The 143,702-nt window shown below is 42.8% G+C and overlaps 2 protein-coding genes across 10 annotated transcripts; both read left to right on the plus strand.

Moving 5' to 3' along the window:
* Window positions 1–5,135: 5,135 nt before the first annotated feature.
* On the plus strand, window positions 5,136–44,201 carry NOD2 (nucleotide binding oligomerization domain containing 2). Of its 2 annotated transcripts, none has more exons than XM_053582164.1 (12): window positions 5,136–5,386; window positions 10,213–10,679; window positions 18,361–18,466; window positions 21,110–22,925; window positions 28,637–28,720; window positions 28,931–29,014; window positions 31,345–31,428; window positions 33,948–34,031; window positions 34,984–35,067; window positions 37,885–37,968; window positions 40,418–40,501; window positions 42,060–44,201. In XM_053582164.1, the coding sequence occupies exons 2-12, from the start codon at window positions 10,221–10,223 to the stop codon at window positions 42,130–42,132; spliced, it is 3,042 nt and encodes a 1,013-aa protein (XP_053438139.1). In that variant the 5' UTR covers window positions 5,136–5,386; window positions 10,213–10,220; the 3' UTR covers window positions 42,133–44,201. The 2 variants fall into 2 exon arrangements, with proteins under 2 accessions (XP_053438139.1, XP_053438138.1); XM_053582163.1 differs by lacking the exon at window positions 5,136–5,386 and adding an exon at window positions 5,463–5,565.
* Window positions 44,202–50,638: 6,437 nt separating this feature from the next.
* CYLD (CYLD lysine 63 deubiquitinase) lies at window positions 50,639–105,110 on the plus strand. 8 transcript variants are annotated; one of them, XM_053582169.1, is made up of 19 exons: window positions 50,673–50,706; window positions 51,314–51,393; window positions 53,922–54,050; window positions 57,558–58,208; window positions 59,907–60,209; window positions 63,458–63,563; window positions 80,093–80,191; window positions 81,418–81,534; window positions 84,468–84,847; window positions 85,992–86,157; window positions 87,355–87,496; window positions 88,753–88,875; window positions 92,598–92,689; window positions 93,529–93,595; window positions 98,063–98,195; window positions 99,522–99,630; window positions 102,355–102,473; window positions 102,755–102,971; window positions 104,548–105,110. In XM_053582169.1, the coding sequence occupies exons 4-19, from the start codon at window positions 57,705–57,707 to the stop codon at window positions 104,730–104,732; spliced, it is 2,862 nt and encodes a 953-aa protein (XP_053438144.1). In that variant the 5' UTR covers window positions 50,673–50,706; window positions 51,314–51,393; window positions 53,922–54,050; window positions 57,558–57,704; the 3' UTR covers window positions 104,733–105,110. The 8 variants fall into 8 exon arrangements, with proteins under 8 accessions (XP_053438140.1, XP_053438144.1, XP_053438142.1 ...); XM_053582165.1 differs by lacking the exon at window positions 53,922–54,050 and having other exon boundaries at window positions 50,639–50,706; window positions 57,585–58,208; XM_053582167.1 differs by lacking the exon at window positions 53,922–54,050.
* The last annotated feature ends 38,592 nt before the right edge of the window (window positions 105,111–143,702 follow it).

Consider the following 143,702-nt stretch of genomic DNA (forward strand, 5'->3'; position numbering starts at 1 on the left):
TTCTGAACACTGCCTGATTGGTGTTCAGGTCAGAGAACATGGGGACAAAATTATCACCAGGGCATCCCAATTGCCTATCCCCAACACAGGGGCCTGAACACAAAGTTCGTTTTTAACGGATGTGACTGAACCATTGAAAAATAGTTTAAAACATCATTATGCAATAATGCACTTATTGGGAAAAATAGGTTAAGAAAAAAAGAGTTTGTTGCCCTCGGTAGAGTGCTGTGGCTTCACAGCTCACAGCAACCTCCAGCTCTTGGACTTAGGCGATTCTCTTGCCTCAGACTCCCAAGTAGCTGGGACTACAGGCACCCGCCACAATGCCCAGCTATTTTTTGTTGTTGTTGCAGTTTGGCTGGGGCCAGGTTCGAACTGACCACCCTCAGTGTATGGGGCCGATGCCCTACTCACTGAGCCACAGGCACTGCCCAAGAAAAAAAGAGTTTTAAAAATACACTTGCAATACAACCATAAATTTTGAAGGATAATCTTTTAGATGTTTCAATGTGTATATTCATAGATTTTTTTATTACAAAATAGGAACATACCACACAAAACATTTTGCAACCCAGTTATTTTTCACTAAGATACAATTTACATACCATAAAACTCAGCCTTTTAAGGTAGCCAATTCAGTTGTATTTAGTACACTCACAAGGTTGTATAACCTTCATCATTATTTAATTTCAGAATATTGCAACATGCCAAAAAAGAAACCCTGCACCTATTAGCAGCCCCTGCCCATTCTTCTCTCCCCCAGGTTGCCAGCAACTATAAATTTACCTTCTGCATCTATGGGTTTGCCTATTCTGGCCATTGCGTGTAATTGGAATTATGTAATATCTGTCATTCTGTGTCTGTCTTTTTACACTTAACATAATGATTTCAAGGTTCAAACATGTTGTAGCATTTCTCAGCACTTTGTTCCTTGTCATGGCTGAATAATAGTCCATGGTATGGACATATCACACTTTCTTTATCCTTTTATCAGTTTATGGACACTAAGGTTATTTCTACTATCGCAAATAACATTGCCATGAACATTTACTTGTGTGCAAGTTTTTGTGTGTACACATGTTTTCAATTCTTCCGAACATATACCTGGGAGTGGAATTGCTGGATCCTGTGATCACTCAAGGTTTAACTTCTGGAATAATCACCCAACTATGGCTTCACCATTTTCTTTTCTGTCTTTTTTTAGAGACAGTCTCACTTTGTTGCCCTAGGTAGAGTGTCGTGGTGTCACAGCCCACAGTAACCTGGAGCTCTTGGACTTAGGTGATTCTCTTGCCTCAGCCTCCTGAGTAGCTGGGACTATAGGCACCTGCCACAACGCCTGGTTATGTTTTTGTTACAGTTTGGCCGGGGCTGGGTTCGAACCCACCACCTTCAGTATATGGGGCCAGCACCCTACCCACTGAGCCACAGGCGCCGCCCGGCTTCACCATTTTACTACCACTAATGCTGAAGGTTTCCAATTTGTCCAGACTATTCCCAACGTTGTTATTTTCTGGTCCTTTTGACTATAGCCTGTGGATATAAAGTGGTATCTTATCGTGGTTTCGATTTGCATTCCTCTAATTAGAAATGATGTCGAGCATCTTTTCATGTGTTTGGCCACTTGTATATCTTCTTTGAAGTAATGCCTATTCAAGTCCTTTGCTCTTTAAAAAGTTGTATTAGTCTTTTTATTATTGAGTTTTAGGAGTCCTTTATATATTCTTGATATGATTTGCAAATACTTCTCCCATTCTGTTGTTTGTCTTTTCACTTTCTTGATACTGGAATTTAAAGCACAAAAGTTTATAATTTTGATAAAGACCAATTTGTGTTTTGGGGGATTTACGTGTGAAATCTGAGAGATCATTGCTTCATCCAAGGCCAAAAGACTTATGCCTTTATTTTCCTATAACAATTTTATATTTTAGCTCTAAAATTCAGGACTTTAATCCTAAATTTGAAGTTAATTTTTGTATATGGTATGAAGTAGGGGTCCAAATTCATTCTTTTGCATGTGGATATCCAATTTGCTCAGCATAATTTGTTGAGAAAGACAGTTCTTTCCCCTTGAATTGCCTTGGCATCCTTGTTAAAAAGCAATCTACTTTAAAAATGTAGCCTTATATTATGGCTTTATTCTTTCTATGCTAATAAACACATACCTATAGCATCTTTAAAAAATAGATTTCTGGCTGGGTATGGAGGCTCATGCCTGTAATCCTAGCACTCTGGGAGGTCAAGGCAGGTGGATTGCTTGAGCTCACTAATTTGAGACCAGCCTGAGCAAAAATCGAGACCCCCATCTCTACTAAAAATAGAAAAACCGATGCAAGAAGCTCGCTTGAGTCCAAGAGTTGGAGCTATAATGTTACCGCACTCAACCTAAGATGACAGCTAGCTATAATGTTACTGCACTCTACCTAGGATGACTGTTTGAGACTCTTCTCAAAAAATAAATAAATAAAAATATAAATAGAAAAATTAGCTGAGTCTCTGGGTGGGCACCTGTCGTCCCAGCTACTCGGGTAGCTGAGGCAGGAGGATTGCCTGAGTTCAGGACTTTGAGGTTGTTATGAGCTAGGCTGAGGCCATGGCACTCTAGCCTGGGCAACAGAGTGAGGGTGTCTTCAAAAAAAAAAAATTCTCTTGAAATGTAACAAGCATAAAGGAAAATGAAAATATGCTCAGTGTTTAACTTGGTCAGTTCTCACAAAGTATTTGCATCTGTGCAACCACCGTTTAGACCAAAAATAGAACATTGCTTGCACTCCAGAAGGCCCCTTTACACCTCCATCCTCCTCCTCGGTGTAACCCCTATCCTGGCTCCTACCACTGAAATTTCTTGCTTTCGAATGTGGTATGATATCAAACAGTAGGCGTGCTCTTGCACCTGGCTTCTCTTACCCAGCATTGTATCTGTGGGGCTGCAGTTCTTGTGGGCTTCAGTGGTTCATTCCTTTTCACTGGTTATTAGAATCACAGCATTATTTTCAGTACATTCACTTAGCGAAGATTTACCATATGTCAATTCCTGTTTTAGGTCTGGGGATGAGGCAGGGGTCAAGGCAGGAGGTCTGTGTTCCTCTGGAGCTCATGTTCCCTTGGGTGAGATGCTGACAACAAAGACGACAAATAAGTCAAATATCCCGTGTGCTGTGTGGAGGTGAGCGCTGTGGAGAAAAACACAAGACAAAGTAGGGAAAGGGGAGGGAGTGGGTGTGGCAAAGGTACACGGAAGGGTTAGGGAAGGCCTCTCTGAGAAAGACACACCCCAGCAAAGACCTGGAGGAGGTGAAGGAGGGGGCTGTGGAGCTTTCTAATGGGACAGTGTTCCAGAGGGAGTAGCAAATGAAAAGGTCTGGGGTGATGACAGGCTTAGTGTATCTCAGGAACTAGGAGGCCTGGAGCATGGGAGGAGGTGGGCAGAGAGGCTGCCAGGGGCCATGCAGCAGTTTAAGGACCTGGGCTTTTACTCGGGGATGGCAGTCATCAGCAGAGGAGTTTCAGCAGAAAAGGGACATAATCTGAATTCTGAGAAAACAGACTCACTTTGGCTGTCAGAAACACAAAAGTTTGTAATTTTCATGAAGACCAGCATGGTTTTCCCTTTGGCTGTTTGTGCTTTAGGTGTCAAATCTGAGAGAACATTGCTTCCACCAAGGTCAAAAGATTTATAACTATATTTTCCTCTAAGAATTTTATATTTTTGTAACAAAGTTTGATTTAATAATATAAATAATAAGAATTATTAAAAATAATAAGATATTATTATTTTAAAAATAATAAGAATTTTATATTTTGGCTCTTAAATTTGGGATTTGATTCATTTGGGGTTAACTTTTGTATATGGTATGAGGTAAGAGTCCAAATTCACTGGGTATTAGAATCACAGAAAACCATCCTTGGAATTGTGGAGAATGGCCAGGAGCGCTTGGCATAACCCAGGTGTGAGATGATGGAGATTTGGAGCAAGGTGATAATGGCAGAGGAGGTAGGAAGTGGCTGCATTCTGGAAATATTTTGAAGGTCAAGCTGAAAGGGTTGCTCCTGGGCTGGGTGTGGGATATCAGAGAAGGCTCAGATGCTCTGTCAGTTTTCTTAAGTAATTTCCTATTATTGGGGATTTGGGAGATTTCTAGCTTTTCACAGTTATAGGCAAGATGGCGGTGAACACCCTTGGAGATGGGTCTGTGCACCACCCAGAAGGATTTTCCTGGGATAGACTCTGGTAAATTCAGTCCTTTTAATGCAGCATCTTCCAACATCAGCCAACTGTGTGTCAGCAGTAGTTAGAAGGTGACCTCCGGTGCTACAGGCCTGGGGCAAATCCCAGTTCTGCTGTCACCTCTTGGGCAGGTGAATTAAACTTTCTCTGCCTCAGTTTCTTTATCTCTAAGTTAGAGGTAGTAATAGTCAATACTGTATAAGAAGAATTAACTGAGTTAACTGTAAGGGCTAGCACAGAGTAAGCACTGTGGAAATGCTAGTTGTCCTTATTTTTCTTTAAATAGACTTCACATTTTTTAAGAAACCCAAATACAAGTGTTTTTTTTTTTTAATTATTTTTATTTTTTTGTAGAGACAGAGTCTCACTTTGTCACCCTTGGTAGAGTGCGGTGGCATCTCAGCTCACAGCAACCTCCAACTCCCAGGCTTAGGTGATTCTTTTGCCTCAGCCTCCCAAGTAGCTCGGACTACAGGCACCTGCCACAACGCCCGGCTATCTTTTTATTGCAGTTTGGCCGGGGCTGGGTTTGAACCCACCACCCTCAGTATATGGGGCCGGCACCCTACCCACTGAGCCACAGCCGCCGCCCCAAATACAAGTGTTTTAAAAGGAACAATTATATTAATAGCTTAAATGGAAAACCAGTGCCACTTGTTCAGGAAAAAACTGTAAAATAAAATAAACGTAATGGAAACAAAACAGTGCTATTCAATTCTGATTTGATACTGTTTCTGAGTCAAGCGGACCAGGCAATGTTAGCGAGGTGTCCAGGCCAGGTAAACACAGGACTGGGGGAAAAATGAAAGAGAGTAACTTTCAAGGACTGGCCACTCTTCCTCGGCACGTGACCCCCGCACTCCGGAAAGCGCAACTCTGGGAATGTCGCAAGATGAAGCGCTGGACTTCCTGGTCCCTCAGAGCGCGCCCGGTCCCCACGTCCCCGGGCGCCCGCAGCTTTCCCGCTCCCATTTCACGGGCTGCGGCCGGGAGTGCGGGCGCGTGTCCTTGTGTTTGTGCGCGGGGTGGGGGCGGGCAGTGTTCCCTCCGGGTTGAAATGCGGCCCAGGAGGGCGAGCCCACCCAGCTGTGCGTCCTGGCCCTCCAGCTCCGCAGGTGGCTCGGCCTGGGTCTCGCCTGCCGTCCCGCCCGGCCCCAGGTGAGTCCCTGCCGGCCGTCGGGCGGGGCGGGAAGGGTGCGGCGGTCCCGGACGGAGCAGGGGAGGGGCGGGCAGAGTGCGCGGTGCTCGGGGTGCCGGCACCGCGGGGTGGAGCAGAGGGCGCCCAGCCCGAGCTGGAGCCGGATTCCCAGGCGGAGAAGTCGGGGCGCCGGGCTGGGGTGAGTGATGGGACTCAGACACTTGCTGCCCGGCGGTCGTCGGCCCCGCCCCCCGGTTGGGGAAGGACTGCCTCGGTTTCCCCTGGGGGAGTCCGGGCGTAGATGGGGGGTGGGTAGAAGGAAAGGGGGGCGAGGACTGGCAGGCTGTGAGTACGGAGGATGAGGGGCCGCTGAGGCCTGAGTTGAGGCTGTGCCTTGGGGTCGCGGGGGCTGTGGAGGGAGAACCTGCCTCCCACAAAGTCCGGCCGGGCCATCCCTTCTTTGCTTCATTCAGTCTAGCGATGCTGGGGATGAGGTGCCTGGGATCCAACAATGGGAAAATCAGACAAAACCCCCTGCCCTCATGGAGTGCAATTCTAGAAAGGAGCCGACAGCAACGAAATGCCTAAATACATGTCAGGTGGGGACAAGGGCTGGGGGGCTGAGGCTGGGTCTAGCAGCTTTACAAAGCACAGTTGAGGACTGTGGCACCTGAGCAGGCTGAGTCGTGGGCCGGCCATGTGGCTTTCTGGGGAAAGCTCACTCTCCGTGGGCGCCACTGCAGGGCTTCCAACAACATCACCGGCTGTGACTTGGGGTCCAGCAGGTAGTTTAGTTGTGGGGTGGAGAAGAGCCTTCAGTGGGGTGAAGGCAGAAGGGGGACCAGGGAGGGGATCACTGCGTCACTCTGGGGAGAGACGTGGGGACTTGAACCATGACAGAGGTGGCGAAAAATATCTCAGACCTGCAGGTTTGGGATATGTTTTGGAAGGCTGGGTTGATAGGATTTGGGATGCAAGAGAAAGGTGGTGTCAAGGATGACTCCGGCATCTGGAAGTTTGGAGCCCCCATCAGCTGAAGTGGGAGTTGTTCCAGGGAAGGTGAGGAGTTTGGTCATGTGTTTGTCCAGTTGTCTGAGACACTGTTAGACGTCCCTGCTGAGTAGAGTGAGAAAAATTTAGGGGGGAGGTCGGAGTTGGATATAACATTTGGGCCATCATCACCATATAGCTGGTCTTTAGTCTCAGGAGCAGGTGGGCTGAGCTAGGGAGTGACATGAAGAAGGAAAGAAGGGGCCCCCAGGATTAGGAACAGCCAAAGAGACAGAAAGAACAGCCAGTGAGATGGGAGGAAAAACCAGCGTCAGGGTGTCCTGGACGGCAGTGAGGAAAGTGCTCCCGGGAGGACAGAGGGCAAAGGGACCAATGCCTTTGGCCCAGCAAGCAAAATGAGAGCTGTTTTGAACAATGGGAGGTCATTGGTGATTGTGACCAAAGCTGTCTTGCTGGAGTTGGGTGGGGAAGTCCCACTGGAGAGAAAGGGAGGGTAGAGGAGGACTTGGGGACCTCAGACCAGGCAACAGACAGGGAGGCCTGCTATAAAGGGGGGCTGAGAGATGGGATTGGAGCCAATCAGGGAAGGAGGGAGTTGAGAGAGAGTTTTGCTTTTACAATAGAAAAATGAGTGTCGTGCACTGATGGGAACAGGCGTCTTAGGGAGAGAAGCTCAGGAAAAGGGAGGATGGAGGATGGTGGTAGTCGGGGATGGATCCAGTGCCGTGGGGGAGTTGGCCCCAGCTAGGGCCCAGGATAGTTCAGAAGTTGGGCTTTCCTGGGTTTCCTTTACTCTCCTGTCTGTATGGATGCAGCCGGCTGAGATTAGCATTTAAGAACAGCAGCCCAGTCTTGACTCCAAAAAGACCAGGCTGACTATGGTCTCAGGACAGAAGGAGGGATCAAGGCTCAGGCCTGGCCCTGGGGTTGAGGGAGGGCCCATGTAGGTTGCTCTTTCTCTAAGCCAGGTAGTACCCCCATTCTTTGCATGGACCTTACCTGGGGGAGAACAGTAGCATTTCTGAAGTAATAACTGAAGTTGAGAAGAAAAGGCAGTGGAGACAGCCTGATAATATTTAGTCTGACGAGGGGAAGTCTGACCAGGTGATTAAGAGGCAAGAGGTAGGATTTTAGGGAGGGTTTTTATGAAACAGGTGATGAGTGAATGTCTGTTTTCTCTCAATTTAAACTCAAGCAGGAGAAACTTAAGCTAGATATAATGAGAGACTTCCTGAACTAGTGAACTTCCTGAGCTGGGTCATGAGAACAACACCAAGGCCAGATTCTCCTTAGGTGTTTAAGATGAGACAAGGCAATGCCTGCTCAGAGACAAGGGGCTGCTGAATTGGTCCTCAGGGATTGTCTTTGCTGTGAAGTTTCTGGAAGAAGGCCAGGGCAGGGATGTGACTTCCTCTCCAGGTGTTTACAGAACCCTGATGTCACTACCTGGGTGTGTATGGCTTAAGCATCTGTCAGGCTGGTGTGTTTGGGAAGGGCGCCTGCTTACTTGCAGCCTGTCACCTTGTGGCTGCGTGTGTCCCTCCAGGGGGGTCTTTCAGTAAGAGTCATGGTGGATGTACAAGGCTTTGCGCCAGAACTTTGAGAATTACCTAGTTCTAGAAGGCTGGTTGGCCAACTCTGGCTTCTGGCTCATCCTTTTGGGATTTTCCCTGGAGGTGGGGTCTGGACAGAGCTAGGCCTGCCAGTCCTGTGTTGCTGGGCTCTTGGCTTCCTGCTCACAGATGGCTTGGCTGCCCCTGCTTTCCCAAGCCTAATTAGCTTTGATGGGGGGAGGTGGTCCAGGCTGTCCCTCTGAGAAGGAAAAAGCAGCTATCCTTCTTCAGACGTTCTCTGGGTAAGAGGAGCAAGTATTTATTGTCCTATCTCAACTTGACTTTCAACCTTCTTTGATTCCTGGCTGTGCTCAGGCTCCCCAGGCCTAGGCAGAGTGCTGACTCCTTTTCTGGGCTACTTATGGAGGGAGGGTAGGTGGGTGGTTATTTTCCCCAGGACCTGGGCAGGGTGGCTGGTGTTTCCACAGCTGAGCTTGTCCAACCCTTCCTGCCCTCTCCTCCCCCACCACCCCTGCTCTCCTGCTTGGAGGTAGATATGAGGAGGGGACCTGCTTGGCTGGAGAAAACTATTTTTGTTCCTTGTTTACAGTGACCTTTGCAGTGGGCACACCCTCCCAAGCTACTGGACACACAAGTAACCTTACTGCCTCAGTTTCCCCATCTGGCCGGCACAAGACTGCTAGGCTGTGTGTTGGCAGCATTCTGAAAGAATGGAGATTTTTCCTTTTGCTCACCTTGGCTGTCCTGTGAGGATGGCCACAGTATTCTGACCCCTACCCTCCCTCAATGGATTTTTGAGTCATGGACATCCTGACAGGGCCTCCTTGGGGTCAGAGCTCTGCCAAGCTTAGGGATGCCAGGACGATTCCAATGGGGACCGAGTAAGGAGACATATAAATTATCAACAAGAAAGAGGCAAAATCCCTGGGCCACTTGGCAACTGCTCCCTTGGGTGTCTCAGAATGTTCTTGACTTAGAAAAAGATCATGCTTTTTTCCCATGCCCACACCCTTTCAGTTTCATTTTCCCCCGGCACTGCAGCAGCCCTTGTCCTGGACCCCATGACAATGGTAGAGCTGTGCTGTGGCAGCAACATGTACAGCGTGGCTGGTGATGAGGGTGTGGGAGGCCAGTAAGGGCTGTGGGCCAGGTAGAGGGGAATGTCAATGGGCACAGAACCTCAGTAAGCTTTGAAACTACTTGGTTTGCACCATGGTTTTTCATTTGGCTGAGATTGGGATCTTTGTAGCAATGTTCTGGGTCTCCCCACCTGGAGTAGAGTGTGTTATGTATGCAGGATGGGCTCGGGGCCCCTCTGGGGAACCCAAGTATAAAGGCATGTATTCCAAAGTCACATTGCTTGGGTTCAAATTCTAGGTCCATCAGTCTAGATGTGACATGTTGTGCAAATCGCTTAGCCTCTTTCTGCCTCAGTGTCTGTATCTGTGAAATGGGCTGATCGCAGCACCTATTCAAAGTGCTCGGAGGGTTAATTGAATTCACACAGAAAAGCACTTAGATTGGGGCCTGGCACACTGTCTGTGCTTAATAAATATCAGCCGTTACTGAAACTGCTGTGACTTAAATCCAGCCAGCATGGAAGAGCCCTCTCTCCCTGCCTTGAAGAGGATTAATTTCCTAATTCCTTGAGAGACTTTGCTCCTAATTTTAGTTCGGGCCTTTTAAAACTTCTTAAGCCAGAGAGCAAGCATGGAAATGGGAGTCAGGGTTTTTTTATTTGTTTTGAGACAGAGTCTCATTCCGTTGCCCTAGATGGAGTGTTGTGGTGTCATAGCTCACAGCAACCTCAAACTCTTGGGCTCAAGTAATCCTTGTGCCTCAGTCTCCCACCTAACTGGGACTATAGGTGCCCACCACCACACCCCGTTAGTTTTTCTATTTTGGGTAGAGATGGGGTCTCATTCTTACTCAGACTGGTCTTGAACTCTTGAGCTCAATCCACCTGCCTTAGCCTCCCAGAATGCTAAGATTACAGGCATGAGCCACTGCAACCAGCTGAGTCAGGGGCCTTGATTTAATTCTTGATTGCTATTTCAAACTTTTTGTGGATCCTTGAGGCATTTCTCGCCATCTCTGGGCCTCAATTTGCTCATCTGTACAATGGGGAGCTTAGATTACGTAATGTCTGAGGGTATAACCATGGTCCACTTGGGCTCAGGTGGGCTGACTTGCCCTGGCCTTGCCCTGCACCCCTTCTGGTTTTTGGAGAAGTTCTGTACTGACCTTGCTCTCCTCCCCAGGTTGCGAAATGTGCTCACAGGAGGCTTTGCAGGCACAGAGAAGCCAGCTTGTGCGGCTGCTGGTCTCAGGATCCCTGGAAGGCTTTGAGAGCATCCTGGACTGCCTGCTGTCCTGGGAAGTCCTCTCCTGGGAGGAATACGAGGGCCTCTGTGTCCTGGGCCAGCCCCTCTCCCACTCAGCCAGATGCCTCTTAGACACTGTCTGGAGTAAGGGTGCTTGGGGCTGTGAGAAGCTCATTGCGGCTGTCAGGGAGGCCCAGGCCAGCACCCAGTCCCTGGAGCTGCATGACTGCTGGGACCCCCATTCACTCCACCCAGCCCAGGACCTGCAGAGTCACCGGCCAGTCATTGTGAGGAGACTCTACAGCCATGTGGAGGGGGTGCTGGACTTGGCGCGGGAGCGAGGCTTTGTCAGCCAGTACGAGTGTGATGAAATCAGACTGCCAATCTTCACGTCCTCCCAGAGGGTAAGGTGCTCTGCCCTGTGTCACAGAACTTGCAGGCATAGGGTGCTTAGTCACCAAGACTGATTTGTCCTGTGAAGTCGGCCCCAGAGGGAAACTTGGTTCATGGGGTTCCCCTTAAAAAGGTAGGTGAAAGCTACTCAGTTGTTGGCAACATACCACTTCTGATGACAGACAGGAAGTGTCATGTGGTGGCCCAGTGGTTAGCTTCTGGAGCTAGAATGATGCAGGTTCAAGGTCAGCTCTGTGTGACCCCAGGCTTCCCTATAGAACCTCTCCATTCTCAATCTCTCCTGTCCCAGTTTCCTCATCTGTGAAACATTGATAATAGTCTTTTGGTCCCTACCCTGTTAGATTCTTGGGAGGATTCAATTAGTTAATTTGCGTAAGGCTGGCAACAATGTCTGGTACATGGTGAGCACTCATCAATTTTATTGCTGCTAATGTTTCTGTTATCGGTGACTCTCTGTACTTGTACACTTTTATTGTTGTCTGTTTTAAATTAACACCTCAACAAATGAGAGCACTTCATTATATTAAATCTCTATTTATAACTAATATAGCACATTACGTACTAACATAGTTTAAACGTCTACCTAAGATTTCTGATATGAAATGGCATTAGATCATATATGTTGGAGTTAGGATATAACTGCCCTTGAAAATGTAATGATTCAACAGAGACCTCAAGGACAGAAAAGTATCTGGTGGGTATTTTTGAAACTCCCTCTCTCTTTTTTTTTTTTGTTCAAATAGTGATCTTCAAGGCTCCTGTGATGCAAATGGAATAATCATTAATATTCCACTTTGTAGACTGGAAATTGAGGCCTAGGAAAGTGGTTTGAATAAGTTCACAGAAGTTAATGAGAGGGCCAGGGCTGGACCTAAGTTTTGACTCATTCGTTTATTGTTCATTTTTTTATTCAGCCAGAATCTATTAGGTGCTTACTGTGTGCCAGGCTTTGCACTTAGTAACTAGTTGATGAATACTTGTTGATGTAATCAACAAATTATTAAATGAATGAATGAATTGGAATTACATTTTAGTGTTAGGATGGGCTGGGTTGGGAAACCTTTTTAGTTGTTATTTTTGTCTATTTGTTAAAAAATATCTTTGGCTGGGCGGCACTTGTGGCTCAGTGAGTAGGGCACTGGCCCCATATACCAAGGGTGGCGGGTTCGAACCCAACCCCAGCAAATTGCAATAAAAAAAATATCTTTGGTGTCCAAATGAGTCTAGGTAAGCTTCGGTTAAGCTTGGTGAAGTAAACTAATCTGTCTTCAAGGCTGATTTAAAGCTGTCTAAATATTTACAGGGCTGACATAGGGTGATCCCCTTTAATTAGTGCACAAGAAACTTACGATCTTACTCTGGGCACAATCTCTTTGAGCCTCACTCCGAGGGCAGTACCAGAGACACAATACTCACTGTACCTACCTTAGTGTCTCTTGTGTTTGTTAAGGGTGTTGAATCAGCCCACTGGGGAAGTTACAAGATTGTGTCTTGTCATTGTTGATCAGACATTCAGCAGTGTGGTCTGGTGCAGATGCTCTGAGGGGTTTGGAGAAGGTAGCCTATATCCCCAGGGCCCACGGGAGACAGACCATGAACAGAGGAAGTATTCACATTCATGGAGAAAGAAAATGGGATAAAGAAGAAATTATAATGGAAATCAGAACCAAACAATAATGAGAAAATTACATGTGAAAATTTATGGGATGCAGCTAAAGCAGAACATAGAAGGAAATTTATAACCTTAAGTGCTTCTATTAGGAAAGAAGAAGAATTGGATTTTAGTGGGCTAAGAATTCATCTTAAGAAAGGGCTAAATAGGACAAGAGAAGCAAACATTGAAGGCCAGGACTGAGTTTAGCAGGTAAAAGGGCTGGGGGATACAGATCTGGGAATTGTAGGAGGTTACAAAGGGACTACACTGCCTGAGTTTAAGTTTTTAGGTTCCAGCTTTCTCTGAGCCTCCTTTGAGCTCTGGCTTTCTATCGTTCTCTGATTTGGTGGCCTTCCCTAAATGGCTGAATTTCTGATTCCATTTTGGAGGCACTTGTGGTATGTCCAACTAACATGTCCCCCCAGTCAACCTTTTAATTTTCTATAAAGAAGTGGTTGTCATTGATTGCAGGCTGGGGGCTGAAAAATGCTGTGGAATTCAACAAATGCAAGTTAAAGACTGAATCCCCCCAAAACTCGTTGCTACTTTTTAGTGAGTCACACAGCAGGCACTATCCTCAGCCTTTTCCCTGTATCATCTTGTTTAAGCCCCACTACACCCTAATGAGGGAGTAGAGTGACTGTATTGTTGCTTAACGATGAAGAAACTGCCCAAATTACCCATGTAGGAAGTGGCTCAGCTAGGATTTGAATCCAGACCTATTTTTCTCCAGAGCTTATGCTGTTCTCTGTCTGTCATAAGATGTGGGGGCTCTGTGTGGCAAACTTGCTCAGTTGGGTAGAGTAATTGTTAGGAAACCTGAAGCTGGTAACACCAGCTGTAATGCCAGCTGTCTGTGTGACTCACGCAACTGCTGCAGTCGATGGGGCTGAGGTGTCAGACTGAACTCTGAATTGCGTGGCTCTTATCACAATATTAACTTAAACACATTTAAGTTGGAAAATGTCCCATGCCCGCAGAAGCGTATGCACATTTCCATATGCACAGTGTAAATGGTTAAGAAATAGGACACTGTCCATACCTGGGCCCCATTTCAGTTGTAACTGCTAGGGCTGAACACCAGCCTGACTTTTGTGTTAATCATTCCTTTGCTTTTCTTTATGGTTTTAGCACATTTTAAAATAAATCCCCAAATAATGTATTTTATTTTGAAAAACTGAGTAGCAAGCCAAACACAGCCATGTAAAGAAAGGATACTGTTGCTCCTTCTTAGATGAAGCCTCCCAAGTCAGGGAAGCTGAACAGGGTCTCAGGGGCATGGTCTGGCTTTACCTTCCTCGGGAGTTTATAAGGACCCCTCTGGGAAGCCAGCAGGCAAGTTGATGAATGAGTCTGGGGAAATATAGGTCCCATTACTGCTGGAGACACTGGCAAGGTTGATATGAGTCATGTGTGGATGTCCAACAGGAAGATGGTCAGAGCAAGTGGTCTTGTCTGCATGCTCCTTGTCATTATGTCAAAGACTATTCTAGCTTCCTGGAATAGGTCAAGGCTAAACACATCAGTGGGGTGAAATGAATATCCTCAGCTGACTGAGGCAGTAGTATTTGAGAAAAGGAATGATATTAGTTCATGGTGAGGACAAGCCAAATGTAAATAAAGTTCAGGGCCAGGTTTGCCCAGATATCTAAGAAATAACTGCGCTTGATATGCCTGAGTCACTGCTCCATTCTGTCTGAACTCATGTTGTAGTATGCAGCCAACATCCTGAGATTTCCCCTCCTGGTCCTCCTGTGTTGGGTCTCCTATATCCTAAATACTGTGTCTTCCTTTTTCCTGGTTTACTCCATTTTGATAGGTAATATTCTATAGTCAATTCTTTAGAATAAATGTTTCTGGGAGTTAAAATTTCTGAGTTCTTACATGTCTAAAAGTTCTCTTGTACTGGATAGATAGTTTGGTTGGGTATAAAATTCTGTGTTGGTCATCATTTTCCTTTAGCATTTTTATTCCACTATCTTCTCCTTCCAGTATTGCTGCTAAGAATTCCAAAACCATTTTATAACTCTTTCTGGAAGCTTGGAAAATTTTAGTTTAGTTTCTAACATTCTGAAAGTTCACAATTATGTGTCTTGGTGCTCTTTTATTATGCTGGTTACCCAAGAATATGGGAACTTTATATTCTGGGAATTTTTCTTGATTAGCTTATTGATGATTTCTTTGTATTTTCTCTCTCCTCTCTTCATGGAACAACTATTACTTTTTTTAAAATTTCAGATAAATATGAGGGTATAAATGTTTAGAGTACATTGTTTTCATTTATAAGGTAAAGTTCAAGTTGTAGTTGAGCCCTTCACCCAGGGCTGTGCTAAACACCCTCACATTGTGCACATTAGGTGGGATCCCACCAATCACCTTCCCTCCTAAGTTCTCTCCCCTTCCTCTCCCCTCCCCCTTGCTAGACTATACTTGTGTTTTTCTTTCATGTGGGCATGTAAGAAGTACTATTATTTGAATATTAAAATTCCTTGACTGATACTCTAATTTTCTTTTATTTCCCATTTCTGTCTGTCTCTCTCTCTCTCTTTTTTGTTTTTTTGCTCTACTTTCTGTATGGCAGTAGCAGCTGTATCTTTACACTCTTGAAGTTTTCATGTTTTTATAAAGCTTTGAATTTGTAAGAACTATTTTTGGCTATTTCTTTTTTTGTGGTTTTTGGCCGGGGCTGGGTTTGAACCTGCTACCTCCAGCATATGGGACCGGTGCCCTACTCCTTGAGCCACAGGTACCACCCGGCTATTTCTTTATTATAGTATCTTGCTCTTGTTTTATGTATACAATATCTTCTTTTACTTAAGGATCATAATGATGAGTTTTTTTTTTTTTTTTTTTGAGTTGTTTGTTTGTTTGCTGGGTTGATTGATTGGTTGTTTTTCCACCTACATGAACTTTTTATCCTACAAGTAGCTTTCTCCCTTTCCCATTTGTTTGGCTCTTATCCCTTATGTTAGTTGCTTTCTTTGAGCATGTGGGCATTTGGTTGTCTTTCTCATGATTGAAATGAAGGACTTTAAAACTTCCTGAGCATGCAGGAACTTGTCTACCATGAATTTCACTGTGGACATCTTGGGAAATGGCAGAGTTTATATCTTTAGATCTTTCCTCTTAGGTTAACCAAGTTCCCTGTGTAGGTCACAGACCTTCTTTCTGGGGGCAAAGTCTGACCACCAGAGGTCTGGGAGCCTTGTGGGTGATAGGGCAGAGCAGTGATGGTAGTGGGGAAAACTCTGAGCAATCAGCATCTACTTTGCGTTTGGTCATGTATAGGATAGGGATATTATTAGGATATGAAAGTCACTTCTTTAATTGTGCCTGGTGTTTCACAGTGCAGGGCCTCTCTCTGTCACTCTTCACAGAATGTCATTCTCCAGACTTTGTCAAGGCATGCAGAACACTTGCTAGTGGCTTGGAGTGGATAAGGGAGACCAGAGACCTGTTTCATAAGCCATTTTGACTCAGTCCTCCTTGTCTTAGTCACTTCCTTCAGTGGTGGAGGGACCTGAGGCTGATAGCTCCAGAGCCCCTGATAGATACTAGGAAGTGTGTTGTATAGTTTTCAGTTTTCCCATTTGGGGGTTAGTATTTGGTTTTCAAGAGACTTCTAAATCCATTGCCATTCATTCATTCAGCAAGTCCTTGAGCTGCTAGACTTTCTTTTAGGTGTTGGTGACACGCCAGTGAATAAGACAGACAAACATCCTTGTCTTGGAGATGCTTACACTCTATGGGAAGGTGAGGGACAATAAATGAAAGGAAGCAAACCACAGTGTGTGTTGGGAGGTGGTAAGCGCTGAAAGAAGGAAGTGCAGTGGGTTTAGGAGTTAAGAGTTTGGGAAGGGTTTGGGGGATAAATGATACATTTTTTTCTTTTGTTTTAAATTTTAGATTAATATGATAGTACAAATGATTAGGTTACAATGTTTGCATTTGTTAGGTTGTACCCAGGAGGTGTGCCAGATATCCTTACATTGTGCCTATTAGGTGGCAGCACACCCATCCCCTCCCTTTCCTCCAGTCTTTCGCCTCTCCCAACTTGAATTGAGTTTTTCTCCTGTATGGGCGTGTTTTAGCTCATCTACTGGCTTCCTATTAGTATTGAGTACATTGGATACTTGCTTTTTCATTTTTGTGATACTTTACTAAGAAGAATGTGTTTCAACTCCATCTAGGTAAATACAAAAGATGTAAAGTCTCCATTTTTTTTAAGGCTGAATCGTATTCCAAGGTGTACATATACCACAGTTTATTAATCCATTCACGGGTTGGTGGGCACTTAGGTTGTTGCCACATCTTGGCAATTATAAACTGAGCTGCCATAAACAATCTAGTTCAAATGTCCTTATGATAAAATTATTATTTTTTCTTCGGGGCAGATGTCTAGTAATGGGATTGAGGGATCAAATGGAAGGACTATTTTGAGTTCTTTGAGGATTCTCATACTTCTTTCCGAATAACTTTTCTGTATTAGTTCACAGTTCTGCCAGCAGTGTGAAAGTGTTCCCTTCTCTCCACATCTGCGCCAGCCTCTGCAGCTTTGGGACTTTGTGATGAGTGCTATTCTCACTGGGGTTAGGTGATATGTCAGGGTGGTTTTGAAAATGACAAATTTTAAATGACATAGAGAGGTCTTACTGAGAAGGAGAAATTTGAGTAAAGACTTGAAGAAGGTCAGGGAATTAGCTGAGGTAGCTGGGGAAAGGGATTCCAGGCCCAGGGACAGCCAAGGCAAAGACCTGGAGGTGGGCACGTGTGGTGTTTTTAGGAAGCAGGCCCTAAAGGAAGGTGCTGCTTGAGTAAGAAGTGAGGTTAGAGAGTGACCTATGTCAGGGGCTTATAGCCAGGGAGTTTTGTCTGTTTGGGGCCTTTCAGGTTGCTGATGGATTTGTAACAGGGGAGGTGGGACCTGTGGGATGGGGGTGGGGGTGGGGGTGGGGCAGGAACAGAAGCCATGGGACCAGTCTGGCAGCTTTTGTAGTTCTCTAGCTTAGCAGTGATGGTGGCTTGGGTCAGGAAGGTGTAGAGGAGGTGACAGCAAGGCAGGACTGGATAGCTGCATGTCCAGTATGTAGACACTGGCCGCAGGGGGATGTCCAGCACGTGGAACCTGGCTAGTCCACACTGAGTTTCAGCAAGTGCAAAATACACATCGGATTTGGAACACATCTTGCTGATTTTGAATATTATTACATGCTGAAATGATAAGATCTTAGGTATTTTGGGGTTAAATATAATAATGTGATTAAAATTAATTTCACCTTATTTTCTTTTTACTTCAGAAATGTGGCTCTTTAAAGATTTGAAATCACACATGTGGTTTGCATTTGTACTTTCATTGTATTTCTGTTGGACAATGCTCTTCTGGACATACTTTGAAGAGGGAGCCAACAGGATTTGCTGATGGATTGCCAAAGAGAGGCTTCAAGGGTGACTCCAAAACTTTGGGGTTGAGCAAGTGGAAGGATGGAGTTGACATTGGTCGAGATGAGGAAGCCTGCAGGTTTGGTATATATGTGGGTGGATCAGGAGTTTAGTCTTGGATCTATTAAGCTGGAGGTGTTTATGAAATGTCCAAGCAAAGATAGAAAATAGGCTGTTGGATGTGCACATCCAGGGTTCAAGGGACGCTTCAGGCTGCAGATGAAAATGTGAGAGTCGGGAGCAGAGATCATAGTCAAGCATTCAAGCCATGAGATTCGATGAAGTCACTTCTCTTCCAATGATTTACAGCTTCCAGAACCATTTTCCCTATCTTTGCAGGTTTATGTTTTCACTTTGTTTTGTTTTATTGTTTAGCTGTTTCCTCTTTTGCTGGGTTTGCAAGGGAGCAACATTGGATGCATGCAACTTCATTTAACTCGTGTGGTCATCTGGTCGTTGCTCTGTCCTTTTACTCTGGTGGAAGAGAGATGCCTGGGAAATTATAGTCATCAGTAGGAAGCTTCCCACTCTCTCCCGTCAGCCTTTCTGGAAAGATAATGGCTTTGCCTTTCCCATAGGCAAGAAGGCTGCTGGATCTCGCCATGATGAAGACGAATGGATTGGCTGCCTTCCTTCTACAGTGTGCTCAGGAATTGCCAGTCCCACTGGCCCTGCCTTTCGAAGGTAAGCACCTGGTGTCAGCGCATCAAACAGGGAAAGGAAACCAGCATGGACTCACGGCTAAGAGGGAACACACGTCAGTGAGCGTTCCACATGCTGGCTGCGCAGCCTCCCTAAGACTCAGTCCCCTCAGTGTAAGGACAACACCACCCCCTGCCTCACTGGGCCTTGGAAGATTAAAAGGATACAAGTGTGTAGTGTTATCCATAAGTTTTCTTTTTTCTTTGAGACAGAGTCTCACTTTGTTGCCCTCTGTAGAGTGCTGTAACATCACAGTTCACAGTGATCTCCAGCTCTTGGGCTTAGGTGATTCTCTTGCCTCAGCCTCCCAAGTAGCTGCCTGCCACACGCCCAGCTATTTTTTTGTTGCAGCTTGGCCGCGGCTGGGCTTGAACCTGCCACCCTCGGTATATGGGGCCAGCGCCCTATTCACCGAGCCACAGGCACTGCCCTATCCATAAGCTTTCATTACCTCCTGCACGGGTAGTGGTAACTGGAGCCACCCTGTATTAAGTTCTGGTGTTCCTTACTAGCCAAACTCTCATTATCTGTACCAAAAAGATGTGAATACACTTTTTGGAGAAAGAGTTCATATCTCTTGATCTCTGAAATTTAGCTACTCACCATCAGTGGGTTTAGATAATGTGATGTGTCTCAGTACCCATGGTCACCAACCAAACTCAGGAACAGGGGCGGCTTGGAGAGCAGCACTTGGACATCCTAGACATCCTGCCGAGGGCCTTACAGACAGTAGCGCTCCTCTGCAACAACCCCAGGAGGTCTTGCTGTTTCCACCTTTCAGCTGTGGAAACTGGGCTGGGAGGTTAAAAGATGAGGTTGGGGAAGATGGGTTGTATACTGTCTCCACCTACACTTTCTCTTTTCTCAGAAGAAGAAATTGTCAGAAAGAGACTGCAAGCCTGGCACTCTCCTTGTCCTGCCTCTATGGTAGGGAAAGCTTGTTGGCTCCAGGGGCTCCTGAGCTGTGCACAGATGGGTTTATCACCCTGGGTCCTGCCCTCTGGGCCTGTGGAAGGGATGGCTAGAAGCACATGCTTGGCTCTTGGGTGTACACCAGCGCATCTATGAACAAGCTACAGACATCAGAGCACAGTGCCTGGCTCAGCCCTTGGTTAATACCTGCTGTTGATATCATCAAGCATAGCTGGTCGCTTGGGTATTATAACATCAAGCACCAGGGTGCAAGATGTCCCAAGCTTCTAAAAGAGACGAGTGATGTGTTTATTTCTCTTTAAAATGAGAGAGTCTTTTTTTTTTTTTTTTTTGGAGAATTTTGCTGTCGTTGGTGATGGCTGGAAAATGGACATGGAAATCAGGTTGGAAGAGGAAGATCTATGTTGGATATATTTTGGAGAGGAATATATATATCTCATGGTCTCTGTTCAGTGCTCTTAGGTATATCCAGAGGGCAGAAAGAGGAACAGTAATTATTAACTCTGGGGAACAAAAGAGGAGGCACAAACACAGAGCATCCCCTCGGTACAACTCTACAGATGCTCTTCCGTAAAAATTACTCGTTAGCTTTTGGGTCAGTGCTTGGTTGGGGGCAGTGAGGCTGTGATGGAGGGAACTGCACTGAGGCACCAGCCTGAGTCTCTGGCCCAGGACTTCCGCGTTTCTGGAAGGGGGAACTAGACCCTGACGTAGGAAATGGTTTGCTCACACTGGTTTCAGGATGATAAAGGCAGAGTGACAGCCCTTTAGGCATATCCGGTCAGGGGAACTCCTCCTGTGTGGGACGTGTGAGCAGGGCACGGGAGTAGAGGCGGGGGTAGAGGGTCTTGTCTGAGCACTTGGCTGAGGCTCCCAGCGGGCTCCCTCGGGCCTTTCATTGCCAGGCCCACCTGGGTAACCTGGGGACTCCTCCCCATCTCAAGGTCTTTACCTTAACCCACCTGCAGAGTCCCTTTTGCTGGGTCAGGTAACATATTCATGGGTTCTGAGGATTAGGACCTGGACATGTCTGGGGGGCCCTTGTTGTGCCTACCACACTCACTAATCATGGTAATGAACACCATGTTTTGAGATTTTTACCAACTGTCAGATATTCTTCTAAACTTTGTTTTTATCTCATTGCATCCTGAAACAATCCTTTGAGGTGTGGATTGTCCCCATAAGAAAACTAAAGCCCAGAAAAGCCAAGTGGCTCCCCCACATTAATAGTGGGCCTAGGTTTCAACCTCAGGTGTGCCTGACTTTGGAATCTGTTTCCCCTTAGAAAAAGGCAACTAAGGTGAGTGGCGAATGGACCTATGGTAGGACACTCAGCCCATATGGTGGGATGGACTTTGGGACACAGGCCTTTTGGCCCCAGCCCCTCTGGTGTCAGCAGATATGGTGGCAGGACCTGATGTCTTCTGAGCACGCTTGCTTTTGTGGGACCCCATGCTGAGCACTGAGTGTGCTTTATCTCTGTTGCTCTGGAGAACAGGGACCATCACTTCCCCCACCTCACAGGGCACAAACTAAGGCTGAGGAAGGTTCTGTGACTGTCTTCAAAGTCTGCAGCGTGTGAGTGGAGGAGACGGGATGGCCACCCACGTCTGTTCTGTCCCATCAGTAGCATCACCTTCTGGCCAGGTCCCATCTCCACCTTCATCTGTTTGTACTTCTTGTGCCTTCCAGCTGCTGCATGTAAGAAGTACCTGTCCAAGCTGAGGGCCACAGTATCGGCTCAGTCTCGCTTCCTCAGTACCTACGATGGGGCGGAGACCCTCTGCCTGGAGGACGTATACACAGAGAATACCCTGGAAGTGCGGGCGGACGTGGGCATGGCTGGCCCTCTGCAGGAGAGCCCGGCCACCCTCAGCCTGGAGGAGCTCTTCAGCACCCACAGCCACCTCAACGCAGATGCGGACACTGTGCTGGTGGTGGGCGAGGCGGGCAGTGGCAAGAGCACACTCCTGCAGCGGCTGCATTTGCTGTGGGCCACGGGGAGGGCCTTCCAGGAATTTCTCTTCGTCTTTCCGTTCAGCTGCCGGCAGCTGCAGTGCGTGGCCAAACCGCTGTCCGTGCAGATGTTGCTCTTTGAACACTGCTGTTGGCCCGATGCTGGACGACAGGACATCTTCCAGTACCTTCTGGACCACCCTGACCGCATCCTATTAACCTTCGATGGCTTTGATGAGTTCAGGTTCAGGTTCACAGATAGTGAACGTCACTGCTCTCCAGTGGACTCTACATCTGTCCAGACCCTGCTCTTCAACCTCCTGCAGGGCAACCTGCTGAAGAATGCCCGCAAGGTGCTGACCAGCCGCCCGGCGGCCGTGTCGCCGTTCCTCAGGAAGTACGTCTGTGTGGAGCTCAGCCTCAAGGGCTTCTCGGAGGAGGGCATTGAGTTGTACCTGCGGAAGTGCCATCACGAGCCTGGGATGGCTGACCGCCTCATCCACCTGCTCCACACGACCTCAGCCCTGCGTGGTTTATGCCACCTGCCTGTCTTTTCATGGATGGTGTCCAAATGCCACCAGGAACTGTTGCTGCAGGAAGGGGGCTCCCCAAAGACCACCACAGATATGTACCTGCTGATCCTGCAGCACTTTCTGCTGCGGGCCTCTCCCCCAGACGCAGCACTCCATGGTCTGGGGCCCAGCGTCCTTCAGGGCAGGCTCTCCAGCCTCCTGCACCTTGGCCAGCTGGCTCTCTGGGGCCTGGGCACGTGCTGCTACCTGTTTTCTGCCCAGCAGCTTCAGGCGGCACAGGTCAGCCCTGAGGACATTGCCCTTGGCTTCCTGGTACGTGCCAAAAATGTGGTGCCGGGGAGTGCAGCCCCCCTGGAGTTCCTGCACATCACTTTCCAGTGCTTTTTTGCTGCCTTCTACCTGGCACTCAGTGCTGACATACCGCCAGCCTCGCTTGGACACCTTTTCAACTGTAGCAAGCCAGGTGGCTCACCACTGGCCAGGCTGCTGCCTGGGCTGTGCATCCAGGGCTCAGGGTGCAAGGAGGGTGGCGTGGCAGCTCTGCTCCAGAAGGCTGAGCCACACAACCTTCAGATCACAGCAGCCTTCCTGGCAGGGCTGTTGTCCCGGGAGCACCGGGGTCTGCTGGCTGAGTGCCAGGCCTCCGAGAAGGCCCTGCTCCGGCTGCATGCCCGTGTCCGCTGGTGCCTGGCCTGCAGCCTCCGAAAGCACTTCCAGTCCATCTCGCCAGGCGTGCCGGGTGAGGCCAAGAGCATGCACGCCATGCCGGGGTTTGTCTGGCTCCTCCGGAGCCTGTATGAGATGCAGGAGGAGCGGCTGGCACGGGAGGCTGTGCGCGGGCTGAAGGTAGGCCATCTCAAGCTGACGTTTTGCGGCGTGGGCCCTGCCGAGTGTGCTGCCCTGGGCTTCGTGCTGCAGCACCTGCGGCGGCCTGTGGCCTTGCAGCTGGACTACAACTCTGTGGGCGACATCGGTGTGGAGCAGCTGCTGCCCTGCCTCAGTGTCTGCAAGGCCCTGTAGTAAGTGTGCCTGGGCACTGGGGGTTGGGCCTGGGGGGACGAGGCATCAAGGTGAGGGGTGGGAGCATCAGCCCTGGCTCTGCACAGCCCTGGCCAGGGCCCCTCCCCTCTGGGCCTTGGTGTCAGTATATCCTGATGACCGCCATACTTTACTGAGGGCCTTGTATGCCCAGCACTGTGCAGCACTTTCCAGAATTACCTTATTTGATCTCCATGGCCACCCTGGGCTGTGGGCAGGGATAACATTGTCTTCACTGTCCTTGATTTGAGGCTTAGATAATTGAGGGAACTTGTCCGGGGTCACATAGGAATGGCAGAGCTGGTTTCACAAATCATCTTTCTGGCCCCAAGCTCCCTGCTCCTGTCTGTGGATACGAGGCTCCATGACAGCCTCAAGGTCACACGCAAAGTTCTAACAGGTGTCTGTGTTAGGAACTGTGCCCCATCCAAGGAGACTTATGCCTCATCGGGGACTTTAAAATCTCAGCAAGATGGAAATTTCAGGACCCCAGAGGTAGAAAGTGGCTATGGAGCTTTGCCCACTTTTTCAGTCCTTAGACAGCCTGGTGTCCAAATGGGATTTCAGCATTTCTCTTGCTACTCTCACCCCCTGGCTGAAGATGTGAGGTTCTACCCTTTTGAATGCCTGTGTCCCTGAACCTGGGGGCCTCTTTCCATATCTTGGGGCTAGGAGGTATGTACCTTGGCCTGAGGACCAGCATGTCGCAGGCTCCCCCACTTCCCTTTCAGCCTGAAAAGGGATGTCCTGCTCCCTATTTAGAGCCTATGAGCCTGTGAGAAAGCAGAAGTTGTGGATTACAGTGAAATCTATCCAGTCTCCTAGGGCTTTGGGCTACCCCCTGATGACCTTAATTGTCCTAAGCAAGAGATGAGCCTCTCCTTGAATATATTAGGATATATGTTATATCTTCTCTGGGGCAAAGCAGCAAGAGGTTTTTTTTTTTTTTTTTTTTTCCTCCCTGGAACAAATACATGGATATCTACTAGGAACTGTGCAGTGACTTTCGTTAAGCCTCACGCAAGGACTGTGGCCATAAGTTTATAATGTAATAATGGTATTATATACCACATATTTCACATAGTTAATATACATGGGTATTATATATAACAAATATGCATATGAATAGACCCATCAGGGTCTTGGAGGAAACAGATGCTACATTCAAATTGGGTAATTTGAGGAGAGTTTAATAAGGAGACCATTTGCTAAGACGTGGGCAGGAGTTAGGAAGAGCTGGAGGGAGGAGGGTGCAGGGACCTGGGGTTAGTAAGCGCAGGCTGGGTGGGTGGGCTGAAGGGACAGGGGGAGTGAGAACTTATGAGCCAGGAGGGAGGTGTGGAGAGAGCTGCATTTCCCTAGGAAGAAAGAATCTTGGTATTTTGAGTGGGCATTTGAAGATCTGTCTGATGGAGCTATTTCCCTGATAGAAATACAAGTGTGCATTTTCCTGGGTAGTAGACATTTATTTTTTACCGGGTTCGCAAAGGGGTCCTTGAACCCCAAGAGGCCAGGCATTGCTGTTCCAGATTATCCTCATAGGCTAGTCTGTCCCTAGAATTCTTAAATGGACCCTCTCTCCTTAATTAGGAATACCTGTGTGACCCCCCAGCCTGTATAACCCTCAGCCTGTGCAAAAGGACTGCGGGAATGGTTGACTATCTCTGATCCTAGCTCTTGGGGTGCACACACTGCTCCACACTACAGTGTGTAAAGGCGCTTCTTGGAATGCAGATGCCTGGGCCAGCTCTCGTGATCCTCATTCAGTAGGTTTGGGACAGGGGGCCCAGGAATCTGTATTTTTAACAAACATCCCTGGTGATTCTGACGTGAGTGGGCTTACACAGTGCGAACTGCTGGGCTGCAGTAATTAGTTTGATTTTACATTACCATTAAAGTCCTTGCGCAAGTTCTGCTGCTCTTTACCCTGCGTACCCTAAAGAAGATACTGAACGGGCATTTCCTCTGTGTGTGTGTGTGTGTGTGTGTGTGAGAGAGAGGGAGGGAAAGATGGAGGAGGGGCAGGGGGAAGGGACAGGCTCCCCTCCCACAGCGCCAAGCTGTATCTCTCCCACTTGAGTGTTTCCATGCCAACCAAAATCCTCAGCCTCTAGGAAACCCCATATACAAAGTGCCCCTGTATAGGTTTCTTCAGATCCTGGCTCTCTCTGACTCTTAGGGCGATGGCTTTCAAAGTTTTCTGACTGTGAGTTACATTAAGAGAAGGAGGGAGAAAGGGAGGGAGGGAGAGAAAAGACATACCAGCACGTAAACTTGAAATAAAACCTTCACAGAGTGACTTCCCGTGTTAAACTCTGAAACCCTCTGCTCTCTTCTTCTGTTCTGTTCTATTTCAGTTTTAAAAATGCTACTCAGGACCTTCAAAATTGGTTTCATGACCCACTAACTGGTCATTCAACCTTTAATCTGAAAAATCACTGTTCTGGGGTGCCAGAAAAAGGCCACAGGGAGAAAGCATATAATATCATGGTTGAGAATAGGTTTTGGAGCCAGACTGCCTACGTTCTAATCCTGTAAGCAGCACACATCAGTAGCATTTCTATATACTAGGAATGCAAACTGAGAGCCAGATCAAAGACTCAATGCCATTCACCATAGCTGTAAAGGAAGCAAAATACCAAGGAGGTGAAAGATCTCTACAAGGGAAGAAATTGTGGATGACGTAAACAAATGGGCAAACTAATCCATGCTCATGGATTAGTGGAATCAACGTTGTTAAAATGTCCATCATACCCAAAATAATTTACAGATTCAATGCAATACTCATCAAAATACCAATAGCATATTTCACAGATCTAGAGAACATAATTCTGTATTTCGTTTGGAACCAGAAAAGAGCCCAAATAGCAAAAGCAATCTTAAGCAAAAAAAACAAAGCTGGAGGCATCACATTTCTAGACTTGACAGAATACTACCAGACTACAGTAATCAAAAGAGCATGGAATTTGTACAAAAATAGAGACATAGACCAATGGAACAGGATAGGGAACATAGATGCAAAACCAACCTGTGGGTCGCGACCCACAGGAACTGTATTAAAGAGCCGTGGCATTAGGATCCACTGACTTACAGCCACGGATCTTTGACAAAGCAGACAACATCACACACTGGGGAAAAGAAGCCCCATTCAGTACATAGTGCTGAGAAAATTGGACAGCCACGTGCAACAAGGATGAAACAATCTATCTCTCACCACTCACAAAAATGTTAAGACATGAAACCACAGAATTCTAGAAGAAAATGTAGGAAAAACTCTTCTAGACACTGGTCTAAGGAGAGAATTTATGACTGGGACTGTAATGGCAATTACAGCAGCGACAATAATGAGTAAATGAGACTTGATTAAATTGAAAACCTTCTGCACAGTAAAGGAAATAATCAACAGAGCAGACAACCTACAGAATGAGAGGAAATATTTGTAAACTACAAATCTGATAAAGGGCTAATAACAGGAATCTACAAAGAACTAAAACAAATCAGCAGGAAAAAAAATTAACAACCCTGTTAAAAGTAGGCAAAAGTCATGAACAGACGTTTTCGGAAAGAAGATAAACAAATGGCCAAAAAACATATGAAAAAATGCTCAACATCACTAATCATTAGAGAAATGCAAAATTAAAACCACGATGATATCCCCGTACTCCTGTTAGAATGGCTTTTATTCAAATATTCAAAAACAATAGATGATGGTGCAGATGCCTGGAGGAAGAGAGGCTTTAACGTGGTTGGTGGGACTGCAAATTGGTGTAACATCAATGGAAAACAGTATGGAGATTCCTCAAAGATCTAAAAATAGACCCTTCAATCCAGCAATCTCACTACTGTGTATCTGCCCAAAGGAAAAGAAGTCAGTATATCAAAAAGACACCTGCATTTGAATATTTATTGCAGCATGATTTGCCATGGCAAACATGTGGTATCAACCCAAGTGCCCACAAGTTCACGAGTGGATTAACAGAATGATGCCTTTTACAAGGGTTAAATTAATGCCTTTTGCATAATTTGGAAAGAACTGGAGATCACTATCCTAAGCAAAGTATCTCAAGAATGGAAAAACTAACACCACATGCACTTTCTAATAAATTGGAAATAACCACTGGTCAAGTACACAAAGGAAAGTAAAAGTCATTGGAAATCAAGCAGGGGAGTGAGTGGGAGGAAAGGAAGATGCGGGACGGGTGCAGTGAACACTATTCAGGTGGTGGGCACATTTATAGTCCTGATTCACACTGTGTATCAAAACATCTATATGCCCTTAATACATTGAAATTAAAAACAATTCTGTATGTGCTGTGCAAACTTGGCAGAGGCCCTTTGCTTGGTGTGTGCCTCAGCTTCTTTCTTTCTTGTGAACACAATAGTGGTACCCGCTTCATGGATTTGTAGTGAGAATGAAATAATGTTATTACCGAGAAGTGCTTAGGGCAGTGCTGGGCACATAAAATGCTCCATATGTGCTAGCAACTATGTGACAGGTGCTCGCAGGGCTTTACGTGCATAGCCTGGTGAGGTTGGTGATGCTCTTCTTCCCTTTTTGTAGGTGAAGGGCCAGCAAAGAGCTAGTAAGAGGCTCATCAGGATCAGAACTTCCCCCAAGGGACTCCAGAGCCTGAGCTGTCCATCACTGAGCCCAGGGCCTCTCAAGTTTGCCTGAAGATAGAGAGATAGAGAAGGGTGTTCTCAGTTGTTAAAATATACAGATCTGGGCGGTGCCTGTGGCTCAGTCGGTAGGGCGCCGGCCCCATATACCGAGGGTGGCAGGTTCAAACCCAGCCCTGGCTGAACTGCAACCAAAGAATAGCCGGGCGTTGTGGCGGGCGCCTGTAGTCCCACTACTCTGGAGGCTGAGGCAAGAGAATCGCTTAAGCCCAGGAGTTGGAGGTTGCTGTGAGCTGTGTGAGGCCATGGCACTCTACCAAGGGCCATAAAGTGAAACTCTGTCTCTACAAAAAAAAAAAAAAATAATAATAAAATAAAATATACAGATCCCCAGTCCCAACCCCACACAGATGAGATTGCCAGCTCCAGGGCAGGGGTCTAAAAATCTGAATTTTAGGGAAACTTTCAGATTATCTTGTGATCAGGTGAGGTTTGGGAATGTTAAGCCAAGAGGAGTGTCAGAGGGGGCTTGTCAGGTGGGGTCTGGCCAGGAGGAGTTGTGTCTTTGGGGTTAAGGACTGGTTAGCGGGCCCTCACTGAGCACAGGCCAGTCTCCAAAGTTTTGGCCACTCTTATCCACCTGGTCTACCACCTGCTGGCCTAGATGCTGATAACCACCGTTGCCCCCAGGGGTGGCCTATCTGTTCCAGCTGCATTTTTACTATATATCAGCTCCTTTCCACCATGGACCCCTCAGTGAGGCTGCCGTGATCATTTTCCTTTTACAGAGGTAGGAACAGTGCCTCAAATTACATCTGTAACTTCCTAATGTTCTTCAACAGGTGTTCTGGGTCCCCACTTCTTGGGCTGTCCCCACCAAAATGCACCACATCACCTCCCTGGCCAGGGATGAGGGAGGCTTCACTTTTCTAGATGCTGTATTCTTGTGACAATTTTCAGAAGCACACGTGCTAGCATGTTGGAGATGAATGCAAGTCTCTTTTTGAATTCTGTATACGCTTTCCTGTCTTATCAGCTCCATTTTCAAATGCATTTATTTTGCCTTTTTTAGTTTGCGGGATAACAACATCTCAGACCGAGGCATCTGCACACTCGTTGAACACGCTCTTCACTGTGAGCAACTGCAGAAGTTAGCGTAAGTCGGCTGGGGCTGTGGACACTGGGTCCCGTGGCCCCCCACCTCCCTGCAGGGCGGGGCAGCGGTGAGTGGATGATGGGCTGGGGTGGGAGTGTTCGCAGGAGAAGCAGGTGACTCCTGTGCAGTGGTAGCGGGCAGCCCCGTGGTTGAGTGCTCACTACCCAATGTGTTCTGTCTCTATGTCTCCTCCTTGCTGGAACTTAACAGTCTGTTCAACAACAAACTGACCGATGGCTGTGCACACTCCATGGCCAAACTTCTTGCATGCAAGAGGAACTTCTTGGCCTTGAGGTGAGCCTGGGGTTTCCCTGTTTCCTGGAGACCGTTTTTTTCCCTACTGTTGAGTCAGTCTGGTCTGGTCCTGGTCCTGGCCCTGGCCCTGCCACTGCCCACACTAGGCTGGTGACCTCCTGAGTCAATACAAGGGCGGTGTTCCATACTGAGCAGGATTTCTGTAATGCCATGACACAGGCCCCCTTACAAATGCTGGAAGGGCTCTGCTGAGGGCTTCCTGCCTTTTGACCTTTGTCCCTCAGGGCAGAAACAAATTTACAGACCCTTCTGTGTCTAAGACCCTTGCAGACCTTCTGTGTCACATGCTCTCGGGGGCTACCAAGTTTTCCAAAGTTTGTTGAGCCCCTGGGTGGAGGGGCATAAACAGTCACTGCCACCCCAGCCATGGCAGCCAGTCGCTGAAGCTCTGGACTCCCAGAAGGTCCTTTCTCCACTTGAAGCATGTGGGCTTTGCACTCCCATCTGGGAAGTCTGTGTTTCTGCTGCTTCAGAGCCTCCCAGCCTTAGCTTGAGTCTCTCTGCTATCTGACACTTTTAAATCGTCCCTCCAAGCTGGTTCTTGGGTTGGCGTGGCTTCTCTGCCTGGTGGATGTTCTTGCCTCTGGTGATTTGCGAGGCAGTATAAGGAGAGAAGGCAGAGTATTGCTTCTATCCATTTCTTCTACCTGATGGGCTGGGTTGGGGATGAGAGCTGCCATTTGTGTCTCCTGTTCTCCCGTAAAATGGGGTAATAATTATAGCTGCAATCAGTGTAACCTGGTTTCTTGTACCCTCAATGAATCCCCAACAATAAAAAAAAAAAAATCAAGAAAAAAATAAAAATGATAGCAACCTGTCTTAGGCCACCTAGTGTTACTAAAAAGGGATATCTGAGGCTTTATAAAGAAATTTATAATTATTATAAAGAAAAAAGGTTTATTTGGCTCAAAATTCTGCCTGGGAAAATTCATGCTTGGGGATCTGGGGAGGGCCTCGGGCTGCTTCTACTCATGGCAGAAGGTGGAGGGGCTGGTGTGTGCGGAGACCACATAGTGAGAGGAAGAAGGGGCAGGTGCCAGGCTCTGTTTAGCAGTCAGCTCTAATAGGAACTAATAGAACTTACTATTACCACAGGGAGGCCACCAAGACATCCAGGAGGGGTCTGCCCCCAGGACCCAAACCTCCTTTATTAGGTTTCCTCTCCAACACTGGGGATCAAATTCCAATATGAAATTTTATAAGGGACAAACATTCATGCTGTAGCACTGCCTCGTGGGTTGACAATTAAGTGAGTTCATATACGTAAAGAGCTGACACAGTCTAGTAAGGGCTTTAAATTATAAGTTCAGTGGCAGAAAGATGGTGGGTAAATCAAGTAAGCACTCAGCTATTTATTCTTAGTCTAGACCTCTTAGAAGGGATTAAATGTGCAGCAAATTTATTGGGGAAAATTCCTGTGAGAGGAAGTGTGGAAGGTAGCTGTGGTGGCCAGGATATCTGATTGAGGGAAGGATGGAAGGTTGGGAGGAAGCCCTTGGATGTCAGTGCAGTCCTAAGAGATTTCAGCAAGTCTGCTGGAGAGTTCTTGTGCCAAATTCAGCTAGCAGAGGAGTCTCCTGTCTCAGTAAGCCTTTGTGCAGACACCACGATGTTCGATTTCAGAGCATGGCAGCTGGGCCTTTAGTTAGGCCCAGGGCCCGGAGGTTGGAGATTGAGAGGCACACACCTGCCCTGTAGGCTTGCTGTGAACCAGGTAGCTTAAAAGTGCTTTGAAAAGATTAAAGCAAGAGTATTATTATTCCAGGGATTGTGGGTGAGAATTCTGGGGACTTCTCTGAAACTGTCTGGGTTTGGGTGTAGCTGGAGTCTTCCTTGCTGGGGGTTTCCCCAGCCCCAGGCTTCTCCCTGCCTCCTTCCCCACTTCCCAGAAGGCTCAGCAGGAACTCCTTCTCTCTCCTAGGGAGCTGAGAAGTCTGAGAAGGTTGCACCAGAGGTCACAGTGGGGTCTAGACCAAAGGTGCCTGAGACTGGGGAAAGGTGTGACAATGAGTCACTGAGTCACTTTTACTTCCCTGGGGAATCCACCTCCCAGAACAGCTGCCTATTGTGGCTCCTGCCCAGACCTGTCATATTGCTTTGCAAAGCAGCTCCCCCCCCAACCCCTTTCTTTTTGCTGGTAAAAAAATGTGGGAGCCATTGGATAAGCTTCCCCCAGCAGAAACAGGCACCCTGTGCTGCTGCCTGCAGCAGAGGACCTCAAAGCTTTCTGTGTCTCCGGCCCAGCTCACTGATGGGTCTTGTCTCTGGCCTCAGCTGTGCTCTCTCTACTTCTCTGTCTTCTCTTTCAGGCTGGGGAATAACCACATCACTGCTGCGGGGGCCCAAATGCTGGCCGAGGGGCTCCTGGGCAACGCCTCCCTGCAGTTCCTGGGGTAGGTTGGACTCCAGGGAAGAGGGACCTACGTGGAGGGGTCGGAGACTTCTGAGGATTTAGGGACTGGTGAAACTCTTCAGCTGGCAGGTGTCGGAGGCAGCCTAGGCGACGGTGAGAAGGGACAGCCAGGGAGAAAGTGGTCAACCCATGGCTGCCGCCACATTTGCTTCTTCGCCTGATAAACAGGAAGTCCAGGATGGCAGGGTGGGGGGAGGGCAGTCCCCACAAGCTGGTGACAGGAAGCCTCTGCTCCTGGGGTGCTCAGGGCTGTGCCTTTGGGTACACAGTGAAACTAGTTGGGAGCTCTACAGGATGCCACTGCTGGGCTCCACTCCAGACTGATGAAGTGAAAGTATCTAGGTGCAGGCGCTGATATCAGTGATTTTGAAAAGGTCCCCAGGGCATGTGCAGCTAGTGGGGGATGGGGGTGAGAACCACTGACCTAAGAAAGACAGGGAAATGGGGAAGGATGAGAATGGCTGTGGACGGCAGGGGGCTGTCCTGGGCCCCTCAGAACTCTTGCTCCCTGTGGGCCACAGTGAGGCCTGCCAGGGAGGGGAGTCCCCCAGATTGCAGGGCCCAAGGGTGGAGCTGCCTCTGCTGTGGAGAGTGACTGCCATCCAGGTTGCACTTGTGCTATCCCCAGAAGCTATTTTCCTGGCCTGTCACACCCTGATGTGAACTGGGGTCCATTCCACAAGACCTGGGGATTTTAGAACTTGAGACTGTAGGAAGAGACAATAGCCTTGGGACCCAGGGGTTACAACCCACTTCATAAGCGAGCAAGTTGCCCACAGGCTCAGGGCAGAAATGGGACTGTGTTGCTCTGGAAACAGCACCTTTTGCCCGTGGTGTTAGCTAGCAGCAGAGTCTAGAACAAGGAGGCCACAGCTCTGTTCTGCCTGAGGTCACATCTGGGGCATTTACTTTTCTTCCAACAGATATTTATTAGGGTACCTCTCTGGGCCAGGCATTGTACTAAACCCAAACACTGTCATATGATACAAACTGTTCTATAACTTGCGTTATCTATTGATTTAGTTTTGCTTCATAATATTTTATAGGAATTTTTTCAGGTCATCATGACCTCATTTTTAAAAGGAGAACCACATAGTATTCTACTGGATGACTATCCACAATCTATTAAATCAGTGGTTCTCAATCTTCCTAATGCTGTGACCCTTTAATACAGTTCCTCATGTTGTGGTGACCCCTACACGTGAGGAGTGGTGTCTCGGTTCCTAAGACCATCGGAAATTTGTGTTTTCCGATGTTCTTAGGAGACCCCTGTGAAAGGGGACAGGGTTGTTAACCCCCAAAGGGATCACGACCCACAGGTTGAGAACCCCTGTATTAAATGATCCCCTGTAGATACATGCTTAAGTAGTTTTCAGGGTTTTTGCTACAATATCCCACCCCCAGAGCACAGAGAGGTATTGACATACAGCCAGAACTCAGTAAAAATTTACCTAATGAATGAAAATGCAACGAACCTCCCGGTTCAGCTGTCTTTGCTCACTTGGGCATATGCCTGTCCAGGGTAAGTTCCAATACATACAGTAGCATGTCAAAAGGTGTGAGCTGCGCTCTGCCTTTTAAAAAGGGCTGTTTCCAAATTTCAGTGGTTCAGAGGAGGATGACTCAGAAGGTAGAAGAGTTTAATGCCATGAAGGTATTGAGGGTATTCCTTCCTTTTTTTTTTTTTTTTTTTTTATTTTTGGCCGGGGCTGGGCTTGAACCCACCACCTCCGGCATATGGGACCGGCGCCCTACCCGTTGAGCCACATGCGCCGCCCGGTATTGAGGGTATTAACAAGAAGAAAGAGCTGGGCGCCGTGCCTCCTGCCTGTGATCCTAGCACTCTGGGAGGCCAGGGTGGGTGGATCGCTTGAGCTCAGGAGTTAGAGACCAGCAAGAGTGAGGCCCTATCTCTACTAAAAATAGAAAAACTAGCCAGGTGTGGTGGTGTGGTGGCAGGCACCTGTTGTCCCAGCTAGTCAGGAGGCTGAGGCAGGAAGAGCATTTGAGGCAAAGTTTGAGGTTGCTGTGACCTATGATGCCACAGCACTCTAGCAAGGGCATCAGAGTTAGACTCTTGTCTTAAAAAAAAAAAGAGGAAAAGAAAAGAAGCAGCAGCAAGAGATAAAGGGCCGGCTTGTGGAGGAAGTAAGAGACTTACCCTGAGTGGGCACCCGAGGGTAACTAAGTACTGTAGACGGCAGTTCCCAGGGAGCAGGTCTGAGCTACAAGCCAGGGGAATGTTACAACTGTGTGACATCCCCTTCCTGAGGGTATGGGTTAGGTGGGCTCCTATTATTCTTTAAGTATGTAATTTAAAGCTGCTGAAAACTCTGTGTGCAGTTTGGCCAACCCACCACTCTTTAGGTGCTCCAGGGAGACCTCTCTGGAATTGGTGGTCCTGTGCCTCTGGCTGGGGCTACAGATGTGTTGGCACATATCCGGGCCACATGCCTGGTCCTCACTAATACCGTCTGTTCACTCTCTTGGCCTTTTCAGGTTGTGGGGCAACAGAGTGGGTGACGAGGGTGCCCGGGCGCTGGCTGAAGCCTTAGGTGATCACCAGAGCTTGAAGTGGCTCAGGTAAGTAAGCTTCAGAGTAGATCGAACAGTTGTCATGGTGAAACCACATGAGAGGGAGTAGCTTGAGTCAGTTTTAAAGGTCTTTGAACTTCATGTCTTCCTCCTTTTGTTAGGGAGTGAAGGAAGTAAGGAGGAGAGAACACTGGATTTGGGATCAGGACACGAGTCTGTCTTTCTGGATGACTTTGGAGATGTCCCTTGCCTTTTCAGGGTCTTTATTATCTATCTGTAAATTGAAGACCTTGGGCTGGATCAGGCTCCTTTTGTCTTAAAGACCAACTTCAGTCTGTTGATAGAGGCTGCCTAGTGGACCATGTTGAGAAGGATTCGAAGGTGCCCCTGGGCTTAAAGAACACTGCAATCAATTAGTGATGTCTGGGTCAGACACAGTGGCTCAGGCCTGTAATCTTAGCATTTTGGGAGGCTGACATGGGAAGATTGCCTGAGGACAGGAATTTAAGACCATTCTGGGCAACATGGCAAGATACTATCTTTAAACAAATAAACAAACAAAATTATCCAGCATGGTAGGGCACACCTCAAGCCAGTGGTTCAGGCTACTCCAGAGGCTGAAGGTGAGAGGATTGCCTTGAGGGTGCAGTGAGCTATGATGATGCCACTGCCCTTTAGCCCAGGTGACAGGGCAAGATTCTGTCTCAAAAAAAACAAAAATTGTGATGGCTTAAAAAAATACTAAGGGAGCGGCGCCTGTGGCTCAAAGGGGTAGGGCGCCAGTCCCATATGCTGGAGGTGGTGGGTTCAAACCCAGCCCTGGCCAAAAACCACAAAATAAAACAAAACAAAAATAGTAAGAACGAGCACTGTGGTCAACTAGTGGTCTCTGCAATGGTGCAAAGTAGGAGAGTGCTGTGTGTTTTGCTATTCGTATTTACTCATCTCTGGGGTCCTTCCCTGCCCTGACATGTCTTCATCTCATGACTGTATCGTCCAGCCTGGTAGGAAACAACATTGGCAGTGTGGGTGCCCAGGCCTTAGCACTGATGCTGGAGAAGAACACCACACTGGAAGAACTCTGGTAGGTTTGGGGGATTCCTTGTTTTGGGGAGGCAGGTGACAATTGTTTCCCTGGCCTCATCCACAGGAGCAGTTATGTGGATGACTGAGGGATTGATTGTGTTTGTCTTTATAAGTATGAGTGGTATGAAGCTTATAGAGTGTGGTGCATAGCTGCTATTTCTTTTTATTTAATTAAATGTATTAGCTCACTGGTTTGTTTATTGCCTCCTCATGGCATAATGGTCTCCGGGTGTCCTCAAACTTTTTAAACAGGGGGCCAATTCACTGTCCCTCAGACCATTGGAGGGCTGGACAATAGTTAAAAAAAAAAAAACAACTATGAACAAATTCCTATGCACACTGCACATATCTTATTTTGAAGTAAAAAAACAAAACGGGAACAAATACAATCACATTGCCGCAGTTTGAGGACCCCTGGAAAAGAGTACAGACTTTGGAATCAAGCAGGCTGTGATCTAAGGCCGGTTAAATAACAATCTCTGAATCTCAGGTCACACCTATAAAATGAAGGGCATGGTGGCTCACGCCTGTAATTCCAGCACTCTGGGAAGCCGTGGTGGGAGGATCCTTTGAGCTCAGGAGTTTGAGATCAACCTGAGTAAGAGTGAGGTAACTGTCTCTACTAAAAAGAGAAAGATTAGATGGGCATTGTGGCAGGTGCCTGTAGTCCAAGTTACTTGGGAGGCTGAGGCAGGAGGTTTGCTTAAACTAAGGAATCTGAGGTTTCTGTGAACTAGGCTGATGCCATGTCACTCTCACCTGGGAAATAAAGTGAGACTGTGTCTCAAAAAATACATGCATACATCCATCCATACATACATAAGAAAGAATGTTTCCAACTATAAAAGATTTTTGTAAGAATTAAATAAAGTGATAGCTATAAAGAGCATAATCCAGCACCTGGTGTATGTGTAAGTGCTTCCATACATGTTAAATTGTCACAGTGGCAGGGTCACTGTGATGCTGCCATTACTGCTGCTTCCGCTGCTACAACAACAACTTCTACTAGTACATGAATACTATGACCAATATACTTTTGTTATTTCAAAGCAAATTTGAGTTTCTAAGAACACTGGGTATTAGGGTTAGGGATCTCTTTGGAAGGTGGAAAGGAGTTTGGGGTGATTGAAAGATGAACAATGTATTGTACTTATACCATTGACCTGAAGCATATCCCAAGTTTTCCATTGTTTAGATGCCACCGGAATAATTGTCTGACATGTCAGGGCAGTTCCAGATTCTATCAGGAAGATAAATCAGTGAATGTTCGATATTTCCAGGAAGGAAAAAGGCACTGAAATGTACTGGCATTGCCACAAACAGATATTGTGGGTGGACCTTGGCTGTTGGCAGGGTTCACAGCTCTACTAAAGCATTATTGATTACATCCTGATTGGATTTTGCCACTTGGAATTTAATAGAAGCACTTCATTGTGAGGGCATTAGATATGACTACTGTTACAAGATAAACTTTGGACAACTGAAATTTAGCAGAGTTCATTTGAGCAGAGACTGATTCATGAACCGGACAGCACTCTGAACCAGCAGAGGTTCAGAGACCTCCACCCAGCAACACGGGCAGGCAGTATTTATTGACAGAAAAAGGAAGTGACTACAGAAACAGCTTGATTGACTACAACTAGGCATTTGCCTTATCTGGGCATGATGTGATGAGGCATTTGCCTTAAATGGACAGTCTGATCACTTGACTGTCTATGATTGGATGAAGCTCAGCACTGTGATTGCCTGAGGCTCAGCTATTTGTTATAAGACTATATTCCTACATTAGCTTGCAGTTTGCTTACATAGTAAGCTAGATTTCAGTTTGCCGCGTAGAAACTAATGGTGTAGAGGCAGCCTTAGTCCAAATTTAGTTTAATTGAACACTACATTAGGCTGCAGATGACAGCAAACTTCTGTCTATAGAGGCTTAAGCCGGGAAGGGGTTTATTTTTTCTTATATAGCCAGTCTGGAGGGGGCAGTGTAGGCCTGGAATGGTGGCTACAAGAGGCCATCCGTGCCTCAGCTGTCTCTTTCTCTTTCTGCCCCACCATCCTTAGACTGTGTCTTCATCTTCATGGCTTTGGGCTTCCAAGATGGTTGTCCCACCTGCAGCAGTACTTATGTATTCTAGGATTCAGGCTGTATACCCAGGAAGGGTGAAAGGCACTGGCCAGGGTTTCTGTCCTTTCAAAAGTAGTCTTGGGCCAGGCGTGGTGGCTCACACCTGTAATCTAGCACTGTAGGAGGCCAAGGCAGGTGGATCACTTGAGCTCATGAGTTTGAGACCAGCCTGAGCAAGAGTGAGAACCCTGTCTCCACTAAAAAAATGAAAACCTGAGGCAAGAGGATTGTTTGAGCCCAAGATTTTGAGGTTGTTGTGAGCTATGATGTCATGACATTCTATCAAGGGTGACAACGTGAGACTCTGTCTTAAAAAAAAAAAGTTCTGCTTTCTTCTGAAGTTATTAAAAAAATAAATAAATAAAAAGTAGTCTTGGAAGCCCCACCAGTCAACCGTAGTGGAGAGTGGAAAAGGTAGATTTTTCACCAAGCACATGGCTGTCCCAAATGAATTGAGGCTTCCATTAATGAAGAAGAAAGGGAAAATGGGCATTGGGTAGCTGGGACACAGAGGAGCTTGTGAATTCTCATGCAAAGATGTCCCTGCGATTGAGAACTCTCACATGCTACTGTTTGTTCTTACTTTTTCCATAAGTTGGGTTTTCTAAATGGGAGGGCCTGTGAGTTAACATTTATTGGCATCATTGCCCAAAATGATGTCAACTGGATTTTCTCTCTTGTTCTTGCCAGCCTGGAGGAGAACCATCTCCAAGATGAAGGTGTGTGTTCTCTGGCAGAAGCACTGAAGAGAAACTCAAGCCTGCGAGTCCTGAAGTAAGGAACCTGCCACCAGGAGCCAAGACAATATTGGCCAACCTTGGGTGGATGTCTCTGCACCAGAGAGTTGGGCAATATCTCACAGGACGTGGCTTGCTAGAAAATAGCTTGTCTTGGTCTGGGTAGGAAGGATTCTAGTGCAAGTTGCTTGCTTGGGGAAACACTGGCAGCAAAGCTGCAGTGAAGAGAGGTGGGAAAGGAGAGCAGTGAAGTGAGGTGGGAAAGGGAAGGTCACCAGTCAAAGGCGATTCTTGAGCCAGTTATCACGGAGGGAAATTCCAGCAGCCAGCTCAGAATACACCCATCCTCCATATATCGAGTCGTGCTTGTGTGTGCTGCAAGCTCACCCTGCATGGCCGAGCCTGCTCCTGGTGTCAGCAGAATGGGCTCAGGCAGAGTGCGGCAGAGCTTCCCAGCAAGCAGGGGGCAGAGAGAATGGCGCACCATGGCTTCCTTGGTGGAGACTCAGTGGCCAGGGACCCATGCCATGATGGACCCAGTGGGTGTGGGTCCATCATGTGCTGTATCAGTTCTCTCTGAGGCTGATGCCAAAGTTCCATCTCATAGGGACCTCAGGGAACCATCGGATGGCTCCTTTTGTTAGAGGAAGGCAGTATTTCCCCTGACAAATGTGGCCTGAAGAAAACACGTGCCTTTAGAGGCAGACTGTCTCTGTGAGCATGTAAGCTTTGCTGCCAGAATGCCATCCACTCTGGGGATGCTTGTTTGTGTTGCTTTGTAGGGGCTGGGACGTCGCCAGCTGTTTGGGGAAAACACTTCCACTCATTGCTTGGGTGGAAGTGGGCTGTGAGGTCAGGGGACGCCTGGATTTGTCCAAGTCGGATGCCAGCTTTGCATGGTTGGGAGGGGGGTGGCCCATTATGGACCAGGTATGGATGTGGTGAGTTTATTGTTCCTCATTGTCATAGACTTACTCCACTTGACCCCAGCAGATGCCAGGCAGTGGCACTGGGGTTGTCTCACGCCACCGTCTCAACAACCTTACTATTCAGCATCCCAAACTGTATCATCTCCCACAAAAACTGAACTTCTAATATATCAAGAGAAAGAGAGAGAGAGATGCCTGCATTTTTCCTTTTCTAGCCTTAGTCTCTGCCAAGAGCTGGTTAGGAGCCTAGGGCATGGGACTAGACAGCCTGGTGCACGGTTACCAGCCATTTCTCCTTGGACTGATGCCTCAGTTGCCTACAGTGTAAATGGAGACAATGATTGGACCTTCCTCATAAGGTCGTGGGCATTTAGTGATAGAATATAGGTAATGAGCCAGCACCTAGCAAAAACTCAACAAATACTGGTTATTATTGGTAGCAATGCCTTACGGTCCACTTGTAAGAAGTTGCTAAGATTGCAGGGAGGGGGAAGACAGGACGAGGACATCACCCAGAAGGCACAGCAATGAGCAGAGGAGCACCATGGGGACACATGGCTCTTCCCTCGCTCTCCCAGGCCTGCCCGTGTCCCCTCCCCATTTCAAGCCACCTCATACTTTTTCTAATCTGAGTCCCCATCCCCCAAAGCTCCCCAGATGGAAACATTCATTGGTTATTTTATATCAGAGCTACTGAGCCAAGTGCTTTAGATATAAGGATAGTGGCAGGTCTTCCCAGCAGGAGAGGACCTGGGGGCAGGAGGGGTAGGGGAGGGACTGTGGCTTCCTCTGGTGGCAGACCCAGTGGCCAGGGACCTGTGCCACAGGAGATGATGGACAGCAGACGTGAACCCCAGCGTGCTCAGCGGCCATTGTGGATTTGATTCTCATACTCCATGAGACGGATGCTCTTTGGGGCCTGTTTCACTGATGGGGAAGTTGAAACTGATTTGCTTGGGATCAAGAAAGAAGTGTTGCAGGTTGGATTTAAACCCAGGAAGTTTAGTACTGAAAGGTAGCATCTTCCTAAGGAAGGGACTATTTTTTTTTTTTTTTTGTGAGGCAGAGCCTCAGTCTGTCACTCTGGGTAGAGCGTCAGCCTAGCTCACAGAAACCTCAAATTCCTGGGCTCAAGAGATCCTCTTGTCTCAGCCTCCCAAGGAGCTGGGACTATAGATGCCTACTAGTTTTTCTATTTTTAGTAGAGATGGGGTCTTGCTCTTGCTTAGGCTGGTCTTGAACTCTTGAGCTCAAGCAATCCACCTGCCTTGGCTTCCCTGAGTGCTGGGATTACAGAAGTGAGCCATTGTGCCTGACCTCAGGTAGGGGCTATTTAATTAGATTATCTAAATCTGGTGCGTGGAAGAGAAAAAAAAGGGTGCATTTCACTTAAGGCATTGCACCTTTGTTGATGACCTCACTGGGCATCTCAGGTAGGAGAACATGTCTGGGAGACTGATGGGCCTCAGAGGCGTCTCCTGAAGCCTCCTTAACTGGACAATCTCAAGAGAATAACCAAGAATCCTTGAAGCTCAACATTCCTTATTTCTTTTCCAGGCTGTCCAACAACTGCATCACCTACTTGGGGGCAGAAGCCCTTTTGCAGGCCCTTGCAAGGAATGACACCATTGTGGAAGTCTGGTAAGGTTCTGGGCAGGCACATTTTACCTCTCTGAGCCTCAGTTTTTCTATCTGTGAAAGGGAGTGAGGGAAAATAGGAATGTCAGAATTGTGAAGATCCCTTTTGATTCTGACACCCAGTGTCTCTCTGTGTGATGGCTCTAGTTCTGTGCCCAGGAAAGAACTCTTCACATCTGTAAGCAGGGACAATGCTTTCATTGTAAAATCTTCACCATTTATTTATAAACTTCTCTATTCTTAGCAATAGAGTAAGAATGGGCATGTGGCTGAAGATTGGAAAAAAAAGGGAAAGAGCCCAGCACTTGCCCTCCTGGGCGCTGCCTTTGCCTTCCCTGGTCAAGGATGTTGTATCAGAGCCTCTGCAGTTCTGGGCGGAGGTTACATAGCATGAGGACTATGGGACAGTGTATCCAAGTTGTTATAATTAAAGCTGTAGTCCTTTATGTGTTTGAAGCAAGCGTTGAGTCACAGCCTCAAAAATTTGTCCCCCTTGTTTCCAGAGACCTATTTCTCACCCAGATAATAAGTAGAAGATTTTCCCCTAGTCTAACGTGCTGGAGTGAATCTTACTGCACATGTTCCAGGTACTGGGCTAGATACTAGTATTTAAGAATTGGGAGATTTCTTTTTTTGTTGTTGCAGTTTTTTTCTTTTTGGCCGGGGCTGGGTTTGAACCCGCCACCTCTGGTATATAGGGCTAGTGCCCTACTCCTTTGAGCCATAGGCACCGCCCAGAACTGGGAGGAGATTTCTTATAAAAATGTATTACTTCAGGCTTTCTCAAAAGAGCTGGTGACTCTGGACCCCTCCAGAGGAGAGGAAGGGGCAGACTCACTCTGTCTGATGGCAGAGCCACAAAGCCTACTGCCTTTGACCAGTCCCTTTAAATCCTCATTGAGTACACTTGTGACCCCTGCTTTAAATATGCAGACCTTGTCCCTCTCTCAACAGCATATCAAGGCAGCTGCAAATGCCAATATCAAATGACAATGTTAAAAACAAAAACTTCAGAAACATGACCCGTGTTGGAGAGATGTTTCTTTCTGTAGGATTATATCATTGCTTTCAGCCTGTGAGGTCATCAGGTTCTGGGCAGAGTGCAGGTTCTTTTAATGTGTTTGAAACCATGGCACAGTCCTAAGAAATGTCACATTCTGTGTCTGGGGAGCAAATCAGCATCACGTTGATATTTTAAGGGTTCTGATGTTATTTGTTGTCTGTTAATGGAGCTTGGGAGGGCTCATTGCATTCTTCACAGATTCTGTTGTTGCCTTAAAAAGAATCAGCAGCCTTGGGGAGTCTGTGACCGGCTGGGTTCAGGGATGTGGACTCTCCCCCTGCAGAGTCACGGAGCCTTGTTCATCATGCAGAATGATTCATGAGCTGGCCTGGCTGACAGAGGATAAAAACAGCACAGAGTTCCCTCCTAGGAGCACTGCAGCTGGGCCGGAGGGTCAGCCCAGCCCAGGCATGGATTTTAAAAAGTGGCAGCTTCCGTTTGAAAGCACTGCTCTAATTTTGTCCTCACTCAACTCTCTTTTTGCTTGATCTCCTTTAGGCTCAGAGGAAACACTTTCTCTGGAGAGGAAATTGAGAGACTCAGCCACAGGGACAGCCGACTCTTGCTGTGATGTCTCCAGGCGGATGTTCCTTTGTTTGTTAGCAAGCCGGTGGTTTGGGCCCCAGAAGCTGGATTACATCTGACAGCAGCCTGTTCAGTCTGAACCCCCTTCTGCTCAGGGCTGAGTTTGTGTTCTGGGAACACACTAGGTCACCTTTATTCTGGTGGAGGAAGGAGCATCAGTGCCCTCCAGAACAGAATTTTCCCAAACCTACTTTTCACATTGGCTTCTCCAGAATCAATGCTGGGAATGCCCCTCCTCCATAGTATGGGGCTGGCCTCCGGCTCATCCTCTGGCCTCATGAGGCAGACCCCCTCCCATTCCTCTCATGAAGAAGACAGGTATTCAAGAAGCATCTTTCTACCAGGTTGACTCATAGACCGTCTATCTGGGCCATTCCCCACCTGAGGTTCCCTATTTCCTTTGAGGTTGAGATACAGAATATCAGTGAGCTCAGCTTTCATATTTTGCTTTCACACCTTCGACCCTGGCACCCAGGATGGCAAGAGCTGCAACTTCGCCTGCTTTCTTTTGCAGTGCTTTAGATATTGTTGGAAGGGGACACATGACAGCCATTTGTTCCCCAAAACATTCTGGATTTGCAAGCAAAATATGACCACACTCCAGCTGGTTTCACATGTGGACTTTTATTTCCAGTGAAATCAATTATTTTTCAGTTAAGCCTTTGGAAATGGCCCCACTTTTAAAAGCTCCAAATGCAGCTTTTTAAAATTAATCTGGGCCAGAATTTCAAACGGCCCCACTAGGCTTCTAGTGGCTGCCTGTGAACTGAACTCTGACAACAGACTTCTGAAATAGATCCGTGAGAGACAGTTCCATTTTATATGGGCCAGAGTGCTTTAGGGTATACAGTTATGGATTTTAAGTTACAAGGGCAAAATCAGGCTCTTCTTCCTAAGCAAACGTCTTTCTGGATTATTCAAAGCGATGCATGTTGAAGCACTTGTAAATTGTCAGGTGCTGTACAGATGTTATTATCTTAAACATTATTATGTGTGAAAGTGGTTAGTATTTATAAATTACTTTTTTCTACTCTCCTAAGTTTATACTTTTATAGACAACATGACCATGAACTTATTGTTGTACATAACCATAGAGGAATAAATTATTCAGTCACCACAGCCCTTTTCCTTGTGACAAAACATTTTTAAATATTCCTAAAACTTGTTGAATTTTAAAGCACAATTTTCTGCTGGAAGGGGGGAAAATGATGTGTTCAACCAGATAATTTACTGCTTAAGGCAAAAGCAATTCTTCAGAATAAGCCAGCAATCAAAACACATTTGGCTTCCACTTAGAAAAGTCTAGCCCAGTAGGAAGGCTGTGCAGGAGCCTCCAGGTGCTCAGCCTAAAAGGCTGCAGCTCACTTGAAAAGGCCCCTAGGCCTCCCTCCATCTCTCCAAGTGGCTCCAGAAGTCTTTAACAGGAGAAAAGTGGAGGGTATTTGTGTATAGCTCTTGGCTGCCAGTGGTCTCCGGTGCAGGCCTTGTATTGGAATAATTCTTAGCTGCATTTAATGAGCCAGGGCTCAGGTGGCTGCTCACCAAAGTGAAATTGCACTTCCTTGAAAGGTTTTGTGTGTTAGGGCCTCTTGGTACAGCGGCCTCTGCCTGGGCTCCTGGGCATCTGTGTGTGTCTGTGGGCTCTTTGTTGTTGGTGTTGTGTTCTGTACACACCATTGTTTCTGGGACAGAAGATCAGATGGGGAGGAAGATGGAGAAGCATCTGCCTTCTCCAGGAGCAAACGCAGTTGCCCATTTGCATAGCGCCACATTGGGTTATGAATTCCTCTTAGTTCATTCAGCAATGATTAACCGGTTAGTTAGGAAAATCAGTGGATGGACGAAACAGATGTGGTCCCTGTCCCCAGGCACTTAGGAAAGAAAAGGTGGAGGGAGGGGCAGGCAGAAAACAAGTAAACAGAAATATACATAAACTGAGGTCTTTGGCCTGTTGAGGGTTGTTCTGGGACAGGTTATCTGAGGAGGTGCTGGGTAAGCTGTGACCCCATGAATGAGAAGGGGCTGCCCATGCAAACAGGTGAGGGGGGCCAAGGAGGAGCACCACAGTCACCAGGAGCAAACTGCACAAAAACCCTGCTGTGGGAAAGAGTTTGTATGCCTGGCAGCTGAATAATGAACCCCAACGCTATCTAGCTATCCAGATTGTAATCCCTGGGACCTGTGAATGTTACCTCATGGCAAAAGAGGCTTTGCAAATGTGATTAAGTTAAGGATCTTGAGCTGGGAAGATTATAGTGGCTGACACGGGTGGGGTTGCAAATGCATTTGCGGTGTCTTTATAAGGGAGAGGCAAAGGAGAAGAGAATTTGACATGGGAGAAGGCACTGCAACCACTAAGGCAAGACACGACAGGCGTCGTAGGTAGAGAAGGGGCCGTGAGCCAAGGAACGCAGAATCTAGAAACTGGAAAAGGCAAGGAAACAGGTCTGCCCTGGAACTCTGGAGGGAGCGTAGCCCTACCTACCTTGATTCTTCTAGCTTACTTAGGACTTGTAGCATCCAACTGCAAGAGAATAATTTGTGTCATTTCCTATGGCAGCCGCAGGAAACTGATAAGGCGTGTTTTAGGCAAACTAAGGGAAGGGTGTCACAAGGAAGGGCCTAGGTGGCCATGGTCCACTTTGGTCTGGATCTTAGAATAATGGCAAGGCAGGGGAGAGGCAACCCACTTTACAGTTAAAGAAGATATCTGTGGCTCCTGGGTGGAAAGGGGACTGCAGTACATGGGGGTGAGATGGGGGCAAGGGACCATCTAGGAACTGTTGCAGGCAAGGGGCAGTTAGCAGTGGAGGGGAAGAAAAGAATGGATTCCAGAGACATTCCGGAGGGAGATTCCCAAGGACTTACAAATGGATTGGAGGAGAGGGATGAGGGGAAGGGGAAATCCAGGGTGACTCACAGACTTCTGACTTGAGTGACTGGGGCACTGGGGAAGACCAGCAGGAGACAGTGTGGAAGTGGGAGAGACTTCTGTTTTGGGTTGTCACATTTGAGACATCTAAATGGAGACATCATGTGGAGATGTTAAGTGGTGGCATGAGTTTGGGGACCATGGGCAAGGCTATGGCCAGGGAAACAGCATGGGAGTCCTCAGCATCAAAATGAGGATAGGACCCTCGGGCCCGGATGACATAACCCAGGGAGCGATTATGGAAGAAGAAGAGGCCCGAGGGCCCAGGTGAGGGTGATGATATGTGATGACTGACGGAATTCAGAGTAGGAGAAATTTCCTGTCTCCTATCAAAAGTCCAGCAGATACCACCGAAAGCATCCTGGACCTGGTAGGTAACTAGTGAACTAGGATTTTTGATTTTAAAGTTCTCTGATAGGGAAGTTACCTGCAAGGTGTGTGCTCACAGCCAGTGGCTTATCCAGGAGCAAACAGTTTCCAGTTTTGTGGCTAAGAATACATAATTCTTATGCACAAAAAAACAAGACATTAGAGTGGGAGATTTTTAAAAAGAGCCTCAGATTTTAATTATATTCATCATCATCCTGGAAGAAAAAAGATGCCAATCTGAATGTCCTCCCCCAGCCATCCTGCCAAAACAACATGCTGCAATGGATATGCCCCATGGAAATGTGAGCGGTGGAATCATACTCCCAGTGGGCTGAGTGGCGACTAGAGCATCCTTCCATTATGGTACTACGACAACTTCAAGCCTCTCTCTTCACTCAGGCGATTGGTCCAGCCCAGTGGGTGAAGCACACACACGGGACAACACCCTGGTAATGCCCACGGAGGACAGGGTGCAGAGCCCCGGGCCTTGGGTGGTGAGTTACAGGTGGACAGTAAGGTCTAGAAGGACATTCCCCTTGAAGAATTATGTGTGGGGAGGCTACAGCTGGACAGACAGGAAATCCAAGATCTTTGACTTGTGGTTTTTCAGGATACTTTTTTATTGCTTTAAATTTAATCCCTAACATTTTCTAAATAATGCAATCCTCTAAGCATCGCTTTACCCCTAATCACTCATTCTGAAATGCCTGCTCAGGAGTGATGTATCCCCTTTTTATTTGTAAGAACATCTTTCTTGCTATCTCAGTTCCACATCCTTTTCTACCCTTCCTTCTCGTCTGCTCTGTCTGTATCCCCAGAAAATGAGCTGTTATTTTGGGACACATCCTTGCCTGGGTTACTGCTTCAGTCTCCTGAATAGTGTCCCTGTTTCTGCCCTTGATGGAGGGCGTAAGCCTATGAAAACATACATCAGATCAACCTCTTCTTTGGTCTGAACCCTCCAGGACTTCTGGTCTGGTGTAGGGTAAATGTCAAGGTCTCACCCCATGTCTTCTCAGACCTCACCTTTGCCACTTAACACCCCATTCTTCGTGCTCCAGCTTCACCAGCTTCTCTGCTGTTCCTTGATCATGCCAAGCACTTTGTGGCTTTCAGGTCTTTGTACTTGTCTGTTCTTTTACAAGAACACTCTTTCCCTAGAATCTGGGGCCTAGACAGTGGCATGGTTGCTTCCTCATTTCCTGTAGCACTTTGTTCAAATGCCACCTCCTTGAGGGAGTCCTTCCCTGCACAGTCCCCAGTCCCTCCCTCCCTTCTCAATATTGCCTTCTTGGCATGCACTGACTTAGAGGTATTTGTTTCTTCCTTCCCTGAGATTGTCAGCTCCATGAGGACAATGACCAAGTTCACTGTGGTGTCCCCAGAGTTTATAAAAGTGCTTAGCCCATAGTAGGTGCTCAATAGACTTGACATTCATTTGAATGAAGTATCCACTTTCCTTAGCTGGGTGCAAAATAGAAGTTGGGGCAGATTCTGAGAATAAATTACCCATTTCCTGATGCCATCAGTGTCTCCTTCCTAAGGAGAAAGGTTTCTTGAGATGTGGGTCCATTCCTAGCGCACTGACTATCCCAAACAGGACCCAGATGTAGCACTGATACCAGAATTTCGCTCTTCAGTAGGTCCTTGGTCTCGGATTCGAAGAATGAACTTCGAATGAAAGTAAGATAGGACTTTTATTAGAAGTTAGAAAGGAATGCAGAACAAGTAAAAAGTACCAGAGCTTCTGGAAAGGATAAAGAACTGAAGAACTCTCTGGGGAGTCTCCACGTGGGCTCTTTTATCTAGGGGTGTTAAGTCTAGAGGATTACACATGGCTGGCAGTTGATAGATAGTAAGTGCATTGACAAATGAATGAATGTAGTTCCTCCTCCACTAGGGCCAGGTGATCAGGTCCTTTACAGTCTTTGTCCCTGAGAAGGGATTAGGGTGAGTGCTCCTACTCAAGGTGGAACAACCCAAAAAATCATCTCAGGCTGCTTTGTTCATGATCTTATCAGAGCCCAGAGGGTGTGTCTCGAAGAAGGCAGTGTGCTTGTGCCTGGAAATGGGGGTCTGACTTCTGAGCTCACCTGGGGCCTAGAGAATGGGGGGCTCCCTGTCTAGCCCTGAGTGGCAGACTCCTGTATCAGCACCATGTTTCCAATAAAGTGCATTAAGTCATTTTACTGTGTGTTTTTAAAAATCAAACATAGAAATCATTTGTCATTGATACCAGTAAAGAGCTCAGACAGGAGGGCATGGATTTATAGTTCCGCTAGATTAGTTTAAAGATGATTAAAGTAATCCCTTTTATCTTATGAAAAAGAGCTTTTAGGTGACCAGAGTAAAAGGCCCCAGACAGAATGCTCTGTTGCACCTGGAGTTTCTCTTCCTTGAGAAATAAGCTTGTCTCGACCCTTCGGCCATTGACTGAAGTACTACGCTAGGCTGCTGTGGAGAACTCACTTGTCCAGCACAAATGCTTGTGGGATGCCTGGTCCAGTTAGCCTTCATGCTCCTCCTGAAGGCCCATCTTCACAGGGCTGGAGGGAAAATCACGGGCAGCACAGGAGGCTGGATGAATTTCCTGAGATGGAAGGCAGAAGGATTGCAGTGGGGGTAGGGACATCAGGAGTTCACTTCCTGGTGTTTGGTGGAGACACTGAGAAGGCAGGAGGACCTCAAATCAAGGCTGCATTTAGTGAGGCTGGAAGTGGGAAGTAACGGGTGGTGTCTTGGGAAGTCTGGGCAGGGTCTAATCTCTACCCAAACCGTGCTGCTGAGGTCTCCTAGTGTCCTGACCTAGGCCCCTTTCAGGCTACCTGGAGCTCACCTCCACCTCCGCACGGAGGTGGCAGAGAAGCCACATTCAAATCAATGGCTTGTTGGGTTCCTGCTGTGTGCAATAAGAGGACAGTTTAGAATTCCAGTTGACTTCATGGTAAAACCCTCCTGAAGGGTTCCCATTGCTCTTGGAATGTAAACTAAGGTTGGCCCTGGCTCCCAGGGCCCATGCTTTCTGTGCCTTGCTGTTTTCAGTTTCTTCAACTGCTCATGCACTTTCACGTTCCTTTTGTCTAGAGTGCTTCCCCTCACTCCCACGGCCAGTTATCTTCAGACCTGATCTTAAAGGCAACTTCCTCACACAGGCCTTTCCTGAATGCCCAGCCACCCTTCAGGTGTGCTCAGAGGGCTTCTCCTCCTGAGGCTTACCACAACCGTAATTAAGTAAGTGATCATGTAATTAGTTGCTTTTGTGGGCCTTTCTTACCGGAGGCAGGGGTGGCATTTTGCTTGGACACTGCTATTTCCTGGTACCTGCTCAGTAACTCAGCCACCAGTTATGGGAACCCAGGGCCAGGCTGGGAGGAACAGGCTGTGGGTGAGGGGTAGGGGATTGACAAAGGCAATCTGTGAAGGCTAGAGCCATCTGCAAAGGCCCCTGGATGAGATTGGACTTTGGCTGGGCCCTACACAGAGGGAAGAGGATGGGCATTTCAGTTAAAGAATTCCATTAAAATAGAGATAAAAGGAATCCTGGCTTGGAATCAGGAAAATCAGGGTCTCGGTCCATCTCCTGGGTGACAGGGGGAAAGTTACTTTCCTTCTTTGGACTTTAATCTCCCATCTATAAGATGACAGGCTGGTTTATCAAGAACTGCAAATAATAGCACCAAGATAGTATTTCCCAATCTCATATCCTGGCAGGCATTTCTCTTGCCTGTGAGCCTGAATATAGCTTGAGACTTTTCTTTAACATGATGTTCTAGGCAGCCATTACCAATTGATAGGAGATGGGAATTGAGATTGAGTCCTGTTTGTCAGGCTTGGCTTGAATGAAAATCACTTAGGTGAAGTGAGGTCCTGTTAGGTGAAATCAGTGTCACTGTCTGATTCAGTGAATGTGTGACAGGAGGACAGAGGGAGGTCTCTGGGCACAGCTGGTGGAGAAGAAAGAGAGGTCAGCAATACCAAATACCATTATCAGAAAGGACATAAAAATGGCAGTTCAGGAGTGGCAAACTCAAAGGCCTTCAGGGGCCAGTGAGAGAAGCAAAAGATGTCTATTTCATTTTGGGTGATTATGGCAAGGAAGAGAGGTGGCCTGTTTACTACTACTGTTGCTTATGGGACTGCTTTTATGTATTCATTGGTTTAAATTCCCAGATATTCAGAAACATGTCACTTTCCACTAGGGAAATTTGTGTCATGATTAAACACACACACACACACCCCTCCTTTCTCAGTATTAATCACCTTCTCCCATAATTAGTACTTAGAATGTCAAAGGAGAAGGAATTAATTAACAGGAGTATCCAGTGCAGCAATGTTCTGGGACTGATGAAGTACTTTCTTAAATATTTTGAGCACTTTAGGGAATCAGAAGCTTCCCTTCTAATTGAAAGCTCCCAAGTCCTGGCTGGTGGCCATGGGTGCAGGGTGAGTGAGGCAGCGAATGGAAACCCCTTCTTCACCACTCTTAGGAGGACTCCTTCTGAATTGGAACAGGTGGCATCAGGTACAGAAAAGCAGATGTTCCAGGCTGAATATGAGAGGGAGAAAGATTTAACCTCTACCGAGCTCCTATTTTCAAAACAATCCTTGCTGTAAGACAAATGATACCATTATCACCAATTCACAGATGAGGAAATTGAGGCTTAGCGTGGTTGTGACTTACCCAAATCACGCAGTGTCTAAATAAAAGCACAAAAGACTTAAACTTAGGTCTGATCTAAAACTTTGCTCTTTCATGGGATCCTGGAATCCTATTCCCAACTTTCTTCTGGACTGCTCCCAACCCAGCCCCAAACTTGAGTCTACAGTTTTGACAGCTAAGGCAAGAGCCTAGACCCGGGCTTGGGAGGTGGAGCTGGGAGAAGCACAGCGCTCCGCCCGGCTCCAGTATAGGCCAATGGCGATGCGGCATCATTGAGCTTTCGCCCAATCAACTAGAGCTCCCCGCCCCCATCCCCGCTCTTCTCCGGCCCGCCCCTCCGTTTTCCCTTTGGCTCCACCGAGCTTGACGGAACGGAAAGTCCCTTCAGCGGGCGCCGGGGCGGTAGCCATTGGAGGAAGGTCTGTCACAGAAAGCCCCAATCAGGGTGCGCACAGGAACACAGCTCGAGCTAGGATTGGTTAGCCCCGCGGTTGCCCTCCGCCCCCGCCCCCTCCCGCTCCCCTGGGCTGTTCAGAGGCGGGGCAGGTGGGGGCGGGCCCAGGTAGCAGGTTCGGCTGCGCGGGGGCCGCGCGTCGGAGGTAAATACTAGGGCGGTGGGTGTGGGGCGCCGGGCCGGTCCAGGACGCCGGCCGGGGAGGCAGGGTTAGGGGCGACGTCCCGCCGCTGGAGGTGAGTGAGTGAGAGGCAAGCGAGCTGCGGGCCGCCGGGGCCTCTCGAGCGCCCCTCCCTGGCCTTAGGGCTCCTGGAGCCGCCGGGGCGACTGTCGGGCCCTCGGCGCTGGCCCGTTAGTCGTCCCGGCCGGAGCTGGCCAGGCCCGCGGTGTGCCGAGCCCGCTGACGTCAGTCTGGGCTTTTCCCACCCCCGGGCTTCCCCACCCCCCTGAGCCTTCCCGGGAGGGCTTCTGAGTCCTGCGAGACAGGTCGCCGCGGTCGGGAGCTCCCGAGAAGAGAGAGTTTGGGGTGGGAGCAGCGCGGGACGCAGTCTCCTTTTTCAGTCCTCCATTTACAGTTGGGGAAACTGAGGCACGGGCCACCCGTTGGCTCCCGACAGCTCCAGTTGGCATCGACAGCGTCTGTGCCGTGGGGCGTACGGATCGTTCGGTTTTGGGGGTGTTTGTGGCTCTCTTCCAGGAATAGCAGTCGGGGTTCTGGCCTCCTTAATGGCGTGTTCTGCTTTTTCTTTCAGTTTCCCTCTTTCCAGGGTGAAGATGGTTTTACACAACAATCTGGAGTTCTTTAGTTGAAAGGTGTGCTCTGTTCAGACAGGTATTCTTTCTTTCTTATTGTTTTTCGTTCATATTAACGATCAATGGGAAAATCGAGATATCTTGAAGGAAGATGGTGTTCTTGAGTTTGGTACACAGCTGGGTCAGCTGCCCGGTTATTCATGTACTTGGCATCTTTTCTATTCCACCCCTTGGCATTTGCATGTTTTAGGGTGGTTGTCATCTTCCAGCCACCAAGACTGCGCAGGCTTCTACCTTCCCACCCCCCACCCCCACCCCCGTCATCCCTGCCACCTTCCTCTCCCCAGTTTTCCCTGGAAAGTTATATCCTTGGCTCAGCTAAGGAGCTTTCCTACCCTGCTTTTGAATTCTGGCTAATTGGAAATCTTAAGATTGTTCATTTTGCAATCATTGGCTCCCAGAGAAAAACCCAGGGTGTTCTCGAAAGGGTGTTCATTAAGTGTTGGCTTTCTACACACCCCCTCATGCTCCAAGTAGGTTGAATGGCCCCAAGAATTTAGCCTTCCATTCCCCACTGGGTAGTGGGTGGATTTGAACTAGAACAGTATTAGGAGGCAATAATTTGCTGGAAATTGCTACTGAAGTTCGTGTACTCTGAATGATAGAACCCAGAACATTCTCTGGTATTCTGCAGCAAAATTTTATGGTATTCTTGCAAAGAAGCCTTCTTTTGGGTAGTAACTTTTGTGAAGAGCTGATAAAGCTAAGGCACTTGTTATTATAAGACAACTACAAGCGTGGAACAGCAATGATTTCTGTAGTCTGGCATGCCTAACTGTGTATTTGTTTGATTTAAGGAAGTCTTTAACATGGAGAGAGAAAGGAGCAATTATCCTGCTCATTGTACTATTAGTATTTTGTTCCTGATTTTCACACTATGATCTTAAGTTTGTCAGGGTTTTTTTACATTGATTATGCAGAATTTATAAGCATCATACATGGTAGAGAGGTGCTAGGCAGCTAGTTTCAAATAAACCTCAAAACAACTGGGTTTCCTAATTGTGCAATTTTCTTTGTTTCTTCTTATATGCATAGCAATGAAGTGGTGTAAAAATTGACTGTGACTTCCTTTATCTGGAGCAGTGGTTCTCAACCTTCCTAACGCTGCAATGTATTTTTATTGTTAAAAAGGAATCGCAACCCACAGGTTGAGAACTGCTGATCTAGAGAATTAGTGAAGTTTTAGACAAAAATCACTAAATACTACCAACTCCTGAGTTTCTCTCTCTTTCACTCTTTTTTTCAAGCCAGGAAGAAGCTTTTAATCACTTTAAATGAGGAAGTAGAATTTTGGCTTTCATGGTTATCGCTTGAGTCCTTCATTCCTTTCTCATGTATTGAATGCCTGCTGTATGTCAGGCGCTGGTTTGGGCACTGGGAATATAAAGAAGAACTTGGACTTGGGGAACTTACAGTTTGGAAGTCAAGGGGCTAGGTTTAACCCTAGTATGGCAGCAGTGTTCTTTGTTTTGACATGCACATGCAGATGTGGGAGCCAGATTTTTTTTTTTTAACTGTATAAATCCTGCTTATTTTAGGGACTGTGTACTAGTGTCACAATCTATGAGGAAATGGAAAGTGACTCAGTTTCTTTTCTGGACATGGAATCTCTGTATTCCTGATCTTCAGCTGTTTAGAAATATAACAACTTTTTCTTTTTGTGAAAGGTATTCTTTCTTAAAATCATTCTGGCTGTCTAGAAACTTTTGGGCATAAGTCCCTGGGTCTTCTTTCTTGGTGTTCATGCTGATCTTCCTACTTCTTTGCCATTTGTAATTAGGAGCAGAACTTAGTGTTGTAATTTTTATTTTGATTTAGATAGCTGCCTGTGATTTTTAGAACATGCAGGGTATCTCAGGAGATGCAAAAAGTTATTGAATTAGATCTGTCTTGTGAGGTTATTATGAACATTTTATAACCTCATAACTTGAGAATAAAAATGACATTGTATCTTCTGGGTCAGTTAACTATTGTCAATTTTCTGTAGCTTTGCTCATTTGTATATATGTTGACTTTTAGAATGTGGTAATTCCACTCTTTAATATTTTCACGTAAAATGTACATCTTGATCATCTTCTTTCCATTGCATCCGTGGGAAATTGATAAATATTTGTGCCTTCCAATTCTCATCTTGGTTTAATGACTTTTTCTTAATACAATTAAATTCTCCTTTACTCAGAACCCAGACCATCAACAAGGTTAAATAACCAAATATATTTTCAAATCTCTGTGATCCTCAACTGTTTCCTCGTCTTCAATGTCCACAAAAGGAAGGCTTTCTTTTCAACATGTTTTTAGGGTTAAATATATTATTGTCATTTAACTCTTTGATAATCTTTATTCATTATTTATTATCAGGATATTCATAATCTGTCGGTAGTATTTAGATGAGTGAGTCATTTGTGATATGTTTACCCTCAAAGTGATTTACCAGTAATGTAGTAAGAAAATACCAATGAAGAGTTCTACCTTCACACTGACCCCCCCCCTTGCCCTTCTGTGATTTTGAATGTGGCCATGCTTCTCTTTCCTTGTGTTGTCTTACAGCTCCTGTGGCCTTTATTAAAGGCAGAAGCAGAGTGAACGTGGGATGATTTGTCTTAAATTGTGTATTTTTCAGTGTCTGACGCTGTACTGAAAGCATAAAAATACCAAACCAAAAAACCGACCTTCCTGGTAGATAAAAAGCTCATTTACAATGTGATTTAAATCTTTCCTTCCACGTTATCTTGAGTCATTATCTTCTACTTAATGTCTTAAGTACCCTTCCCACTTTACTGGGTAGGGTACTTAAGACATTACTGTTAGACATATCCCAGTGAAAGAAGACTATTGACATTGAATCATTTCTATTGTGGGGGAAGTATGTGTTAGCATATGTCTGTTATAATACTGGTATTTTAAGAATATTAATGATCATTAAATTTATCATATGATATATTTCTAGACTGGAGCCATAAAGTTACCCATTCAATTTTCTCTATCAGTTGCAATGAAGAGATCAGTTTTTAATATCATTTAAACCTATTCTTAATACATTCTTTCTAAAAGAGAAAGGACACATCCTTTTTATTTTTGACAATGCTTTTTAAATATTTTATAACTTTTGCTTTAGCTGTTCTGGTTGTCTAACACAACCCATCCTATTATTGAGTCTAAGCTCATTCTCACTTGTAAGTTAGGAAAAAAAGTCACATTCATGTGTTCACTTTAAAATATGATACTTGGAAACTACTGTTTATTGCTCTCAACTTTTTAATAAGACAAGTAGTCATATCAATTTTTAACTGTGGACTATTTCCCTTAAATGATTTTCAAAAAGCAATTTTGTAATCAGACTTATTTAAAATATAATGTCCTAGTGCCTTACATATAGTAATACAGTTCATCTTGATAATATTTTATTAGCACTAATGGTTTTTATTTTAAATTATACAGGAATTGTTAAGCTAGTGATCAGCCTAGTAGGACTTGTTAGTATATGTAAAAATAACTATGAAGATTCCAGGAAGTTTCTGATTTTAATATCTGAGATACTGTTTTTAGGAATTTTTAAAAAGAATTTCTTAATCAAAATAGAATTGCTTTTCTTTTTTAACAAAAATTTTTGGGCAAAACAAACTTAAATACATTTTAAAGAGAACCAAAACAACACTTTGCTTTTTTAGAAGTTTCCAAACTAATATCTATGCAATAAAGCCTACCTGTACTCTACTCTAAAGACTCTTTCAGAATTACTGTATTTTTGTTATTGTTGCTTTGTTTGTGTTTTCAAACACCCAAACATGTTTCACCATCTGGCCTTTCAGAACTGATTAGAAGTAGTAAATTGGAAAGCAACAAACAGTAAAAGGAGTCAAGTGCATATTGCAGGAAACCACAGAAAATGGCTGATTGCAAGGGGAAGCTATAGATAGTTTGATCTATAGCAGTGGTTCTCAACCTGTGGGTCGTGACCCACAGGAATTGTATTAAAGGGTTGCGGCATTAGGAACGTTGAGAACCACTGATCTATAGGAAGCAGAGGCAAGCACTCAGGAAGCACAACGGAAAGTCTAACAAAGTAACAGCCTTACATATTGAGAGCCGCACATAATAATTACATTAATAATGATAATTGAGCGATCCAGAAAATAATAAAGCCATTTTCTTGCACTTCCTTGTTGCAGGTATTGACATTTTAAAAGTATTTTAGTTGGGCAGCGCCTGTGGCTCAGTGGGTAGGGCACTGGCCCCATATACCGAGGGTGGCGGGTTCAAACCCCGCCCTGGCCAAACTGCAACAAAAAAATAGCAGGGCATTGTGGCGGGCGCCTGTAGTCCCAGCTACTAGGGAGGTTGAGGCAAGAGAATCGCCCAAGCCCAGGAGTTGGAGGTTCCTGTAAGTTGCGTGTTGCCACGGCACTCTACCGAGGGCAATAAAGTAAGACTCTGTCTCTACCAAAAAAAAAAAAAAAAGTATTTTAGTTAAAAATAACATTTCAGGTTTTTTTTTTTTTTAAAGGAATAGAGCCAAATTGAGGGGTTGGGTAGATGCTTGGGTAGCCCTTACAAGGGGTTTTGTTCATATGATGCTAAGAGATTTCCACAGGTGTCTTATGTAAGTAACAAATATAAATTGATCCCATTCCCACTCAAGTAGACAGTGCCCTCAAGTGGAATTAAAACAAACACATTATAGAAAAAGGAGGGAAAAAAGAGAAAGAACCACTTCACGTTACTTTTTGTCTTTGCCCTTGCCAAATGTTGCAGATATTCAATAATGCTGGTTGGAAGGGATACCAGACTCTTGGCTTATCTTGAGTAATCCACATGTCTCATTTTGGTTTGTAGAGGGACAGACATTTAAAAATACTTTATTATGGCATACTGCATTATCTAACAGTGCTTTCTAGAAGAGATGTTACTCTGTGTATAGATTTGCCAGATATTTCACGAAATGATTAAACTTAAAACTTGGTTCTTTAGCTTTAGGAGTGTTTATTTTTTAATTGCAAGAATCAAATAGGTAAATATGATAGTGCTATCAATTGCAGCCATTGCCCAGAATAATAGAAATGGATACCTCTGTCTCCAAGAAGGATGAAATAAGTACTGTATTTAGACACCAAATAGCCATGTTCTTGTGACAGAGAATACATAGGAGCTATCGTTTGCAGCAACATAATTAATTAAAATAATGACGTAAATTCTCAATTTGAATTAATGAAACTGTAGTTTTTAACCATCAAAAGTAGGGTTGAGAATGAGGCTACTTAATTATGAAAGATTATTGTTCTTGTCAATTTTAAATGAAAATTTGAAGCTGGATAAGAAATCATAAAAATAAGTCATCTTTCACTATATTCCTTCCTCATACTTAGTTAAAAGTGAGATGTCAAAACACTTTCCATTTGATAATATAGTGCATTTATATCTCCTTGTTACATAGTCCCAAGTTTTGATGGTACAAAATTAATTTTAAAAATGTCTTTAATCAGATTATAATATCTGATATTTGTCTTTGTGAGAAATGAAATGATAGATGTGATTAATGTGATTAACATTTTCCCATCTAAGGACAAAATGTGCAGGATTAAGGAAATGAAATTGAGTCAGAGGTAGAATGTTCTACTCATTGATGTTTTAATTCCATCAAAATATAGCATCAGACAAAGTGTGGTTAATGTCAGAAAATAATTTTGTGATATTTTTATTGATAAATGATGTTCAGCATTATATGATGGATAACTTTTTACTTAAATGATGTGGTTGGAAATGATGGCCTTTTTAGTTATAAGATTTATGTGTGTTTTGCTCAAATACAACAGTTTAACCATTTAAGTTAGGCAGGATGCATTAAGAAGGCTACTTAAAGTTTGAAAATGTCAGAATATATATGTATAGGTAAAATAACCTTTAAAATTTTTGCTGGAATCTGATTTTATAAATTTCAGTGTCTTAGAAACAACTATTATTATATTATCTTTGAAGATACTTTACAATTGGATTTTCCTTAATTATGCACAGTTACAGTCCATAAAAGTAATATTCTGTGTGTCTTTTAGCCCTTTTAGATATTTTTAGAAGTATTTCTTTTGTGTGTGTGTGTGTTTATGGGTCAAATGAAATTTTATAAGTTTTTAAGCTTAATTTTAGGTCATGTAGAATGAAGTCTGAAGTTTATTTTTGCTTGTTCACCAGGCATTTTGATTTGCTGTCTTTTTACAGCATGGACACCAAATTACTAAAAACATTTGGGACTGCCAGTGAATTTACCTTTTGCGGTTTTACGACAAACTTATCAGTAGTTCCCCCTTTTTAAATTAATGTTTTGAAGTTAATATCACAATGAGTTCAGGCTTATGGAGCCAAGAAAAAGTTACTTCGCCCTACTGGGAAGAGCGGATTTTTTATTTGCTTCTTCAAGAATGCAGCGTTACAGATAAACAAACGCAAAAGCTCCTTAAAGTACCAAAGGGGAGTATAGGACAGTATATCCAAGACCGTTCTGTGGGGCATTCAAGGATTCCTTCTACAAAAGGCAAGAAAAATCAGATCGGATTAAAAATTCTAGAGCAACCTCATGCCGTTCTCTTTGTTGATGAGAAGGATGTTGTAGAAATAAATGAAAAATTCACAGAGTTACTTTTGGCAATTACCAATTGTGAGGAGAGGTTCAGCCTATTTAAAAACAGAAACAGACTAAGTAAAGGCCTCCAAATAGATGTGGGCTGCCCTGTGAAAGTACAGCTGAGATCTGGGGAAGAAAAGTTTCCTGGAGTTGTGCGCTTCAGAGGACCCTTATTAGCAGAGAGGACGGTGTCGGGAATATTCTTTGGAGTAGAATTGCTGGTAAGTTTGATGAATATTTTAGTGGGCGGTGTATGTGTATATTTGTATGTACATATATGTATTTTTCCCTTTTAAGTACAAGATAAGTTTTCCTGGAAGTCTTCTGTGGCTTTTAATATTTATAATCTTTAGGATTTTCTTTTTAATGATATAAAGATGATGCTCAAAACTTTAGAAAACTACATGCTATATAGTAGGAATTCACACATAATCACATGGTTATGGCAGAGATTTACACTTTAGAAATTTTAACATTGCCTATATTAAAAATAAACACTGATTAGTTGTCAATACTCACATCAGAAATTGTTAATTATCTTATGACATTATCATTTATAGGTTTCTTAATTTTTCTTAATGTGTGCTATTGAGTAATAAAAATTCAGATGTAATTTTTTTAATAAGTTGCAGCAATTTAAACTTGCTTATAGTTGTCCCAGATAATATCTGTGAAAATCACCCTGGAATTTATTTCTACTGGAAAGAGACCCAGGAACTCTGTGATATATTTCCAAACGTAATATTCATTCTCAAAAGCTTGAATGTCAATTATATTTTGACATACTTGCAAATCGAATTGCATGTCTTATTTGCTTCTTAATGTTTTTCAAGCACAGATTTTTTTTTTTTTTTTTGTAGAGACAGAGTCTCACTATAAAGTGGTAGAGTGTCATGGCATCACACAGCTCACAGCAACCTCCAACTCCTGGGCTTAAGCGATTCTCTTGCCTCAGCCTCCCGAGTAGCTGGGACTACAGTCGCCCGCCACAACACCCAGCTATTTTTTGGTTGCAGTTCAGCCGGGGCCGGGTTTGAACCCGCCACCCTTGGTATATGGGGCCGGCGCCTTACTGACTGAGCCACAGGCGCCGCCAAGCAGATTATAAACAATTAGGGACTTGAATTCCTTTGTCAGGTTATTTAACCAACTATTTATCTTCTCTAAATCTGCTTCCTCTAAAGTGATATTAATAGTACACAACTTATAATAATTTTGTGGAGCATTGATACATTGAGAATTTTTTTTTTTTTTTGAAATAGAGTCTTACTCTGTCACCTTGGGTAGAGTGCCCTGAAATCATAGCTCACAGCAACCTCAAACTCTTGGGCTTGAGCAATCTTCTTGCTTCAGTCTCCCGAGTAGCTGGGGACAACAGATACCTGTCACAATGCCTGGCTAGTTTTTCCATTTTTACTAGAGATACGGTCTCACACTTGCTCAGGCTGGTCTTGAACTCCTGAGCTCAAGCAATCCACCCGCACTGGCCTCCCAGAGTGTTAGATTACAGGCGTGAGCCACTGCACTCAGCCTTGATACAGGATTCAGCACAGTGGCTGGCATATACATACTCAATAAGTGAAGCTAACATTACTGTTATTTTAAGTAAAAATTTCTTTTTATGACATGATTAATGTTAGAATCACAATGTACAATCCAGCCCAGCTTTCTCATGATAGAATTATGATTTGAAATTATCAGATAATTTTATTTCAGCATCAGATGTACCTTCTTCCTTATTTTCTAAATATCCTAAATCCAACAACTGTCCAAATATCACTGATAATATTTCTTATTATTTATGTCACTTAGAATTTTCCAGAGTGGTTTCCCTGAAATTCCCAGAGTAGATCCTTTTTTTTTTTTTATGGACCATCTTTCTATATCTATCTATTTTCTCTCTCTTTCTTAAAAACTAGGAAGAAGGTCGTGGCCAAGGTTTCACTGATGGGGTATATCAAGGGAAACAGCTTTTTCAGTGTGATGAAGATTGTGGCGTGTTTGTTGCATTGGACAAGCTAGAACTCATAGAAGATGATGACAATGGATTGGAAAGTGATTATGCAGGTCCAGTGGACACAATGCAGGTTGAACTTCCCCCTTTGGAAATTAACTCCAGGGTTTCTTTGAAGGTTGGAGAAACAATAGAATCTGGAACAGTTATATTCTGTGATGTTTTGCCAGGAAAAGAAAGCTTAGGATATTTTGTTGGTGTGGACATGGTAAGAAAATTTTAGATTAAATATCTTTGTGAATATATGTATTTTATAAATAATACATTTACAAGCTGAACATTTTGTATATTTAAAATGGACTATTTTGGAGCCCTTTAAAGAACATGTTCTAATTTATCATTGGTAAAGGAACATTGAAATAGGACATGAGTCTAGATATAGAATTACTCTTTTTTCCAGTTTGAATAAACTGGAATAGTGTTCTCAGTCTTTAAATTTGCCTTATTATAGCTGACCAGGAGACAAAATAAACAGCCCACCCCAAATATATGTATTATATGATATCTTATTTTTATTTTGAAAGGGTTTTTTTTAATTTTTTTCTTCTTTTGTAATATTTTACAAAATTACATTTGCTGATATGATTTAAATGAGTGGTATAAAAATAATTTACAGAAAATGCCTGACTAGAGGAAAACCACATTGCTTTTGAGGAATAGACAAGTAGTATATTCTCACAGGATATCACTCATTTAAGAACCTTTATTTTTGGGGTAAAATATATGTAACGTAAAATTTACCATTTTAACAATTTTTAAGAATACAGTTCAGAGTTATTAAGTGTATGCATACTGTTGTACCATCACCACTGTCCATCTTCAGAAGTTTTTGTCGTCCCAAATTGAAACAATCACTGCCCATTCTTCCCAAGCCCCGTTACCCACACTTTCTTCAACTCCCTGTCTCTGGGTTTGCCTGCTTGCAGTTCCTGATAGAATAGGATCATGGGATATTTGTCCTTTTGTTTGTGTTACTCATTTTTTACGTAACCTTTTATTATACTTGTAATAATGGATACAGTCCAGTATGGTAAGTTGAATTATACCTGTAGCATTAACAGAATGAGAAGAAAAAGGCTAGGAACATTTTTATCATATGTGGTTTGACAATTAAGTTTGTGAACTCATCCTAGAAAAGGTGTTACATACCTCATTGCTATGCATCCCTATGGTCACCTTCGAGGTACTCCCCTTGGGAAGCTATGCACTGATACCAGCACCTTGTCCACCCTTGAAAGCCATTTTGGGACACATTTTCTGGAATGATCATCAGAGCTGTTGTCATATGGCACACAAAAACATGCAACAGCAATAGTGAATGCTACTCAGCAAGACATGCCACACATCAACAGGAATACAGCTGTGAAATGCTGATATACTAAGGTTGTGAAGTCTTACTGAGTTTTGTACAGTGCTGCCAGTGTAAATGTACAGTGGCAAGTTCATGAACTTAATTGTCAGACCTCATCAGACAGAAAAAGAGTTCCAAAATTGCTTTAAAGGATGGATTAGCATTGGAGTTGGTGCATAGTTTCCCAAGGGGAGTACTTTGGTATTCAGCACTTTTTCTAGAATGAGTTTGCAAGGTTAATTGTCAGAACTCATAGATTGAAAATTTGGGCAAGAATTTGATAGCTATAAAGAATTATTGAACGCTAGAGCACAGAATTACTGAATAAGTTAGGAGAGGATGCGAGTGATAGTCGTTTAGACTAACAATGGGGATGTTTTTAGTTGTCACTTTTATCTGTTCAGGTGTGTGTTTTGGTTGTTAGGGTTTGAATGTTCAGCATAAGTTTCTGTTAACCTCATGCTTGGAAATTCTAGGAAATTCCATTTGATACTCGGTAATTACTAAGCAAGCATCTGAACTCTTACTATGTGAAAAATTGGGGCCAGACTAAAACATGTTTCTTTCAAGATAGCTAACCATAAAGCACCCCTTTAAACTAATATCTTTAAATGTTAATTCAGTATTTATTTAAAGGAGAAATTGTGACCTGGGTGGAGGGAAGGTTGAAGAAAGAGGGCCACTGGGCATCGGAGTTAAGTTTAGTCTCCTTTTGCTTTGGGTTATTTAGTTTGGGTCCCAAACTTGGCAAAGCTGTTCAGATTTTACCCTTTTCAGATACTGGTCTAGCGGTCATCTTGTTTACCCAGGTCAGGCTATTGAGAGGTTTGCACTGCCAGCTTCTCCCTCTGCCTCTGTCCATCCCCCAGCTGGTTTGTGTAAGCATTTGTTCCAAACACTTCCAGTATGCTTCTTGAGAGGAAAGTGCTAGCAAATACATTTTTCTTGATCTTCTATTTCCAGGGATATTTTAGCCAGCCATAACATATTGGAGCTCAGGGCAATTGCTTGACTGCCCCATCTATTAATCTGGCTCCACGAACAGCACTGTACTAAGTTGTTGCTACATTGGAATATAAAATAACTAAATATAAACATCTCCACTTCTCCAAACTCATCCTAGAAAAAGTGCTATGTACCTCATTACTGAATATCACTATAGTCACCTTTGAAATACTCCTCTTGGGAAGCTATGCACCAATGCTAATGTCTTGTCCACCTTTCAAAGCAATTTTGGAACTCTTTTTTTTTTTTTTTTTGTAGAGACAGAGTTTCACTTTATGGCCCTCGGTGGAGTGCCATGGCATCACACAGCTCACAGCAACCTCCAACTCCTGGGCTTAAGCGATTCTCTTGCCTCAGCCTCCCGAGTAGTTGGGACTACAGGCACCTGCCACAACACCCGGCTATTTTTTTGTTGCAGTTTGGCCGGGGCCGGGTTTGAACCCGCCACCCTCGGTATATGGGGCCGGCGCCTTACCGACTGAGCCACAGGTGCCACCCGCAATTTTGGAACTCTTTCTGTTGTACAAGGTCTGATAATTAAGTTTGCAAACTTGCCACCATGTACTTACATTGGCAGCCCTGCACTAACAACTCAATATATCCCCCAAATTAGAAAAGAACAATTAAAAAATAGACTTTCTGTGTACAGAAATTGACTAAGTATTCAGGGAATAAAAAGTAGTGATCAGAGCAAGCTAGTGCAAATTAGAGGCAGGTTTCTGGGTGAAATAATGTATTATTAATAAATCTTCCTTTGCAAAATGATGTCTTTTAAACCTCATATGGGTGTTATAACATACACTAATATTTATTGCCTAGTACAATATGAAGAACTTTTTTGATTCCTTGCTCTTCTATGGGTTTACTATAACTTTATTATTCTTGGATCTCATTTTTCTAAAACTGAATGAACAACAATAAAAAAAGCCTAATTACTATGACAATTATGCCTAATGTATTCTTTCTTTCTTTTAAGCAAAATTATTAAAGTTTATCAGTGTAAAATATTTTAGAAGATTCTCTTCTGGAAAATATAGCCTTTCATATTTACATTTTATTAGGGAAGGGTTTTAAAATTTATTCTGTTATTTAATTTCTAGGATAACCCTATTGGCAACTGGGATGGAAGATTCGATGGAGTACAGCTTTGTAGTTTTGCTAGTGTTGAGAATACAATTCTGTTGCACATCAATGACATTATCCCAGGTATGTTTTCTTTATGTTTTACATATTTATAAGGCAGATTTTCTAAGATGTATTTTGTTATAAGGATGTAAATATAAGCATCAAGACACATTTTTGGAACATTTATATTATGGAGTTATTTTTAAAGAGAATATAATTTCTCATCCCCAAATGAAGACAATGAAGATTTTTATTTCCAGAAGTATATGAACATGAGATGGCACTTATACATGATCAGTCACTTTTTCATCATCTGTCCATTTAAGGGGGGCCTTTCTGATAAGAAGAAGGGTCAGAGAATGTAATAACCTTCTACCTGTTTGAGTGAGAGTTTGGTTTAAGCAGAAATTGGTCATATAATCTGCGGTGGAGAGGACTCTTGCTGAATGACCTACTAGATCTTTTCTAGTTTTGAGAAGGTGTAATTGAGCAGGGTCATGACTCTAATCAATTTTACATCACAAAAAAAACCCTTAAGCAATCTTTTATTTCCAACAAGTAGTACCTATTGGCTGCTGTCTGGTCATTGTCAAATATCTATGGATAGCAACATCAGTTCCATCCCCTGCTGCTAGAATTCTCAGTGATAAGCTAGTAAGTAAAGCCAACAGGAGCAATCAGAAGATGATGCTTACTGAGCATTATGCAACTGTGATTAAAATGCCAGAAGGCCTGCAGGTAGATCATAGCCAGGAATGTACCAGGCCTGAATTAGACTTACAGTTTTTTATATTCTTGACAAACTTACAAGGTAGGTCTTCTTGATCTCTATTTTGCTGATTAAAACCTGGGGTTCAGATAGGACAGAAATTGCCTGAGATAAAACTGAGTGGTAGAGCCAGAATTCAGATCCAGACCTGTCTGATAAAAGCTGTGCTCTTCTGTGTGCTTCCCCACCCCTGTTCCCAGGTGGCGATTCAGGGTGTGAAGCCCTGCATGGAAAGCCGTAATTCTCAGCCTCCCGACCCCAGTTCCCGGGTGGGGATTCAGGGTGTGAAGCCCTGCGTGGAAAGCCGTAATTCTCAGCCTCACATGTGTGCTTGGGAATATTGTTTCCATGGAGATATATTTTGCCTCTAGTTCTATAAAAGCTGAATTTTGCTATAGCAAGATCACAATTGAATAGGCAAACTGAATTGTTTTTTTGCTTCTAGTATTTTTCCATTATTGCTAAATTTGATACAGAGTTGGTTTTTTTTTTTTTTTTAAGTTTCCCACAGGTTATTTCAGGTCCTCAGTATCTTTTTTTCTAAAAAGGAAGGGGCTCATACGAGGTGATTCCGAGGGGTTCCTTCTCCTGTTTCCCTGTTGGTGTGGCGAGCTTTGAGGCATTGTGCTTGTTTTTAGGCATTAGGATTTGCTTTTTGCTTTAGCTGTTAGCTTCACAGCAAGAGTACGTTAATTTAGTTGGAAAGGTGTGGGATTCAAATGATAGCTTTATTTCAGTTTTGCTTTGTAAAAGCATGACATACTCTCCTTTTCTTGATTTCTTTAAAAATCAGTTTTTAATGTATTGTAAATACATTCTTAGCTATTTTTTGGCTTCCCTTTGGAAACAAGTGGTTTACCGTCAGGGACAATCATACATGTGCTTGATATTTTATTTAGCAATATTTAGTTTACTCTTTCATGCCTGTTTATGGAGGTTACACAATTTAAGATTTTATGAATTGAAATACTTTTTAATATTATAATAAATGCTTATTGTTTAAAAAACGGTTTTATAAAGGTTCCTTCACTGAGATATTTTTAAACCCTTATTTAGGCTTCTTTTAGATAGTGGGGATATAGAAGGAAGCAAAACAGGTAAAACTTTTTCTCATGTGAAGTATTCACTCTAGTAAGTGGAGATGACAGTAAATGAGTATCTGGTCGATTACGTGGTGGTAAGATGGAGAATAATAAGGGGGAAAGGGAGCACCAGGTTGGAGGATGGGCCCTTTCAATTTCATATAGTTCCAATGAACCTCTCTAATGTGAGCTTGTGATGAGGGAAGTTTGCAAGTGAGTGCATGGATTCCTTGGGAGGGCCCAAGGTCACAACCAGCTTGGTCAGTTTGAGCAGCGTCAGGAGTTCACTGTAAAGGAGAGAATGGTGGGAGTGTAGTGGGAGCTGGAGCAGGGAGGGCTAAGCGGTCTGTAGGATTCTCAGCTTTTACTGCAAGAGAGACAGGGAGCTACAGGTGGGTTTTCTATCAAGGACAACTTACCCTAATTTACATTTTAAAATGATCCCTTTGGCTGCATGTTGAGAGTAAACTAGAGGAAACTAGAGGACAGACACAGAGCAACCAGGAAGGAGACTATGGCATCTGTCCATGTGGGAGTTGATGGTGGCTTGGATTGGGGTGGTGCAAAGGAGTAGGTAAGAAGTGAGTGGACGGTTATAATTGGAAGAGTGCTGATAAGATTTGCAGGTGGTTTGGGTATGGTGTTTGATTGGGTGAAAGAGAGAGAGGAATCACCGGTGATTCCAGGGTTTGGTCTGAGCAATTGGAAGGCTATAGAGGCCATTTCCCAAGGGGGAAAGATATCAGGAAGAACGTGGGTGGTGGTGGAGGAACAGAAGTTGGAAATCAGGATTCTGAATGTTTTGAGTATTAAGATTGAGTTATCTATTAAACAGTTTCATTTGAATGTTTACATTAATGATAAGAATGCTTTAATCCTAAAAAATGGGTAATAGTGCTGAATTTTTTCATATTTAGAGACTTTATTATGGAATATATTAATAAAATAATATATAAAACATATATTAAGAATAATAATGAACACTCATATACCTTCCCGTACAAGTTAAGAAATAGAACATTATAAATACCTTAGAAGCCGCTTGTCTATTTTAGTAAGACTTCCAATACATGCACATTATATATCCCTCCAGATCACATGGATAAGTGTAATTTTACTTGTCTCATGAAATCAAATGCAAGAATACCTCTCTTCATTTTGTTTTGCTTTGTTGTACTTTGCATGTATTCCGTTTTTTACAACTTGAAGGTTTGTAGCACCTTTGTATCGAGCAAGTATATTGACACCATTTTCCAACAGTATATGCTCACTTCATATCTCTGTGTCACATTTTGGTAGTTGTTACAATATTTGGAACTTTTTCATTATTACTATATTTGTTATGGTGATCTGTAATCAATGATCTTTGATATTCCTATTGTTATTGTTTTGGGGCACCACAAGCTGCACCCATGTTAAGACAGTGAGCCTAATCAGTACGCGTGTGTGTTGACTGTACCCCTGACCAGCTTTTCCTCTGTGCCTCTTCCTCTCTTTTGGCCTTCCTATTTCTTGTGATACAACAATATTGAAACTAGGCCAGTTAATAACAATGGCCTCTAAGTGTTCAGGTGTTTAAGAGAAAAAGAGAGTTACACATTTCTTATTTTAAATCAAAAGCTAGAAATGAGTAAGCTTAGTGAGGAAGGCGTTTTGAAAGCCGTGATAGGCCAAAAATTAGCCCTCTTGCACTAGTTAGCCAAGTTGCGAATGCAAAACAAAAGTTCAAAAGGGAAATTGAAATGGCTCCTCCAGTGAACACACGAACTGTAAGAAAGTGCAACAGCATTATCACTGATACGGAGCAAGTTCAGTGGTCTGGATAGATCAACTAGTCACAACATTCCTTTAAGCCAAATCCTAATCCAGAGCAAGGCCTTAACTTTCTTTAATTCTTCAAAGGCTGACTGAGGTAAGGAAGCTGCAGAAGAAAAAGTTGAAGTAGAGGTTGGTTCATGAGGTTAAAGAAGAAGCCATCTCCATAACATGGAAGTGTGAGGTGAAGCGGTAAATTCTGATGCAGAAGTTGAAAGAAGATATCCAGAGTATGTAGCTAAATTTACTGATGGATGTGGCTACTCTGAACAAAAAGACTTTCTGGGTTAGCAGAACAGTCTTCTACTGGAAGACTTAGATACCATCTAAGACATTCTTAGCTAGAGAGGAGAGAAGTCTTTGCCTATCTTCAAAGAACAGCCTGGTTCTCTTGTTAGGGACTAATATAGCTAGTGACTTTAAGTTGAAGCTAGTCTTATTTACCACACTGAAAATCCTATGGCTTTTACAAATTATGCTAAATCTACTCTGCCTGTGCTCTATAAATGGAATTATAAAGCCTAGATGACAGCACATCTGATTATAGCATGGTTTACTGACTATTTTAAGTCCATTGTTGAGACCTCCTGCTGAGAAAGAAAGATTCCTTTCAGAATCCTTACTGCTCATTGACAATGCACCTGGTCACTCAAGAGCATTGCTGAGGTATAAAAGGAGATGACTATTGTCTTCATGCTTGCTAACTCAGCATCCATTCTGTAGCCTGTGGATCAAGGAGTAATTTGGACTTTCAAGTCTTACTATTTAAGAATATTTTGCAAGGCCACAGCTGCCCTAAATAGTGATTCCTCTGATGAATCTGGGCAAAGTAAGTTGAAAACCTCATGGAAAGGATTCACCATTCTAGATGTCACTAAGCACATTCATGATTCATGGGGGAGGAATTCAGAATATCAACATTAACAGGACTTTGAAGATCCTTTGAAATGGCTTTGAAGGATTCAAGACTTCAGTATAGAAAGCAACTGCAGATGAGGTGGAGATAGCAAGGGAACTTGACCTAGAAGTGAAGCCTGAAGATGTGACTGAATTGCTGCGATTTTGTGATCAAATGAGAACAGATGAGGAGTTGCTTCTTTCTTATGGATGAGCAAAGGAAGTAGTTTCTTGAGATGGAATCTACTCCTGGTGATAATGCTGTGAACATGGTTAAAAACCAACATTGCATGCTACAGGGAAATCTTTTATGAAAGAAAGAGTTGATGCAGCAAACTTCATTGTTGTCTTGTTTTTATTTAATTGTATTTTTTGAGCTACGGTCTCACTCTGTTGTCCAGGCTACAGTGCAGTGGTGTCTTCATAGCTCCCTGCAGCTTCCAACTCCTGGGGTCAAGTGATCCTCTGGCCTCAGCCTCCCAAAAAAGTGCATCGCCATGCCTGGGTAATTTTTTTAGAGACAGGGTCTCACTATCACCCAGGCTGGTCTTGAACTTCTGGTCTCAAATGATTCTCCTTTCCTGCCCTTTGAAAGTGCTAGATGTGAGCCACCATGCCCATCCAGTTGTCTTATTTTAAGAAATTGCCATGCCCCCTCTTAACCTTCACTTACCACCACCCTCATCTGGCAGCAGCCATCAGTGTTGAGGCAAGATCCTCCACCAGGAAAAAGATAATGACTTACTGAAGGCTCATGCAGTAGTAAGCATTTTGTAGTGATACAGTGTTTTTAAATTAATATATACACATTTTTTTTTACATAATGGTGTTGCACATTTAATAGACTATTGTATAGTATAAGCGTAACTTTTGTATGCATTGGGAAATAAAAACTTTGTATGACTAGCTTTATTGTGATATTTGCTTTATTGTAGTGGTCTGGAACTGATTCTTAAATATCTCCAAGGTATGCCTTTATGTTTTGGGGTTTCCTTTATAATTTTTCTTTTTAATTTCACTTTAAAAAGCTCAAAACATTATGGCATTTTAGATTAAATGTAACCATTCTTTTTACTTAACTTTAATTGTATTTCTTTGAATTTTGTATTTTACAACTGAATATAATTCATTATATTGACTAAGTTGGGGGACTAAGGAAATCATTAGTTTAGTATCATAATTTGAGAAAGAGATACCTAAACTATGGAGTTGGGTTGCGTATAATTGATTGTGTTTTTCTCAGTCTGCTGTAGAATAAATATTGGAAGTGCTTTTTTCTCCACACTCTGGAGCTATATTTCTGTATATTTTTTTCATATCTCAATTTGGTTTGAAATGTAAATTATCTTGGGTTCTGCAGCAGCACTTAAAAAGAAAAGAAAAGAAAAGAAAAAGCTACTATTTCTGTTTTTCTATGATGGAATTGACTATAATGTAACAAGGGAGTCTTCATTAGTAGCATTTATCTTAAGAATATTTATAATTATATTTTATTTAAATATTGGTGTAGGATCAAAATAATAAAAATTAGCTACATGAATATCTCCAGAGCCACTTGTTAGACGCATTTTGATCTTTTAGATGAGCAGTCTTCATTGTCATTAGTGCTGGCTTAGAGCAGTAAAGAGAAAGAAGAAGAATGTTCTTTTTTTTTTCTTTTTCAATCTTGATTTTTATAAACCCTGAATAGGAGATAATTAGGAATGATATCAGCTTTTATAACATAATACATAAATTACACTTATTTGCCAACAAAATAAGGCTTGCCAAGAGACTTTTAAAACTAAAATTGTTTAACTGAAAATTAATTTAGTTTATTTAAATGGATCTTCATTTGTCTTTCATGTCGTCATTAATGCTCTTTTCTTGAGGGGAAAAAAGAGTCAAAAGTGTCTTCTTTAGTTCCTTTTTTCTTTTTTTTTTTGCCCAATTACCTTCATTTGTAGGACAAAATTGATATTCCTAGCATTTAAAAAAGATTCTTTTTGGAGCAGTTGGACAGCTGGTGAGATTAGGAAAGAATCCTTTCCAGTCAATGTCTTGTTAAAGTTGGCCTCTGAAGGGTACCTTTGAGTAAAAGATGCAGGAATTTTAAACCTGTTATAAAATTTTTCCTCTCTTCATTTCTATTCCATATGGTTTAAGATGCTAACATATCTAATTTGACATTATATTTAGTTTCTTGAAATTGTGATGAGGCATGTCAATTAGCGCCACCCCTAAATTGTACGTTTCTGCTTTTCTTAGTTCAGCCTATATCTTCTTTTCTAGTTGTGGGGGTTGGGAGTAAAATGCTAGTTTTTTTTTTTTTTTTTAGGCTATGCAGTATATTGATTTACACATAATTTTAAAAAGATATCTAGTGAGAACTTTCCTGACACGGATCCCAGGAACCTAATTTCCTTTTATGTCCTTGATCATTTTTAAATTTTGTTACTCAATATTTGTATATCTTACATAGGTCTCATATATCTTCTTTGAAAAATTTTTAATAGCCTTAGCCTTATCAAGATATGCTTGACATATAGTAAACTGCACGTAGTTTATGCTTTGGGAAGTTTTGATGTAGGTGTATACCCATGAGACTGCACAGTCAGGGTAGTGGGCATTGCCGTCACTCCAGCGTCTGCCTTCTGGGACCCTTCCTTCTGCCTTTGTCCCCCGCCCCCCAGCTCCCCAAATTCAGGCAAACACTGATCTTCTTTCTGTCACGATATATTTGTTCACGTTTAAAACATTTTTTAATTATTAAGGGTACGTGATAATTTTTTTTTTTTTTTTTGTAGAGACAGAGTCTCACTGTACCACCCTCGGGTAGAGTGCCGTGGCGTCACACGGCTCACAGCAACCTCCAACTCCTGGGCTGAAGCGATTCTCTTGCCTCAGCCTCCCGAGTAGCTGGGACTACAGATGCCTGCCACAACACCCGGCTATTTTTGTTGTTGTTGTTGTTGTTGTTGCAGTTTGGCTGGGGCAGGTTTGAACCCACCACCCTCGGTATATGGGGCTGGCACCCTACTCACTGAGCCAGAGGCAGTGCCCTATACCCAATTTTTTGAGAGTTTTTATCATCATTTTATAGAAAGCCTTTTCATCATCAGTTGAAATGATCATATGGTTTTTGTCCTTTCTGTTGATGTAATGTATCACGTTGAGTGATTTGCATATGTTCAACTGTATGTCCTTGTAGAATGAGTTTGGGAGTATTCCCTCCTCCTCAAATGTTTTGGAATAGTTTAAGTAGGTTTGGTATTAGTTCTTTTTTGAATACTTGGTAAAATTTAGCAGTAAAGGCATTGGGTCCTGGGCTTTTCTTTGATGGCAGACTTTTATTCGTGCTTCTATCTTGTTACTTGTTACTGGTTTATCCAGGTTTTGGGTTTCTTCCTGGTCCAATCTGGGAAGCTTATAGGTGTCTAGGAATTTACTGGCATGTAGTTGCTCATACTAGTCTCTAGTTTCCTTAGAATTTCTGTAGTGACAGTTGTAATGTCTCCTTTGTCATATTCTGATTTTATTTATTTCAGTCTTATCTCTTTTTTTTTATTAATCCAGCTAAAGGTGTATCAATTTTATCTTTTAAAAAACTCAATTTTTTGTTGATATTTGGGTTTTCTTTTGATTTTGACTTCATTTATTTCTCCTCTGATCTTTATTATTTCTTTTTTTCCTACTAATTTGAGGTTTGGTTGCTCTTGTTTTTCTAGTTCTTTGAGATATATCATTAGATTGTTTATTTGAAGCTTTTCTACTTCTTTGAAGTAGGCACTTATTACTGTAAACTTTCCTCTTATTTCTGTTTTTTGCTGTATCCTATAGGTTTGGATGTTGTGTTTTCATTTTCATTTGTTTTGAGAAATTTTCAAATTTTCTTCTTAATCTCTTCATTGACCCACTGATCATTCAAAAGCATATTGTTTAATCTCAGAGTGTATGTATATTATCAATGTTCCTTTTGTTAGTGATTTCTAATTTTATTCCATTGTAGTCAGAGAAATTACTTGATATGATTTCAATTTTTTAAGAGTTGTTTTGTTACCTAACATATGGGCTATCTTTGAGAATAATCTATGAGCTGAGGAGAAGGATGTGTATTCTGCAGCTGTTGGATGAAATGTTTTAGAAATGTCTGAGGTCCATGTGGTCTTTAGTGCTTGATTAAGTCTGATGTTTGTTGGTTTTTTTCTGGATGATCTGTCCAGTGTGTAAAGTGGAGGGTTGAGGTCTCTGACAATTATTGCCCTGGGCTCTGTCCCTCTCTGATATTATCTCTGATAATATTTGGGTGCTCCAGTGTTGGGTACATGTATATTTAGAATTATTGTATCTTCTTGTGGAATTGACCCCTGTATCATTAATAATGACCTTCTTTGTCTCTTTTTACAGTTTTTGTCTTGAAATGTATTTACATGATAGAAGTATAGCTACTTCTGCTCTTTTTTTGTTTCTATTTGCATGGAATATCTTTTTCCATCCTTTTTTTTTCAGTCTGTCTGTGTCTTTATAGGTCACTTGGGTTTCTTGTAAATTGTTCACATTTTAAAGATGTTTATATAAGTAGAATAACTTGAGATAACATACTCTTGGTCTGGCTTCTTTCACTCAATATGATTATTTTTTGATTCATCCGTGTTATCCTTTTTATTGCTGAGAAATATTCCATAAAGTGGTTCTATCAGTTTGTTTATCCATTTCCTTATTGATGGATATCTGGGTTGTTTTCAGTTTTTAGCTATTATGAACAATGTTGCCATGACAACTGATCTACACATCTTTGTATAGACATATGATTTCATTTTTCTTAGATACATACTTTAGTGTGGAATGGCTGGAACTATTGTGCGTGATTACGTAACTTACATAATGCCCAAAACCTACTAAGCTGTCTTCTCGGAGTAAGTTGCACTATTTTACATTCCCAGCTACAGTATACGAGAGTTACAGTTTTTCCGTGTCCTTGCCAACACTTGGTATGGTCAGTCAGTCTTTTAAGTTTTAGCTATAATAGCAGCTAATTGTGGCTTTAATTTGTGTTTCACTGATGACCAGTGATATTGAACATCACTTCATGTGCTTATTTGTCATCTGTATCTTTTTTTTTTTTTTCTTTTTGCAGTTTTGGCTGGGGCTGGGTTTGAACCCACCACCTCCGACATATGGGGCTTGCACCCTACTCCTTTGAGCCACAGGTGCCGCCCTTGTCATCTGTATCTTTTCCTAAATACAAGACTTTTTGACAGATATGTGATTTGAGAATATGTGAGATTATTGTAGATTCATATGCTGAGAGAGATCCTATGTACCTTTTCGCCAGTTTGTCCCAGTGGAAACTTCTTGTAAAGCTGTAATACAGTCTCATAGCCGGATGTTGACACGGATATGGTCAAGACACAGAACGTTCCCGTCCCCACAGGGACCTCTTTATGTTGCCCTGCTCATTCCCTCCCACTCCCACGCTACCCTTAACCTCTGACGACCACTAAGCTTTTCTCCACTTCCATATTTTTATCATTTTAAAGATGTTACGTAAATGCAGTTGTACAACATGTAACCTTTGAGCTTGGCTTTCTTCCCCCCGCAGTGTAATTCTCTGGAGATTTATCCATGTTGTTGTGTATCAATGGTTTGTTCCTTTATGTTGCTGAATAACATTCCATGTTTTGGATGTACCCATTTTATTTAAGCGCTTACCCATTTAAGGACATCTGGTTTGTTTTCAGTATTGGGGTATCATGAATAAAGCTTTTATAAATAGTTGTGTGCAGAGTTTTGAGTGAACACAAATCTTTATTTTTCTGACATCGTTGTCCAGGTTTGCCCTAGCTGGTCATGTGACATTTGCATGTTTAGTGTCTTATGAAACTGAGAACTGTTTTCCAGCAGGACTGCTGTTTACATTGACCACCAGCAATATGTGAGTAATCCAGTTTCTCTACATCTTCAGCAGTGTTTGGGGTCGTCACTATTTCTAAGAGGTTTGTAATAATATCTCGAGTTTCTAATTTGTTTTCCTGGAACCACCTTTTCATGTGCTTGTTGCCATCTGGGTATCTTCTTGCGTTTTCTCATTGGATCATGTGCTTTTTTACTGTAGAGCCTCGAGAATCCTTTATGTATTCTAGATACTAGTCTTTTGTTGGTCACATGGTTTGCACATATTTTTTCCTAGGGCAAAAGATTTTGATTTTATGATTTTTTACAGGACGAAAGAGTTTGATTTTATGAAGAACAATTTATAAAATTTTCCCTTTATGCACTATGTTTTTGGCATGAAGTCTTAACAATTTTTGTTTAGCTCTAGATATGGAAGATTTTCTCCTAAGCTTTTGAAAATTTAAATTTAATTCACATATTTGTCTTTTTAAAGTATATAATTCAGGGACCAAGGACATTTATAGCATGTGGCCGTCAAACCTGTCCTGAATGGGGAGCCCTGGCCCATTCAGCAGTCACCCCCTGGAGTCTCCTACCTCTAGCCCCTGGCAGAACGCTTTCCGTATCTATTGATTCGCTTGTTCTGGACTTTTCATATAAATGTAATAAAAATGTATGTGGCCTTCTCTGTCAGAATTCCTTTACTTAAGCATAATCTTTTCAAGGTTCTTCCATGTTATAGCATGAATTAGTACTCTAGTCGTTTTTATGGCTGAACAATATTTTAGTAATTGAGTACTCTAGTACTAGAGTACCATGTTTTGTTTATCTATTGATGGGCATTGAGCTTGTTTCTAGTTTTTGACTATTATAAAAAATGCTGCCATGAACATTCATGTCCACGTTTTCCTGTGGACATGTTTTTGGTACCATCAAGTATGTGCCTGGGAGTGGAATTGCTGGGTCATATAGTAACTCTGTGTTTAGTTATAGGCAGTCCCTGAGTTACAAACATTTGACTTACATACAACTCCCACTTACGAACAGGGGCTATCATTGTTTAAGTCCCTGAGTTACAAGCATCTGACTGACCTATAACTTGTAATAGTGAATGTACCTGTTCTAACTTACATACAAACTCAACTTAAGAACTAACCAACAGAAGCTATCTTGTTCTTAACCCAGAGACTGTCTGTATCTGTGGAACTACTAGACTTTTCCAAAGCAGCTGCACCGTTTACATTTTTGCCAGCAATGTATGAAGGTTCTGATTTCTTCTTACCTCCTTATTCTCTCATACATTTTTACATCTAAGTATGTGATCCATTTTGAGTTAATTTTTTATAAGATATGAGACTTAAATAGATGTTCTTTTTTAAACCTATCGATTCTAATTGTTCTAGCACCATTTGTTGAAAAGACTTCTTCCATGGAATTGCTTTTGTGCCTTTGTCCAAAATCAGTTGGGCATAATATGTGGGTCTGTTTCTTGGTTCTTGTACCCCATCGATCCATGTATCTATCCCACTGCCAATACCACAGTCTCAATTACTGCAGCTGAATAGTTTGCAGTCAGGTAAATATATTCTTCCTTTTTTATTCTTTTTTTCCAAAATCATTTTAGCTATTCTAGGTCTTTTGCCTCTCTACATTTATTTTGGAATAATCTTGTGTACATATGCTCAAAGTTGTTGAGATTTCGATAGGAATTGTTACCTATATATAACTTCAGGGAGAAATGACGTCCTTCAGACTTCTGTTGGGACTTCCTTTTTTCTGTGCCCATGGCTGTTTCTGGGTTGCTGGCTTCTTTGGCTCTAAGTCTGGGATAAGAACTAAGGCAAGAAGAAAGCCCAGGGAGACGTCAGCTATGTCATTCTCAGGTCCCAAGGTCCCTAGCTAGCCTACTTTCTCCTCTTCACCTTTCAGAGTCTTTGTTTTATGTATTCTGTCCAGAGTTTTAAGTAATATTCAGCAGGAGAAATGGGGAAAAGTATGTCTATTCCATCTTCCCAGAAGTGGAAGTTACATCTTTCTTTTTTAAGTTAGCAATAGATATGAGAGATTATTTCATATTAGTGTATACATTATATACTTACTCTTTACTTTAAATAATCACATTGCATTTCCGTAACTTACATACATTTTTCTTTTCTGCTTCTTCGGGACCTCTTGCTCTGCTGCCCAGGCTGGAGTGTAGTGGCAGTGGCAATACTCCCGCTTCAGCATCCCAAGTAGCCAGTACTACAGGTGCAAGCCACCACACCTGGCTAATTTTTCTTAATTTTTGTAGAAAAGGGGATCTTTCCATGTTGCCTAGAGTAGTCTCAACCTCCTGGGCTCAAGCAATTTTCCCGTCTTGGCCTCCCAAAGTGCTGGGATTATAAGTGTGAGCTGAATGTACCGTTGTTTTCAATATTCTGTTACTATAAACAGTACTCCAATGAATAACTTTGTATATATGTATTAGTTTGTGTGTGTGCTAGTTTTAGTTGAATGATAACTTCTTGGAGTAGATAGATAATGATGAAGGACCTTTCATAGAGATTGCTTGTCAGTCTGAATCACCCTAAAACTTGTCTGTTTTAGGCAAGACTCCTTCTCATGAGGGATAATTAAAGCGAGAGCCCTGAAGAAGGATATTCTGAAGCACTAGATCTCAGTATGCAAGTCTGTTGTTATCTGTCTGTGAACTTCCAGCATTTCTCAAATATAAGGAACATATTTACTTTTATCAATAGTCCTGCCTCTTGGAGATTTTTGGGTGGTTGCCGTGTAGAGTATGTTTGGTATCAGGCTTTATCAGACCTCATTCTATTCAAGTAAACTTGTATTTTCTTCACAAGATTTTTCTGTGGATGTTAAATTCTCATTCGAATCTGAATTATGTTCTCATGGCTGATGATGTTAAGTAGTGCATCAGTTTCAAGCAGTTTTTCTAATTTCATGAGTCATTCCGAGGCACAGACGTTTCTCTTGTCTTGAACAACAGCTTGCTCACTTGTTGATTGTTATGATTTCCAGCTCAAGAGTCTCCAAAGGATTTTCTTTTTCTGATTAATTCAACAAGAGTGATGGATAAGCTGTTAATTTCATCATTTTTTTTCTTCTTGTCAGTGAGGCAAATTTTATTGCAAATGCAGTCATGCCATCAGGATGCTTTCATCTGGTTTCTTCTATACAGCACAGTGCCTGGGTTGCTGTGTGTATTAGTATTTAATCCCTTCTCTATTTCTCTATATTTTTCCATCATGAACAGACCACAGTTTGTTTATCTATTCCTCTGGAGAGTGGATTGTTTCCAGATTTTGGTTATTATGAATATGACTGCTGTGCATAATTTTATACATGCTGTTTATTGGACCTTTCTTGCTATCTCTTTCAATATCTTTTTTCTTTTTTTTGAGACAGAGTCTCTCTATGTTGCCCTCGGTAGAGTGCCATGGTGTCACAGCTCACAGCAACCTCCACCTCTTGGGCTTAAGCGATTCTCTTGCCTTAGCCTCCCAAGTAGCTGGGACTACAGGCACCTACCACAACCCCTGGTTATTTTTTGTTGTAGTTGTCGTTGTTTTAGCAGGCCTGGGCTGGGTTCAAATCTGCCAACCCCGGTACATGTGGCTGGCGCCCTACCCACTGAGCTACGGGTGTCGAGCCTCTTTTACTATCTTTAGTCAGGACTGGTTTAGATTCACAAAATTGTCTGCTGAATTTACTCCTTACCTTTTTTACTATTTCATATTTACCTTTTCTTGAGTTGGTAATCTCTTAAAATTCATTAGGCTGCGTAATGACTCAGTTTTGGATCATGAATGTAGTTGTGACAAAGTAACAAGAAATATTTAGTGTATAATTGGTGGAGGGCAAGTTAGATGTGGTGTGTGACCCTCTATCTATGTAAAATTCTGTTGGAATGTACTATTCCTTAAAGTTGACATTTGACCTCCTTGCAGACAGTTTTTGGCAGAAGGTTACCAGAGTTTCCTGCTGCCGTGCTCTCCAGCTCACATTTCTAATCGTGCTCTCCAGTTCACATTTCTAATCTCTGAAGCCTCCCTGGAATCAGCAGCAGAGCTGCCACTGCTGCCTGACCTGTTTGGCTCTTCAGTATGGCTAGGCTGCCTCCAACAGAGGAAGACCATCTGCCACCTTTGTTATAGTGACTACTAATTGGAAATGTATAAATGTTATGGTATACATGTGAATATCTTTTTTAAGATGGAGTTTTATGCAGTTAATTACAGCTAATAGTGGGAATTATATTTTTAGTCAATTTATATACTATAATTTTTTTCAAGTGATTAAGAAGATTTTCCTGCTGCATCAGTTGTCATAGGTGATATTTGAAGATAATCTGAAGGTAACATAAAAATATAGTAGTACCCCTTATCTGTGGGAGGTACTTCCAAGACCCCTAGTGGATGCCTGAAACCGTGGATAGTCCCAAACCTTATGTGTGCTGTTTATTCCTGTATGTATATACCTATAATAAAAGTTCAGTTGATAAAGCAAGTATAGTAAGAGATGAACAACAACAACAATAATAAAATAGAATAATTATGACAATATGGCAGCATCACTACTCATGAACTTTAGGGCTATTATTAAGTAAAATAAGAGTGACTTGAACACAAGCACTGTGATACCACAGCATAACCCAGGTGGCTACTAAGTGACTAATAGGTGGGGAGTGTGTACCGTGTAGACACTGGACAAAGGGGAGGTTCATGTCCTGGGCAGGATGGAGTGGGATGGAGTGAGCTTTCATCACATTACTTAGGACAGCATGCAACTAAAAATTTATGAATTGTTTATTCCTGGAATTTTCCATTAAGAATTTTTGGACCACAACTTACTGTGGGTAACTGAGAGCATGGGAAGTAGAAGTGTGCGTAAGAGGGGAGCACTGTTTCAGGGAATACCTTTTCTCTTACTATAGCACTTGGTTGCAATCATGGTTAATTAGAATAGTATAATTTTCAAATTGAAAGAATATTCTCATATTCTATTTGATCATATTCTGAGGTGTTTAAGATATAGTTTAATAACACCTCCGCTTCCAACCATGGAAAACAGTTACCAAGCATCATTTCCATATGCCTACTTCAGTATGATTTCCTTTTTTAAGAAAATGGTCTTTTCCTTGCATTCAAAATATAAAACTTTTCCTATTTCTTTCTTTCTGTCCTCAAAAATCCACTGTGGGTGATACCGTTTTTGCTGATACACAGCTTTATCAGGTATGACTCCTAAGTGTCACGTCGGCCTCCACGGATGTGTTGTTTAATTCTCAACCGAAAAAACTTTCCGCACGGACTCTCCTGCATTTACTTGATCAGTGTTTACGAGGATCTTGTGAACATTACTGGGCTTTAAGTTGGGTGGTCTTTGTTTCGAAAACAAGTTTGCCAAATTTATTACACCTGATTTCAAAAAATTTTCAATGTTTTCTTCAAATATATTACTGTTTTATGTCTCTGCATTTTTAATCTGTGTATAATTTTCTGTATTGTTTCTGTTTTCTGTATAAATGTTTGTATACACATCTGTGTAATTCTTAACATATGTATGTTTTTAAAAACAGATACATATTTTTAACCAGAACATTCCTAACCATAGTATATATTTCTTACCAGACTTTTTTTCAAATTGTGTTCCATGAAATATGTTAATCTAAGCTGCTAAGTACAGGGGCACCAAGAATGTTATCAAATAAGTTTATTCCTCCTAGGGAGACTGAGAATACACATTAGCATATAAGATTCTGGTTTCATACAGTAAAGAAATTGTCTTTGTTTATTTCAAGAAATATCTGAGTGTGGAATGTTTCATTATACAGAGAAATATTTCAGGCATTCTGATTTGGAAAAGTTAGGAATAGGGTTTTCTTTACAGTGTGCAAGTAAAATTGACTACAAGTAATTAATTTTTTAAGAAGCTGAAGCAATTAGCTGAATTGTATTTTGCTGTAGAAAGTACATTTTGAGTACAGCATTGATTTCCCCCCCACCCAAACAGGTTTAATGCTTTTGATAGATTAAAAAGAATTTGTAAAACTAAAAATTCTGTATTTTTGGAGGATGAATTTTTTTCCATTATTGTTTTTATTTTCTTGATTGTTTCCTTTCAAGAGGAATTTACTTTTATCTTTAAAATCATGTTTACTGTTTCAGATAGCGTGACACAGGAAAGGAGGCCTCCCAAACTGGCCTTTATGTCAAGAGGTGTTGGGGACAAAGGTTCGTCCAGTCATAACAAACCAAAGGCCACAGGTATGGATTAATGGGATACCATCCTTAGCAATTTATGTGACATCTGACTTACCATAGCATTAAAAGTTTATCCCCATAAACTTGGATTAACGTGTCCTTGATTTCACTTCCACTCTTGCCGAGTTTAAAAGAAAGTTAATGTTTGTTTGTTGCTCTAATTCAAAAGTTTTAGTTTAACTACTAAAAATTTTGGAAAGAAGAAAGTCCACACATATGCCAAGGAGTAACACTCCATAACCTTTTGTGGTTATGTAAGCTGTGATGAAGCCATGGCCTTCTAGCCTGGGCAACTAAAAAAAAAGGAAAAAAGAAAAAACAAAAAACTCAATTAAATTATGAACCAATCAAATGAGGATGAGAGTGATTTTGACATTTAGAAATAAGCTATAGTACATTGAATAATTTCTTAAAGCAGTTTTTTTTTTTTTTGGTTGCCCTTGGTAGAGTGCTGTAGCGTCACAGCTCACAGCAACCTCAAATTCTTGGGTCAAGCAATTCTTTTGCCTCAGCCTCCCAAATAGCTGGAACTACAGGTGCCCGCCACAATACCTGGCTAGTTTTTTTCTAAATTTTAGTAGAGATGGGGTCTCACTCCTACTCAGGCTGGTCTCGATCTCCTGAGCTGAAGCAATCCACATGCTTTAGCCTCCTTAGTGCTAAGATTACAGGCATGAGCCACTGTGCCTGGCCTGTTTTTGTTTTTCTTTTTTTTTTTTTTTTATGTAGAGACAGAGTCTCACTTTATGGCCCTCGGTAGAGTGCCGTGGCCTCACACAGCTCACAGCAACCTCCAACTCCTGGGCTTAAGCGATTCTCTTGCCTCAGCCTCCCGAGTAGCTGGGACTACAGGCGCCCGCCACAACGCCCGGCTATTTTTTGGTTGCAGTTTGGCTGGAGCCGGGTTTGAACCCGTCACCCTCGGTGTATGGGGCCGGCGCCTTACCGACTGAGCCACAGGCGCCGCCCTGTTTTTGTTTTTCTAATGAGCAGACTTTTCTTTTAACTTATTTCTGTTCCCCTCTTATTTTGACTTTTGGGAAATGTTTTTAACATTTCCAAAATGGTTACCAAATTTCTTAGAGGTGAAGGCAATAACAGATTGTGTTTGTGTACATCTGTTGATTGTGTAAGTAGTCGTTAATACCATATTCATAATAATTTATTTTACTAAAGAAATTTGATAAATATTGACTTTAGTTTTAAAAGGAGCTTTTCTTGTTCTGTAGGATCTACCTCAGACCCTGGAAACAGAAACAGATCTGAATTATTTTATACCTTAAATGGGTCTTCTGTTGACTCACAACCACAATCCAAATCAAAAAATACATGGTACATTGATGAAGGTAATCTGTAATTTGACTGTTCTTTATGCTGATACTCTCTTTTTAATTCTCACAGAAAAGTAGTCTTTTCACTAATATTTGTAGTTTTTGGAAAGAGAATGGGTAGATTTTTTTTTTATAATATTGCTGAACTAAAATGGATTGCACTGCTGTTCAAAAAGATTAATAATATATTTTAAAAAGCATGTTTTCTTTCCTGACTGATCTGTTTAAGGCAGAAGATGTCTAGGGTAAACTGAATCATTTGAAGACTTTTCTGTTGAGGTCTTTCCTGCCCTTTTAAAAGCACTCTCCCTTTTAAAACCATTTCCCCTTGGTTCTTGGACATCATTTCCTTGTAGTTTATTCTTTTATTGTTGTTCATTTGTTCAGCAAATATTTGTTGAGTGTGAGTGCCAGGCATTCTTACACTGCAATAACAATGGTAAGAAGAAGTTGACATGGTCCTTGCCCTATCTGAGATTGTAGTACAGTTGTTACTTTGTTAGTCATTCACAGAATCTGATGCCGAATTGCCTTGGTGATTAGTGCAGTGAAGGTGGGTGATGCTCTGAGAACACACTACAGAGGATTGTGCTCAGGGTTTCAGGGATGTTTCCCTGGGGAAGGGACGTGTGCTTAGGTTAGCAGAGGAGGCAGAGAAAGTGAAAGGGGACAGCAGAGCCTTTTAGGCAGAGGGAACAGCACATGTAAAGGGAAGAATGGAACCCTGTGTTTGCCAAGGACTAGAACAGAGAGAGGCATAGCATTTTAAGAGATGAGAATGGAAAAGCTAACAGGGCCAGCCCCTGGGGAACCTAATGTGCACTATCAAAAGGGAACTGGGCAGCCACTGATGGATTTTCAGCAAGGGGTGGCATGGCCAAGTTTACCTTTTTGGAAAGATCTTTCTCACTGTGGAGCAGACAGTGGTTGAAGCAGGGACTGTGTGAATGCAAGGTCACCATTGGAGCTGTTTCACAGCCCAGAAATAGATTATAGCATCTGAGACTAGATTTGGAGAAGAGATGGGGAGAAGAGAATGGCTATCCAGAGGTCTGAGAAGTAAGTTCGTGAATCCATCCTAGAAAAAGTGCCACACACCTCATTGCTGAAATCACCATGGTCACCTTCAAAGTGCTCCCCTGGGAAGCTCTACACCTGTGCCAGTACTTACTTACTCTGCCTTGAAAACACTTTGAGATCTCTTTTTCTAGAATGGCTATCAGAGCTGTTGTTCTATTACCCTTAATGTCGTGAATGTCATTGAAATGTCTTTCTTTCAATATTTCCTTTATCTTTGGGTAAAGAAAAGTCTCTGGGGACTGATCAGGTGAGGATGAAGGGTGTTCCACTGCAGTCTGTTTACTGTTGAAACCCCCTCGCAGACAGCGCCCTGTGAGCTCCTTGGGGACCATTTTTGCATACACCTTTCTCATGGCAAGATTTTCCTGCTTCTCTGTCAATGTTTCCTCCGTCTGCTGTGCTTCTCATAGTCAGCAGACAATTTTAACACACAATCCGACGAGTTTTTACAATGTTTTCCTCAGTTCTCCGTATTACTGGCTGCCTTGACCTTTCTTCATCAGTGATACTTTCTCCCCCTCAGAAAAATGTTTATTTAATTAATTTATAAACTGCCACTTTCTTCATGATGTTATCCCCATAAACTTGAATTAACATGTCCTTGATTTCACTTCCATTCTTGCCAAGTTTAACAAGAAAGTTAATGTTTGTTTGTTGCTCTAATTCAAGCTCCGACATTCTTCCGATGGCACGCATAAACACGTAACCACAATAATGAAGGGCACTCCGCAAGACACCGCCACACGTTGACAGGAGCACAGCTGTGAGACACTGATACACCAGGGTTACGAACCCTTACTCATTGTATGTACAGTGCTGCTGATGTAAGCGTGCGGTGGCAAGCTCGTGAACTTAATTGTCAGGCCTTGTAAGAGATATTTAGGAAGTACATTGACGGAACCCACTGAGAGGTTGGAACTGTGGTGACTTCTGGTATTCTGGCTTGTTTCCTTCAGTGGAGTGGAGGAAGGGGATGGATCTGAGTGTGGGTATGTTTGACTGGAGGAGTTGGAGATTTCCTTCAGGGGTCTGTCAAGTGGGCGGTTGGATGAACCTAGAAGTTTATGGTTTTGCTTTGAAGCCACTTGCAAATCATTTTTGTGTAAATATGAGTAGGATTCCAGTTTAATTTTTTGTAACTATATGGACAAGTGATTATCTCAACACAAGTTAGTAAGAAGTTCACTCCACCTCACTCATCTGTCAGCGTGTTATCATGTTAAGGGAATAGTCTTTGGCCATGGTTCTCTTTACTGTGTATTTGTTTTCTTTTAAATTATATTTTGTTTTTGTATAGTTTGGGGCTTTAAGCTCTACTTTTGGGGAGTTTTTTTTGTTTTCAAACTTCTTAAGTTTGTGCTCAGTTCATATTTACCTTTTCTTTTTACTAAAATGAATTATTAAGTCTATAAATTTCCTTTATATATGTTAATCCAGCAGTGTCTCGCAAGTGTTCTTTCTTTGTTTCTTTTTCTCTCTCTCTGTCCTTCTCTTTCTCTCTTTTCTTTCTTTATTTTTTAAAAGTTGTATTATTTCTTCCTTGATCCATTGATTATTTAGAAATGTTTCTTACGCTTTTTTATCTTTTTGTACTGTAACCTGATTGTATCATGGGTAAGAAATATAACCTGTAGCATTCTATTCACTAATAGATTTTTCGATTTGAACAGTTGGGTGCCATTTACTGATATAGATCAATTTGGAGGTAGCAAGGAGGAGCAAGAACGCTGTTTTGGAAATGCCTGCGAGAATCCAAGTAGAGAGGTCAAGTGGGCCGTTGGACTTGATCTGCATGTTAATTTTTAAAACTGTAAGGCATATTTAATATTCCTGAATAAATTTCTCTAATTAAGAAATTTTTTTTTAAGTTGCAGAAGACCCTGCGAAGTCACTTACAGATATATCTCCTGATTTTGGCCATTCTTCACCACCACTACAACCTCCTTCTGTGAACTCATTGTCCAGTGAGAACAGATTTCACTCTTTGCCATTCAGTCTGACAAAGATGCCCAATACCAATGGCAGTATTGGCCACAGCCCACTTTCTCTGTCAGCTCAGTCTGTGATGGGGGAACTGAACAGTGCACCTGTCCAGGAGAGTCCCCCCTTAGCCATGTCTTCTGGCAACTCATATGGTCTAGAAGTGGGCTCACTGGCTGAAGTGAAAGAGAATCCCCCTTTCTATGGGGTGATCCGTTGGATTGGTCAGCCGCCAGGACTCAATGAAGTGCTAGCTGGATTGGAACTGGTAATTTAATTTGACTTAAAAATGATAATTCTTTTCTTTTGTGCAGATATTCCCTTATTATATGTTTTTTGGATAAATTATCTATTTTTTTTGGAGACAGAGTCTCACTTTGTCGTCCTCTGTAGAGTGCTGTGGCGTCACACAGCTCACAGCAACCTCCAGCTCTTGGGTTTAGGCGATTCTCTTGCCTCAGCCTCCTGAGTAGCTGGGACTACAGGCACCCATCACAATGCCTGGTCATTTTTTGCTATAGTTTGGCCAGGGCCAGGTTTGAACCCGTCACCCTCCGTATATGAGGCTGGTGCCCTACTCACTGAGCCATAGGCGCCGCCCTAAATTTTCTATTTTTTAAGAAAGCTATCATTATAGGAAAGTTCTATTACTGTGTTGCCTGACTGGCCTTTGTTACCCATGAGGCTTCTGACCACTTGATTCTAATGTTACTTGATCTAATGTTCATAAAATGAAAGTTGATTTTTAGACTAAAATATTTAGGTTCCTTATTTTAAACAGAATTCGGTAAGGGAAGCAAATCTTTCATCAGTTTTTCCTTTTCTTTCTAAGCCTCCTTCCTCCCAATTAGTTCTAATAGTTATATCTTTGGCTTTAAAATAGTAACCATTTTTAGAGGGCTTCTGAGATCTTTGGTAGAGGGAAAGATTTTTCCTTTGGAGATCTAAAAGCATTATCATTTGACATTTCATAATCAGGAGAAGAAAAGTTGAGTTTAGCTTTTATTTTAAATATATTTCTTTTTGTGTTTAGGTCATTTTTTTTTCCCCTATACTAGTGAATAGTATGGCAGTGGGGGAAAGAGTTGTCAGAAAAGCTTCCTTTTTCTTCCACTTTTAGTAATTGTACAAATGGTCTGAGGAAGTCAGTTAACCAGGGAAAGTTACAACATAGATTTTCTTTTTTAGCATATATTCTGAAAGGAATGCATTGAGGATTTCTTGCTGGATTAAGGAATTAATTTCATAAATTATTGGCTGTGGGCACTGTTAAACATCCCATTTTTCTTGATGTAGTTCTCAGAACAGGTGTGAAGAGGGAATTCTGAGAAAGGATAAACTAGAAACCGAGTTCTGTATAGACGATCTTTGCAAGCTATGGTATAATGCACACGGAGACATTTCTTTTTCAGGAAGATGAATGTGCAGGCTGTACGGATGGAACCTTCAAGGGCACTCGGTATTTCACCTGTGCCCTGAAGAAGGCGCTGTTTGTTAAACTGAAGAGCTGCAGGCCGGATTCTAGGTTTGCATCACTGCAGCCGGTTTCCAATCAGATCGAACGCTGTAACTCTTTAGGTATTTGGATGTTTTTCATTTATTTACCAATCTGGAATGACTCTAGTTCTAATCTCATACCATCTTGTATTAGGTGGTGGTGACATTGTTAAAGTATCTTTCTTGCCAACAGTGTTTATCCAGCTTTTAAATCAGTAACAAGTTTTACTTGGTGTGTAAGAAAGTTAGTTATCTCAAGAGGGCACATTTTGAAAACGAATCAACTAGGAAAGGTGTTTGGCACTTAAAAAGGGAAAAATAAGAGGCGGCGCCTGTGGCTCAGTGAGTAGGGCGCTGGCCCCATATACCGAGGGTGGTGGGTTCAAACCCAGCCCCGGCCAAACTGCAACCAGAAAATAGCCGGGCGTTGTGGTGGCGCCTGTAATCCCAACTGCTCGGGAGGCTGAGGCAAGAGACTTGCTGAAGCCCAAGAGCTAGAGGTTGCTGTGAGTCCTGTGATGTCATGGCACTCTAACATGGGCTGTAAAGTGAGACTCTGTCTCTACAAAAAAAAAGGGGGAAAAATAGGGAAAAAAATAGTTTTTTTCTTCCTGTTGGTTACAGACATTTAATTTTCAGCAGTACAGGCAATAGAAATGGAAAGGGAGTCTTCTTCTTGGCACTGACTTCCCTTTTAGGGTGTTGTTTAAACACATCAATAAGCAGCTCTCATCATGACATCAGCATTAGCTTAAGTAGTTTCAGACTGACTGATGGAGGGGAGCTCTCCTCCTCACTTGATAGGTGATAATTTTCTGATCTGTCACTTTTCAGTTTTGGGTAATAGTGGTGAAGCATCTTGAGGGTTCAACAAGTGCAAATAAAAAATAATTTTAATAATAAAAAAAGTTCATATATGTTGAAATAGTACTTTAGAATTTTTGGTTTTCTTTTCAAACTTGAAAGTGAAGCATCTTTGGATAAATAATAAAATATTTGGGAAACAAAATATTTTACTTGACAGATGCTTTTTGTGTATTACTTAATACTCTAAAGTGTTTTTTAAATTACAGAGGAAGTGAAATTGAAAATGAACAATAGCAATTTTCACAAGCCAAGTTGAATAACTTTTAACCAAAGCCTATCTTTAATTTAAAGTTGAGGAACAAATTTTGCATCAAAATACCAAAACATTTTAAAATGAAGAAATATGGTAATACATATTATAATAGTTTATAAAAAGAATTCTTTCCATTTACATTTTGAAAATTTTTTTAGCATTTGGAGGCTACTTAAGTGAAGTAGTAGAAGAAAATACTCCACCAAAAATGGAAAAAGAAGGTTTGGAGATAATGATTGGAAAGAAGAAAGGTATCCAGGGTCATTATAATTCTTGTTACTTAGACTCAACCTTATTCTGGTAAGTTTAAAATTAATATAGTATACCTACTATATTAATAGTAGGTAGTAGGTAGAAGTAGTGTCATTGAGGCAGGGATATGTGTGTGTGTGTGGGTGAGAGAGAGAGAGAGACAGAGAGAGAGAAACCGCCAACTGCCTCTGAGTAGAGAAACCAGACGATTAAGGGTCAAGAAAGGAAGGGAGATTTGCTTTTCATAATATACTCCTTATAAGTTATTAAATGTCATCTCGTGTTCTTATATCAAAAAAATTTACTATAAAAAGAGAGGAAAGTGATATTAAGTGATACTGTTATAAGTGGAATAGATACACGGAGGTATCTGGGAAAGTTTTGTGTACATATCAAATAACGTGACTTGCAGTGAGCCATGGGCTGATGTGTGCTATATTTGTTTTGGGAGGTAGAGGTAATCATAAAACTACTTTATTTAAAAAAAAATTAATTTTAATAGAATCACTATTGCCTGGTATAGGTAAGCTTTTCCAAAGTGAAACAAGTTGGCGTTGCAGGAATCTTTAGGCTCTGGAGATTGAAGATTCTTTAGGCTCTGAAGATTGTACGCTGCCAAGACAGCCGTGTTATAAGAATTAGAAAGTTAACATGGGATGTTCACATTTCTCAAGTAGGGAGAATGAAACTGGCAGGCCATTTTGCGTGCAGAATACTTTCAGTCTCTCAGATGTAACAAAAATAAGCCTTGGAGCACTGATAGAATATTCTGTAGATTTCCTGATGAAAATCTGTATTAACTAAATTTTCCTTTTCTTTGATGCCAGCAATTACTGCTATTAGTCACTCACAAGTGATTTTAACATTTAAAGAAATTTAGGTCTTAGCAAAGAGGCATAAGGAGAGAGAAATATAATACTGAGTAGTGTTCACCTGGGGAAGTAGTTCCCAAACTTCCTGCTGTATTGTCTGTTTGGGATTGACTCAGATTTGTAGGTGGCTCTTTCGACTTTTGCAAGGAAGTTTTCTTTCTTACTGTGCCGTGGGCATGTCTTTAACACTGTTGATCTGTAGTCTCCCTGCGCAGGGTTAAGAGTCTCACCTGTCGGGATCTCTAGGTCTGGATGGGGGAACCATGGGGAGGGATCTTCACAGTGGTGCTGGGCACCTGTGTTAACAAAAAACATGAATCGTTAGGGTATTTATTCTAGACGTTGCTTTTTTCTTCTCTTGGTTGTTTTTAGAGTCTGTTTCTTGAAAAATATATTTATAGCATGAAGAAAAATGTTCTTTCTGTTTTGCAGTTTATTTGCTTTTAGTTCTGTTCTGGACACTGTGTTACTTAGACCCAAAGAAAAGAATGATGTGGAATATTACAGTGAAACTCAAGAGCTCCTGAGGACAGAAATTGTTAATCCTCTAAGAATGTAAGTAGAAGATAATGGTTATTTTGCCTTTCGATGCTATCTTTTTTGCTGTTTACTAGTACAGTAATTAGTTTATACCTTGCTTACACTTAATAAGAAATGCATGAAAATTAGTTCTCTTGGTGAAATAGTAATTTTTTAAATCTTTGATCCTTTACTTTCTTTGTTTATTTAATTTTTTAAATATTGCCCAAATGTGGAACATAGTGTATTTCATGAAATTATTTATACTATTTAGGTAGAGTATACTATAATTTAGTAATTATGGTAGGTTTAAAAAAGCTGATGTGTAGTACTTGGGATTCTTATCTTTTGAAATAGTTTAATCTAACATTACCTGTAACAGCAAGCCTGCTGTATATTGATATAGTCTGGCTTCTTAAAGTTAATTTTATCTGACAGAAAAGGAGCAAGGGGTCAGAGATGGTGTCTCAGGCCTGTAATCCTAGCACTTTGGGAGGCTGAGGTGGGAGGATTGCTTGAGGCCAGTAGTTTGAGACCAGCCCAGGCTACATAACAAGACCCTGTATCTACAAAAGGTAAAAAAAAATTAGCTGAGCATCGCGGTGTACACCTGTAGTGCTAGCTACTTGGGAGGCTAAGGCCAGAGGATCCCTCAAACCCAGGATGCTGATGCTACAGTGAACTGTGATAATGCCATTGTACTTCAACCTGGGTGACAGAACAAAACCCCATCTTAATAAAAAGGAAACAATGGAAGGGAAATTTTTTATTTATAGAATAGCTACTTTTTAATACTTTTGTGCTAGGAACAGATGAGATATATTTCAGTAAGATATATTTCAGTAACAAGTTAAAGGAATATATTTATATTTAGACCTCCTTCCACCTCCCTTGAAAAGGTGATTCTACCTCACTTCTCACCACTTACAAAATTTAACTTACGCTAGATAAAAGGTTAAATCTAAGACATGAAATGATAAAAATCCTAGAGGATAGTGTGGGAAAACTCTTAATGATATCAGCCTTAGGAAAGAATTCATGAAGAAACCCCATTGTCAACTGCAGCAATACAAAAATAAATGAACGGGACCTGATCAAATAAAAAAGCTTCTGCACAGCTAAGGACACAATCAGCAAAGCAAATAGACAACCTTCAGAATGGGAGAAGATATTCTCATGGTACCAATTGGACAAAGGGCTAGTGACAAGAATATACAAAAAACTCAAGGAAATCAACAAGAAAAGAGCAAACAGCCCCATCAGTCAATGGGCAAGCAACACGAACAGAACCTTTTCCAAGAAGACAGACAAATGGCCAACAAACATGTGAAAAAATGCTCATCATCCTTATTCATCAGAGAATTGCAAATCAAAACTCAGAGATATCACCTAATCCTCGTGAGAATAGCCCACTTCACAAGGTCCCCAAACTGCAGATGCTGGTATGGGTGCAGAGAGAGGGGTACACTGGTACACTATTAGTGGGATGGTGGAAAGAAGTACGGAGAATCCTCAAAAAGCTAAAAGTAGACTTCTCATTTTACTCCACAATTCCACTACTAGATATTTTTCTTCTTCCGAGAAGAAAAATAATCATTTTACCATAAGGACATTTACACTCGAATGTTCATAGCTGCTCAGTTCACAATTGTAAAGATGTAGAAACAACCCAAGTGCCCATCAACCCATGAATGGATTAGTAAACTGTGGTATGTGTACACCATGGAGTATTCATCCATAAAAGACGGAGACTTCACATCTGCTGTATTTATCTGGATGGATTTGGAGAACATCCTCCTAAGTATCTCAAGAATGGAAAAGCATGTACTCCCATGTACTCAGTCCTAATCTAAAAATATTGGTCCACTTGAGAGAAAAACAATTAAGAAGGGGAGAGGGGGCTTAATTATTTCCCACCTATTGGGTACAGTGTAGGAGTATATGGCACATTTCCTGGGTGAAGGACTCAACTACAAATCAGACTTTGGAACTTACCTTACAACTGTAAATAATGTTACCTGATCAAATGTACCCTCATATTAACCCATAATAAAAAAAAAAAAAAAGAGGAAAGGTAATTCTTTTTTCATTTCCTGGTTTAGGGATTATAAATACCGTAGAACCTCCGTAGTTGACCACCTGCCTACATTGGCCACCTCCTCACACTGACTTAATTTTCATAAAGCAAACAGGTACTCAATGGAAGTTCCTTATGTTGACCACATCCATATTTTGACCAGTTTGTTACAGTCCCTTGGATGGTCAAATTATAGACCTTTTACTGTATGTCTTATTTTGGCCCCAGGAAACAATTTGTAATGGTCCAAGCACAAGTGACAGGAGGCATTTAGTAAAAACTTTGAATAAGGGGTAGTAATGATCTGTGATAATTACTGTCACATTATAAGATTTAAGCTTAGGGCCATAGATCATAAAACAGGGGTATAGAGAGCAAACTATTAATTTAACATCCATATTAAGGTAAATTTAAATCTTGTTTCATACTTTTCTTATTTAACAATTAAGATAAAAAATAGTGTAAGATTTTGTCCAAAAAAAAGCAGAATACTAAGATATTAATAAGTGAACAGTCCAAATGACTTACTGTATCACATGACTAGGAAAGTAAATTATAAAAGAATAAATGTCCCTGCTCATATATTTTGTTTTCCTTAAATTCTGTAATGAATTCTTTAATTATCTTACCCTTTAAGATAATTATGTCTTGATTTTTACATTATTTAGTCTAATGCAAATTTTTAAACTTACTTTCTGTTTTTTTTTTTTTTTTTTTTTGCCAAGTAATTGATGCTGGAACAAAACAGGTCAAGTCTAAAACTCTAATGCACTACCTTCCTTCCGTCCAGAACATTTTTAAGTTTATTAACAAACATTATTTGAATGCTGTTGTCCAACCAGTTGAGAATCACAGTTAATCACATTTTGTCTCCTGTCCACAGAAGCAACTTGTCAGATGCCCTGTTGCAGTCAGGGTTCCCTGTGTCTGCAGCATTCACATCTGTTTTAGAGCCTTTATTTAGTTCTGAGGCTTTATTTAGTTCTGAAACCTCTACTTACTCCATTGTAGCTTCTCAATGGCAGAGAGCCTGTCTTTTTCACCTTATTCATTTTGTATTATTGCCAGTGGTCAGCAGGTTAGATATCTGTGTAAGTGGTAGATGCTCGATGTATGTTGGTTGCAGGGAGCTTGTGAGTGAACGAACAGTCACAAGACAAGCTAGTTCTCACTTCCTTATGAAGCTCCCGGTGGCCACTAAGGTCTCTTTTGAAGCGATTTTCAGAATTAAAATTTTAAATTGACATTAAACTTAATGAATGTGTCCTGTATTCAGACAAAGATGAGAGAAAATGTGATAATTATGCTGATTGGTTTGATTGCAGATTTTAGATTTCCAATTTCTCATTAATCCCCTTTCCCATTCCCCTTGGTACCTTTTCCCCCTTTAATATAAAAGGGACTTTTTTCCTCAAAATTGTATATTCATCCCAGACTTTTTAAAAAATATTTTTTTCTTTTATTAATGTGTGACAAATGTAAGGTGCATAATAGTGTTTAGGATAATTCAGGTTCTATTTTTTAATTTTTCAAACCTCAAGAAGGAGCCTATAATTGTATTTTTCAGAATCTTTAGCTTGTTGATTTATGATGTGTTGGAATTGTATAAAAATGTCTGATGATTAAGATCCATTATATAATTTAATGTGTACACCAATAGCAATTAATTTTTTTTAAATAGATACGGATATGTGTGTGCCACAAAAATTATGAAACTGAGGAAGATACTTGAAAAAGTAGAGGCTGCATCAGGATTTACCTCTGAAGAAAAAGGTAACTGTCTTAATTTATGATACATTCATTAAAAATAACTTGAAATCATATTCATATGCTAAATTATTAGCAGAAATATGTGTGTTGTTTGGGAGTTTTAAATTACAAATTTCTTTCTATGTAATAAAGAATTTTCTCCTCTTTTTATAATTTCTTCCTCTTTTCTTCCTCTTTTCTAAAGTGAACGATGATGTGGAATAATGAACTCTTTTAAGAAGCTGGCTGGTTGTAGCATATTAAATGCTTCAATAAAAAGTTCTTTCCTTTCCAGCCAGCAATAATATTCTGAATTGTTTCTCTTCCTGTGGGGAAGGGTTATGTTGAGTTATCTATATTTTCCTACTTTGTTTTCCTTATTACAAAAGGGACTTTCAAAACTGCTGACTGCGATTAGCTTTAGGATCACAGCACAGTTCTTTAATCTCTTCGTAGCTGATGGACTTACTCAAAGATGCAATACCTGACTTTGAACTCGTTAGCAACATAATGTGACCAGCTGTAATGGGTGGAGGCTTGATCATTATTTAAACAGCAGTAAAAAAACAGAGCATACTTCTGGCTTTACTTCATTTATTTTATATCCCCCCAAAATTAATTATTTCACTGTATGTGAATTATTATACCTTTCAAATGCAACAAAGTTATAATGAATTTAAAACATAATACTTTATTCTTTGTATTTTTTCTTAATTAAGAAAATGTGAAAGCTGTGCTTTTAGTTGAGGTAATATTGAAGGAATGAAACTGAATTCAGAATAAACATACTCTGAATTAAAAATTAAAAAAGGAATAATTAAAAAGTTTGTCTGTGACTAATTTGATTTTTTGTTTTCTCCTAGATCCTGAAGAATTCTTGAATATCTTATTTCATCATATTTTAAGAGTAGATCCATTACTAAAAATAAGGTAACTTTTAAATTGTTATAAAAGCATTGGAAAAATGGGCAATTCTCATTTCTATTGCTGCCACTGAGTAAAAATTATTTCCTTGGTGATTACTTCATATTGTGTTTGTTTAGAGCTCTTAATATACTGAGTAAGTAAATTAATTTTATTCTTGCCCTCTCCATAGTACCATACTTCACTTGAGGAACAAATCCAATGTAAACTTGTACTTTTAAATATAATGATAAGTATTATTGCAAATCATTTTCTTATGGAACTGTCTATAAATATTTTATAATTTAAATTAATGAACTTTTTAGGGGAAAAAAAAAATCTCATTCTGACCTAATCAAACACTGTGAAAGCATCGTTTTTGTTTACCTGCCACTCAAAGAATTAATGTCTGAAATTAGCTTCCTTGTTCTTAGTTGTGTAACTTGGTCTCCCCCATCCCTCACTGTTGAATGAAAGCTTTGAATTTAATGCAGTAAAGTGTTCAGTGAAATGTTCTGAGTAGATCAGCTTTCAGGATAGTTTGAACATTCAGTCAAAGCAGTGGTCCTTTCTACGTTTTACCCAGATTTCTCCATTGAGAGTCTTGGTTGTCGTATATTCCTCCCAGACACAAACACGCTTCCTCACCTGGGCCTTAGGGGATGTTGTTTGATTCCCATGCTGAGTCGATAGACGAGGAGAAACCACAATTGTGGTTTGATATTGTTTGGGAAGTTGTAAACTAATGTGAGATGCAGTACGTAAACATCAAGAGCTCACATTTAAAGATGATAATTCAAAAATGATAATTATCATATGTGTTAGAAAATCCTAGAGAATTATCTAGAAAATGCTGTACTTAACAAAATAATTTATAATTTGGCTGTGTAAAATAACCATGGAAAAATCAATAGCATTTCTGCATACCTTCAAGCAAGTATGGAAAAGAATAATTTAATATTTCATGAAAGTGTAAAATACCAAGAAATCAGTTTTATTGAGTTAGATTTTTAAAAAGACTTATAGAGCTAAAGGGCAATTTGACTAATTAGTGAGAAGAATTATGTTCTAGGAAGGAAGATTAAATAAATATGTTAATATTTTAGAAATTAACTTGCACATAAACAAGATCTTAACTTTATTTTTAGAACTTAGGAAAGAGATTTTAGATGTCTTTACAAAATTAAGTGGGTAAAGTATTGAAGAATTGCTTAATAAAAGAGTTCTATTATAAGCTATAAAGGCAGAGCACCAGACATTAAAATAATGTGTGCTATGGGGGGGGGAAGCAGAAAGAGGGACGGAGGGAGGGGGGTGGGGCCTTGGTGTGTGTCACACTTTATGGGGGCAAGACATGATTGCAAGAGGGACTTTACCTAACAATGGCAATCAGTGTAACCTGGCTTATTGTACCCTCAATGAATCCCCAACAATAAAAAAAAAGAAAAAAAAAAACAACAACAACAAAAAATAATGTGTGCTGCTGGCATAAAAGTAGAAATATGAATTAATAATACTGAAGAGAAAGCTTGGAAGTAGAATTAATGATATGTAATGCTTCAGTGTCTATACTGAAGGTCAGCTTTCAAACACAAATAGGAAAGATACATTTAATATATACTGCAGGAAACATAACAGATGCTTTGGGAGAAAAGTGTCAGTTTTGTTTTCATTTTCAAGAGAGAAATTCCAGATGCTTAAAACTTTTTGTTTTCATCTTTTTTTTCCTAGTTCACACACTTAAGGGGATATAATACACTTTCAGAAATAACATAAGTTGAATAATGCAGTGATCCCCCGGCATGGGGGTAGAGGGTAATGAGGGGCCGGGCACATCCAGAGTCTGAAGGTCTTGTGGAGTTTTACAAGACCTTCATATTGACAATCACTTGTTAAAAATTAAATTGTGAAAAGATATTTTAAGTTAGCCTTCTTTTTCGTCATTCTTTTCCTCCACTGACTTAGGGAGAGTCACCTGATGCAACAAATAGGAGGATGGGTACCTTAAAAATCTGCAATAATGAAATAGTTTAAAAGAGACTAGAAGATATTCTTAAATGACTGAAGAGACAAAAGAAGAACTAGATATACCAATAGGAAAACAAAAACAAAAACAAAAACAGATTTGATAATAAACAAAACCCAAAGTAAAGCAGAATTTCCAGAAACAGGAACTATCAGGATGGGTAGGAGGGAGTTGCACAGCTGAAGAGAGAATTGCTCATTGGGAAGACAAGGGGATAAAGAGTTAGAAAACAAGAACGAGAATGTGAGAGATATGGAAAGTCGGGAGTGGAACTAGAGTTCCAGAAGGAAACACTCGACAGAATAGAGTAAAAAGCAGTGTTTCAACCAATAATAGATGAAGAATTGTTGACAGACTTAAATTCTAAGAGTAAAGATTTTCAGAATTTCTGAGCAGGAAGAACTAGGACTAAATAACCATTCAGAGATCTAATCCAGGATATACGTAATAAAACAAAATTGAATTTAGACCAAGAAAGTGGAATGCAAGAGATAAGGAAGAATAAAGAAATTGGTACATCTGGGTAAATTAAACCTTAACATGTAAAAAACAATAACAATTATGGTCATAATAATGGTGACTAATGGTGGATACAGTGTTAAAAATGAAATAAAACTAAAGTCACAGCCACTAACAAAAGAGTGTGGTGATTGGTGGCAAAGTATTCCAAAAAAAAAGAATGGAGTAACATCAGCAATCAAGAAGTAAAGACATAGAGGAATTTTCAGATTGCATAGTTGAGTATCTCTTGTTATAGAACATGGTCTGGGTGTTCTTACTCCGCGGACACATCAGATCTGGATTATATTCCATATTGCTGGGTAACCTAGAAGCCGTGAAGAATTTTAGTGACTGTCCATTATGGTCTGTGTCACTAAGGTAAATAGACCCAAATGATACAATTCCAAGAGTGTTTTTATCTGCTTCTTAGATGTTCATTTTATTTTAAAAGTTAACACATTTGCACCTTTTGCCCTTAGGTTTTCCTTAGTGGAAAACTACAGTCCAGATTGCACAGTTTTGCTCTGTAGCACCAACTTTGTTGTGACCCCCTGGGTTTTTAGCCTTCTAAACTTTAAGAATGAGGTTTGAGTGATTGTTGTTCCTCCTCCCTGTTCTCTGTTCCAGTATCACCAAGCTGCTGTCTTCTCCATCCTCGTTTCTGGATCCTTCTCTCTGTTTGCAAGTCTGTGCTCCCTGCAGCGCCCTCCCCTCCTCTACTACTTCCTGGTTTTTTAGTTTTTTTCCTATTACCTGTTAATTTTCTATGCTTTTTGCCTTCACAGAAAAATTCTGGCCTTTTGTAGTCATCAACAACTAACTGAAATAATTGGTATAGCATAAACTTCAGTTTTTTTGGTTATCTGTTTTTATTTGTTATGGGTTCTTAAGAATCTCCTGCTTTATTAACAGATAAGTTTTGTTTATTTGGGGGGTATAAGAATTTTTGGAAAACTGAGGCTTTCTATAGACTGGTCTCTAAATAACTGAAGTTTTCTCGTGAAAACTATGTTAATATTCCCTAAAAATCTTGAAATTTATAGTCTATAGTAATACATACATAGTTTATATAACTATAGTTATGTAACAACTATAATCTATAGTTATATGTAGTTTATATTTAAATAACTGTAAACATAGTTTTTATTTATATAACTCTGTATCTGTAGTTACATGAACAGTCTGATTCTATATCCAGAAATTGTACTAAAAAGGTAAATGGTAGACTTAAAGATTATGATTCCTTGTGGTGGAGTCTTAATAATGACATTCCGTAGTAAAATACTTAGAAGGACAAATGTTTAATATAATGGTAACACTATGACTGACATACAGTAGGCATTTACTTGGTATTCATTGAATAAATGAGTGACCATTTAAAGGACAGCATACTTTAGCAGAATAAATAGTGAGCGATTGTTTGCTTACTGTGATAACCTAGTTATACTTGGGGTCTTCACCTAGTTCTGCCTTTGACTTGTTGGGAAGTCATTCTTCCCAAGATCTTAGGGGCTTCATTTTAGAAATGAAAGTTTGTTCTAGAAGGTCTTTTAAGGGTCTATCACATTCAGCCATATAAGAATTTATTTCTCTGTTTCAAGCATTAAATGCAGTTTGCTTCTTTGTAGATTTGGATGGTGAAGTTGAACTAAGTGATTTTAGCTTCTGGTTGTTACTGTTCACATGGCACTCTTTGATTTCGGTTATTATACCATTATTTTTCTCCTGATCATTAAGAGAGCTTTTCAATATAAAAAGGAAAACAAGAAATCATTTATAAGGTCTTGTTCAAAGTACATTTAATTATTTTACCCAGATAGTTTTCTTTTCCCCCTGTCGTCGTGACTGTCCCAAACCGCATCATGGATTTTATGGCTTTTCTGTTCTCATATTCTACTGGCGCAACTTCACATTTTGCTTCAAGTATTATTAATAACTCATATGTGTTTTCTTCCTCATGCTTTTAGATCAGCAGGTCAAAAAGTACAAGATTGTTACTTCTATCAAATTTTTATGGAGAAAAATGAGAAAGTTGGAGTTCCTACAATTCAGCAGTTGTTAGAATGGTCTTTTATCAATAGTAACCTGAAATTTGCAGAGGTTGGTACTACTTGCTGCATTTTATACGCGAGTCCTTAGGATGCTCAAGACTATTGGTAGATTCAATATCTATTGATTTTAAACAGCCAAGAACAGTTTGAGACAAACTGTTAAGAAAACACAAATTTTTAAAAAATGTGCAATGTTTCAACTTGTTCATATAGAAAATGCCTTATGATTAAGATTGAATTTTTGGATTTTAGATGTGAGCTAATGTGTAACTGAAACACTTTTAAGAAGTTTAAAGTAAAAGGAAGATTTATTTATTTATTTTTTTAAATTATCATTTTGCTCAAGCATATTATCTGAATATATCAAAAAACCATGTTACTTGTCTCCCTTCATTAAGAAACAAAATATCAATAAATTCATATATTGATTTATTAATGAACAAGTGATGTAAATTAATTTTTCTTTAATTAGAAATTAGAAATTTAGATTTCTTCTAAAATCTTCATGATTTTAGTAGTACATGCTTATGTTTTATTTTTTTTCCCCATTTCAAGTATTATTTCTAGGATTCCCCAGTTAAACTAACATTTTTTCCCCTATTTTTTGGTTATTGTTGGGGATTCATTGAAGGTACTGAGAACCAGGTTACACTGATTGCATTTGTTTTTTTTTTTTTTTTCACACTCTTATTAACATTTATTTAAAGTTTTTGTGTTTTGGTTTTTACTTTTAATGTTTAACACACCACCAAAGTAACATTTTGACATATTTTTCGTGTTTCAAGACAAAATTTTCCTGTTTTTAGCTAAGATGGTCATGTTACCTAATTGTTTTCCAGTTGACTTTATTTTTTTTTAATTTATTTTTATCACTGATTGCATTTGTTAGACAAAGTCCCTCTTATAATTGTGTCCTGCCTCCAAGAGATGTGTTACATTTTATTTTTATTGTACGCATGGAATGTTTGGTAAAACCTTAGCAGCCACAGTTATTTATTTGTTGAAATACAAAGAACTGTTGAAATAGCTACCACTAACTGTGGTTGTTTCTATATTGTATTTGCAAAGAACAATTTCTTCAAAACCTTTATTCAATATAAACCCAAAGTAAAATGCCACTATCCATAGTCATTGTATAATTTGAGATCCAAGGTGGTTGTACTCCCTGACCTCTAGGTATTGGTGTGTCTCAGCAATGACGGACTCCTTGGCTGGTGGCTCTCCAGTGCTGTGTGTCCACTGTGGGGCTTCTGTGCTACAGGTCACCAATATGGTGGCAAAGATCACTGCTTGATTCGATAGCCATGACTGTTTTCGTTTTGTAGGACAAATGTTTTTCAATGCTTTGCTTCTAAAAATATGTATCTTTTTATAGGCACCATCGTGTCTCATTATTCAGATGCCTCGTTTTGGAAAAGACTTTAAACTATTTAAAAAAATTTTCCCATCTCTGGAATTAAATATAACAGATTTACTTGAAGACAGTAAGTATAAGATGTTTTAGTTTGTTATTTTTTTAAGAGTCTGTTCATTGATATATGGGATTGTTGACTTTTTTCATGTGGATTAATTTGAGTTCTCTATAGATCCTAGTTATCAAGTTTTTGTCTGATTCAAAATATGCAAATATCCTTTCCCATTGTGTAGGTTGTCTCTTTGCTTTGGTTGTTGTCTCCTTAGCTGGACAGAAGCTTTTCAGTTTAATGAAGTCCCATTTGTTTATTTTGGTTGTTGTTGCAATTGCCATGGCAGTCTTCTTCATGAAGTCTTTCCCCAGGCTGATATCAAGTGTTTTTCCTATGCTTTCTTTGAGGATTTTTTATTGTTTCATGCTTAAATTTAGGTCTTTTATCCATCTTGAATCAATTTTTGTGAGTGGATAAAGGTGTAGGTCCAGTTTTAGTCTTTTACATGTGGATATCCAGTTCTCTCAGCACCATTTATTGAATAGGGATTCTTTCCCCCAGTGTATGTTCTTGTTTGGTTTATCGAAAATTAGGTGGCTGTGAGAGAGATGAATAGAACCTTCTCTAAAGAAGACAGATGAATGGCTAGCAAACATGAAAAAATGCTCATCGTCCCTAATTATTAGAGAAATGCAAATCAAAACCTCCCAGTGAGAATGGCCCACATCACAAAATCTCAAAACTGCAGATGCTGGCGTGGATGTGGAGAGAAGGGAACACTTTTACACTGCTGGTGGGACTGCAAACTAGTACAACTTTTTTGGAAGAAAGTATGGAGAACCCTCAAAGCAATCAACATAGACCTCCCATTTGATCCTGCAGTCCCATTACTGGGCATCTACCCAGAAGGAAAAAAAATACTTTTACTATAAGAACACTTGCATTAGACTGTTTATCACAGCTCAATTTACAATCACCAAAATATGGAAACAACCTAAAAGCGGAAACAGCTAAAATGCCCACCAACCCAGGAATGGATTAACAAGCTACGTTATATGTACACCATGGAGTACTACCCAGCCGTTAAAAAAGATGGAGACTTTACATCCTTCGTATTAACCTGGATGGAAGTGGAAGACATTCTTACTAAAGCATCGCAAGAATGGAGAAGCATGAATCCTATGTACTCAATTCTGATATGAGGACAGTTAATGACCTAGGAGGGTGGGGGAAGGGGTGAGGGAAGGGGAGAGCAGACAGAAAGGGAAGGAGGGAGGGGTGGGGTCTCAGTGTGTGAAACACCTTTTGGGGCAAGATACATTATAAGAGGGACTTTACCTAACAAATGCAATCAGTATAACCTGGTTTCTTGTACCCTTAATGGATCCCCAACAATAATTAAGAACAAAAAAATCAGTCTGTCAGGTTAATCCTATTAGTAGCTGTGAGTAAGAGTCTAACCAGAGACAGTATTTCTAAAAGAATTCACTATCTGAAGAGCCTGAAATACTAAGCCAGTAATTTTGGGTCTAGGAATTTATTCCACTAAAATGAGCAGAGATTAAAAATAAATATTTTAGGGCGGTACCTGTGGCTCAAAGGAGTAGGGCGCCGGCCCCATATACTGGAGGTGGTGGGTTCAAACCTGGCCCCTGCCAAAAACTATGAAAAAATAAATATTTTACATGCAAATATGTTTACTGTCATATGATTAAGCAATTAGAAGCAAACTGAAATTTAACAAGAGGGGAACAGTTAAATGAGTTGTGTATCTATCCAGTGACACTACTCCCATTAAAATCCATGGTTTTGAAGACCAGCATACATGAACATAATCATAATAGTAATAATTAACTAACAAGTATGTTGATATGTTTACAAGCGGGGCTCTGTTAACATACATACATGGAGTTATGTAAATATTCAGATATAAAATTAATAGAGGAAATTTACAATAATATTGACACCATTATCTCTTGCTAACTGAAATTATAACTGATTTTAATTTTTTTCTTTATACTTCCTTATATGTTTGAATTTTCATCAATGGACATTTTATAATGGGGGAAAACACCTGCTATTTAAAAATATTGCTATTTGGTCAGAGAAAATGTCTTTGAAGATGTATGTGATATAATTATATCTTTCTTAAATTTAAAAATTTTTTTAAAATTCCAGATTTTCAGATTGAAATGAAAGTATCTGAGGTTAGGTTGCATCATTTGCTTTTGTGAGGTGAAAGTCCAAGTTGTAGTTGTGCCCTTCACCCAGGAAGTGTGCTGTGCACCCCGCGGTGTGCCCAGGAAGTGCGCTGTGTGCCCCGCGGTGTGCCCAGGAAGTGCGCTGTGCGCCCTGCAGTGTGCCTACTGGGTGGGAACTTACCACCGTGAACTTACTGGAGTCTATCTCTCATGTGAGCCCGTGGTTGTTAATCTACCAGTTTCAATTTAGTACTGAGCATGTGTGATGCTTGTTTTTCCATTCTTGTGGTACTTCGCTTAGGAGAAAGTTCTAAATTTATGCAGGTTAATATAAAAGACACAAAATCTCCATATTTTTTTGACTGAATAGTCTTCCACAGTATAGGTATACTACACATTAATCCATTCATGTGTTGAGGGGCGTTTGGGTTGTTTCCACTGAATCTAAGGAAACCTCATAAGAGGATAGAAGAGGGATAGACTTTTTTTGAAGCTATGAAAATTATTCCTATTAAAGCATAACTTTTATTTTTAATCTTCTTAATGAAAGAATGCATATTTAAAAGGCCCCATAACTCCGTCCCCACTCCCCCCCTTCCAGCTCCCAGGCAGTGCCGGATATGTGGAGGGCTTGCAGTGTATGAGTGCAGAGAATGCTATGATGATCCGGACATCTCAGCGGGGAAGATCAAGCAGTTTTGTAAAACCTGCAACTCTCAAGTAAGTTTCCTTCACCTCATGGATGATCTCTTTTGAATAATAATTTATTGATAGTTAAAAACAGTGAAGGTTTTGAAAAGTCTTTTCAAATCATAATTTTAACTTTTAAAATGTCATATTAAAGTAGTATTATTTATACCTCTTCTGATTGTTTACTTGATAGCTCTCTGTGAAGTATTTGATTGATCTTTTTAAGGGATGTATTTAATAAGATTAAGTAGAGTCCATGCATTTGAAACAGTGTAGCTCATTAACAACATTCTTTTCGTGGTCCATTTTAGGTCCACCTTCATCCCAAGAGGTCCAATCATAAATATAACCCAGTGTCACTTCCCAAAGATTTACCTGACTGGGACTGGAGACACGGCTGCATCCCTTGCCAGAAGATGGAGTTATTTGCTGTTCTCTGCATAGAAACGAGCCACTATGTTGCTTTTGTGAAGTACGGGAAGGATGACTCTGCCTGGCTCTTCTTTGACAGCATGGCTGACCGTGATGGTATTGAGAAAACCTTTCTTCTGGATGTGGCTGTGTTTTGGTTTGTAGGGGGATAGTTCGCATTGGGGTCACCTGTTCTGAACACTAAGATGTGTGCATATTTTGTGAGACTATCTTTTCAAGGCTATCTTGGTGACACACTTTTATATCTTAAATGCATTAACCACCCTGCTACCTAAACTAAGGAATAGTTTGTGATAATTTGACATGCATGTTTTTTATTTAATAAAGAATCCTAAAATTTTTGCTTTAGGACTGAGAAATTTCATTTTCAGTTCTGTTAACTTTCATTTTCAGGTTCCTCTTATTTTTGCATAGGCCACAGGAGCCATTTATAGAGCATCTATATGGCAGGCTGTCTGGGATGCATTAAGTCATTCCACCCAAATCCCGCGAGATGGAAATTCCTAGTTTTCTGTTATTAAAGCTGAGGTTAAAAGTGCCTAAGGTCAATAGCTTATATTTAACTCATTCTTTCTGATTTCAGTGCTTATGTTTTTTATAAACTATGTTGTTTTCCAAATGACAAAAGCTAAGAACAAAATTAAATATCCTCTTTAGAAAAAATAAACCTGTTCTGCATTTAATGTGCTTCTTCCTGAAGTGGGGAATATCCTACTACACTTGCAGGCCACTTTCCAGGATGCTCAGTCATTGTTGAACAAACACTTAACACGTGCCAGCCTCTCTAGGAGGTTTCAGGAATGAAATGTTGTCAGAATAGCTGTGTCTCCACCTGTATACAGTTTATAGGTCAAGGACGAGCCCTGGGCAAGCTTGTGAAGTATGACTTCCATGCTCTTCTATTCTTCTTACAGCTCATTTTTCCTGGTCTTTCAAGACCAGTCCCAGGGTCATCGGGTGTGGCCTTCCAGTAACCTAAGCCATACCCTGTGGCTGCCTCTTGATCAACTCAAGCTCTGGACCAGGAGTTCTCAGCTTTATCTTAGCTCAGATGCTTGAAGGACACAGTCCGGACTCAATGTAGATGAGCCCCCACCCTGTGATCATTGCACTGAACAGCATGACTCAAAATCACAGGGACTTCAGACATTTGGAAAAGCCACTGGGAGAGATAAGCCAAAAGGGCTTTTATGAAATCTCTGAAAACATACCTTGGAGCACTGTCCTCCATAGTCTGGTGACAGGCAAAACAAGTTGTGTCAAGGTTGTACAAGTGTGTCAGGCAAAACAAGCTATGTCAGCGTTGTGCATTTTACAAGTCAGGAGAATGTCCCAGTGTTGGTTCCATTAGATCTGCTCTGAATTGGACACCCTTGTGGTACAGCGTTCTGGGCTTGGTGTGCGCGGGTGTGGTGGGGCTCCTGATGCACACGGCCTGCAGGCCGACCTCAGAGTGTGTGTCCTTTCACCAGTTTTGCTTCAGAATCCTTTCAGAAACCCCAAAATGAGAAGACTATCAAGACTTAAGGCAGGCTTTAACTTCTTAAAACTCAGAATTACCTTTTAGATCCTAAAAATTAGCCCTTTATTGTGATATCGTTTTGGTGGGGCAGGGCAGGAGGAGGGCTTAGAACTTTGCTGCCCTAAAAGGAGCTCTTCCTCTTTGTCACAGGCGGTCAGAATGGCTTCAACATTCCTCAAGTGACCCCGTGCCCAGAAGTAGGAGAATACTTGAAGATGTCTCTGGAAGACCTGCATTCCCTGGACTCGAGAAGAATCCAGGGCTGTGCACGCAGACTGCTGTGTGATGCGTACATGTGCATGTACCAGAGCCCGACGATGAGTCTGTACAAGTGACGGGGGTCACCGAGAGGAGTGAAGACCTCGAAGGAGAAGTTTTAATGTCGCGTTTCGCTCGAGCTGGCAGTTTGTTCAACGTCCATTGCCGGCAATGGATGTCTATGGGTGACCATCCTTCAGAAAGGATTCCTGTGTTTAAAAACAAATTGCTTTTGTGTTACTGAAGTATTTAATAAGAAGCATTTTGCACTCTAGAGAAGTATGTTTGTGTTGGTTTTTTAAGAAGTCTAAATGAAGTTATTAATATCTGAAGCTTTAAGTTAAGTGCATTGATCATATGATATTTTTGGAAGCATAAAATTTTAATTGTGCAAGTTTAAAACCTCTTTTAGTCCATTGAGAATGTAAATAAATGTGTCTTCTTTATGGACCAAGGATATGAAATCATTTTTACTTTGTAGCTAACGGTTGCCTTGGGGAGAAACACTTGGTTTTACTGAGTCTACTTTCAATCCAGTTATTAAAGGTGTACTGAGTTTGATTTGTTAATTCTTTCCTATAGAGTGCTGACCCTGCATGTCTGCAATCTGCTGAGTTTCTGTGTTTCTGCAATAGTGGTCAGAAAAATATTTAAATTCCTCTTAACAGTGTTGTTTTCTATTTGTTCTGGTTTTGAGATAAATGAGTGACTCTGTCAAAATGTCCATTTTTGATGTAATTTTCCTGGAGGATTAGAATATTAGAATATAGAAGCTCTTCATTCACAGTCCTGATGGTCAGCTGGCAGGTTTTATTTTGAAGGCTATTTTATGAAATGGGCACAGCACATTTATGAAAGGATTGGAGTGATACTCATATATCTCTATACAAATGTATAGTCCATATGAAAATAAATTTGGCATGTAGAATTACTCATTAAATTTTCCCAGAAGAGATAGATGTTTAAACCTCTATTATTTTAAATGAGTTTGTCCAGAACTTCTGTTTGATCTGTGAGTGTTCTCACTAAATTCAGTTTGGTTTCCCTTGAGTTATCTGTTTTATCGAAATATTAGCAGCAGTTTCATCCTCCTCCTGCTGAGGTAGGAAGAAAATGAATGTTTCTTAAGTGACATCCATCCTGTCTGTGCAGATCCCAGTGGATGTTGTAGGCAGAGCCTTAGGTTTAAGTGTCAGTGCGGTGGGAAGTGTGTACTGAGTGTCGTTTTGTGGTGTTGTCTTTCTGCAGTGACATCCTAATCATGCGGAAAGACAGGACAGTTGTCATATGTATATAGCATGTGACTTTATAAAATAGTTAATGTGAAAGAAGTGGAAAGAATCTTTACAAACCCTGCAGTTATTTTTTGAAGGCTCTTTTGCCCTTTGGCTTTATCGTTCCATCTTACTAATGTTGATTACTTTATAAATCCTAATAAGGCACAAAAACTCTTTCATCTTACAATCCTTCAACTTGGAAATGAAAAGTGGCATGCATTTTGCATGTGGTATTGCACTGCTGGGTGCTCATGTTGGGTGTGAGAGTTTCACTGAGCAGACCGGGCGGGCGGCCCTGCCTTCCACGCCCTCGGGATGCGGGACGTATGAGGTCTCTCCCAGCTCTGACCGTCTGGAGGTTCAGCCACCCCGTAAAAAATCTGTGTTGGACGAAGAAATGGATAGATGAGATTGTCAATGTGATTTTAAAAGATTATCTGGAGGAATGATTAGGACTCTGCGTGGAGTCTGTCCTTGGTATCCGTAGGCTTCACATCTGAAGGGTCAACCAACTGCTAGTCAAAAATAGTTTTTAAAAGTATGGATGTATGTGTACTGAACATCTTCAGACTTTTAAAATTGTCATTCTCTAAACAATACAGTATAATAAGTATTTACATAGCATTTACACTGTGTTAGGTGTTTGAAGGGCTCTGCAGATGGTTTAGAGTATACAGGAGAATGTGTGCAGGTTATTTGCAAAGACTCCACTATATCTAAAAGGGACTTGAGCATCCGCTGATTTTGGTAACCACAGGGATCCTGGAACCAGTCCCATGTGGATACTGTGGGGTGACTATATAGGTAAGACTGATTTAGCAATAGGAGAGAGAAAAGAAAGTCCCTTTTCTGTAGAAATTAAAACAGAATACAAGTTGAGGAAGATCTGTCCTTCCCAGACTCCCCTGGTAGAGGAGTTGTCTGGCTCTGTCTGCCTGGCCTCGGAGCTCAGGGTGTGGAGGGTCTTTTAAGGGGGAAGCGCCTCACCCATAAAAGCTCTAAGGACATTTTCATCAAGTGGAGCTGCACATTCTTACAACGTGACTTGGGGAGAAAGCACCAGTAAAGGGGTGCCGGGCCGGCTCTGGTGGTTCCCGAGCACTGTGAGGCCTGCAGGAAGGCTTCTCCCCATCTGTTCTGGCTCCCTCTGGGCAGTCCCTCCTTGTTCCCTGCTGTAGCCGTGCTTGGCTTGTCAAGAGGGGCGTGATCAGAGCCGGACTGCATGACACAGGCGGCCACTGTGCCTGATTATTTAATGTTTAGCCTTACATTTTCTTTAGTATTTTTCTGTTGATTTCTAAATGTTTTATATCCTTTTCTCCTTATCAGCTCTACAATCAAGATGACAGTGTAATAGAATTATTTATAAATGGTTCAGGATTCATAGCTACAAATAGAGCGTATAACAAGACATGTTCCCCACCTCCAAATAAATACATGCATGTGTGTGTGTTTATATATGATGGGGAGGAAGGGGGAGGAAGGGAGAGAGGACGGAGAGCAACCTGTATTATAATATAAAACCTAAAATGTTCAGTTCCTCGTTATCAGCTTTATAAAGGAGTTTGACTCAATCCACAAAAGGATGTCTTATAAAACTAGGAAAATACATTGAAAACCAAGATAAGCAGTAACAAAAACCAATTTCTTATAGCTCTTACAGTTGCTAAGGATTTTCTCCTTAAAATAGTTTAGGATTTAAAAAATTGTTATTTGCCAAATGCTGTAGATAAATGACCAGGTTTTCCCTATTCCTTGGAGTCATTCATTTTTTCACATGATTTGAGAACAAGGGAAGACCCAATACTTAGTCTCATGGGACTTGTTTGTCACCCAAATTCCTGGTGGTTTGAAGATGGCATCTTCATATATTCTGGAGTTAACTACCCTCCATAGCTGGATCTCAGAAGTTACCCAGGTAGATAATTTTGCATCTACTTGGATCATAGAGCAAGAAGTGGGTGGAGAGTAAAGTAACCATCAACCAAGAAGTATTCAGTGGCTATTTACTAGGCACCTAGGATTGTGTTGGGGAGACATGGTTCCTGCCCTCAGACAGCTCACCTGCTGATTCAGCAGCAGTGTCTGTTAATGGTTGCTTAGCTTAAATGTAAGGGTGACAGGTCTGGGGGAGGCTTTGGGAGGCCATGTGGTGTAACAGAGAAAGGAGTGGGCTGGGGGATAAAAGACCTGGGTTCTAGCCTTTGTCACTTGTTCTGTGGCCTTAGACAACATTTTGACTTTTGGGGCTTTAGCTTCCTCCTTTGTATAACAAAAGGGTTAGACTATTTAATTTTATAGAAAAAAATGCAAATTCCTGAGTCCCAGGCCAAACCTGCTGAATCTGACTCTTCACAAAGACAGCCTAGGAAATCTGTTAGTAAAAAGCTTGTTTGGTTAACCTGGTGACAAGTAAGGTGGAAAACACTGAACTGGAAGATGTCAGAATTCCCTTCTCTTTTTGTGATTTTGTGATCATAATATGTTATTGTGTCAATTATTCTACGTCTGTGGGTAACTGGATGTTTATCATTTTGTTTATCTGTGTTTACATATGAATTGTATAAGAAACTCATTTTAGTATATGCATCTCAACCTGTTGTTTCCTGGAGGTTTTAGCAGTCTTTGGAACACAAGTAAGTCTTAAGAGGATGTTCGTTGTTATTTAGCTGGACATTTTCCTTCCATTTTATTTATTTATGGGAAATTGAGGCTCTGAAAGCCAAAGAAATGGAAGAAAACAAATTTGTATTTTGTTAAAAAGTTAAATGGTAAAGAAAACATTACATAATTTCTTACTCTCTACTACTATATGATGTAAATTTAAACATATGGGAAGACTTCTCTTGGGTAACAGGTTCTCTTATAAAGTAAGACGTTCTTGTTAAGGCAGGTGGGCGATAGGCCTGTAATTAAGAATAAGACCATCACCTCTAAGGGTTGCTGATATGGATGGCACACCCACAATTCTCCATCAATGAAAAGAAAACTTATAGTCCCCAAAGCAAGTGAGGGGAGGTGGAGGAGAAGGAGATGGTCCCATGGGAACTCAACATGCAAAAGAGGAAATGGAGAAGAAAGAAGGTGGACTTCTTAAAGCAGGTGCGCACGGGGCCATTCTGTGGGTCCCCGGGATTGTCCCTGTCAGTGACTAGGACTTTAGAGAGCCAGGCTTCCTGCAGGGAGTTAGTGTGACGCCTGTTGGTTACCCTTTCAGATGTCTTACTGGGGAGAAGAGATGGTAGGTGGGAAAGACTCTTAGCAGCAGCAGCAGGGTTTCTCTTGAGTCAGAAAGCAGTGGGAAAAAGTTAATCAGCAGACGTAGCCAAGGATGATGAAAAAGTGGGGAAGAAATATGTTCCTCCTTCCCGAGCATAGTAAACATCAGTATTTGTAGCCAGGTTGCTCAAGAACCCCGTTTGATTTCCTGACCTTTTGTCTTGGCAGTGGTGACATTTTTGCTTTGTCATCTTTTTTAAAGTTTTCATTTCTTTTATAACATAAGTCAAGAAGGGCCAGTTACAGAGGTGCTTTCAAGCACCACAGCTTCTGATATAATTTTCTCTTTCTTTCAAGTACTGTCTGCTTTCACTTTTTATTTATTCTAGAGGGATTATATTAGAGATTCAACTGTCCTTGGTTTTATTTTATAAAATGGCCTAGTACTGTGGAATTTTAACTTTGGAAAGTCTTAACGTCATATCATAAACATTCATTTTTTTAAAAGTCCTATTTGAAACTTTTCAGGGAAGTTGTGGTTATTAGGAGATTGGTACAAAGGAGCACATTTTTGTACTACAATTCCCATTTCTGGTATCTTGTTCAACATTTTTTATTTTTATTTTTTGCCTGAAGAACATCCTATATTTATGAAAACATTCTTTAAGAATACCACCACGTAAACTATCCCTTTACTATCAGATTGTTCTGATTTAGCCTTAATTTTGTTAAACTTTTTAGAGATGAATGAAGTGCTGCTGTGGAAAGAAATGTACTATTTCTGTATCATTAAAATTCAATTTTTATGGTTCCCTTTTCCTTGATTTATTTGGGGGGAGGGTTCTGAGCTATGGGAAAGCTGGAATCAGGTCCTTACAACTCCTTGAAGTTCTTGCCAGGGTCTTTTGAGAAACGCGCTACCTGGCATATCTCTTGTTTCTGCATCTCTGCCGCTGCCATCATCACAATTATCTTAGAAAATCTGACACATGTACTCTATGCTGGGAGATACTCCGGTGGCGTCGTGATTCTACGTGCTTTCTGGATCTAGCTCAGCATTTCCAACCTCTGATCTAATTAAGACTGACTTTCAGCAGCCTCCAGACGGCTCCACCCAGAAGTCGCTCCTGTGCTACGTTTCATCATCTAGAAACGTGGGCCCAAAGCTGCTCACCAAGGAGCTGCGCGTTCCCTTCTGCCTTGGCTGCTGGGGAAGCAAGTAAATGCTTTATTTTTCTGTAATATCTGGAGAAATGATATGATGTTAGATGAACAGAAATGTTTACTTTGATCTTGTAGGGTAACTAGCAGATAAAACAAATCTTCAGAAATTATTTGGAATGTAAGTCACCTGTTGTATGAAGGTAGGGAAGCTACCCTGGTCAGAGTTGGCCATATGGGTGTTAACAGGACATTCAGGAACATTCCTGGCTGGGCATGATAGCTCATATTTGTTATCCCAGTGCTTTGGGGCCATGAAGTGAGATCACTTGAAGCCTGGAGTTCAAGACCAGCCTGGCAGCACAGCAAGAACCCCATCTCTGCACAAAATTAAAAAGGTATGTAGCCAGGCATAGTGGCAGGTACCTCTAGTCCCAGCTATTCAGGAGGCTGAGGCAGGAGGATCACAGTTTGAGGCTGCAGTAAGCTATGATTGTGCCACTGCATTACAGCCTGGGTGACCAAGTGAGTCCCTTGTCCCCTTTTTCTTAAAGTTTATTTCAACAGCCTATAACCGAATGAACACAAAACAATGCCATTTTGACATCTCTGACTTCCTTTGTCAGATTCAAGTGCTGGTATTTTTTTTATAGTTCCCATTCTTTCTGACTCTTCTGGGGTATATGCGTATATTAATACAACAATGATAATACATGTACTTGTACCCGTTTGTGGATCTGGAAAGTTAAGTGAAAATGAATCCTTGTCAGAGGAGAGCATACTTGGCCGAAAGAGGAACCAGTGGCCCTACCCAAAGCTTCTTCCTGGGGCCTGGCTTGCCAAGGCACATTGTCCCTTGTTGTAACCTGAAGAATGTGGGTGTGTTGCCCTGGAGCTGTCAGCTCTGATTGTCATTGAATTCATGTGGAGAGACTCTAAAGATGCCAACCTGTGCCACCCCAGACCTATTGGAATCTCTGCAGATGGGGGTGGACAATCTGTGTTGTCAAAGCTTCACATCAGTCCAGTGTGCAGCCCGGGCTGGGAGCCTCTTGTCAGGAATGGAGTTTTCTGTTGGAGACATAATCAACTTGCTCTTCCCTACTGGAACTTTCTGCTCTAGGAAAAGGGGATTGAGGATAGGGACAATCTCCAAAGAAGCAACAGAAGATTTATTGTAAAGCTGCTGTCCCAGATCCTTAAGAATGAGCCTTGGAAATATAAGGTGAATGTGTTTAGGAGGCAGGAGAAAGGATTTGGAAGCAGGATAGAAATGTCACTATTTTCTAGTCCTGAAAAGGACTTAAAATGTCCTTAAAGGAGTGATGATGAAGATGCTGTTCTCTTTCTTTAGCAAATGTTCCAAAGTGTGTATAAACTTCAGATGCCATGAACTTTAGATGTCATTGAAAAAAGAAAAAGAAAAGCCACCAGGTGAACACAGGAGGAAGATGAGAGGGTTCTTAGAAAGGGACTGTTGAGTGCAGCCCTCAACCACTCCTTGCGCAGAATTGTGGGCAGTCTGGTCTGTGGGGGTTGCCAACTTTGGTAGACGGTTTTGCAGTGCCGAATTTTATTGGGGGCAGGGGTGGTAGTTTATGAAGTCTAATTAGAGTAATTAGGTGAGCAAGTATCTAAATAGGATGCCATATGAATAAGATGAATAACCCAACAGATAAATAAGATAAATAACCATATCACAAAAGCACACTTAAAATTTGCAAGTTGCATCCACTTTTGACCTTATAACTTTTCTGGGAGTTTTATGAGAACTCTTCAATTTCATGTATCAAATCATCAATTTACAAACAACACCCAGATGTGTTTACAGAGTTTTAAGGACTGGCAAGGAAGTTGACTTTGCCGGAGATACCTTCCATCCCTCCTCAGATTTGTGAGACACTGGAAGCACCTCTGAAGTCTCATCTTTCAGGTTCTATTTGGTGGCAGGCAGAGCTCGCCAGCCTGTGGAATAAACACAGGCAGGCCCGGGTCCCCATGGGTGCTGTTCAGCTGTGCCTTCTGTGGGTGAAAGTGTGGGTACTTAAGGAAAGAGTCATACCTTGATGTACTTACATTACTAAAATAATGATTTAATAAACTTAAAACCAATCTTCAATTATTTGATATAAATAAGTTAAAAATTAAATTAAGAAAATGATTACAGATGATGGACAAAAGAGAAAAGAGACAGGAAAAAAGTAGATCAGAAAAAAACATACACATTCAGACCATAGTAGCAATACCAGGAGCCCCAATTCTGTTACAAAGCGCAACAGCCTGAAGCCTGATGTTTCCAACAGGAAAACTGTCCTGCCAGAACTTACCCCCTCCCAGCGCGGCTCAGAGGTCACTGAGCACTGAGAGGCAAGGCTCGCTGCCCTCTCAGGGAGAGTGAGTGCATCTAGAAAATTAGGACTAGGGACAGTACAGACACCTAGACCTTGTGAAGAGAGAAAAGGTCTCTTAAAGAGATAAGGAGGGAAATACCTCCTTCTGTACTCTCAATGTTCACAGCAACGCCAACTCGCCTTCCCACAAGTCTTCCTGAGAGTTTAATCGCCACTCTTAAATTTGTGTACGTGGTCTGATTGGGGTCTACTTTAACATCCTGCTCCTAAACTGTGTTCCCTGTCCCATACTCTGTTTACATTAAGATCATAAACAATAGCTTGGTGTTCGTAGTTCAGTGTTTAGGGTGCTGGCTACATACACCAGGGCTGGTGGCGTCAAACCTGGCCCAGGCTTGCTAAACAACAATGACAACGGCAACAAAAAAATAGCTGGATGTTGTGGTGGGTGCCTATAGTTCTGCAGTCCCAGCTACTTGGGAGGCTGAGGCAAGAGAATCACTTAAGCCCAAGAGTTGGAAGTTGCTGTGAGCTATGATGCCACAGCACTCTACAGAGGGCGACACAGTGAGACTCTGTCTCAAAAAAAAAAAAAGATCATAAATAACTTAATAAAAGTAAAAAATAAATTAGTCTAATTAAAATAGTTAAAAATTTTTTGGCTAAAAAAATATAAGCCCAACAAAAACCATAATATAAAAGTTTAGCCTTCCCCTGTTAGACTGAAGATTAAAACAGTGACATGTATAATCAACACGGAGCTAGCCTGGAGTTAGGAGCTTTTCACCTGTCCTCGAGTATAGAGGTGGGAAGCCCCCCGTCCAACTTTTTAAAAAAACTTTCTTATATCTTTGACTCTTCGTTTTTCCCTCATCTTCTTATCTGCCAGTCACTGAAAAAAAACTCAGAGTGTAGTTTGGGGCTGATTCCCAACAGCCTTGGAACTGGCTTCAGAAAGAAAAGACTGCTTGGCCAGCTGCTGCGTGGCTTGGTTATGATGTTGGGATACGTGTATTTATTTTATTTTATTTTTTATTTTTGTAGAGACAGAGTCTCACTTTATGGCCCTCGGTAGAGTGCCATGGCCTCACACAGCTCACAGTAACCTCCAACTCCTGGGCTTAGGCGATTCTCTTGCCTCAGCCTCCCGAGTAGCTGGGACTACAGGCGCCCGCCACAACGCCCGGCTATTTTCTGGTTTTTTTGCATTTTGGCCGGGGCCGGGTTTGAACCCGCCACCCTCGGTATATGGGGCCGGCGCCTTACCGACTGAGCCACAGGCGCCACCCGGGATACGTGTATTTTAAACAAGAGTGTGTTTTACTGTCTCTGGCCGTCTCCACAAACTTGAGACTGTTTCGTTAATATGTGCCCTGTAGGTTGCCCATTGTGGGTTGGATGACCTGCCGCAGGACAGAAGGACTTAACAGCAGCTTTAGGTTTCTGTTGTGAGGTCTGCTCCCTGAAGATGTCTTGGGGTGTTGCTGGCAAGTGGGGTGCAGGGGGAAGCCCTGATCTGTAGCTTCTGCCCATTTTGTGCTATAAATACCCCACCATTGCAAGCTATGAAAGTGACGCTGCACAATGTGGGGTTAGGAAGAGCTGCCCAGTAGGACCAGCACGCAGTATGTGGCACCTTCAGCATGTGGATATGATAGACATAAAGAAATAGCTGAGCACAGACCAGAGCCTGGCGAATTGCAGCTTGTGGACCCAACCTGCCTGCCCCCTGTTTTCTCAAATAACAGTTATTGGAACATAGTCATGACTATATATTTAAGTACAGCTTGAGGATCTCTTATCTGAAATGCTCAGGACCAGAAGTGTTTTGGGTTTCAGATTTTGGAATATTTGGCACCTCTAATCCAGACACTGAAAATCCAAAATGCTCCGATGAACGTTTCCTTTGAGTGTTGTATCAGTGCTCAAAAAGTATTAGCCGTAAACAATTGTGACAGAAATCACACAGCCCGCACGGTCTAAAATATTTATTACCTGTCCCTTTACAGATACAATTTGCTTATCCCTGGCACAGATAACTGCAAAATGTAGACTAGTTATGAAGTAACGAGTTTTGAACAAATTACCTTTGTTTTATAAATATAACTTATTTCATTGTAAGTTTATATAATTTAACTTTATTTTATTATTTTATTTTTGAGACAGTCTCACTCTGTCTCCTTGGGTAGAGTGCAGTGGCGTCATAGCTCACAGCAACCTCCAACTCTTGGGCTAGACCAATCCTCCTGCCTTAACCTACAGATTAGCTGGGACTACAGAAGTCCACCACCATGTCTGGCTAGTTTTTATATTTTTGGTAGAGCCAGGGGTTTCGATCTTGCTCTGGCTGGTCTTGAACACCTGATCTCAAGCAACCCACACGCCTTGGCCTTCCAGAGTGCAAGGATCACAGGTGCAAGCCACGGCATCCAGCTCCTAATTTAACTTTTAAAAGGATGTATTTAAGAATGGACTCAAAATTTCTGAAAATTTAGCAATCGGCTCTTGTGAGCCGCGGTGCCAGCTCTAGATCACGTGACGTCATCTCAAACGCAGGCGCAGCACTTTCTCTCCCGGGTTCTCTCGGTTTCCTGCGCGGTCTCTCTGCTTCCTTCAGTCTCTTTCCTTAGCGCCTTGGTCAGTGCCCGGCACAAAGTAGGTGCTTGAGGGTTTGCCGGGAAGGAAGTTTCAGCCTCTCATGGGCAGAAGGCCCACCGTTCACTACTGTCCGTGTGGTCAGATTTAGATCACTGTTCCCATTTCTTTTGAGAACGCGCAAGAGGTCCGAGTCTCTGGTTTCCCACATAATATTTCCTCCCAGAAGTGGAGACCTCGTGGGCCCGCCCCATAAGACTCTTATGAACTTGAAATGAAACCACGCGTGCAACGAGCTTGTCACCGGGCCCGGCATGCAGCGACCCCTAAGTCAGCGTAACCCGCAGGAGCAGCAGCAGGGCAGCAAGGCAATCATGGACTCGAGAGACAGGTTGCAAGTCTAACCAGCATGTGTCTTTCCACCTCTCTCCTAGCCCACCGTCTTACTTGCAGGTAATGCTCTCAAGTCTATTCCGAGAGGTTTAGATTTTCTTGGGCATCTTGTCCTTCTGAGCAGCAGCGCCATCTTGTGGTCATTACAGGCTATGGCAAGGTTCTAGGTCTGCTTTCAATTCGCGAGCGGCTGCCAGGCCCCAGGGTTTGAGAAGCAGCAGGTGATTTTTGAAAACAAATGTGACAGTCGGTGCTACATACCAGATTCCAAGTTACATCCAGGAGCTTCCATTATGTCATTTCAGGACAGGTGGTCAGTGTCGGCCGTTTCTGCTTCTGACTGTCCTCGCTCACAGTTGGCTCTGTCCGGCAGGTTCTCTGCAAATGCGTCTCCATCTATCTTGAGCTTCCCGGATACTTTCAGGAATGGCATTTCAGATGAGTTAGTGCCATCTACTGGACAAATGCTGTAAGGTCGGCTGTGAGGTCCGGCGATCTGAGGAGGAAGAATGAATGGCTCACCTGCCGCTGTGTGGGAGGAGGACGGGTCAATAGCAGGACCCTGAGGCCACAGCTCTTCTTTGGCGAGCAAGTGTCTCAGTGTAAGCCTCAAATCTGCTGTACGAACTTGACGACATCCAGTATGAACTTTGTTCGGGGGTCCAGTATGAACACCAAGCGCACTCTCATCAGTGTTTCCGGAAGATGGGTCTTGGGACCGCCTGCATCTGAGTCATCCAGGGAGCTTTAAGAATGAGCTCCAATTCCCAAGCTTCAAACTCTCAGTGTGCGGCCCTGCAATCTGCATTTTGAACATTCCCCATTTTTCCTACTAGATGAATCTTATACACTCTGAAATGTGTGAGAACCACGGCCCTAGGCTCTGCATTGTGAAGACCATTTTCTTTCAGAAAAGAGGTTGTGTTTACATTAAGATTTGCACAAACCGCTTTTTGTTCAGGCGAGCATCTTTTACAGAGACATGGAAACCACCTCCACTCATCTGTGGTGTGGATTGAGTGATAATGGGCCCACAGTTACTACTGCTGCCCTGACCTGAGGGCGGCCAGCCGTGAACCTCCTCAGGGCTCACCCACCCTCTCCCACTCCTGTTCTGCCTGGAAGGTGGGGAAAGATGGTTCACGTTTCCACACCAAGGCTCAGCCTCCCACCTCAGGGCCTTCTCCCTGAACAGAACTCATGTCAAAAAATGCACATGGCCATGTTGGCAAGATGCCAGTCCTGAGGTGACACCATCCTCGGTGGGTGTCTCTGTGCCTCAGTTTCTCTATCTCTAACACAGGGGGTTGTGCCCTAGTCTGCTCCCCATCCTGCTCAGGGGCTCAGGGGCTCAGCGCTTTATAAGCCCCTTCCCCACATGGCATTGGCGACAGCATCTGGGTCTGGTAGGTGCAGACCCATCCTCAGACCACTGACTTCTCTTGCTTTGGCCTTTTTCTCAGCCCCCTACCCCTGAACAATTGCACACAAATTGTGAGTCACATGGGTGCTCAACACATGTGTGCTGCTTTTTCAAAAGCCTTAAAGTTTTGCAATTCTATTGCTAGGAAATTGTTCTCAGGAAATAACGATCACAAAAGTCCCCAAGATTAGCTGTAAGACTCTGGGCAGCGTTGTTTGTAATGGGGTCAAACTTGAAAAACCTAAGTGTTCAGGGCTTTAATAAATTATGGTGTAGTTGGACTCTGGAGTACTGGGAAGCCATTGAAAATTCTTCTAGAACATCATTTTTTAAGGATACAAGCAAAAGATTCATAATATATTAGGCAAAAAAGGGGTTGTAAGAACTTACATATCGTAATGGATCTAATTTTGTGTATGGAAAGATTTGTGAACGTACTGAAAAGTTTGTCAGCAAGGAGTACACTGACTCCAGAGATGACAATGACAGCCAATGATTTTATGTTTTTCTTTTTCTTTTGTCAGTATTATCCAAATTAAAACCAGCATCCAGGATGTGCAGGGAGGGTGGCCGGGGCCATTCCTCAGAGGAGATAAAGGATGTGAGAAAGTTTGTGAGCTGTAAATCCAGCCCCCTTGGGCTGTTTGGGAGTGTGCAGGGGTCATTTTGGAGGTCATTAGCATGATAAAGGCCCAAGTGGATTCTCACCAGTTTTGAAAGGAGAGACAAGCCCATCTCCTGGCCATCCTGGGAATAAAAAGACTCTCTGGAGGAGCTGCAGAGGGGCTTCTGGAGATCAGAGGCTTTTATGACCCTCGGGAGGGAGCGAATTGCAGCTGGCACCTGAGGGGCGAGGCCACCAAGACCTCATCACATCAAAGGGTGGGCGGGGCAGCGGGGCTGCAGGGCTGCTGCAGTGGCCACCATCAAAACAGAGGCTGTCCTCAGACCAGGAGGACCAACCTGTGTGCTGGGGATCCTGGGGGCTGGGAGCAGAGGACCCCATCAGGATCATACTGGCTTGTCAGCTGTGAGGTGGGGAAGGAAGAGGACGGCTCTGTCTAGTTTGGGGTAAAACAGGCTTGGCCAGGACGGCCCTCTGTCCTGTTCAGCTTTCCCTGGAGACTCCCAGGAAACATTGTTCATCACCCTCACCCTCTAAGAGGACAGAATGGAGAGTTTGATTTTGTGGGGGAAGAAGCTGAGGCCAAATGAGCTAAATGATCCTGCCGGAGTTACTTGTTACCTGGCGGGTGCTACGGCATCTCCTGTCGCAGGGCCTGGGCAGGACCAGGGCAGCAGGCGAGGGTCCTCCCCTGAGGGGTGGAGAGACCGATGCCCTTCAGGTCTGGGATTCCAGGACAGAGTGATGCCCTGAACATCACTATGCCCTGGTGATAGGGCCAGGGATGAGGAGGGAGCTGCAGGCTCAGCTTGCTTGGCGGGTGTGGGCAGGATGGCTCGTGGGCCTTGGGGATAGAGGAGCCAGCACAGAGCTCTGTGGCTCTGTGGTCTTGACAAGTGTGTAGCACAGTGATACTCCAGCCAGCGTCTGCTTCCTGGGTCTCTTTCCCCATTTGGTGAACATCAGGCCCTGGGTCAGATGCTTCCTATATGGGCTCTCTTGTTCCTATGGAAAGCACACTCTGAATCCCTGCTGAGGAAGTTGAAGCCCACACAGAGCCAGTGGGACTTGAACTCAGGACCTCCTGGCTGCACTAGGCTGATGTTGACCCTAAAATGGGTGTGGGGGTTCGGCGCTCGTAGCTCAGTGGTTAGGGCGCTGGCCACAAACACTGGGGCTGGAGAGTTTGAACCCGGCCTAAGCCTGCCAAACAACGACAACTGCAACAAAAAATAGCCAGGCACTGTGATGGGCACCTATAATCCCAGCTACTTGGGAGTCTGAGGCAGGAGAATCCCTTGGGCCCAGGAGTTTGAGGTTGCTGTGAGCTGTGATGCCACAGCACTCTACCGAGAGCGACATAATGAAACTATCTCAGAAAAAAATAAATAAATAAAAACAAAATAAAATAAAATGGGTGTGGGGTGGGGGGTTTGGCCCAAGATGATTCCCCCAGCTCCCACCTGCTTCTGATATCTCTCTGGGTACCCCCACTAGACCCAGCACTGTCCCCTCACACAGAACGCAGGTGGCGTCCTAACACTATTCGAATCAAATGGGTGAGGGTCTGATGCTGTCTTGGTATTTGGTTCCTGTCCTCCAGCCCACTGCGCTGAGAGAGAGTGCCCAGAAGGGGCTTCCTGGGTGTAGAGGAGACAAGCTGGGGTCTCATCTAACCCTCCCCACCCCACGCAGCCCTGAGCTGCGTCTTCGACTCCATTGTGGTGCCGGGCATATCTCCTGTGTGCATGACGGGGGTGGGGCCCTGCTTTGTGTGCATTAAAGTTCAGTGACTTTGAGTAGGTATTTCAGCTCCGGGCATGTGTGTCTAAGTTCACGCCCACTCCTTTTTTTTATAAAACCCAGGCTCAGTGATTGGGACCAGAAGATTGAGTCCAAAAGTAGACTTTGTCCATACTACCAGGAACCTGGGTCAGAGGAACCATTGAGACTGGGTTCAATTCCTTCCTCCCTCCTTTTCTCATTCCCCTCCCCTTCCCTTCTCTCCCTCCTTCCCTTCCTTCCTTCCTTCCTTCCTTCCTTCTCTCCCTTCCTTCCTTCTCTCCCTTCCTCCCTTCCTCCTTCTCCCTCCCTCCCTTCCTTCCTTCCTCTGGCCATTCTTCTCTCCCTCCCTTCCTTCTTCTCATCTCCCTCCCTCCCTCCTTTCCTTCCTACTTCCATATCTCCCCAGGTTGGAATGATCCTCCCCCCCAGCCTCTCAGACCTGGCTCACCCTTAGTGCTGAAATTGGAGAACCTGCAGCTGAGGGAGGAGAAGCCGCACTCAGGGGCACATGGTGAATCAGGGGCAGGACTGGGTTAGAACCCAGACAGGGGACTCCTGCTCAGACAGGGCCGTTCCCTGGGCACTGAGTGGGGGCATGGCCTGGCGGAGCTAGCGCTTGGTCTGAGCCCAGCAAGCTGTCCTCCATGGCCTCTTCTCCAAGTCGCAGAGCCTGGAGGAGGCCCTCACATTGGCCTTCCTGGTTTCCTGGGCTGTCAGGACTCCATAGCCTGTCAGCGGTGGCCTCAGTACACACCTGTCGCCTCATGCCTTTCTCTGGCTCCTGCCTTTCTCTGGCCACATCCCTGGTGGCTTCTGAGGGCCCTCACCATCAAGGCCTCCCAGGCCTCAGGCCAGCACAGCGCCCACCTCCCTCCCTCCTCACTAGCCTGCTGCTCTTTGCCATAGGTGGACCTTGTTAGGAAGGATTCAAGGGCTTTTCTGTAAAATGCCATTCTAAGGCCCTTTCCTGAGTGCAGGGGAAGGCTCAGTTCACCACATTATCCCCAAGGTGACTGCTGTTCCCAGACCCCCAGGGGGCCTTAGACTTGCACAGTGCCTTATAGGTATCTGTGGGCATTGTCAGCACCGGCAGTGGGACCCCTAGGAGATGAAGCCACCTTGATCCCATGTCCTCAGCACCTAGCACTCCACGGGAGATTGAATAACTCACACCAAGCTGCATGGCCTCAGCCCCCCAGGCCATGTTTTAGGGCATTTCCAAACCTAGTGTTTTTTGGGGCCACGTGGTGTCAGGTGTCAGGATTGTTCTCTTCTGATCCCTTTTTTTCCTTGACATGCCAGAGAAATTTCCCTCACCTTCACGCAGCTCACCCCAAAGAATTTGGAATTAGCCAGGGTCAGCCTGCTGCTTTCAAGGCCAAACATCCACAACACAGTGGCCATGGTCCATCTTCACCCCACTATCTCAGGACACCTCGAGCTTTGGTTCACTGGGAACAGGCCCTTCTCACCAGGCTCAGCCAGTGTGTAGCAGGGACAGGCCTAGTCATGAGCCAGTCCACCTCCTCTTGGGCCCCCAATTCATCTGGGGGCTTAGTGAAACCAGCTGCACACAAGGTGCTCAGATTTGGTCATTCTTTGCCCATCGGTGAGACTGTCTTTTTTTTTCTTTTTGCAGTTTCTGGCCAGGGCTGGGTTTGAACCTGCCACCTCCAGCATATGGAGCTGGCACCCTACCCCTGTGAGCCACAGGTGCCGCCCGAGACTGTCTTTCCGAGGGCCACAGGTCCTCCCTACAAAACGAGATGTCCTAGACCAGGGCTATTGAGCTCACGTGTGCCTAGAGAGGCCAGGCAGGTGCTGTGAGGGGAGAGAAAGGGCGGGGGGTGGGTTGGGGAAGGGGAGAAGCAGGCCAGGATATTCCTATTTTTCAAACAAAGTTACAAATTTCTAAGAGAAGTAAGAATTACCAATTTGGAAAATTATAGCAGCCTTTTTAATTTTAGTTTTTAACACTGCGTGGGCCAGCAGGGCATGAGTTCTGGCCTAGACATTCTGCTCTGCCACGCTGAGATGCCCTATTCCTCCCATCCAGGGCATGGCACGTGGCAGCAGAGTGGGAACCCACAGAGCTGCAGGGCTTGAGTCCTGACTGCACCCAGCCCCTCCCGGTGCATCTGCGGCCAAGTCCGAGGACACTCTAAGGCAGCGCTTCTCAACACTCTAAGGTTGCGACCGACAGGGACAGGAACTGTATTAAAGGGCCATGGCATTAGGAAGGTTGAGAACCACTGCCCTAAGGTGTGATCTTCCTTTCGGGGTGCTTGAGCTAACATATGAATTTTTGATCAGATTGCCTTTTGAATGAGTTGACTGTCATGAATAATAGGGCAAAGGGCTCCAGCATTGTGTCTTTAACTATAACCGTTCCAATTAATTATGGATTTAATTAGCATACATTGAGAGCAGCCCTGGAAAATAATGCTTCATGGGTTACAGATGCCCTGGCAGCCGTAACATGAAGTACGATACTGTGCTGGGGCAGAGATAGTTATTAATAAATTACTCCCATTGTCAGAGACCCTTATTTATACAAATTAGCAGGGGATACATAATCAACTTTAACTGTATAATTTATAATAATTGATTTCATTTTGACTGACCACTCGTCGCTTACCAAATACCCTCAGAAGAAAAATTGCCCTATTAGGGTAAGTTTAATCCTAAACATAGCTAATGAATCCTATTACTTTAAGGTCATATTTGAAGCTTTTGTTAATTGTCAGAACCATTTTAAATTGATTAGAGTTAAATTAAATCAATGTAATGTTTAGAAAAACAATATTTCTAATGGATGAGGCCAGGCTGACCTCGAATAAACATATTTATCAACCGATTCCTGGTGACGAGAAGGGGAACAGCTGGGCCCATAATTCACATTTGTCTATAATATGGGAAATGTCACCAGGCAATTAGTTGTGTCAGGTAATGAATCGGGAGCAGGGGACTCCCCTCTGGCAGCTGGGGTGGATAGGGGTAGAATGTTCTGGACATGAAATAGTGGCTGGCAGCTGGGGTGGATGGGGGTAGAATGTTCTGGACATGAGATAGTGGCTGGCAGCTGGGGTGGATGGGGGTAGAATGTTCTGGACATGAGATAGTGGCTGTTCACGACCCGCCCCTGCTCTGGCTTCCTCACTCACCTTTCACGGTGCTCACCTGGGATGCTCACCTGGCCCACTGATGGCCACTCCCCGCTGCCAGCCACTTTCCCTACCTGTGCTGTCCGCTCTCCGGCTCCCCCGCCTTGTTCTGGGGGCTGGGATGCTATTCACAAACCCTTGGGGTTCGCCTGAGTCTAGCTGGTAGGACATCCTGCAGGAGGTGGCGTGGGGGCCTGGGAGAAAGGCTTAGAATTCCAGAAGGGGGCTGGGTGGATGCTCTGGCCTGACTGCTGAGACAACCAGGTCTGAGCTGCAGGAGACAAGGTGGAGAGGAGGAGAGAGGTGGCTCATTGCAGTGGTCCCCTAAGCTGTCCCCAGCTCTGAAGGATGGCAACTTGGTGGGACAGAGGGCAGGGTGGAATTCCTGTGGCAGGGCTGGGCCCGGGTGAGTCCTTGCTTGAAAACATCTTCACTGTGTTAATTTGGGTGTTTAACTGGGATCTCAGTGTCCAGGGCTGTGAAATGAGCTCCTAGCCACAGTATTGCTCAGAGGTAGAAAGTGCACAGGGGGCCACCCCATTGCCTGTGTCTCCCCGTACTTCCATCACCCAGGATCAGTTGCAGGAGGTAGGAATCCCTCAACATTTAGCTTTTGCTTGGTGTCTTGGGCATAGAATAAAGGTGGCAGGCAGCCTGGGGTCTTCTAAACCTGCTTTAGCCTGACAGAGGGTCCCTCACACAGACCAGAGTGCCCAGGATTGGAAAGGCACTCACACTCTCTGCACTGGGGACAAAACTTTAGGATCAATTGGATGCAACTTGGTCACATGCCCTGAACCCAGCCATTCTCAAAGCTCTCCCGTCTCCGCCCTGGGGAAGGCAGGCCAGCTGCTTGCATGAGCCTTCCCTCTTATGACAAACTCGGGCCAGGAGTGGCAACACAGCCTTCCCTGGGAAGCAAACCAGGGCTGGGTGGCAAGTGGAGGCCAGGCCTCTGTCTCCAGCTTTTCAAGAAGATCAAGGCCATGGCAAACAAGTAAAGACTGAGAGACTCACAGACTAGAGCCAGGACATCCAAAAGCAATGTGAGACCCTGGAACAGAAAAAAACGGGTTTGTGTAAAAACTAGTGAACTGGGGTGGTGCCTGTGGCTCAGTAGGTAGGGTGCCGGCCCCATATACCGAGGGTGGCGCGTTCGAACCCCCGGCCAAACTGCAACAAAAAATAGCTGGGCGTTGCAGCGGGCGCCTGTAGTCCCAGCTACTCAGGAGGCTGAAGCAAGAGAATCGCTTAAGCCCAGGAGTTGGAGGTTGCTGTGAGCTGTGACGTCACGGTACTCTACCGAGTGAGTGCTGATGCCACAGCACTCTACCGAGGGCGATAAAGTGAGACTCTGTCTCTAAAAAAATAAATAAATAAAAAATAATATAAAAACTAGTGAACTCTTGAGAAAGTCTATAGTTAACAGGACAGCACCAATGTTAATTTTGTTGATTTGATAGAGGTACCAGAGTTATACAAGCTATTTGCTTCAGAGGACATGGGTTGATCTTTCATCTTCCCAACTCTTGTGCAATTCTAAAAGTATTCCAGAAGAAAAATGCTTATTAAAAAACATCCATATCATTAAAAAAAGATGTCAAATAGTATGGAGGGAAAGCAAACCTCACTACCATTTTAATCCCTTTCCCTAGACTTAAGCATTTTGATCAGTTTCTTATTTCCTTCCAGAAATAATCTTTTTTTTTTTTTTTTTGTAGAGACAGAGTCTCACTTTGTTGCCCTCGGTAGAGTGCTGTGGCATCACAGTTCACAGCAACCTCCAGCTCTTGGGCTTACACGATTCTCTTGCCTCAGCCTCCCGAGCAGCTGGGACTACAGGTACCCGCCACAACGCCCGGCTATTTTTTTGTTGCAGTTTGGCCGGGGCCGGGTTTGAACCCGCCACCCTCAGTACATGGGGCCAGCGTCCTACTCACTGAGCCACAGGTGCCGACCCTCAGAAATAATCTTTTCATAGATAGACATAGGGAGATAAATGCACTCCATGGTTCCAGGGACAGGTGGGACATGCCCCACTTAGCCAGCTGACTTGACAACTTGGAGACGGCTTGCTCGATATTATTATATAATAAGACTATTTTCATTCTTGCCTATAGCTGCTTCGTGTTTGATCGCTTGGCTGTGCTGTCATTTTATTTAGCCATTTCGATTGCAGACTGGAGCTGCTGCTGTTGGTACAAGGTGGTACCTGGGGAGAGAGAAACTGTGTTTCCAGGAGCTTTGCTCTGTGATAAACTCCCTCTGGGCTATCTTGAAAATCCTCCCTTGTGCCAAGCGGCCACTGAGGGAAAGAGAATTTCTCTATCACACTCATACCCCACGCCTCTGTTACTGGAGGAAAAATGGTGTCACTTCACAGAGGTGGCAGTGACAGGCGGGAGTGTGGTGGGCAGGTGGGTGGCTGGTGGGGTGGTGGGGGCCTCTGGGGGTGGCTCAAAGCCCCCTATCGATCTGTGTTTCTGACAGTGAGAGGGAGCTTTGATCAATGCACTCCAGAGCCGGAAAGCCTGGGTTCTGACATGCTGTCATCCAGGAAAGAGGGGACGGGCACATGGTTACAATAAGAGTACATTTGAGAACTGAGGCGACAGTAGGTGCGGACTGCCAGCCCAGGCTGTTGTGGGGTGGGAAGGGGAAGCTACAGAGGCTGAGAAGCTGCCTCTTCCCTGCTTCCGAGCACCTACTTCGCCTCTGAAGGGGCCTTTGGTCCATCTCCAGGGAGGTGTGGGGGATGGCAGACCTCCCAGGGACGAGCAAACACAATCCCCTGTCCTTCAGGGTGTGGGGATCCAGTGTTTTCTAAGACCAGGCCCTCGCTGTGCTTCAGAAATGGAGCTCTCAGTTTGGGCTTAATAATGACTTGAGCTGTGTGGGTTTCAGTAAAAGATGGAGATTTTTTCCTGATTAGCCAGGGGGGTAAGAAGGGATGGAGAACCGGGAGAGAGGACCTGATCCCTTTAGGACGGTCACCAAAGGTAGAGCTGCAACTGAATAGCAGCCTTCTAAAAGATATGTCCCCCTGACCCTCAGAAGTGACCTCGCTAAGGATCTTTGCAGACGTAATTAGGGTTAGGGTCTCATGATGGTGGGCTTTAGGGTGGGCCCTAAAGCCAATGACAAGTGCCCTGATAAGTGGCAGGAAAGGAGGAGACGCATAAGGACACACAGGAGAGAAGGTGATGTGAAGACAGAGGACGGTGGTCCTGCTGGGTACATAAGCCCAGGAGGGCAGGGGTTGCCAGCAGCCCCAGAGGCCACAGAGACAGGGAAGAGTCTTCCCTCAAGACCTTGACAGGAGCATGGTTTTGTTAGCAGCCCGATTTCAGACTTCTGGTCTCCAGAAGTGTGAGCAAATAACTTTCTGCTGTTTGAAGCCACTAAGTGTGTGGTAGTTTGGTAGGCAGCCCCAGGAAATGCAGCTTTTATTGATGGAGTAACAGTTCAGACTGTGATGAAAGGACCTTGGGTGAGACAGGCCTTGGAGGCCCACTGCAAAGGTCTGTGTGTGTGGGGGGTGGTTTGTGCCTCTTCATGGCCTCCCAAGTCTTGGGCCCCACCTGCCAAACCTCCTCTGGGTGTCTGTTCCCCATCTCAGATCCAGGAGCGGCCTCAGATTGGGCTTTCAGGAGAGAACCGAGAGGAAGTGGCTTTGGTGGGAGGCTAAGGGGGTGAGGCAGAGGCAGAGGAAGAGTGGGTGGGAGGGAGCAGAATGGGGGTTTGGGAAGGAGGCTGGAGCCCTGACACCTGGGGTCCTCCCCCTCCCCCTGTGGTCCAGGGTGGCTGTTGTGAAACGTGTTGCTGCCTGGGTCTGAGTCCTTGTCACCTGACCACACACAGTTCCTGTGTACCAGTCACAGACAATGAAATTCCATTAGTAAGGCCCCCGGAAGGGTGAGGAGGGAGGTGAATTCTACAGTGATTACCATGAGGGGTTGTCTTCCTTTTATAAACCCACCCATCCTACAGGTTGGCCAGATCCCACGAAGCAATCTGAATACATAAGCCTGGACTTCAAATGATATTTTCTCCTGATTTTATAGTTGTCTTGCCCTTCCCTATTTCCACAAAAAGTTTTAAAGTAAATCCCCATTATAGAGTCTTCTGCAAATATTCAAATTAGTTTCAAAAATTTTTTCCTAGTCATATTTCATTGGTTGAATAGTATCTAATTAACATTACAGAAAGCTGGTACAGCGGGTCTTGGGACATGCCTCCCGGTCACCCTCTAACTCAAATGTGTGGGGAGGATGGTGGAGACCAGGGAGCTTGTGGCCGACCAGAGCTTCTCACACTATAAATTGAATGACAGGTGTCTATCTGGGAATTAGGGTGACACATAGGACTACATCTGGAGACCGTATCTGGGAGTGGTCTTGAGGTCTGGTTAAAGTGCAGATTCTGACTCAGCCGGCCAGCAGGGCTATGAGGTGCTGTATTTCTGAACCTTCCCGCCCTCCACCCCCAGGCGATGCTGGTCCTGCTGCCCTGGGGACACTTAAAGGAAGGAGGGCAGAGAGCAGCATCTCAGCCACGGCTTGAGGCCAGAACACTCCACCCGGGGAGGATCCACTAACTGTGGTCGGTTACTCAGAGGTGGTTAGGTGCACAGCGCCTCGAGCTGAGATCTGCTTCCCTATCTTTTCTCCTGTTCCCTGATTTCATTTCTGGTCTTAGAACCGTGCAGAATAAGTCACCAAGTGACTGTAAGTTTCATGAGAACAGTATCAGCTCAGAGCCTGGCATGCAGTTAGCGCTCCTGAATTGCTTTTTCATTTGTCAGGTTTATGGAGGTATAATTTACATACAATGAGTTTTGACAATATAGACAGTCATGTCACAGATGCAATCCAGAGGTAAGACTTTTTCTGTCACTGACAAACATTCCTCATGCCCCTTTTCACTCCCTCCCCTTTCCCCAGCCCCAGTTCTTGTAGCTACTAGTCTGACACATAACTATATGTACTACGATCCTTTGGGGAAACATACACTGTTGTAATACCTAATGTGTTTTTAGCCCCTCCAAGAATAAAGTTTTGTCTTCTTGTGAGCCGCCTCTGTTGAGAACGCATGCTATTATCAGATACGTGCTCTTCACATTTGTTTTCAGCCTGTGACCTGTCTCTTCATTTTTCTTAACAAGGTCTTCTGAAGAGAAGAGTTTTTTATTTTGATGAAGTGTAGCTTATTAATTATTCTTTTTCATGGCTTGAAGTTTTTGTCTTTTAAGAATTGTTGGTCTACATTCATACTTTATTTTGCAGTGAATGTAAGGACTTTTCATGGATGACTTTTTTATACATAATTTTTGTCTTACGTTGTGACTTTAGGATTAAATCTGGTATACAAAAAAAAAAAGAATTGTTGGTCTAAATCTAGATTACAAACATTTTCTCACTTCTTCTGCTAGAAGTTTTACATCTTTAGCTCTCACACTTAAGTTTATGATCCATTTCAAGTTACTTTTTTCTTTTGTTGGGACAGACTTTCATTCTGTGGTCCTAGGCAGAGCTCACTGGCATTGGCACAGCTCACTGTAACCCCAAACTCCTGGGCTTAAGCGGGCTACAGGTGGGCACCACCACACCAGACTAATTTCTCCTATTTTTGGTAGAGATAGGGTCTTGCTCTTTCTCAGGCTTGTCTCCGACACCTGGCCTCAGGTGATCCTCCTACCTAGGCCTCCCAGAGTGCTAGGTTTACGGATGTGAGCCAACCATGTCCAGCCTCAAGTTAAGGGTCAAGGTTCTTTTTTGTTCGAAAAGAATGCCCACTTTCCTAACACCATTTGTTGAAAATACATGAACTCCCCGTTCAATTTCCTTGGCACTTTGTCAAAAATAAACTGATCATGTATGTCTGGGTCTATTTTGGCTTCTTAGGTCGGTTCCATCCACCTGTTGTATGACATTTACTGCACACGCACTATACTACCTTGTCTGAAATTAAGCAGTGTGAGACCTCTAGCTTTGCTCTTTTTCAAAATTGTTTTGGCTATTCTAGGTCCTTCATTTTCTATGTAAATTTAGAATAAGTTTGACATAGCTACAAAAAGCCAGCTAGAATTCTGACTGGGATTACACTGAATGTATACAGGATATGTTGGGGATTGTATTAGTCTGTGTTCTATAGATGCATATATGTATGTGTGTGTGTGCAGACTATGTATGTGTGTGTATCCACACACACACACATACACAGATTTATTATAAGGAATTAGTGTACAATGGTTGACTCTGACAAGCCCAAATTTGCAGTGTGGTTTGGTGGGCTTGAGACCTGGGAGAGCCGTTGGTGTAGATGAAACCTGAAGGTTGTCTGTGGAGAATTTCCTCTTGCTATGGGAGGCCGGCCTTTTTGTTCTGTTCAGGTCACAACTGATTGAATGAGGCCCACCACAAGAAGGAAGACAATCTCCTTACTCAAAGTTCATCAGTTTAAGTGCTAATCTCATCTAAAAACGTGTTCCAAGTTGACACATAAAATTAAGCATCACAGGGAGAATTCACATTTTAGCAATATTGAGTCTTTTAATCCATGAACATGATTTTTCTGCATTTATTTTGGTCTTTCATAAATTCTTCTTTCAGCAATATTTTATAGTTTTCAGCATACAAAGCTCAGGCATGTATTGTTAGGTTTATCCATAACTATTTCATGTTTTTTTAAGGCTATTATAATTGTTTTTAAAATGTCAATTTCCTATTGTTCATTTCCAATATATAGAAATAAAACTGATTTTTGTATTAATGTTGTACACCATAACCATGCTAAATTAACATACCAGTTTTAAGAGCTTTTGATATTCTATTGGATTTTTTTTTTTTTTTTTGATAGAGTCTCAAGCTGTTGTCCTGAGTAGAGTGCCATGGCATCACAGCTCATAGCAACCTCCGACTCTTGGGCTCAAGTGATTCTCTTGCCTCAGCCTCCCAAGTAGCTGGGACTACAAGTGCCCACCACAACACCTGGCTATTTCTTTGTTGCAGTTGTCATTTTTTTTTTTTTTTTTTAGCTGGCCTGGGCCCAGGTCAAACCGGCCACCCTCGGTGTATGTGGGTGGTGCTGTAACCACTGTGCTAGGGGCACTGAGCCAGAAGCAGGCTTTTTAGAAATTGATTTTTCCTATTACTTTTCTATTTTATTGCTGTCTGCCCTAATCATTTTTGCGTACTTTCTTCTATTTTGATTTAATTTCCTCTTCTTTCCTTAGTTTCTTATGGTAGGAACTGAGGTCATTAATTTTGCCTCATAGAGTAGAATGACTTACTTCTTTTCTAATGTCAGTACCACGTGGTCCCCAGAATCAGATGGTCAAAGCTATGGGACTTGTAGCACAGCCTGGTCTGCTGCAGAGGCCTGTCTTGTTTTTTTTTTTTTTTTATTTTTTTTATTTTTATTTTATTTTATTTTTTTATTGTTGGGGATTCATTGAGGGTATAATAAGCCAGGTTACACTGATTGCAATTGTTAGGTAAAGTCCCTCTTGCAATCATGTCTTGCCCCCATAAAGTGTGACACACACCAAGGCCCCACCTACCTCCCTCCGTCCCTCTTTCTGCTTCCCCCCCATAACCATAATTGTCATTAATTGTCCTCATATCAAAATTGAGTACATAGGATTCATGCTTCTCCATTCTTGTGATGCTTTACTAAGAATAATGTCTTCCACGTCAATCCAGGTTAATACGAAGGATGTAAAGTCTCCATTTTTTTAAATGGCTGAATAGTATTCCATGGTATACATATACCACAGCTTGTTAATCCATTCCTGGGTTGGTGGGCATTTAGGCTGTTTCCACATTTTGGCGATTGTAAATTGAGCTGCAATAAACAGTCTAGTACAAGTGTCCTTATGATAAAAGGATTTCTTTCCTTCTGGGTAGATGCCCAATAATGGGATTGCAGGATCAAATGGGAGGTCTAGCTTGAGTGCTTTGAGGTTTCTCCATATTTCCTTCCAGAAAGGTGGTACTAGTTTGCAGTCCCACCAGCAGTGTAAAAGTGTTCCCTTCTCTCCACATCCACGCCAGCATCTGCAGTTGTGAGATTTTGTGAGGTGGGCCATTCTCACTGGGGTTAGATGATATCTCAGGGTTGTTTTGATTTGCATTTCTCTAATATATAGAGATGATGAACATTTTTTCATGTGTTTGTTAGCCATTCGTCTGTCGTCTTTAGAGAAAGTTCTATTCATGTCTCTTGCCCATTGATATAAGGGATTGTTGGCTTTTTTCATGTGGATTAATTTGAGTTCTCTATAGATCCTAGTTATCAAGCTTTTGTCTGATTGAAAATATGCAAATGTCCTTTCCCACTGTGTAGGTTGTCTCTTTGCTTTGGTTATTGTCTCCTTAGCTGTACAGAAGCTTTTCGGTTTAATGAAGTCCCATTTGTTTATTTTTGTTGTTGTTGCAATTGCCATGGCAGTCTTCTTCATGAAGTCTTTCCCCAGGCCAATATCTTCCAGTGTTTTTCCTATGCTTTCTTGGAGGATTTTTATTGTTTCATGCCTTCAGTTTAAGTCCTTTATCCATCTTGAATCAATTTTTGTGAGTGGGGAAAGGTGTGGGTCCAGTTTCAGTCTTTTACATGTAGACATCCAGTTCTCCCAACACCATTTATTGAATAGGGAGTCTTTCCCCCAAGGTATGTTCTTGTTTGGTTTATCAAAGATAGGGTGGTTGTAAAATGTTAGTTTCATTTCTTGGTTTTCAATTCGATTCCAAGTGTCTATGTCTCTTGTTTTTGTGCCAGTACCATGCTGTCTTGAGCACTATGGCTTTGTAGTACAGACTAAAATCTGGTATGCTGATGCCCCCAGCTTTATTTTTGTTACAGAGAACTGCCTTAGCTATACGGGGTTTTTTCCGGTTCCATACAAAACGCAGAATCATTTTTTCCAAATCTTGAAAGTACGATGTTGGTATTTTGATAGGAATGGCATTGAATAGGTAGATTGCTTTGGGAAGTATAGACATTTTAACAATGTTGATTCTTCCCATCCATGAGCATGGTATGTTCTTCCATTTGTTAATATCCTCTGCTATTTCCTTTCTGAGGATTTCATAGTTTTCTTTATAGAGGTCCTTCACCTCCTTCATTAGGTATATTCCTAGGTATTTCATTTTCTTTGAGACTATGGTGAAGGGAGTTGTGTCCTTAATTAGCTTCTCATCTTGACTGTTATTGGTGTACACAAAGGCTACTGACTTGTGGACATTGATTTTATATCCTGAAACATTACTGTATTTTTTGATAACTTCTAGGAGTCTTGTGGTTGAGTCTTTGGGGTTCTCTAAGTATAAGATCATGTCGTCAGCAAAAAGGGAGAGTTTGACCTCCTCTGCTCCCATTCGGATTCCCTTTATTTCCTTGTCTTGCCTAATTGTATTGGCTAGAACTTCCAGCACTACGTTGAATAGTAAAGGTGACAGAGGACAACCTTGTCTGGTTCCAGTTCTAAGAGGAAAAGCTTTCAGTTTTACTCTATTCAGTAAAATATTGGCTGTGGGTTTGTCATAGATAGCTTCAATCAGTTTTAGAAATGTGCCACCTATGCCTATACTCTTCAGTGTTCTAATTAGAAAAGGATGCTGGATTTTATCAAATGCTTTTTCTGCATCTATTGAGAGGATCATGTGATCTTTATTTTTGCCTCTGTTAATATGGTGGATAACGTTTATGGACTTGCGTATGTTAAACTAGCCTTGCATCCCTGGGATGAAGCCTACTTGATCATGATGAATGACTTTTTTGATGATAAGCTGTAATCTATTGGCTAGGATTTTGTTGAGAATTTTTGCGTCTATGTTCATGAGTGAGATTGGTCTGAAATTCTCCTTTTTGTTTGGGTCTTTTCCTGGTTTTGGTATCGGGGTGATGTTTGCTTCATAGAATGTGTTGGGGAAGATTCCTTCTTCCTCAATTTTTTGGAATAATTTCTGCAGTACAGGAATAAGCTCTTCCTTGAAGGTTTGATAGAATTCTGGAGTGAAGCCATCTGGACCAGGGCATTTTTTGGTTGGAAGATTTTTTATTGTTTCTTTGATCTCAGTGCTTGAAATTGGTCTGTTCAGGAGCTCTATTTCTTCCTGGCTGAGTCTAGGGAGAGGGTGTGATTCCAAATATTGATCCATTTCTTTCACATTGTCAAATTTCTGGGCATAGAGTTTCTGGTAGTATTCAGAGATGATCTCTTGTATCTCTGTGGGATCAGTTGTTATTTCCCCTTTATCATTTCTGATTGAGGTTACTAGAGATTTTACTTTTCTATTCCTTGTTAGTCTGGCCAATGGTTTATCTTTTTTATTTATTTTTTCAAAAAACCAACTCCTTGTTTCATTAATTTTCTGAATGATTCTTTTGTTTTCAATTTCATTGATCTCTGACTTGATTTTGGATATTTCTTTTCTTCTACTGAGTTTAGGCTTAGATTGTTCTTCTTTTTCCAATTCCATAAGATCTCTTGTGAGATTGTTGATGTGCTCTCTTTCTGTTTTCCGAATGTGGACATCTAAAGTGATGAATTTTCCTCTCAAAACTGCTTTTGCAGTATCCCACAGGTTTTGGTAGCTTGTGTCTTCATTGTTGTTATGCTCAAGGAAGTTAATGATTTCCTGTTTTATTTCTTCCTTCACCCATCTGTTATTCAACAGAAGATTGTTTAGTTTCCATGCCTTTGGGTGGGGTCGAGCATTTTTGTTAGAGTTGAGTTCCACTTTTAGTGCTTTATGGTCTGAGAAGATACAAGGTAAAATTTCAATTCTTTTGATTCTGTTGATATTTGTTTTGTGTCCCAGGATATCATCAATTTTGGAGAATGTTCCATGGGGTGATGAGAAGAATGTATATTCTTTATCTTTGGGATGGAGTGTTCTATATGCGTCTATCAAGCACAGTTGTTCTAGGGTCTCATTTAAGTCTCTTATATCCTTGTTTAATTTCTGTTTAGAGGATCTGTCCAGCTCTGTAAGAGGAGTGTTAAAGTCCCCTGTTATTATGGTATTATCAGATATCATATTGCTCAGACTGAGTGAGGTCTGTTTCAAGAATCTGGGAGCATTTAAATTGGGTGCATAGATATTTAGAATTGAAATGTCTTCTTGTTGTATTTTTCCCTTGACCAATATAAAGTGACCATCTTTGTCTTTTTTGACTTTAGTTGCTTTAAATCCACATGTATCTGAAAATAAGATTGCAACTCCTCTTTTCTTCTGAATTCCATTTGCCTGAAAAATTGTCTTCCAACCCTTGACTCGGAGCTTTAATTTGTCTTTTGAAGCCAGGTGTGTTTCTTGCAGACAGCAGATGGATGGCTTGTGTTTTTTAATCCAGTCAACCAATCTATGTCTTTTCAGTGGGGAATTCAAGCCATTAACATTTATTGAGATAATTGATAAGTGTGGTAGTATTCTATTCGTCTTATTTTGTGAGAGTCCATTGCTTAGTTTTATCTTTTGCATCAGTGTGGAGGTTAGGTTCTGTCCTTTAATTTCTGAGTTCTTACTTTGCTGCTGATCCATTTGTGGTCAGTGTGCAGAACAGGTTGAAGTATTTCCTGTAGGGCTGGTCTTGTTTTGGCAAATTTCCTCAATGTTTGTATATCCGTAAATGATTTGATTTCTCCATCAATTTTGAAGCTTAGCTTAGCAGGGTACAGAATTCTGGGCTGGAAATAGTTCTGTTTAAGTAGATTAAAGGTAGATGACCATTGTCTTCTTGCTTGGAAAGTTTCATTAGAGAAGTCTGCGGTCACTCTGATGGATTTGCCCCTGTAGGTCAACTGGCGCTTACTCCTGGCAGCTTGCAGAATCTTTTCTTTTGTCTTGACTTTGGACAGGTTCATCACAATGTGTCTTGGAGAAGCTCGGTTAGAGTTGAGGCGACCTGGGGTCCAACAGCCCTCTGAAAGCAGTGTGTCAGAATCTTTGGTGATATTTGGGAAATTTTCTTTTATAATATTCTCTAGTATGGCTTCCATTCCTCTGGGGCATTCTTCTTCCCCTTCTGGAATTCCTATAACTCGTATGTTGGAACGCTTCATGAAGTCCCATAATTCTGACAGTGAATGTTCTGCTTTCTCTCTCTTCTTTTCTGCCTCTTTTACTATCTGTGTTATCTCAAAAACTTTGTCTTCTACCTCTGAAATTCTTTCTTCTGCATGGTCTAACCTGTTGCTGATACTTTCCATTGCATCTTTATGTTCACTAATTGACTGTTTCAGTTCCTTCAGCTCTGCTATATCCTTTTTATATTCTTCATATCGTTCATCTCTGATTTGATTCTGTTTTTGGATTTCCTTTTGGTTATTTTCCACTTTATTAGCAGTTTCCTGCATTGTTTCCATCATTTCTTTCATTGTTTTCAACATGTGTATTCTAAATTCCCTTTCTGTCATTCCTAACATTTCTGTATAGGTGGAATCCTCTGCAGTAGCTACCTCATGGTCCCTTAGCGGGGTTGTTCTGGACTGGTTCTTCATGTTGCCTGGAGTTTTCTGCTGATTCTTCCTCATGGGTGATTTCTTTTATCTGTTTCCTTGGCCTAATTTTCCTTTCACTTCCTCTTGCTCTTTAAGTTCTCGTGCCTGTGGACTAAGGGTTACAGGACCAGAAGGGTGAGAAGATTTAAGAGCAAGAAAGGGATGAAAGAAAGGAGGACCGAGTGATAAGAAAAAAAAAAAGAAAAATAGAGAAAGGAGAGGGGGTGGGTAAAAGGAATATTGACAAAAAGAAGAGAGGCACAGAAAGTGGGAGACAGAGCAATATAGGTGTACAGTAGGGTACTTTGATACAACCTTAAAAAAAAGACCACCTTCTGGGGGTGCCCAGTTGGGTGGTTCTCTTGAAGTCAGCAGCTCTTTGCTAACCTGATCAGACACAGTACCCCACCTCCACCAAGTAGAGAGGAAAGACAAAAATGCTATAAATCAAACCAAAACAAGCAAACAGAAAACTTTACGGGATAAAATTGGCTGGAAAAACCAAACAATAGTGGTAGAAACACTGACAAAAATGAAGTTCTAATTATTGAAATAGGCAGCAATGGGAAATTATAATTAAACTAGAAAAATTGAGAAAGAAAAATGATCTGTATGGAAAAGGTTGAACTTAAAAAACAAAACAACAATCCACAACATCAAAATAAACAAAAAAACCAACCAAACCAAGAAACAAAAACAAACAAATAAAAAAAAAAACACAACCAAAAACAAAGCAGTATGTATATGTTATTAAATATTGTCTGGGCAACACGTGGTCTTCTGGGGTATGAGATGTTAATCACAGTTCTGATACAACTGGAGGCTGCTAGTTTCTCAAACCCCAGCAGTTAGACACCCTAAATCTCTCTTCAGGCCACTTAAAAGGCACTTTGAACTTGTTCACTTACTGAGCAGAAGCTTTCTCAGCGAAGTGCTTGTCGCTGGAATCACTGCTGAAGTGGCTATCAACTTACCCTGTGTGTCAAAACTGGTCTCCCTCTGCCCCCGAGGGTTAGGGCTGCAAGGCTGCTCAGACCCCGCCCTTAGGCTACTTTGTCGCTGGGTTACCAGCTCCCACCCAATTCCAGCTCTGCAACCCTGAGGGTGGAGCTTGCTGGGGCAGATCGCTCACAATGTCTGCCTGTGACCCAGAGCCAAACACTATTAGCTCCGTCTGGCTCAGCGGCTCAGACTGGGGCCCTAGACAAAGGCCAAAGTTCTCCGCACTCCCGCTCAGGCTCTCCCCAAGGCAGTTCAGCTGAGTGCCACGTCTAAAGACACCAAAACAGTTCACAGGTAAGGCCTTTCTGGTTTGCAGTCTCGCTGCTACTGAACTTACAGTTGCGGGCGGGTTTAGACGGATTGAACACACGCGACCACTTGCCGGTTTTCCACTGTTTTAGTCCTCCTCTTTGGGTCCAGAAATCTCTCGCTGACTCCCTGTATCCTCTCAGGTATGATGATAGGCAGATCCCACCAGCCAGAGATGCCTGGAGTCCTATATCCCCAGACTCACGGTGCCCAGATGCAAGGAAGCTGTTACTCGGCTGCCATCTTGCTCCACCTCCCTTGGCTATTTGAGGCCTGTCTTGTTTTGAGCCTCACTTGAGAAGAGCACCCTTCCATGTAGCTTACTGGATGGGCAAGAGCACTATTACCAACTGTGGGAGTTTGTTTCCTTCAAAATTCAGAAGTGTTTATCAAGCAATAGGCTCTTTGCTTATTGGTAGGAGGTGCACGTTACAATAATTTGTCCTTTATTTTGAAGGGGATGTTCCACTGCTGGAGATCACTGGGCTCTTCAAACTTTGCTGGTGTATATGCCCCTGAATCAGCATGCATTAGTATCCTATCAAGGAATCCAGAAGACTTGCCTCCTCTTGCTCATCTGATCCAATCAACACCTCATGGATATAGATTATAAATGTATGCTATTATCCACTGCACATAAATGCAAACAGCTCTGATCCTCATTTGTGATGGACGTGAGTAGTGGGGTTTGCCTCCCTGCAAAAATGACATAACCACCTGGGACCTATAAATGCGACCTAACTTGGAGTAAGCGTCTTTGTGGATATAATTAATTCACATAAAAATAAGATCAGCTTAGAGTAAGGTGGGTTTTATACCCAATTACAAGTGTCAAGAAGAGAAGAGAAGGGAGTGGAGAGAAGGGAAGAGAAGAGAAGGGAAGGGACAGAAGAGAAGGGAAAGGAAGAGAAGGGAGAGAAGAGAAGGGAAGAGAAGGGAAGGGAGAGAAGAGAAGGGAAGGGAGAAAAGAGAAGGGAAGGGAGAGAAGAGAAGGGAGAGAAGGGAAGGGAGAGAAGAGAAGGAAAGAGAAGAGAAGGGAAGGGACAGAAGAGAAGGGAAGAGAAGAGAAGGGAGAGAAGGGAAGGGAGAGAAGAGAAGGGAAAGGAAGAGAAGGGAGAGAAGAGAAGGGAAGAGAAGAGAAGGGAGAGAAGAGAAGGGAAGGGAGAAAAGAGAAGGGAAGGGAGAGAAGAGAAGGGAGAGAAGAGAAGGGAAGAGAAGAGAAGGGAAGAGAAGAGAAAGGAGAGAAGAGAAGGGAAGGGAGAAAAGAGAAGGGAAGGGAGAGAAGAGAAGGGAGAGAAGGGAAGGGAGAGAAGAGAAGGGAAGAGAAGAGAAGGGACAGAAGAGAAGGGAAGAGAAGAGAAGGGAGAGAAGGGAAGGGAGAGAAGAGAAGGGAAGAGAAGAGAAGGGACAGAAGAGAAGGGAAGAGAAGAGAAGGGAGAGAAGGGAAGGGAGAGAAGAGAAGGGAAGGGGGAGAGGAGAGAAGGGAAGGGAGAGAAGAGAAGGGAAGAGAAGGGAGAGAAGAGAAGGGAAGGGAGAGAAGAGAAGGGAAGGGAAGGGAGAGAAGGGAAGGGAAGAGAAGGGAAGGGAAGAGAAGGGAAGAGAAGAGAAGGGAAGGGAAGGGAGAAGGGAAGGGAGAGAAGGGAAGGGAAGGGAGAGAAGGGAAGGAAAGAGAAGAGAAAGGAGAGAAGGGAAGAGAAGGGAGAGAAGGGAAGGGAGAGAAGAGAAGGGAGAGAAGGGAAGGGAAGAGAGAGAAGGGAAGGGAGAGAAGAGAAGGGAGAGAAGGGAGAGAAGGGAAGGGAGAGAAGAGAAGGGAGAGAAGAGAAGGGAAGGGAGAGAAGGGAAGGGAGAGAAGGGAAGGGAAGAGAAGGGAAGGGAAGGGAGAGAAGGGAAGGGAAGAGAAGGGAAGGGAGAGAAGGGAAGGGAAGGGGGAGAGGAGAGAAGGGAAGGGAGAGAAGAGAAGGGAAGAGAAGAGAAGGGAGAGAAGAGAAGGGAAGAGAAGGGAGAGAAGGGAAGGGAGAGAAGAGAAGGGAAGGGAGAGAAGAGAAGGGAAGAGAAGAGAAGGCAGAGAAGGGAAGAGAAGGGAGAGAAGGGAAGGGAGAGAAAGGAAGAGAAGAGAAGGGAAGGGAAGGGACAGAAGGGAAGGGAGAGAAGGGAAGGGAAGAGAAGAGAAAGGAGAGAAGGGAAGAGAAGGGGGAGAGGAGAGAAGGGAAGGGAGAGAAGGGGGAGAGGAGAAGGGGGAGAGGAGAAGGGAGGGAGGGAAGAGAAGGGAAGGGAGAGAAGGGGGAGAGGAGAAGGGAGGGAGGGAAGAGAAGGGAGAGAAGCAGACACACTGGAGAGCAGGACATGTGAAGATGGACACAAAGATGGAGGGATGTGTCTGTAAGCCAAGAAATTCCAAGGATTGCTGGCAGCCACTAGAAGAGGAAGGAGCGAGGAAAAATTTTTCCTTAGAGCCTCTGGAAAGAGCAGGGCCCTGCTGATGCCTTGATTTCAGACTTCTGGCCTCAGAAACTGTGAAAGGATAAATTTCTGTTGTTTTAAGCCAGTAGGTTGGTGACAGTTTGTTGCGGCAGCCTCAGGAAACTAACATGGCACAGGAAAGAACACATTTGACAGATCAGAAATTGCAAACCACACACCCAAGGTTGGATTAATCTGCTATAGGAAACAGCAATTCAGCTACGACTTGGTTGACCCCCTTGCTCGCCATCTGCAGCGTGAGCTCTGCCATCTCTGCTTCATGTAATGTGGACCAACACCTTTCTCTAGAGTCTAAAATCCATCCCAGCTCTGTGTTAGACCCTCCTCCTGGAATCCCTCTAGGGTGTTAAATAAATTAATATTCCCTTATCCAGCAATACATTCTGCCCACCTTTACCCAGCACTCTCAGGACCCACTCCTGGGCACCCTCTCCTGGTCCTGCCAGTGCAAGTCCATTAGGACCTGTGTATCTTTTTCTTAGAAGTCTTCTTATCCCTCAGCATGCCAAGTCTCAGCCATGGCTGTGTGTTGGGGTTTAACTCCCATCCCAAGGTGCCACTCAGGGGCTAATGGCAATTCTCCAGAGAAGGGCGCAGCTGGGAGCTGTCACCTGCTGAATCCACAGCAGCCTGGGTCCAGAAAGGGGAAGTGAGAGTGGAAAAACAGCATCCTAAAGACCCCATGGAATCCAAACCTGGCATAATTCACGACTTAGGTTTCCATGAGGGAGCAGGTGCCAGTTCTATATTCTTAGGACACACCTATCTATAATGATAGTGATTTTTTCCAGCAATGTTTCTGCCATTTTCCAGAGCATGTATTCCTTTGCTCCTTTTCAAAATAACTTTATCTCATCCATGCTCTTGCCCAGAGTTATTGATTTTTTTTTTTCCAGCACAAACTCTTAACATTGCTATCACTTTTTTTTTTTTTGAGACAGAGTCTCACTCTGTTGCCCTGGATAGAGTGCTGTGGCATCATAGCTCACAGCAACCCCAATCTTTTCGGCTCAAGAGAGCCTCTTGCCTCAGCCTGTGAGTAGCTGGTTCTACTGGTACCCGACATGATGCCTGGCTAGTTTTTCCATTTTCAGTAGAGACGAAGTCTCACTCTCGCTCAAACTCTGAACTCAAGAGATCCTCCCGCCTTGGCCTCCCAGAGTGCTAGGATTATAGGCATGAGCATTGGGCAGCCCACAGCCAGTGCCAGACTGACCAAAGGCTGCAGAAGACCCCCGGTCTTGGGGAACGAGGGCTGTCACGTGCAGTGTGATTCAGAGCTTCAGAGTTCCCTACAGCCACTGCGGCCCAGACCAGGACTAGGCTTTGCTTATGTTTACTTCTCTTCTTCTGCTTACTGCCCTCCCTTGTGGGATTTCCCCAGAAAGATAGTAGACTGCACCCAGCCTACCTTTTAAATAAATGCTTGGATGATTGAAAGATAAAGAAATATTTTGAATTACAAGATTAGTTAATAGTAAAGATAATACACATTAGTCACTAAACGTGCTGTCAGGAGTTGTGAAAAGGGGAACAACAGTGCCAAACAGTGGTGACAAAGGACAGCACATTCTTCTTTTCAGGAGCCAAACAAGCACTGGCATGTTGCATCAACAGAAATGCAGTTTAAGCCCTCTTGGGTGACCAGTTTCAAAGTTATACAATTCTTGATAAACCACTTTACTTTGGGGGGATTTCAATTTGTATGTAACGTGGAGACATTCTTATAGTATTTCTATATGACATCATTTCAAAATCACATCATTCGAATTCACACCAAAGGCAGCATGCGGTGTTGTCTTTCATATCATTCTAGATTTTTCTTGTACATTTAATGTCTTAGTCCAGCAGGAATTTATTCTTATATATGATGTGAGGTAGGGATCTTTTTCTTTTTTCCAAATGGAAAGCTAGATGCCACAGTCTTGTGTATGGAAAACTTCACCATTTCCCTGATTTTTCTGGTAGACACACTTCCACTCTGGATTTTCTATTCTGCTTTTGGTTTCTTTGCCTAGTCTTGTCAGCTCCACACTCTTTTAAATACTTTATGGTCTGTTTTAATATTTGGGAGGACAAATGTGCAAACAATTGGTTTTCTTTTTCACCTTTTTCTTGGCTGTCTTCTTGCATTTTCTCTTTCAAATGAATTTTAGTGTTGCCTTGTCCAGTTTCATAAAAGATCCTGTAAGGATAATGGTTGGGATGGGACTGAATTTATAGTTTAATTTGAGGGGATTTGACATTTTTATAATATTGAGTGTTCCCATCCAGGTCCATGGTTGTGCCTTTCCATTTATTCTGGTCTCCTTTTATGTCCCACAGTAAATTTTTACGGTTTTCTTCACATAGGTCCTGAACATTTCTTGGTAGGTTTATTCATAGGTATTTTATATATTTTTTTGTTTTCATTGTGAAATGAGGCTGAGGGGTTTCTGGGATTGTACTTACATCATGACAGAATTCTTTAGGTTTGGATGAAAAGAAATGCTTCTATGACTTGCTTATTCCCGAGGGAAGCTGCCTGTACTTCCTCTGTGGAAAATCAGTGGGTAAAATTGATCGCAGACGTGGGTTCATGTTCTTTAATGTGCAGTCCCTGGGTTTTGACCTGGGTTAAATGTTACTGTAGCCTCCTCTTTGGGTATAGAGGTGGCTGTCGCCTCCATTGGTTCCTATGAAAATCGATTCCGAGCAGTTATTTTACTAATTTCTCTGCCGAACCCTCCACCTCTAGCTCTTTGTGTTTGTTTATCATGAACACAAGGTTTCTGGATCTTTTTCTGCTTCCATGGTAGCTCTGGCTGTGGTGGTTCGGTTGTGGTTTCCTCTGATCCTGCCAACCCAATTCCATCAGCTTTCCTCCTTCTAAGAATTATGGACAAATTCTCATTTTTCCAGTGTGGTTATGGATTCATCTTTTAAATGCAGCTTGGTCTTTTAAATATACCTAGGAGGACAGGTAGATGGATGCAACTAGGTTGTCCTCCTGAGTAAATCATTTTGTGTATTCAATTTTCTTAAGCCAGAGGGTCTTAGGGATGTTTCTGTGGTGATGCGGTGATCAGCAGGAGAGAGAGGAAGTTCCATATACAGAAAAGAGAAAACTGGCAAGGTGCGGTGGCTCCTGCCTATAGTCCTAGCACTCTGGGAGGCCAAGATGGGAGGACTCCTTGAGCTTAGAAACTCAGACCAACCTGTGCAAGAGCAAGAACCCACCTGTACCAAAAATAGAAAAAATTAGCTGGACCTTGTGGTGGGCAGCTGTAATCCCAGCTACTTGGGAGGCTGAGGCAGGAGGATTGCTTCAGCCCCAGAGCTTGACGTTGCTATGAGCTAGGCTGATGCCAGTCCATTTAAGCCTGGGCAACAGATGAGACTCTGTCACAAACCAACCAACCAACAAACAAACAAAGAGGTAACTGATAACTGAGGTAGCACAGTCCCTTAAGGAGCACATGGGCTTGGGCTCAAAGTCAGGTAGGGAGCCAGCATCAGACAGGCAGGGTGGGCCGAGAACAGACACGTGTGTCTGTGTGCTCCCGGGTTTGGTGGTAGAAAGTCGACCATGCTCCTATTTGCTCCTCTGTGTTCTCTGTGAGACGGGACTTGAGTTCATCATAAGGAGAGAGAGAGTGGGAGAAGAGCAAAGGGTTCTAGGGAGCCTGACATCCAGCTTCTAGAGGCTGCCTGTAGCCTGTCCCGAGCCTCTCTTGGGAAAGTGCTGGTTTAGATGCTGGAGACAGCTCTAGTTAACCCTTTCCACCTGGGATTTCCTTTACAAAGCCCACTTAGCAGGTATGGGCTCCTGGGAGATGAGTCACCTCTGCTTGTCTCCTCCTGGATGGAGGTGATGGCGATGTTGACCTTACGGAGTGGCTGTGAATAATCCACTGTGAACAACCCTGCCGTATGGCGGGGGAGGATGTGGAAAAACTTGGGGGACATTGTTAGGAACTGGGCTGGGATACTTAGGCCTGGATTGTTTCTCGTTATAGAAAAACATTGCGGAGATAAAATCTGGGGGCAGAGAGAGAGAGAGACAGAGCAATTGAGATGAGTAGCACTTCATCCTCTGATTAAATTGTGAAGCTGCCTCTTATTTCTACCACACTTTGGACCCTTTCCCCCAGGGCCTCGGTGTCCTCTCAACCCCAGCATGACCAATTTCTCTTCCTTCCTTCGCTCACATATAAGGCTCTGTCTGACATCAGTCATCTACCTCTTAAGAGCAGGTTCACAGGCAGCTGGGTCTGGTGGGACACGGAAGGTCTTCCTAATGATATGAGGAATCCCTTTCCTGTCCCCGAGTAAGCAGCTTCCACATAGAAAGCTCTTGAGGCCATGACCCTTTGCAAGGTGAGCCCAGAACATTCAGGTCCAAGCAGAAGACCATATCTCTTGTCAACACATTCCTGGCATTTAGTTGTGGGAGAGTGGGAGGCGGTGCCCACAGGTTAACCAGGCAATCACAGATTTTCCTTTCCTTTTGTTTAGCAGGCCCAGGTTCAAACCCACAGTTCAACAATCACGCATTTTCCTTGCCCCTAAAATTAGGTGGGTAACTGCGGGTGCCCCCACACATCCACCTTACAGCTGAGGTGCTGTGATGGACCTGGCCTGCTTTGGGAATCACTAACATTATCCATCAAAACTTTTTCTTAGCAGAGTTTAAAATCTGGAGAGGGCTCCAGCATAAACCTTTCAGATAAGTCCCCTCACTTTGCTGGCTGTGTCTGTTCCTCGTTCCTAGAAAG

This window comes from Nycticebus coucang, chromosome 2, assembly GCF_027406575.1.
Source record: "Nycticebus coucang isolate mNycCou1 chromosome 2, mNycCou1.pri, whole genome shotgun sequence".
Lineage (NCBI taxonomy): Eukaryota > Metazoa > Chordata > Mammalia > Primates > Lorisidae > Nycticebus > Nycticebus coucang.

Coding starts and splice junctions, on each gene's coding strand:
- NOD2 (XM_053582164.1), top strand. CDS start 10,221: ATGTGCTCACAGGAGGCTTTGCAGGCACAGAGAAGCCAGCTTGTGCGG. Junction 10,680..18,360: donor TCTTCACGTCCTCCCAGAGG/GTAAGGTGCTCT, acceptor CCTTTCCCATAG/GCAAGAAGGCTGCTGGATCT. Junction 22,926..28,636: donor AGTGTCTGCAAGGCCCTGTA/GTAAGTGTGCCT, acceptor TGCCTTTTTTAG/TTTGCGGGATAACAACATCT.
- CYLD (XM_053582165.1), top strand. CDS start 57,705: ATGAGTTCAGGCTTATGGAGCCAAGAAAAAGTTACTTCGCCCTACTGG. Junction 80,192..81,417: donor TAACAAACCAAAGGCCACAG/GTATGGATTAAT, acceptor CTTGTTCTGTAG/GATCTACCTCAGACCCTGGA. Junction 99,631..102,354: donor AACAGATTTACTTGAAGACA/GTAAGTATAAGA, acceptor CCCCCCTTCCAG/CTCCCAGGCAGTGCCGGATA.